The following is a 144,179-nucleotide window of genomic DNA, read 5'->3' as shown; positions in this document are numbered from 1 at the left end:
AATAAGTCAAGCAGTCAGTGCCTAGCATTCAAGGTATGAGGTTTACACAGAGGCACTCACAATTTCTGAGTAGAGAGCAGCCATCACCGGCCCTGGGCTTTCTCTGTGAGCAGCAATTCACAAATCAGCATTCACTCTTCACAGCTTCTCTGGAACTTACCTGCCTCATGAGCATCACAATCAGAGCACTTGTTTGCTGGATCACTTACAGAAGGAAAACACAAAAAGATATTGAATGCAATCAAAGCATATTTTCTTTCATTTGCAGAAATATTCAATCTGTACCCAGCTTTCTATTTACCAAAAAAGTGATTCTTTCGAGTGTGTTAATCTTCCTTTTTCTCATTTCCCACTGGGAGGGCAAATTATAATAGCTGATAACTGGAAGGCCAGTTCACACTGCCTTACTCCTGTAATAACTCGCCCTTGTGCAAAAAACGTTGATGTGGAGCAGCAGAGCGTCATTTATACCCCATTTGCGGAGCATAAATTATACAGCCCTGAATACTGCAGATTAGGTTTTCCGCCCCATAACTTAAAACTAAACGTAATCAATAAAATTACAGACTACAACATCGCCTTTGCAGACCACATTTGCATGTCACTGGTATTACTGTGTCTTGTAAAAATCTGCACGGGCAGCAAATGCTGGCGCAAGAAGTCAAGAAATGCAAGAGAGGATCTTTCTCCTAGGAAGAGCGTATCATAGACTGTTTGCTCCAAAATTCTGGCTGGGAACTCACCTCTGCTGGACGCATGTAGAATGTAAAAGGGGTGTTTATAGCCTGGCAGCAGTTTACAGTAGGTATACAAGTAGCAGCATTTAATCATTAGCCCTAGAAAATGATATGCTGTGGTGAGAAGTCAGGTTGCTCTTCAGGAAGAGCACCATCCCATGCTTTGTTTTACCAATCACACAACGAAAATGTGTAAAGGCAATGTAATGTGCACCTCTGTGGCAGTGGGGCTATACTGGCTTGATTGCTTGCTAATGAGCCAAGCTGCCTGTTTATGTGAATGGACCAGCCAAGCCTTATAATATTAGCACTGTGTGTCAAACTACTAAAAATAGTTCCGCCAAAATGAGCTGGGAAAAGAGATACAGCTTTACTGCTTCCTGCTTTTACTTTGCATCAATATGTTCACAAATGTTGATAATATGCTAAAATGAAGCCCTTGGAATAGGAAGGTTTCCCATCAGACTGTGTCTCCTCAAGATGTGCTGCCCAGATACACGTGTATGAAGATGCTGATGATCCCCAGGCATATGAGGGAAGGTGAAGAGGGGCAACAACATCCCTCACCTCTGCAGAGGCAGGAGGCAGGACGCAGTGGGTAACAGCAATTCCAGCCTAGTTGGTGCTCACACAGAAATCAGAATACACCTCTGAAATGTTGGCTGCATACACCAGAGAGGCATTTTTCCCAAAGCGGGCACCTGAACATGAAGCCTCAGCTGTGGAGGAGGATTGAGTAGCAGCTTGGGCTGATGTACTTGAAAGTGCCAGAGATACAAAGCTCCTGTCTGTGGGGTCAGGTCCCTTTCAGTGAACTCTTGCAAAGCAGCCTCCATATATCTTCAGGAAGTAAAGGTCTGAGCAGTTGAACTCCTTCCTGGCAAAGGAAAAATGAGGTCTAACACCTCCAGACAGGACTTCCTATGAGATGTGAGGCTCAGTTTGGCTTTTTCTGTTATCTGTTTTTATTAAAGATCACTGAAGGAAGCATCAGTCTCTGCTTTCACAGAAACGCAAATTAGCATGCTTGCTTTTAAACTACCTTGTGCGGCAAAAATGCAAAGGGGAAAAGGTTTTAAGAAGAGTGGATGCCAAGAAAAATCAAAGAGAACTGAGGGCAGCAGTGGTTCAATCTGCTCTGGCTAAATGAACAGCTTAAGTATTACTGTCTGACATTCCTTTGGAGGCATATCCCTGCCAAAGACGCCATGGACACCCATGGTATTGCAGGCAGTTCCCACAATAACAAAAGAGAGTGATGTTTTGCAGTGTATGCCTCAGCAACTTGAATAAATGCCCAGCTTTGGAGGAGAGTGTCCCCAGCTCAGTACGCATCGTATCTCTGTGAGCAGCTGGTACCCTGCCTGGTGCTGGCAAAGCAACCGCCTGCCTCTGGGACAGATCTCCCCACAACACACACACACGTTTCTGCCTGCTATCAGCTCTTTCTCCATCACCCTCCTAAGCAACTTCAACGCTTCATACTAGCAGCATGCCCTCCTCTGCCACCACCCTCCGTGGTAAGACCACAAGCACACGCTCGAAAACAAACTCACCGTAGCCGAACTGCAGCTGCAGCTGCTCCACGAGTGCTAAGTCACAGACTGGTTGGTCTGGAGAAACCATCTGCAGGGAGATGCTGTAAGCACAGAGGTCCCTCCAACTAGGCAGAGCTATGGACCCCGTGCGAAGAGCTTTGAGTACTGGTGGCTGACGGCAAAACACATTTTCAGTGCTTATCTCTCCATTCTCACAATATCTAATGAAGTGACATGTGAAGATAATAATGTAATAGACCTTCTGAAAAATCCATTATATATTCACCCTGTTTTTTACTTTTATCAGAATGTGCTGCTTTCTGCCTCAGAAAACAAGTAGGAGGCTTCTGCAGGCTTGCAAGAGCTGTCTGTCGCTTGCTGAAAGGAGCTCTCAGAAATCAGCCGGGTTTTAGGGTAAACCACCCTGCAGAAAAAAGGAGAAGCGAGCTTTTTGAAAACTTTGCATAAAAAGGAACTGCTATCACAGGGAGAGACCAGAGCAGCTTTATTATCTGACTCCTGGAAGAAACATTTGCCAAGGTTTTTGAATGGCAGGCAAAGGGAGAGGGACATCTGCTAGGGAGGAGATGAGAACAACACAGGTGCGATCTCTTTCCACAGCCCCAGTGAATCAAGCAGGGACGTGGTTAGAGACAGCACTTTGTCAAGAGTGGTTTTTCATTAGCAAGCCTCACTGCAAAGAGTGGGGTGGATGGGGTTGCGTAAGCCCAGTGGCATCATATCCCAGTATAATGCACAATGCAACCACCAGCACGATAACCAGCAGGAGACTGAATTAATGCTTGTCTTAGGTTCACAGAGGTTTCAGGGGCTGGTGACTCAGAGGAAAGGGAAACAAATGATTTGTCACCACACCACAGTGTTCTGCCATTTCACTACATTTAAGAGACCTGTTTACCACACAAATAAACAAGAGGATCATTTGCTGTTGATGAGAGGATTTGTTATCTAGTCAGATTAACCCACTGCAGTACAGGCAACGTGCAGCTATTGGATGAAAAACAAGAGCACACCTGAACTTGGCAAGGCATCTCCGAGACCCATATATCTTAGGGCTATACCAATGCTTGCGCACTGCAAAAGCTGTGAGGAATCAGACAGTTGTAAAAACACCCTTGGACTGCCAGAAACACTGCCAGAAAACCTGATGGTTGGACTTGTTCCCTTCTCAATTTCCTCTACTCCAAGATGACTTTGAAAAGAGGCATTGAGCCTTCCAGGCTGGGTATGTCCTGACCCAGCTGAAGTAATTCCAGTTTATAGAGACAGGATTATCTTTTCCACATCTGAAAAGTATGGAGAAAAGATGAGTTCATAGAACCAGCAAATGCTACTTGCACTGGGCATCATTTTGAGTCCAGGGAGTTAAATTCCAGAAGTATCTTCTGTGGGAAAAGAGCTTCTGTCGGATAGATCATATGGTACTGGAGAAAGCAGTGAGGCTGAACACAGGCGCTTTCCCTTGGGTAGCAACCTGGCAGCACTGAGACAGCTCTCAGATAAAATACATGGAAATTGCTCTGGAAATGGCAAAGCCCCAAGATGGTTGATACCCAGAGCACCTGGTAGATGAGCACAGTCTATTCCTGAAGACCAGTTCAGGCTTTCTTACAATGCCAGCCGATCAGAGTTTCGTGTCAGCACTGTGTGCTTTCTAGACTATCTGAAGACCACAACATGAACAAGCTGATGGAAAAGGGAACCAAACGAACAGGGAGCCCAGCACCTCACACTGACATCAGTTCTTGATCTACACCTCTGACTCCAAGGTGTTTCCCTCCACTCCTCTTTCATATTCATTTAGGTGAAGGCAGAAGGAACCTGCTGGGCTCCAAAATCCAGTGCAGCCATTAAAAGTGATAGAGGCTTCGTTCAAAGGGCCATTTCTCACGTCCTCCACAGACAAATGTCCTGCCATAATACTAATAGTAAAAGACAGATAGTGATATTTTTAATGCAGCAGGTTAAAATTAGGAGAAATGGAGAGTATTTGCAGTCCCTGCAATGACAGGGTTAAAATGTTGCTACACATGTACTCAGTAACCACTGTCCTGGGGTCCACATGAAGTTGTGAGAGCCTGTCTGAGCCCTCTTTTCCACCCTCAAAAAAAAAAAAAAAATCCTCATGCTGAATTATGCATGCAAGTGTTAAAAAGGATCAGGATCACCTCTTTGTTCCTTACAGGTGATCAGTGGAAACCCAGATGGGAATAATATTTGATAAAAGGATAGTGAACAGAAGCAGTAGAATAGCACCAGCTCCTCTCACAGGTGTGAGCATATCAGAGCCCTCTTCTGTTGCCAGTAAACCTCCCTTTCTGTCTGCAGCTCTTGCTGTGAAAAGTGGCTAGGAGGGATGTGGAGCTCTTTGATGAAGGATGAACCTGAGAGTTCATAGTAGTTCAAAAAAGCTCTCACTGCTCGTAAGAGCTGAGCCTTGACAAGCCCCTCTCCTTCCAGACTCAAAGGACTCCTTCAGACACTGAACTCCAGGAAAACAAGCTTGTGTAGGTCTCCTTCATTTATTTTTAGGGAAGAGAAATAGGCCAAGCATCTTTCAGACATGCTTAGATTGCCTGTCACTTACTGAGACTGCAGCCTCACAAGGTGAGCCCACACCCAGCCACAGGGGATTGGAGCATGGAAACTGGGATGCTTTCTCCACCCTGAGCCTTTCTGAAAAAAATAAAATCTTGGCAAACTTGATGTGATAAACATTGCAGAAAAAGATGAACCTCACTCAACTCCTTTTAAGTACAATCCTTTTCTTAAATTGTTTGGTCTGGAGAAGAGGAGGCTCAGGGGAGACCATATCACTCTCTACAGTGACCTGAAAGGAGGTTGTGGTGAGGTGGGGGTCTCCCAGGTAACAGCAACAGGACAAGAGGGAATGGCCTGAAGCAGTGCCAGGGGAGGTTCCAGTTGGATGGTAGGAAATACTTCTTCTCAGAAAGAGCTGTGAGGCACTGACACAGTTTGCCCAGGGATGTGTCCAAGAACCGTGTGGATGTGGCTCTGAGGAATGTGGTCAGTGGGCATGGTGGGGATGGGCTGGCGGTTGGACTAGATGATCTGAGAGATCTTTTCTAACCTGAATGATACTATGGTTCTATGATTCTAAGTAGGAGTTAGAGCTCAGATTACTCCTATATATGCATCTCCTGCAGTATTTACAGATGTGTATGCATCTCCTGCAGTAGAATTACAGTGCATTTTGAAGAGCAAACACAAAATTTTCTGCTGATGGAGAGTTGTTGAGTTTGCATGCAAGATCTAAGTTACTCATTTGACTCCAGACATACAAGTGTTGAGAGAAATAATATTTAGGAAAGAAAACAGACAACACCTTCAACCCAAAAATCAAAATGAACAAACATGCACTGGTTTTAGTGCTGTTCTTACATCCAGTAGTAGAAATCTTTCTTTATCCAATCACTAAATCAGTGTTCATTTATCACAACAATTGACTGAAGTGATCCTAATGATAATGAGTTATTACACAAAAAGTAATGGAGGGACAATTAGTGACAATAAGAATGTCAATAATTAGAAATTAGAATACGTCTTCTTTCTAGTAAAGTTATTTCTTTCAGCAACTCATTTTGACTTCAGTATCTCCTGAACTAGAATTAGTGATATTAATACATTTTTTACTATTCAAATTATAGTCTGTCTTCTTCTCCATAGCAGGGTGTTTCTTTTATAAATTAACATTCATGCAAGGATATTATTTAGTTTAACAAGAAATCTTTCTATGGTTGGTTGAGGTAGTAAAAAATGGTAATTTGTGACAGTTACCAATATGCATAAAAACTTGATGAAATGTACACCTTTCATAAGAACTGAGAAATCTCTGTTCAAAAACCTGCCACTCTCCTTTTCAAGGCTACTTTTTATTCTAAAAACCCCAGGGTTCGTACAGAACAGAAGAATCACAGCATCATCTGAAGCAAGTAGAATTTGCACATCCGATTTCCTATTTTATCATTCACAGGCTCACATAGTTCAAATTAATAAAGACATAGACCACTTGTTTGAAAAACAACAACAACAACAACTAATGGCTTTAAAAGACTTGGGTCTACTGGATTTATGGGAGACTATGCAGATTTATTTAAGAGAACTAATTGTACCTTGTTATGCATAATGAATACCTTTCCAATTAATATTGTAAGAGCAGAAATTGCCTGCTAAAAGAATCCAGTCACGCAAGGAGCATGCTTCTGAATGGAAGGGTCCCTCATGCATGGCTACTGCTGAGCAAGCAAAGCAGATCCCTAGAGAGAGGGCCAGATCCAGCAAATCCTGACTGAGGCTACCCCTAGCAAATTATATCACTGTCTGTCTCTCTGTGTCTCATATATAATGCTGGCTTTATAGGAAACGTAATGAGACTTGTAATGGACTTCAGTTACCTTTTAATAATGCTGTGCTTGGGAGAAAATCATTATAAAAGGCAAAATTGTTATTATGACTGGTTTGACACAGGCAGGAGCTGAAAGGCAGTAATCTATGCAGTACAGTTGTTTGTTAAAGCAAAAAAAAAAAAAAAAATTAGCCTGGGGAAAATGTAGTTTGAGGGCTTAATCCTACAGATTGTTTCATCCTTGCTGAATCTACTGAAGTCAATCTGTACATGATTTACAGAAATAGGTTGTTAGTATTTTAGTCAAACATCACAAAAAAAAGCAACTTAAATGCTATTAAAGAACATGTGTTTCCATGGCCATTTCTTGTACTAAAAATAATTAAAAAAAAGATGCCGATGAGCCCGTTTCCCTCTCAGAAGACATACTGAGAAGGAATCATAGTGCCAAGCCTGTAGTCTAGGCCCAGATCCTGCAATCCAGCATGGCCAGGCGCATGGTACATCCCAGGTGGTCCATGCATGCATCCCATCCTGCTGCTACAGGAACTGTAATGGCTGCTGATTTTCCCTCCTTGGGGCCATGGTGAATGTTCAGGTGGGCTACCAACCTACTTTGCACCTTATTAATGAAGTAGGCAATATGATAACACCGATTTATCCTGCCATGCCCCTCTATTTTATTTGGTTAGTAAAGTGATGGCTTGAAGAATGAATTTCAGAGCTAGACCAAGTCTGAGCTTTCTCACAGCTAGGGGCACTGGATTTGGCATAGCAGTTTCAGCTCGTCTCCAAACTGATGGAAGTAGTTTTCACAAAAATGCAATCCAGGGATCTTGAAAAATACAGCCTGGAGAGGGCAGCTTATTAGACCCTAGTTTCCAAGACAACTTCACAGTTGACAAGGTGCAGAGGAATGGCACAGTGTCCACAGCATACGCCAGCAGTGTTCCCTCCTGGATTGGCTCCAAAAGCACCTCAGGCGTTTGGAGGTCTGGCTCAAACAAAAACTCTTCCTTTACTATCATCCCACGTGGTTGGACTAGATAATCTTAGTGGTCTTTTCCAGCTTTAATGATTGTATGATTCTATGATCCCACATCTCTATCCTTTCTACACGTGCATGAAAGAGCAGAGAGCTCCTAGAGATCACCCAGTGCAGGTGTCACAGAATTGTCACTGGTTCACATAATGCAATGCATGACACGTACACAGCATGGCAATTCTATTCCATCATATTAATATGTTTTGTGCCACATGAATGCATTATTCTCTAGTTTTCTCATTTCTAAATTCACTACATTTTCAGGTATGCATTTTAACAAAATGTATATTTGAAGGGCACAAAATACGTATTTTATACCTTCAGAATCCATAGCCTGTCTAAAATATAACCAACAAATTAAAACCAAAACAACAAAACCAAAAACCTGTCTGCTGAAGATTGGTATCCAAAATGTTAAGTTCTGGTTGAAAGTCCCAGAACATGAAAATAGATCACTGATCTGTAATTACCACTCTACTGATATCACAGTAGAAAAAAATGGTTTACAGATGACTCTTTCACTTGATTTCTAGTTTGAATATTGATTGTGCAACATTCATCAATGATTTATTCATATGAAGGTCATTATCAGTCATTTTAGCGCCAGAGGCAAAGCCAGTTCTGTGGGCAAACATCAGTCTAAGGCTCACTGAAGTATTTATGGAATGAGATATTTACTTCATCTCTGGAGCAGGCAAAAATGTGAGCTCCACAGTGTAGAAAACAAGCAGATCCACTTAGTGCCTGGTTTCATCAAGTGCACTAATCTATTTAAGCCATACTGATCGGCTTAAATATAAGGCTGTAGTTACAATAGCTGTGGTGTGTTTACAGATATCACAAACTGTTCAGGATGAGAATGGATGGATTATACAGTTTTTTAAAATATATATGCATTTAATTGTAATGTGATATTCTATGCACTTTTAACCTGTATTTACTGCAAGTGCTGTAAACCTGCCATGCATTTTTCTGACTTTATTTGGTAAATGCTTCTCCCCCCTCTGGCCTGGGCATAACCATGCTTTGCTCTGGGCGCCACAAAAAAGGCTCGTGTTCTCAGAAAGTTTATAGGAACTTTTGCCTCAAACACAGAGGTGGAAAAAAGCATCTATGCTTTCCATTCTAACAGCAAAAAAAAGAGGAGGAGGGCTGAGGACGAGAAGATAGAAGACCAAAAGTGTCCAAAAGAGGGCAAATATGGAATTTTTTATACTGAGTTCCCTTTTTTCCCCAATCTTGACATTGTAGCTCCGTTTCAAGAAGAAAATTTGCATAAAGTGACAGATTTTAATGTTATTGTTTGTCTTGACAGTTTCAGAAGGAAAGAGCTCTGACAGGCGGCAAGAGGAGGACTCTAATCATGGCTACAGAAGATGTTAAGCAGATCCAGTCTTCAAGGTTTTGTTAAATAGCTCTATCATTGTTTATGAGTGAGGAGAGATAAGGGAGCAAACTCACTTGCAGCCTGTTAAATCCTGAGCACATTTGGGAATACATGTGGCCATCAGATATTGATTTAACATGGGCAGGTACAAAATAAACTCTGTGGAACAGCTGTGACAGAATACAACAGAGTAAATTGAGGCTCAGTACCCTACCATATTAAGGAACTGTGCTCCTTGTACTTAACTTGCTATGGGTCTGTTGTGTTAGATAGTAGAAATAAATTGATTTTTGAAGAGATACCTGCAAGTAAATAGCATGCACTCTGCTGGGAAATTCCACATTCCTGGAGGTGGCAATATCCTTTATAGAAAATTTCACACAGAGAGAAGGAGAGGGACATGATGCCTTTGAAAGATCACACTGCATAGGAGACTGATAATGAGTAACATGCATTTTCTCCATGCCCTACTGAGACAATTTCTTCCTATCAGGAAAAAGCGTTTTATAAATACACTGAATCTCTTTCGTTTAAATACAGTTGTAAGGAGAAATCCAGCACAGGTGAAGACAGAAGGAACTACGAGAACTGCCAGCACTTCCCACAGAAAGCTATCTAAGTTGATATCCCAGCAGGGGAAAGACACATTGTGTACTTAGTGTGCATTCTCTCACTGTCAGTTATTGAAAGCCATTATTAGCTTTGAGAGAGAAAGTGGTTTGGCTGCATCTCTCACAGCACACTAACACCAGTCAAGTGGATTCTTGGAAGAGGCTCTCTACAAAGTGTATCATTACTTCCCCTTGGTTTTTTGTTGTCTCTACTCATTAATAAAATACACAAATACATATCCTGGGACGAGAGAGCTGAAACAACAGCCATTTGCAGAACACCACCAGATTCAATCATCACAAATACATTTTTCTAACTCTGTACAGATTTGCCTTTAGACAGAGGTCAAAACTGAAGGTATATGTCATGGTTTTATGATTTTTGGTTATTGGTACTCCACATTATAACATCATGTAGTGAATGTACCTGGTTCTCAGAAGAGAAGGACTACTACATTCCCCACGGCACTTTGCTCCTCTGTTACCATTTTCCAGCCGGAGGGAAAAGATAAAAGCTCACAGTATAAAAACTTGCAGATCACGAGATCTCGTCACTTTTTTCCGCCGTCTCTCGTCTTGGCAGCACCTCACTCTCCAGCTGTCTTATCGTCGGTAGTAGAGTAAGGCCTACCTTGATTTTGGGGCATTCTCTCTCTCTGTATTGGATTTATCAGCTTAAATTGTAATTATATTGTACTATAGTGTGTTGTTTTGCATTCCGATATCTTATTTAGTAAATTAGTTTGTTTCTCCTCAGATTGTTGCCGCTGTTCTTTGCTCTCAGGGCCATCTCCCTACCCTTTTCCCCTTTCCCCTTTTCCTGGGGCATGGGCCCTTGGGTCCCCCGTCCCCTTTGTCACGGAATCGGGCCTAACGCCCGTAAACCGTTGACAGTATATCACACTGTCCCTAAATCTTTGATTTGTTCAAGTGTAGTGTGTCAAAAGTTAATACACCATGATGGGCATCCCTGAGCTAAGCCATGCCAGGAGGTGGTTGCCGTTACTGTGGAAATCAGATCCATCTTCTCATGATCCCACCCAGATGGCCATTGCACAGAGAAGATGACCACCAACATCTCCCTGCTGGAATGAGGTACAGAGAACGGAGTCTGACTGGGCACAAGTGATAGGATATCATAGAGGAGTGCTAGAGCTTGAAAGCTGAAATGGGGGGTGTGGTGGTGCAAGTCTCTAGTCTGGCACATGTAAAATGGCAGAAGACTTCCCAAGACCATCTTGCACAAAACGTAGCCACTATCTGGCCTCTGATGGATGCTGGGAAAATGTTAGCATAAGCAAAGGGCTCTAAGCCAAGGAAGACTGATAACGCTTCTCCCTAGTTTCCCCACCTTCATAATTAAAAGGAGAAATGAAGAAAGGATTTAGACTGTATTGAAAGGAAAAGGCACCAGGGAGCAGATTCAATTTTTGAGCCATCACAGAAATTCTCTAAAATTCAATTACAGTGATGTAGATCTGACATAGGATGTATTATTATAGTACCCGAGAGAAGGTCAATAAAGTCTATTGTAAGGTCTCCACAAGATTTCATCAGGACTATAATATAGATAAGTCTCATTATTTCACATGTTTTGCAGCTACTCTAACTTAATTTTCAGGGGTGCCATCATACAATTATCAAAGATGATTAAATTTTATACCCCCAGATCTTGCAGGTTATGTCTACGGGGAAAGAGTTCAAACCTATTATATAATAACGAAGATATAATTAGACTCTGGAAAGTGAACAAATAAATCACGCTAAGCTAAAAAGGGCAACATACCTACCAACAGACCAGCACATTTATGGCTGAAGTTAATGTCGTATGATGAAAAGAACAATTTAAAATGCTGTGGATTTGTGGGTATTTTATAGAACCTTGACTTTTAACCATTTGCCAATAAAATAACTCTATTCCTCTAGACACAAAATCTATCCTCACTGATGTTTTTGTCTTCTCTACAAATACAGATGGGCCACACTGACTTAATATTGCATGTGTGGGCCAGATTTTGCCTCCAGCATTCATTGTGGAATTGCAAGTTTACAAGATTTATGTATATTTAACTTCACATTAAATTCACAAGAGAAATAATGAAAGACATGGCTGGTGAGGCTATATTGTCTAACCATGGGTTCTGACTGCAATCTGACATGTCCCAGATATCTAGAGCATTTGAATGGGGCTTGTGAGAGGTCTATTCCCCCATGAAACAGCACCTAATGGTGGGGAAAAGGGGCTGATAGGATCTAAAATGGCCTAGATGTCTTTATATTTTAGCACCTTATTTTTTTTCCCAAGGGAGTATGTGTTTGTAGAGTTTGATCCACTGCCTGCCAAAGGACTCAGGTGTTTTGGTCACCAGGCTAGGTGTCAAGATAATTTTAATCAGGGCAGGGATTTAAGATGGGACTATCCATTTATCAGTCTATAGCTTTTCTGTGGCAAATGAATAAATATAATATTGCTAATCTTGGTAACCTCGCCTTGAATAAATATGACAGGAATAGTGGCCGAGAAATGATGAAAGCAAGGAGGAACATGCAAGACCAACCCATCAGTGAGTGGAGAGACATATGAATGATGCTAGCCATCCTCTATGACTATTTGAAGACAAGGTGTCATCTGATGACAATGAAAGGATAAAGCTGCTGGAAAATTCTGTGTATTAGGAAATTTTGTGCCACAATACTCAGTTCTTTAAGCTAACTCTGAAGCATCAGATGTCAAATGCTTCCTGGGCAGGATACTGGTCTTTAGAGACCAAGTGGACAGCCCTCTGCCAATTCAAGAATTTGCATGGAGTAGCTGTGCTGGATACATTTGTGGCACTAGGTGAGAGGAGGATAATTAGAGCATTGAGGAGTTTCAAGAAGCTTTTCAGAAAATGTAAATTTTGTAAAGAAGTGTACATTTATTTGTGGATTTAACTGGAGTACAGCTGGTGCTGCTTGGATGAGGCATTTCTGAGAAAACGACTAATTAATCTTTGCTGGTTATACCCAGCCCCTTTACAGCTCAGCTTGTTTTAGTACAATACAACTCCAATAAAGCAGAAGTGTTAAGGGCAGTTAAAACCATTTGCATTATAAACTAGGGCTTCCAGTTTTCTTTGTCTTAGAATACCACTTTTGCCACTGGTAGTACGTGGATAAAGCCTACTTGGCAAAAATCCATTCTGCTGAGGACTCAGGCTCTTCAGTCATGCTGGGCCAGCACTGGGTTTCCCAGTCAACCTCAGTTGTCCCTACACTGGCACTGGCTGCAGTCATTATCTCAATGACATCTCACATCTGCAGAGCTCCCCCAGACCCTGCTCCTCCCCACTCACCGGTCACCTCCCATCCCACTCAGTACCTCCAGCCCTCCACGTTCTCCCCACTAACACCTCATCCAGACTCCATCTCAGCTCAGCTCTCATTCCGCGTATTGCTGCCCAGCTCCCAGTCTCATTTTCCCATTCCTTCCCTCCACAATCTCCAGTATTTCCTTACCAAGTCTTTCTCTTAACCTGCTTTTGTATGCCCATCACTTACTCCTTACCCATTCAACTCATCCTTTTTCTAGGTTTCTTCAGCACTGGCAAGGCTTCTGGAATTGCCCAGTATGCTCCTTCAGTGCTAGAGCACTCTTATTTTGTACCTAGAGATGAGAATTTCAAGTGTGATGCCCTAGAGGGGATGGAAATTACTACATTAGTCTAAAGGAAGAAGTAGAGAAATGTTCAGCAAGACTCAAAATCCCAAGAGTAATGAATACTTCTAAGGTTTTTAGAAAGTGAACAGACTTGGAGTGATTTCTAAATGTATTTAAAAGAAGAGTGATATTAGACATTCCTGAAATGGCTTTCCATCCAGAATCTCAAAATATGCCAGTCCTTAACTAAGCCTCACAGGGCTCACAAAAAGTAGAGGCTCCATCAAGATAATCAAGCACAAGCTGCAGAGGTAGGAGGAGCAGAACCCAGATGCCTGATTTCATGGGGTACTCTGAATGACTAACTTTAGTAATCTTATTACTATTAAAGATGCATAGAAAATTGCCTGCGTGTTTACCTCAGTATCATTTTGCATACTCCCGTAGTGTGAAGATAATGTGGAGATAAGTTTAAATTACATATTATATTTGTGCATATGAATCAGATTTATTATATGTAGGCAGAAATCTGCTCAGATGTTGTATATGCAATTTAAGAAGCAGCTTTTGAACAGTTGGCCCTGTATTTGTCCTAAGGAAAGAAATCCAGTACATTAAGTCTACATTCTTCTGTACCCAACCATAGTAGTTCACAGAGCATGCCGTGTCAGTGACTTTGCTAAGCATTTAAATTAACTTCTCTTAACAATTACAGTAATTAAGTCTCTGCTAAATTACAAGTTAAGATCATCTGTATGTATTATTGAAGCAAAGGTGGTATTAGCAAGGAGGAGGGAACAAAAAGGTTACCAAGTCCTCAATAATTTATAGTTTTGCAGATGAGATGATGTTTTTGCAGACCAGGTTGTACTGTTGCAGTGGGTGTGTGGTGAGAGGCATCTCTGCAGTATGTCCTGGCCAATGTTTTCATTCCTGCTGCTCTCCCTGTTCTGTGCATAGCCTCTTCAGCATCTGTAAGGTCTCAGTTAGGAGTTTGCTGAGGCTTAGGCCTCTTGTGTCCACATTATTTGCTGATGACTGAGATAACCCTCGACCTCCCTGTCTTTCCGAGAACATGGCAGCCTGGCTTGCTCCAGATGTGAGCCAGGCCGCAGATCAGTATATATAACATTGTGATAAAGGGGATTTGGGCTTAAATACAAACTTGACCCTCAAGTCAGTATGGTGGTAGAGGTACAGCCATTAGGAAAACAAATTCATTTTTGTTTGCCCATTGTCTAGCACAATAGAGAGTTCACAGGTATTTTGTGAACTTCCAGACTAGACCTGCATCATATCTGGCCAGCGAGCAGATCATTTAGCTTGTTATACTTTTTGGTTAACAGAATAAAACAGTAGTGCAGTAAGAAGGTGAAGGACACAAAACGTTGCAAAGGGATCTGGAGTAAAGAAAGAAAGTGCTGTATTGCAGCCAGAGGATTTAATTTCTGATTGAGATTTACAGGTGGGAACAGCTCTCTATCTTTTAAGAATATGACAGCAAAAGAGGAATTTCAGACCCTGAATAAGCTGTAGGAAGAAAATGTACAAAGGAGACCCATGAAGGAGCTTAGCCAATATTTGCATAGTGAGAAGTCAACATGACTGATTTACTTTCTCATGGTTTGAGATTGTTCAGCCTAGAGAAGAGAAGGCTCTAGGAAGAACTTGCAGTAGCCTTCCAGTACCTAAAGACAAGAAAGACAGAGAGGGTTCTTTATCACAGAATATAGTGATGGGACAAGGGGTAATGGCTTTAAACTAAAAGAGGTAGGTTTAGATTAGATATTAGAAAGAAACTCTTTATGATGAGTGTGGTAAAGCACAGGAATAAGTTGCCCAGAGAAGCTGTGGATGCTGTATTCCTGGAAATGTTCAAGGTTGGGTTGGATGGGGCTTTGGGCAGCCTGTTCTGGTGGAAGTTGACCCTGCCCATGGCAGGGGGATTGGAATTAGATAGTCCTTAAGGTCTCTTCCAACCCTGTGGTTATGTGAAAGTAAATCAGATAGCATAGATGCTACAGTGACTGGCACAAGCAAGATCTACAGGTCCAGCACCAGATATGGCCTCATGACCCTCATTCTCTTTTCCCACATTTGACAAGTTTGTGAATGTGTTTACCAAGTCAATTTAAGACAGAAGAAAAAGTGCCAAACTGCTTCACTTATATTTCTCTTTAGATACAAGGCATTAAGACATCAGTGCAGTCTGCCAGCACAGAGAGGTTTTCCACTGTCCTTGAACAACGGTAGTTTGTTGAGTTCACAGATACAATTTATGTGCTCACTAGTGTTAATGAGTAGTGTTGCCCAGAGTGATCAAGACCCCTGAGCCAGAGAAAGGAGAGAAAAATATGGCAGTTTAAAACAAAATCTTTTTCTTCTGCCAACATCTCAATCCAGTTTTCTCTGTCTCCACATATTTGTTTAAAAATAAAAGAAAAGAAGATGAAAGCCTTTAACCAGCAAGCAGGGAAAATACTTGGAAGAGCTCTTGTTGTAAGCCACCAGTTTATTACACACAATTTTTTGAATGGTTCTGTTGGCTGTGCTGGAAAGGGAAACAAACATTACTCTCACACATCTGCATATACTTTCTATCCTGAGGATATTTTCTCAGGAATTAGCATTTGAAAAAATCTTGGAAAAAGCTTTGGATTCCTTTTGCGAGAGAATCTTGAGCAGTTTGGGTGATGCACTGTAAGAACTAAAAGGAAGGCAGAGAGGTAACTTAGATCTGCCTCTGAGCCAGTATGTGGCTTCACAATTCACCTTTAAAATAGAAACAAGAAGGGTACTGGGAGAAGGGCATGTTAGAAAGTGACATTGCTCACATGTAGATGATGGAGTCACCTGGGCCTTCTGATTGCCTGTTAGCCTTAAATCATCTGCATTCATATGGAAGTATTATTACAAGGTTGGAATTGTTCTTTTTAACCAGCTGACAGTTTGAATTTATTATGTATTTCACAAGTTAGTAATATACCACCGTCATACACTCCAGGTGATACGACATCATATTAAAATATTAATCAAATCTGCAATCCATCTACATTCATGAAGGCAAATAATCTGCCAAGGAAGAAGTTATAAACAAAATGAAAATTCATTCCAATATCTTTGAAAGATGTGCTACAAGCTAAAATATACTGATATTTGGAAGAGCATCCTGCATACTTCCTCTTAATACAACCTTCCTAGATCAAAGATGTATTACATGTATTAAGACTAAGGAAGGTGTAATTGATTTTCAGGAATGTGAATTTAAACTCTGTCACTCTGAAGAAAGGGCGCTGACACCAGCAAGTTAGTGAATTCAGTGTGATATTCTACCAGACCTAGATTTTTTTTTTGGCCAGACTTGTGACCTAAGACTCTTTATTATTTTTTTCCACTGTGTAAGTGACAAATTGCCACATCACTGTGGTCAGTTTTAGCCATAATTTTATGATGCAAACTTCAATTAGACTTTGGGTTTGAATCAGTGGCTCAAATCACCACCGATTTAGAAACCTCAGTTTAAAAGACATATAATATATCAAAGCTATCGCTGTCTTGTTTGTACTACTTTATTAAATAAAAGTGATAATCATTTATTATATATCAAAAACTCTGACCACCCAAATAATATCAAATGCTTAAATATTGCTCCAGATATACCCTGTAATCAATTACTTGAAGGCAGGTTACTCCAGTATTTTATTCAAAGCTTACTCCAATATGAAATCCTCTAGTTTTATCCCAAAAACAAGGTGTTTACAGGCTCAGGACACACTTGAAACATCTTCAGGATAATTCACTTTTTAATTGCCTAATGACTTTAGAACCAGAGAAGGTTTGGGTTCGAAGGAACCTTAAAGACCATCTAGCTCCAACCTCTGTGCTGAGGGCAAGGACAATTTCCACTAGTTTCCACATCCACAGTTTCTCTGGGCCGCCTGTGCCAGTGCCTCATCACTCTCATAGTGAAGAGTTTCTTCCTAATGTCTAATCTAAACCTACCTCTTTCAGTTTAAAACTACCAAGTCTTCTCCTATCACTATGCTTTCTGATAAAGTCTCTCTCCAGCTTTTCTGTAGGCCTGTGTAGGTACTGGAAGCCCACAGTGAGGTCTCTCTGGAGCCTTCTCTTTTTCAGGCTGAACAAGACCCTCAATCTTTCTTCAAAGGAGAGGTGCTCCAGCCCTCTGATCATGTTCATGGCCTTCACCTGGACCCACTCCTACAGCTCCACATCTTTCTTGTCCTGGGGCAGGCCTGGACTCAGTACTCCAGATGGGGCCTCACAAGAGCAGAGCAGAGAGGGACATTCACGCCCCTCTCCCTGCTGGCCACCTCTCTTTTGATGCAGCACAGGATTCAGTACTGTTGCTGGATTATTTGTATGTGCGAAATGAGTATAGGAAATCTCTAGAGAAGTATGTCAGTACTGGAGACTAACTCTTCCTGCCTGGCAGGAGTTACACAAGATGAGGTAGAATTAGGCATCTGGTACTGACTTCAAGATTTACTAAAATTATTTTGCAAGAGCCAACTACAGTGTTCTGTTTAATTATATGGCAGTGTACCCTGCTTTTTACTAGACTTTGTCTCATTTGCCATAATGTATGAAGGAGTGAAACTCCTAATCATGAGAGCTGGCAGAAGCAAGAGGCTGTGTGGAGAGACGGAACATTTTCATCCTTCATGCAGCTGGACTCCGTCCTGGACACACTGCCTCCAATGTGACCTTGCCCTGGGACCTCAGTGCCTTATTCTCCTGTGTCCCATGAGTTGTGCAATGCAGGCCTGACAGAGCACTAAGCTCTTGCACTGGCTGCCACTGAAATCACTGCAAGCTCTTCTGGAATATATCCAGTGCTGTGTACTGGATGTGGCCTGAAAAATCAGTTCTGAGATATTTTAAATCAAACATCTGAAATTACTGGGCATTTTTGATCATCATTTCTCTTGTCTCCTTCCCTTTTCTATAAAATCAGGCTAACATCGACCATTTCAGACAGCAGTTGAAGATAAAATCAATATTCTTTGCAGAGCTCTAGAATACTGAGTGTTTTACAAGAGACATTCATAATATCTTGGCAGCATTCATAAAGTTAATATATGTGTAGCAGGGCTTGCTGTTTTGTCATTAATAATGTTTGTGCTTACACATTGCATGTGGAAGAAAAGAAGGACTGCTAAAAGAGCTACCTGTTCAGTGTGCACTGACTTAGACAGGTAAACAGCCAGTGTCTAGGAATTAAGATTGCACAGGCAACTTTCATTGTAGGCTCTGGCTTAGCAGATTTAATTCTGATCTATTAGTGATTCCCCTCTTTCCTTCACAAGCAAGTGAGTGGGTACTTATGTGTCCATCCATGGAAATATGTATTGACATAAAAAGCTTTCAAGTTTTAATTTTGGATATCATAAGAGAAAACTAAAGAAATAAACACACACACTCTGAAATTATACTGACCTTTGGTCATTCCAAATTTTCTCTCTCCCTCTCCCTCTGCAAGATTTCCCTCATCTTCTTCTTCTTAATTCTCATCACCTCCTGCCCTTTTTATCTTAATGGTCTCATCCTTTTAGCCTGCTATTGTTCCTTCTGTTCTTTGTTCCCTCCAACATAATTATTGCTCTCTTCCTTTCCATCTCTTCTTTCTTCCCTTCTATTGCATTCAACTCTTGTATCCTTCCTATGCACCAGAGATGGGTCATTAAAAGCTTAACAGGAAGATTTCTCTTCCTTTCAGATTGGCACTGCAGTGCCAAGAGCCTCAAAATAAATAATTATAGAGAAAAAGTTTATCCAATTTCCACAGTGTTGGAGGAGGAAGAATGTTTGGAGTACTGAATAACTCACTTTCCATTGTGTAAAAGTAAACAGCAATTTTCAGACTCAATTCTGTAAAACTGGTGTGGACTATAGCAAAAAGCAAACTACAAATTTTCCTTTCTCCAAAATGTAAGTCAAAACTAATGAAAGAATTTGCTAAACACTTACACAGGGAAAATACCTTCCCTTCTTGTAGTGTAGCTAAAGAACTTATGGTATAATTTTTTGGAATTGTTATTATCTCCGACATTTTGATATAAGAGTTAGATGCACTGATAAAATGGGACTGTTTTGAAAAGATAAAGTACGAGATCAACTCACATTTTCTTGTTGAATTTGGACAGACTGTCAGCATGTGTGTAACTACGCGTAACTTCAATTGAATATATACACATCTTAACGGTTCCCCTAAAGGACTGAATGATAAAGAAACTGACACAGGCATTTTCTGTGTTGGACAATTTCAGCAAAGAAAATCTGAAATTTAGTAAGGTTGGCAAGAACGTCAAAGATGCAGATGGAAGAAATTTCTCATAGTACTCCTAAAGTTTGGAACAATAAGGAATAAATCCAAAAGAATCAGAGATTTGCATTCTTTAATATCCATAGTCCTCTATTCTTCTGAAATACTTTCACAAAATGTGACAAAGTTTTAGAAATATGAATATGATAAGAAAAAGAAACCAATGGTTTGACAAATGTCTAAAGAACATGCATCAAGTAACAAAACTAAATTATACAATATGGAAAGATTCTGGTAAAGCAAATAGTTTTCAAACATTAAGTACAGAAATGTCAGTGCACAGAAAGGGTGAACATATATGCAGAGGGAAAAAACTGCAATACAGAACAATACATGTGAGCAAAGATACCACAGAGAATGAATCCACAGAGCCAGACTGATATGTAGTTTACTATGCAGAGTAACATAGTAAATAGCCACTGATCCCTACTTTAAAATTTAATAGCCAAAATAAAGAGCTGATAGAAATTGTAATGTGCACCTTGGTCCATATTCATGTGTAGTCATCAGTTAAACAAGAGTGAGATCAGCCTTTGGAGCAGGCAGGCTATTTAATGGAAGATGGAAACCCTTTGTGGATGCGTGCTAGCAATTTTATATTTTTGGGAAATAACGGTAAGCCCTGGGAAAGGAGGCCTTTTAGCAAGCACACCCTAGAAGTGCTGCCTTATCATTCCTAGGATGTTCTCTTCAATTATGTTACTTTTTATTTTTACAGTATTTTGCACCAAAGTGAACATCACAATGTCTATGTCTTTAGACATCGTTTTCAAACTGCTCATCTTTAGGTAGGCAGCAGATGATTTTCTACCAGATAAGGAGAAAGGATCTTTGAAGACCAAGACCCTGCAGAATTCCAGCCAGATAAGGGAGAGGGAGCAAATTCTGAAAGGAAGAGTCCTATTGGCCTTACTTAATTGATGGCAGTAGGAAGAATGTGCACTAGGCAAAACCACTGTCTGTTTTAAACATGTAGGGTAGGCCCTTTTCTTGCCCTCCTTACTTCTCCTATGACTTAAGGCATGGATGTCCAACCATTTGGTTTGCCTGGGCCGCACTGAGTGAAAAGGGATTGTCTAGAGCTGCATATAGGTTGCTCCAAAAGTAATGCCTCCTATTTATTTCCATAGAAACTACATCTGCTACAAAGAGCACAATAAGGCTATTTGATAGAGGAAATTCTCAGCTACAGAATGTTATTTTTCAACAGTCACCACCACTACCTATGCATTTTTGCCAGTGATGAAAAAAGCCTGCATGCCATGCTTGTCAAAACCTGCTCCAGTGGAGATGACCCAGCCACCGTCACCTCTGCTGTAATGCACCACCCACCACCTCACTGTGCTGACATCCACTGTTAAGTCTCCATAAACGTTCAGCAAGCAATAGCGAATGTCAACAGGTGCCATTTTTTCCACACAGAGCAATTCAGTGTCACACCTTTGCTCCATACACACTCCATACACAAAATCCGACACATTTGTGTCAGACTGCCCCTCTGCTGCCATCTGTCCCACCGCAACAACATGTAATGGGATACTGATGGGAAGGTTCAACCTCTGCTGCCATACCACCAACATCCACCTCTGACACCATGGGCCAACATCATAACATAGGAGGCATTACTTTCGGAGCAGCCCTTGTAAAATAAACAATATTGTTAGTCTGTACATAACAAAGCAGTTTAATTTTTAATATTTTTATTAAAACATTAAAAAAAAGAGAGCAAAAAAGCACAAAACCGGTAGGATATGTGACCCTGTTTTTGTGACACTAACGCATCAGTGAGGTTCAGTGGCGGTTGCTGCAATTCTCAGTGAGCTCTCCAGGTGTTTGTCAGGGATTTCTGATGAAATTTTACTCTTCCTGTACTTCACCCTTCAGAACCGTTCCTCACAAATGCATGTGCTGCCAAAAGCTGAATAAGGTGTGACTGTGAAGCAAGGGGTATTTCTCTCTGCTAACAGAAGGCTTATAGAAATCCAGTAGAGAGACATGATAAAATATTGGAGTTGAATATCTGACCTCAACTCTACACATTCCATTTGAAAATTTGCAGGTAATGTATTTGTATCAATTGAAAATCGAATTGCAAACATAACTTGATGCTTTTTTTGCAGCCTTAAAACCTATTCTCAAATCCATTTATCGTAACAGAAATCATGGCAGCATTTTTTTCTCGGTTCACAGGACTGTGTTTAGCCAGTGTATCAAGATGCATACAATTATTTGCCATAACTTGAGTCAGCACTGCACTGTGCCCTCCCCTGCCCTGGTTTCAGCTGAGACAATGCTAGTAGCACTCTGATGTTTGGTTGCTGCTGAGCAATGACTGTGCTCCCAGGGCTGGGCCGGGCTGCTCAGCAGGGAAGAGCCACCGCCATGATGGTGTGGGGCAGTGGGCAGCTGCAGGATGGGCTGGGCCAGGTGCATGCGGCCCGTGGGCTGCGAGTTGGCCATGCCTGACTGAAGGGAAGACACAGGCCCTTTGAATGAACCTAAAGAGTATTACAGTGACCTGCCCCTTCTACGCACTGCCTCTGATGTGAGGGCTGTCTAGCTGCTGAGAGCACATTCTGGCTGTGGGTTTTGATTTCTTTCTGCTTAGAAACTGGGACTGGGAGAAACAGACTGAAAAATAACACAATTTAGTCTAAATATGTAAAGCATAAAATCCTCTGGCACCCCTCAGATCCATGGTCTGATAAACCATCCTCAGACAAACATCTTGCTCCAGAAGTACTGTAACTTAACTAATGAATCCTGAATTGTGTCTTGTGGGTTGACTGACTTGTGTGGTCTGAGAAGATGTATGCTTTTTGGGTGGCTGGAGAATGTGTGAGGTCTTGCTCCACATGGATTCGTTGCTTTGTCATGAGGTGCATTCATGTGGTGCTCTTCTTGGATTTGGGCAACAAACTTGGGACAACCATCTTTAACTAGCTGCCTATTGCTACACACTTCTGAGGACATTTCTTTGTTGGAAAGAAGATTCAAAAAATTTTAGGATGATGAACCTTGTTTCCACAGGAAAAAGGGCTAAAAACCTACCGTTCTCCTTCTGCCTTCTGCTCCAAATCTTTTGACTTTCATGGTCTTGCCATCTTTGTTTCTTGAGAACGGTTGTATCTTGTGGGCTGTAGGGAGGCAACCTTGTTCCTAGCTTATTGCATCATTTCCAATTAACCTGCCCTGCTCACCTGTTCCTTCATCCTTGTCTCTCATCTAAGCTCATCGTAGCAAGAAACTAAATTCAGGAAGTATTCACATGCTGCTGAGAGCAGCTGCCCCATTGGAAGGTCACCAGGCTCAGCCATGCTCTGTGTCGTCATGATGTCAACTGTAAGCTTTTCTTCTCTGCAGGCAAGAAGGAAGCCACATGCGATGCAGCTCTGGGATCAGTTTTCAACAACAGGAGCCATCAAATTGGTTGGACAGCCTTCTTAATAAAATGAAAAGGTGCCCAATTACAACTTAATGCTAATTCATAACATAGGGTTTGGTATATGCTAGACCAAAACAAGTACATCTATTTTCGATGCCCAACAGAGTGGTGACATTCATGTCAGCTGTGGAGTACTATATAACAGATAATAGATAATATATTATATAGAGAGAGATAATAGATAATATTACCCAATATATAACATGTAAGAGATATAACAGATAATAAATAATATCTATAAACTATATCTATTATATATTATATTATATAGATAGAAAATAGTTATTAATAGATACTATCTATTATTTATTATCTATATCTATTATATCTCTTAATATTCTCTATATTACCTATTATCTATTACCTATATATATCTTTAATATGCAGATTTTATGAATCTTCTATCCCTACATCACTGAAAGATTTCCCTTAAAAATATTTTTCACTGATCTACCAACCACAGTCAGCTTTCCGCAGCAGATGTTGAGAGCTCACTAAACCGACTGCAATGTTGATATGTTACAACCTCTGAGTTAACAGCATTAGTTGCACTCAAGCCATTTGCAGCTGGGTTTTTTTTGTTTGTTTGGTTGTTTCTTTTTTCATCTTATTTTCACCTCAGTGTTAAATAATGTTATCTGACTAAGTTATTGCACATTTCCTGATTTTAGGGAGCACCGGCTCTGCAGAAATAACTGGCATTGCCTCAAGCACAGCTAGCTGACAGCTAGAATTTGCAACCTGTCGAAAATTTCAACATTGTAAGAATATTTCCTTCTTTCTTCCTTTCTTTTCTTTTTTTTTTTCATTGGAAGAAAGGAATCAGTGGTTTAGAAAGGTAGCTGTGACATTTTCAATCTGAAAAACATCAAGGTGATTATTTTAGAGTTTTTTAAAAGCAAGAGGGAGCTGTGCGTGCCCTGAGCTGCCCGTAGCTCCAGGAGACCCGCTGATTTTTGAGGTCTCCCAGGCTGCCCCATGGTGCAGTCCTGCAGGAAGTCTGGGGCTCCCAAACCTTTTGCTGAAGAACAGGAAAGTGAGGGAGGGAAATCTCTGGGAGTCGTCCAAAATTCCCTCAAAATCAAGATGTTAATGGAAACATAGAATGGCTTGGGTTGGAAGGGACCTCAAAGATCATCCATTTTCAATCCCCCAGCCATAGACAGGGTTGCCAACCTCTAGATCACCCACCAGCTCAAGCTGGCCAGGGCCCCATGCAGCCTGGCCTTGAATGCCTCCAGGGATGGGCCTTCTATGGGCAGCCTGTGCCAGTGCCTCACCACCCTCTCAGTGATAAACTTCCTCCTGACATCTAATCTGTTAGTGCAGAACAGTTTGATTTTGACGTACCAGCATTTGCAGATGGATCGGCAAATTTCCTCCTCTTTGCTTCCATTCCAGGCACCTTCCCAGAAAAGTTCCCTTGCTCCACGTCCCGGGCTCTGGCTCCCCTTTACGGGACAGAGCTGGCAGAAGCCGCTTCTTTTCCGGAGCAAAACCCCAGTCCAGCCGGAGAGGAGCAGGCGGACGGGAGGGGATGCTGGGCGCCTGCTCGCCCCGCACCTCTAGGTGGGGTAGGCGAGTTTGCTCAGACCGGAGCCCTGTCCCGCTCCCTGCAGTTCGCAAAACTTCTCCAGCAGAGAGCAAACAGCCAAGGAGAAGTTCTTGGGAAGCCCTCCGATCCTGCGAAGGCAGCGCCGGGTGACAGCTGAGTGCTGCGGCGCGCCGGAGACCCCTGGGATCCTGCTGGGGACATTCATGCCGAGCTCCGTGAGGAGGGGACACGCGTGCTGGCTGTGCCCGAGCCTCGGCACCTGTGCGAGCCCGTCCGAGCGCTCGCCCCGAGCCCTGCGCCTGCGGGAGGACCTCACCTCCCGGCTGCGGTGGTGGTGACCCCGTCTGTGAGGTAGGTTGGCGTCGGGCGGTGTGCCGCTTGCCCCCAGAGCTGGTGCGGCTCCCTGGGGACCTGCTCTGCCGCAGGACTGTCGCTGGGACTCCGACTGGAAACTCTGTGGGTTTAGGAGCGACCGTTCCGTGAGTTTATCTCCTCCCAGCATTAAAGAACTGCATTTTTTTTTCTGTGGCTGCCAGAAAGTGGCTGGAGATCTTGGTAGCATCTGTGATTCGAAGTGCTTTAGGTCTATTTGTTATGAGAAGTCTCGATGTTCTGACCTGTTCGCAAATCTGAGTGAGTCTGGTGAACCTGCTCACTCGAGTGGAGGTACGCATTTCTTGAGAGGATGGGGGTACTGCTGGTTTGGGTTTTGTGTTAATGTTGCAAACTAATTTGCCTACACATTTTATACTGTTACTGCACATTGGAAATTACGACCAGATACCACAGCACCGGCAGCGTGGAGGCTGGCTGCGTGTGCATGTGAATACATGTTTGTAGCATGCCGATTTTTATTTTCCCCTGCTTCCTCAGCCTTGCTGCAGGAGGGCTGAGAGACTGAGGTCTGCAGAGGAAAGCTCGCCCGCTCCGGGCACCGTGCCCTGTACCTTTAGTACCTGAGCAGCTTTATATGCCCACCTCAGCTGCCTTAGTGGGAGCAGATTGCTCAGCCCGGGTTAACACACACCTCAGCAGCAGACCCAAGCAGCCTGTGTGAGCCTTGCGTGGCTGTGGCAGCTGCTGGTACTCAGCTGGTTGTCTGTTGCCACGGTTGGTGCCGTGGATTAGCGAAAAAGTTGCTTGTATGCCCAAGAGAAAGTGTGCTGTCATTTTTGCAACCTGTGACATTTTAGATGTTGCATGTTGGGGCACTGAGTAGTGCTTCAGATCTATTCCCTGTGTGCCTTATCTACTGCAATGGTGCCCAGGAGCTTAGGGCTGCCACCCAAAACCTCTTTGTATGCCTCTAGCTACAAGGAAAAGCTTCTACACCTGCGGCTGCTGTTTGTTGGAACAGGTGAAGCCTATACTGCTGCCACTCCTCTACAGAAGAGAAGGGAGACCATGTTGTGAATTGCTATTTTGTATGATGGATCTTGAAACATTTTGGTCAAATAATTTAAATGTCTGGCATCTCTATGGAAAAAAAAAAAACAAAAAAACAACAACCATGGCTGATGATGAATTTTAAAAGGGAATTACTTTCATTGTGCAAAATGAAGACAAACTCCGTGTCTATGATCAGGGTTACTCGGTCCTTCCTTTTCTGTCATAACTGTCTAACATGTAAAAAATGAAAAGAAAGTCTAGGCATCCTGTACTGAAGAGCAACGCCAATAAGAAACTAGTTTTGAAATGAAAATAAACCAATCAGATGAAGGAAATATGCCATTTTCATCAGGAGCCAGTTTGGCTCCACACCACTCACAATTTCTTCCGAGAGCCTAGCTTCACTGGAGGTATCTGACAACTGAAACTCTTACCAAAGGTTGGCCCGGCTCTTTTGGCTTCCAGGGTACAACACTGGTATGTTGCTGTTAGTAAAAATGTAGCCTGAGCCCAGCAAAGAGCTCAGATGAGAATGAGAATATGCCCAGAAAAAGACAGCGTGCTATTTTTTTTTAAGTGAAGACAGATTTTACAGAAAACAGCTGCTACGAAGAGGCTTTTTTTCTCTATTGCACCTAGATGGAAAATGTGTGATGTTTTAATTTTTCATGTCAAACTTTGAGGCGGTCATTTTCAAGGGATCATACTGAATTGTGTTCAGTGGAAATTGCCTCACTGAAGATGTTGGGCTGAATGCAATTGTACTGAAACAGTGTTTAGCATTCCTCTGGAAATGGCTCCATGTGAAACATGGCAGCTTGACATGTAAGGGTGACATTTCCTGGAGGACTGGAATATTTTGACATGTCTACAGTTTCTAATCGAATCCATTTAGCCGTACTAGATAAATGGTCCAAGTCTCAGTTTTCAAAAAATAGCAGTATAAGCTTTTGAAGATAAGATTAATATTAAGATAATGTTTTTCTCATGTTGTCATCAGTAGAGGAATTCCCCTCTAATATCCTTAACAGAGTTGTTTCCTTTAACTGTGCGCGGATGGAACTGGGTTTCAGATCGTATCTATGCCGCTTCTCTTCTCAGCTAAAAGGTAGATAAATTGCAACATGAGCTTCTGTCTATAGAAGAATAAACCAAGAGGTTCCAGCGTGGCCACACCCTGCATGAGTCATTTGTGAGAAGCTGGGATAGATCTGTTTAAAGGCATATGTTTTGTTCCTCCGGGTTGTTCTCCAAACCAGGTCTTTTCTGCCTTCTGGAGTTCTCCGGACCCTCAAGGCCCAGTATTTTATTGTTTATGATGCCTTCAGAAGATAACAGGTGCTTCTTTTCACCTCCCGGAGCAGCAGCTGTTGGTGAGGAAAACAGTTCCTTCCTAAGACACAAAAATGTTCTGGCCAGTGAGTCATTAGGACAGGAAGCCGTTTGCAAAATCAGAGACATCATATGTATTCCAAGGTGATAAACCCTTTTTTAACTGCTGTCTAATCCTTTACAGAGATTTACCTCCTTGGAATACATATGGTATGTATGACTGTCCCTCTCTGTAGATACTATTGTTCTGCCTTTGTGGTCACCGCGTGGGCAAAGTACTTGGCCATGCTTTTCCCGGAAAGCTAAGAACCTGTGTTCACACAGTAGAAAACTAGGACATCCAAGTATTATTTGGAGGCCAAGTAACTTGTTGTTCTTTTATTTGATTTATAACTCATCCAATTCTATAAAAAACAAACTTGAGTTTCTGGGCCCACGCAGTCAATGGCAGAGCTCCCGCAAGGCTGGTGTGCCCAGCTCCTGCTGGCTCTGTGGCAATGCTCAGTGATCAAACGCTGCTTCCTGAGCCGTGCTAATGTTGCATGCGTTTCTTCTGACTTGATGTAGCTCAGATCTTTCTGTTTCTTCCCACCATGGAAATCAGAACAAAAGTGGAGAGGAAGTCATTTTCAAATTCATAAAGAGCTCACTGGAAACAAAAGAATAAAAGATAAACAAAGACTATTTTAAACCATTATCTGCTATTGTCTTTCAAAGAAGTTAAAGCTTTGCCAGTGGATTTTCAAGTCTCTGTGGGGACAGAGTCAGGGCCACATCCTCCTGATCTGATGCTTTTGAGTGCTGGTTTTCAGCTGTCAAAAGTGGTATTCTATGAAGTTAATCCAGAATGCTTGGTCTGAATCATCCACCATGAATATACCAATAGGTTTCACTTTACCACATGGCCCTAATGTCTGACCATCTGCGCTGCAAAATCAATGGCAAAGTCCTTGGTGGATTTCATAGAGTTTTTGGCATTTATTCATTTTCAGTCTCGGTTCTGCAGAACTGAGCTTTTTGGGATTCAGTGCCTTAAATATTGCTCATTTCCTTTTTGGGCTGTAAGGATTTACACAGCAGAAGATACTGCCAGAGTTGTGTCAGTTTTATGGTGGAAAGGCTTTTTCAGGGGGTTGATGTTGCTCTTGTTCCTTGCCCTACAGCTCTCCCGCAGCTGGTGGTGTCTGAGCTGGCCCTTGCCAAATTGCTGTGCTCACAGGGTTAGGAGGTTTTCCATGGCCCAACCATCCAGGGGCTTCGACAGCTGCTCTGATAATAAACACAGGTCGTGTGAACTGTGTTTTGGGAATGTTATTTGGGTACGGTCCATGGCCACTGGAGATACAGGGAAGAAAACTGAAAAAGTTTATAATCATAGAATCATAGAATCATAGAATATGCTTATTATATGCTTATAATGCTTAGCTTGACTACACTTGTGACATCCTGAAATAATGGTAGACCTGCGATCCTTTTCGTCTTGAAGGCCACAATGAGCCTTTTTGCAAACGTACAGCATCCAACCCTTCCCAACTGATCTTCAGTGAAATATATGCTTTCCTGCTGAAGCCTGGAATATAATGACATATGAGCTCCAGTTTCTCACTGTCTTTGTATCTGCTGTGGAAATACTGATGGATGTATGTCCCCTGTAGATCGTGTTAATGAGCCTCTGGTTCATTAGGCTTTACAGCCAGGACATGGTGCTGCAAAACTTGGCTGAATCTAAGTCCAAGCCAGATCTTTGGTACTAAGGAGCCTTGGAAAGATTCACTTTTTTTCCCACCTCCTCTAGAGGTTGTGTTGGTATATGAACTTCTGTTACATCAGTCTCTACCCTCTGTTCAGCAGTATAACAGTCTGGGGACCAAACCAGAAACATATGGCCAAGTACTGAGAGAACTTTTAATTCTGAGAGTGCATCCATCTCTTCCTTCAGATATATCACAAAAGAAATCTACTGAAGTGCCAGTTAAGCAGCATACAATTATTTGCAGATTGACTATCATGATTTATCTTTTAATCTTAAGCAAGAACCATTTTAATAGTTCAGGATTCAATATTTACAATTTTCCAGACTATAATGCATTTCTGTGACATGCCCCATTTTTCTCCCTTGAGTGTATACATGCTCCCCTGCTTGGGAGGAGGACTGAGGAGGGAAGAATGTCTGCATATTAATAGCTGATAAATTGGGGTTTTACAGAAATTGGTTTCTGTCACTGAAAAGAAGGAGACAGAAAGAGCCTGTGCATCCAGATCGCACATCTTGGAAGAGAAAAACAGCAGAAAAATGAGGAACGGGCTAGGTGAAAGGATAAAAGGGCAGACTCTGCTAAACTATTTGATGCTGGTCATAGCCTGCTATAGTTGAGAACTGTGAAACAGACAGCATCCTCAAACATGGGACTGAAATTTAGCGTGTATAACCAAGAGGAGTTTGATATTACCATGCTAAAGTAAAATTTCTTTTCTTAGAAAAATAAAAATATGCAATAGACCTCAAAGGAACAGAGTTTAGTCAGTGCTGAGCATATTTTCATACTGTCCCTGAAGCGTAGTTGCAAAAGAAAAATACAAATCAATCAACCAAAAAAACCAAAAGCCCTGAGAAAAGGCTGAAGATGTGTTCTCTCTTTGTCACTTGAGATTTTGCCATTTCTTTGCTCAGGGGGTAGTTGGTGACAATGGGTCCCTCGAGCTCAACACTTTTGTATTTCCAGAAATGGATGGGAGCGCTGCGTGGGCTGCTGCTGCTGCTTGGCCGGGGCCCCCCTTGCTTTCTCAACCTTTTCCACCTGTGCGGTCGGCACAGCTCAGTGCTTTGCCTGCAAACCACAGGAGTTTACAGGCTGGCAAACTGTCGTGAGACAAGGTTCACGTGAAGTCTGGCAGTCTGAAATCCACAAAGCATTCAGTTGTGCTGGCAGTGGGAGGGCAGTAATTTCCAAGCAAGAGGCAGAGCACACAGCTGAGGGCAGGAACTATCTCAGCTGTCACTGCTTAATCCGTCACCACGTCTGAGTGTCAGCACCCTCCAAGGGAGACAAAAGCAGAACTAAGTATCCAAGCATTGTTGGGCGCACATTTATTTCATTACGTTCAAATATTTCCCCTTGATGGGCCTTGTCTCTTTAAATTTTCCATATAGAAGAAGCATATGCTAGCGTATTGCCAGTTGAAGGGGTATATTTTTGTGTGCATATGTAGATACAGTTGGTTTCTTTGGGACATAGAATACAAAGGAAAAAACCATTGTTCTTTCCTGTCTCTAAATTTTCAGAAATTACTAGTTCTCACAAGCAGACCAAAACAGATAACAGATGGCACTGGCTAGCAACAAGGAAACCTAGATGCAAATGCAGTATGGTATATGGAGAACATCTCTGATGTGGCAGGGTTGTGTTTTCTCTCATGGTTTCTAACCAGTTATGAGAAAAGTCCTGCACTAGCATTTTGTGGTATTTAATTGAATGTGAAAGGTGCGAATAATTCAGCTGATGACCAAATGGCCAAATTCTTAAGAAAGGAAGAAAGAAACGTGCAGGGGCTTGATCCACTTCCCAGTGAAGCCAACAGGAGACTCCCCCAGCAGTTCCCCTTCAAATGGGGCCTGCATGCCAGTATCTGGTGGTCACCCAATGTCCAAATGTATGTGGGCTACGCTGCAAAAAAGAAAGAGCATGTTCCTGTCCATGCGACGGTTCCTTGGCCCAGGGAGAATGGTGCTGGTTTAACAGACACCAGAGACAGACGTCATCCCTCAGGCAAGGCAGCAGGCCTGGCATGTAGGCCTCACAGGCCCAAGCAGCCTTGTATCCTGCCTGCCCCAAGGCTTCATGGTGACTGCAGCTGGGACAGCGTACTGCAATTTGTCCATAGCTGTGGGGTACTCAGAGCTTGTACAAAGCTGCTTTTAATTTAGCTTAGGTGGAAGTCAAACTAAACCCCTGAGCAGTATCTCTGCTGCAGGATCTCGGCATGGGGAAATGCCAGGGGCACCCTGAAGAGATGCCCCAGGGACACAGCACGTGGGTGAGCCACATCCACGTGGTTGCAGCTTCATGACTGCAAACATTTTCCACTCTCTCCTGCCACCTCTGCTTCAGTTTTTCAATCCCAGCCTGCAGAGCAGGGAAAGTCAGCACAAGTTAAAGAAAACAGCAGTCCTGCCAGCTTCTCCCTCCTCCATGAGCAAATCGCTTCTTGCAGGGAACAGGTATCAAATCCATCTCCAGTAAGGAGCAGGAGAGGGCTGAGCAGCTGCGAAACTGATGTCTCAGTCAGGTGAGACTACAGTTACATGCTTTCTTCCCGCAGAAATGGGTGCTTGCCAAATCTCCAGTATAACACAGAGAACTTGTTTCTTGCACTGCAGAGCTCTGTGATACCAGGCCTTGTACGCACAGCAACAGACAAATGCACTCAAAATGACAGCGGTTTCTAGTATTTACTCTTTTTGCCTCTATCCTCAGTGCTTGTATAGACAGATCCATGGCAGTGAAGACAGCCTTACCTTGTTGGTAGAAGGATGTGGTTAAATGCTCACTGTAGTTTTCTAGAAAATGAGTGTCCTGATGGGGTGCCAGTCAAATATTGGCAGGATTTGAGAGCACCCATGTAGCTCACCCATTTGTTATTGTAAGTAATGTGCCTGTCTCATGCCTTTGTAGGTAAAATACTTTGCTTTAGTCCTTCTCCCATACAACACTGAATCTATGCCTATATGGAACATTAACAGTTTTCCCCATTATATAAGTTGTATACGAAATACAAAAGTTTTTCTTTGAAGTGCTGCTCGATACTCCTTTCGCATTCAAGTAAAGCTGTCTCTGAGTTCACTGAGATTTGCCGATGCAAGGAGCAAAGGCTCTGTTCCCTTGGGAGTATGTAAGCCATTTTCTAGTAATTTGTCTGCTTAGATGATAGATCTCCTTATTATAGCTCTGAAAACAGGAACTCTACTGTCTTCTAACAGAAATGACTTTACATATTTTATGATGCAGAGCCAAAGGCACTGCTCTTGTTAGTTGGAGTTGGTGGCTGTTTGGTTGGTCTGGACATGAGAATTATCAACTTCCCCTTCCTCTTTTTTGCTTTTGTTAATGACGGCTTTCTACCTGACTAAAATACATAGCTATATTTTTCCCTTTAGGTCATGTTATCGGAAGCTTTGAGTTGGAGGTGGGGGTAAAAAAGTTCACTTACCAAGTAAGATTAAAGCAATTAAAGGCTATGGCTCATATTTAATTTACTCTCGTAGATGTAATTTTTCATGCAGTGACAGCATCAAAACCTTTTCAAGTTTTATTGCTATTTCACATTTGGCAGAAACAACAGGAAACCATCTGTAGCAAAGCAGGATTGTTGTAAGCATAATATTCAGTAATGAAAAAAAGATTAAAAGAAAACACTGTTATCTTTACGTGCTAGCTTTGAAGGCGTAAGGAGCAGGATGCCTGCATTTGCCCATCTATCTACTAGTATCATAAAAAGTTCTGGATGAGGCAAGAGTCTCAGCAGTTGATTATTTTCAACAGAAAGAACAAGTCCAGTACGACATTTTACATACATTTTGACTTCTGGTTTCTTACTGGGATCCCTGTGATGGATGTAAAGATGCATGTGCAGAGGCTTTATCTGACTGCGTACTATATATTCTGAGTTATACAGCCAAGCCTGTAAGCACGCTGTCAACGGTGCACAACTTCAGACAGGCAAATAGTCTCACACAGGGCAAGTGAGCTACTAGCTGTCTTAAATTTTAACTCCATGCTTAAAAGTCTTTTCTGGAACAGGGAAATAAAACTGTGGAAATTCAGACAGTTCATATTGCCCTATGTGCCCTCATGGCACAGTGTTCTTGCTTTGTTGTAAACAGGCTGCAGGTGAAAATTACTTACTGCTGAAACTTTTTATTAATTGGGGTGTCAGTCTTCAGGGTGCAGTTTCAGGGGGGCTTATGGTAGCAGCTGAGTAATTCTGAAGCCCATGGTCAGTCTGTAAAGTCACAACGGTACTGTACTGTAAGTATTCTCCAATTTCTAGTCAGGTCAAACTACTTGTCAGTATGTCTGTTCAATAAAGCAAAAGAAAAATTTCTTCAGATGTGCCCTACAATTTAGCCTGGGCTCTTTTCTCAAAATACTGAAATTTTGACTGTGAATGAAAATGTTGAAATTTGAAGTGAATGAGAAACAAATCAGCCATTCTGTAGTTTCTCTGTCACTGACAGTATTTCACGTATTAATTACCAGCCTTACTTTTTAAGATAGCATTTTGCAGTGCTAAAGTCAAAATATGTCAGGGAATGGCAATATCGCCGTGTTATTAATGTCTTAAATTATAGCCAGACACCCTGTTTTTCCAGTTTTCAAGGCAAGTTATGAAGGCTTTTTTTCAAGTGCTGAGCTGATGAGACATTAAAGGTTTCTTTTTCAAATAGTTTGGCTGTTGGGTTGTTCCCTTCACTCACACCTGCCCCTTGTCTTACAACTCGTCTCCGCCTCTGCAGCATCAAACACTGAATTTACATAGACACAAAGAAAGCGTGGAAGGCCAACAGCTCACACAGTGATTAAGATGGGAATGCAGGAAGAGCAAAGCGGCTCAATGGTAAGAGAAATATCAAAATACCCTACCTTTTTGTGAGGCTGACTAACCAGGGCTTTCCCATAGCAGGGAGTTGTGCTGAGGATGCCGCAGAATCAGCAGTTGCATATAGGGTTGCTGGCAATGACTAAGCTGGTAACAGTGAGCCAGTCAAAGCTTAGACATGAGTCAGATTTTGAACTTGTTGTGGTTTGTAGTGGCTAAAAAGGTTTGGTACAGCATCACTGTACAAGTCTGGGACTGAGAAATGTTGGGCTTACACCTGGTAAACCTAGCCTGCTCTGGAAGGGAACGCTTGCTTTCAGCAATATGTTTGAGCCTTGCTCAATTTCATGCATTGCTCACCCACACTGTAGCCTGGGTGTGACTCTCACGTTATTTTAATATCTTTACAAAGAACTGTGGCTTATTAATTCACTAAGATCTTCCTAATTATACAAGCATCCCTGAAGAATTTCAGAGATGTGCGTAAGTGGCAAAATTTTTCCTTAAAAAAAGCAACCAAAAAACCCACCAAACCCAATGGTAGAATGATGTATGTACTTACCACATCAAATAAGCAGAAGTTGTTTTTTTTTTTGAAAGTGTGTATGGCTTTTTGTTCTGGAATTCTAAAACAAAAGCGAAGAAAATGAATGGGAAGTATGGTGCTTGGAGTTGTTTTATTCCTTCAGAAATTTCTGTTCATCTCTTTTGAAACAATTTTGGTGGAAACACTTGAATGCAAAGACTTGAGAAGCTTCCTCAGTCTTGATATCATGGATGTTTTTGCCATTTATTTTAGCAGACTACTGGTGTTGTGTTTTCATTTGCTGTTGTGCGAGTCCTTGTCAGAACTGGACAAAAAAATAAAGAAAAGGTAAAATAGCTGCACAGGCTGCAAAAGCCATGTTAGTTAAATCAAATGAATGAAGTCCAAAAATACATACAAAAGCAAAGCTGCTATCTGTGCTATTTTCTCTATCGTTACTGATGCTAGCTGTATTAATTTAACAAGTGTTGCACTCAGACCTCTGCTTAGCTGCATAGACATGTCCATTTTTGCCGAACAGATGAAAGTTCACAAACAGTTGTCTGAACTTCACAATGTTTTTCATCTAGAGTTTTCACCTTTTTTCATATATACAGATGAAACACTTTTCCTTAATCACAGAAGAGCAATTAGAGATGGGTGTGTGAGAGGTCTGTAGAATAACAAACAGACACTCAGAATCTTTGATTCAGGAGCACTGGGGGGTGAGAAGCAGAAGCTTTCTTTTGGGTCATCTTCGTGGACTTCATGTTCCACAGAGGAACTTGGGTGCCTCAGATTCCTCTCTTCACAAGTGGAAGTCTAAAATTTAGGTCCTAAGAAACCTTGCTCGCCTGCCCCTTCACCCCAGAGATGCCTACATTCCTTAACACCCATGCTCACATCCACTGAGTTCCTTGCATGCCTGAACGTGTGCTTCTGGACATGCTTTACCCAGCCTAGGCTGTGTTGGAGAAATGGATCTGAACATCATGTGTGAGTCCTGCTGCTGGTGGTGGATGAGCTTTTATTTTTAGCCCATGCTCAGCTGGGATGTGGGAGACGTGGCCTTGAGGTCCTCCTCTGCCTGGAGAAACTTTCACTGTTTCTAGTGCTCTCTGGAGTGCTCCCCATGGTGCTCCCTATATTGGTTCTTGTGTTTCCTGTTACAGGTGTCTTTCCATACCTGTAGGCATCTGTGACTCTTTGGAGAGAAGAAGCAGTGCTGCTGCCTAGTGGCTAGCGTACTTGCCAGGGTGTATGGGGCTGTGGGGAACACTCAATCTAAAATATTTAAATTTTCATTAGTGTAAGAACTGGAGCCCACTTTCCAAAGCCTGTCCCAGGTGGTGCACCAGTTGGTGAGCTTAGGAGTCATCTGTCTGAGAAAGAGAGCTGTCTGATGCAAACCGGCAAGGCTTCAACAGTGAGGAGCTGGAGAGCCCTGGCAGGGGGTGGCCTGCAGCCATGCTGCCCAGTGGTGACGCAGGGCTCCCCAGCCACCAAGGGGTAAGAGTTTCAAACTGAAATTCAAATACAGGAGGATGTTTTCCTCTGGCAGGCAGAGACATCTACCGTTGTGTTACCCCAATGGGGCTTATTTGTGCAAAGAGCTGGAGCAGTAATAGTACTGTATTTTGTGGAAGAGAAGTGGACTGTAGGAGGGAATCCATGGGAAAGATTTTGAGGGGACAAAACTGATTGCCCAACCAGTTTTCAGAATCCCAGGATGTCTGAGGCTGGCAGGGCCCTCTGTGTCCCCCTGGCCCACCCCCTCTCCAGCAGGGCCACCCAGAGCAGGGTGCCCATGGCCATGGCCAGGTGGCTGCTGGAGATCCCCAAGGAGGAGACCCCACAGCCTCTGGGCAGCCTGTGCAGTGCTCCGTCACCCGCTTAGTGCAGAAATGCTCCTGGTGTTCAGAGGGAGCCTCCTGTGTAGGATATTCCCAAGAGCCTTGCTGGAGCCATGGCCAAGGCACGTGTGCTGGCTTTTGAGGTCTCCATTTTGAGGCTTTTCTCAGACTCCGGCAATAGCAAGGATGCTGCCACTAAATGTGACCTGCACAGGTGGGGAATCAAGTCCATCACACACTGCTCCTGTCACAAATCTGGTCCCTGGCTCTGATCTCTGGTGAAACAGAGAAATTTCTTAGGGAAAACATGCTTGATATTATCCCAGGATATTTTAAACTGGGGAGGGTCGGAAGGCAAGCAACTCCAGGGGCACTAGCATGGTTGGAGGTTGGTTTCCAACGGACCAATGTCTTGTGACTGACTGCCAGCTGTGGCTGAAGCTGTCCCCATTGCGACATTTGCAAAGACCTTTCTGCCACCTGCAGTTCTCAGAGGCTCACAGGCTCACCAGAAGCCCCAGAATAGCCACTTGCATCGTGAAACCTCCAAAGAGTATGTTTCTCCCTGCACCCTCTGGGTGGGCAGGACTGCTAGGAAGAAGGGCTGAGGCACACAGGTGAGTGGGGGAGGAGAAAAATGACTCCCTGGCTGCACAAGCTCTGTCTGTTTGCTTTGGGATCCGGTTAGAGCTGGGGGAAATACACTCAGATGAAAAAAAAATCCATCCAGCAAATACCAATAACTCGGTGGTTTTGGCACTCTCTTGAGAGACAGGAGCTCCCTGTTCCAAATTAAACAGAGTGAGTATTTGATGTTGCCCCATTTTACTCAAAGTGTGTCTTACTACTCCGATAATAAATTGATATATGGAAACCATATACTCTTCTAAAATGTGCTAACCATATCCCGTATGCAAGTCTTTAGTTCTTACCAAATCACAGTGCTTTTTAATCTGTTCAAGAACATTCCTCAAAGAGCAAATGGAGAGTACAGCAGAATTTAGGAACAAGATGTTGTAGGGGCAAATTTCAGGGAAGGAGTAATGGGTGGCATGAATGTGGTAGTCTCAGGTTTTCATTTCCAGGCTTTTGTAGGGCTTTGAAGTAAAGATAGTCTACGTGAATCATAATACTTCTAAACACTCAAGGTAGACTTCAAAAAACCACTTTAATTGTAGACAGTTTGTTTTTTATTTGGGAGACTTTGCTAACTGTGCGAATACACTTTCCTCATAGCAGGCCCACTGATTTCAGCTGTCGATGCAGCTCTCTGAATGGGGGCAGCAAAATCTGGTCTTCATGTTTTAAAGACTGATGTTAGTCCCTTTAGGAGAATTTTGTTTTATTAGGTTCTCTTAGGGAGAGCCATTTTGCAGTTCTATATCCAGCTCTTGCTTCTTCCTACAACAGGAATAGATGTGCAGGAGATAAACAGGACCTGAGGGATTCAGGTGAGGAGCTTTGTATGTGTAACAGTGAGCAAGGAAAATGGGCAGAATGGATGAACAGGGAAACTTGGTCATTGTTTTTTAAAGCCTTAAACTCACATCACTGTGAGCTGCCAAGAGACAGGGTGATAGTATGGCTTTATTTTTAAAGATTTGTATACCCAGAATGTTACGACATGATAACAAAAATGAAATGGTTTTAACTGACATGTAACGTATGTGGTTTTGGTCACTTTCCATTGTATGTCAGTGGTGTAGGAGAAATGTAGCCAACAGAGCTTATTAGTAACAAACAAAAATGCTACCCTTTCCTTTGCACTCTGGTGGGTCTAGCTTTGATGTAATTAAGCACAATATAAAAATGATGGATCTATCAGAGCCATCATTTATCGTGAAAGGATAAGCTGTGTGTGGTGCATGGTTTTAATTAACTGTCACTTGTTGTCGAAACTGAGATGCAGTGTACACATTTGGCACTTAGGAACATACATGAGTTTGTGTGGATGTCTTAGAAGGCAGAGCCAAGATGGCCAGAAACAGAATCTGAAAGCGACCCTGTGCACAATTAAACACAGGTACTTGCTATCCCTCAAAATCTTTGTCCTTTAAGCTAGTTTCCTACTTGCAGCCTTTTTTGAGAAGAATTAGCTTTTGCTTTTCACCGTTTAAAGCACATCACTAAAACATGCCCCCAGGTCTCTGCACAGTGTGACATCTTAGACAGGCTGTAAAAGAAATGTAGTTCCTCAGTTGCTGTTGTGCAGTTGATAGGTCTGTCTTCCAGAAATGCTGCTACTATAACCCTTTATTTACTTCAAGAAAATAGTCACTGGATGAAATCACTTCCTGTTCTATGGGTTTGCTACAAAATACACTGCTAAAGGTATATGTCTGATTTTTCCACCACATACTGTGAGCACTGCATTCAGTTAGGCTGAGCCCTCTTCCAGGAGCTGCCCCTGACCAGTCTTTAGCTCTTGGAAAAGAGCCTATGTGCCAGAGAACAGCTGTTGGCACAGCCCTCATGAGTCAGAAACATGAGTTCTTACATTTGACTTTAAAAGATGATCTCAGCATTACCCCCCCTTTATGGACAGAGGCTGATGTTGCTGCATTGCCCTGGTGGCAACGGGCCCTTGGTAGGTGAGGGTGAGTTGGATGAGATTGCACTCCAGCTAGGATTATTTTGATGCAGAAGCAACATGTGTGCGGCGTATCTTTGCCACTTTGAGTTTATGGATTTGCTGAAAGCCTGACTTGAAATGCTCCGCACCAGGGGAGCAGACAGAGCAGAGGATGTTGATTGCAGCACATGGGAGGGAGGAAGGAAAGGATGCTGAGATCCTGCTCAGGGCTTTATGAAGATCAGCAGGCACGTGAGTGGTGGTTGCAGAAGCATTGGGTTCAGGAAGGGGAAAGGGGACTTTCTGCCCTTCACTGACAGGCTGCTCCGCTTCACCACACAGCAAGTCCAGCAGCTGCAGCAGAGCAAGGGTAGGTGGCAAGAGAGATGGCGCAGGAATAAAGAGGAGTCACTGGCATGACCAAGCATGTGAGTTGGAGAGAAGCTGGATTAGTACCAGGCAAAGGACTGAATGGAAACAAAACCAGAAAACTTCTGGAGGAAGAGGAGAAAGGTGTCATCTCTTTGAGGGCTGGAGTAGGATGTGCTGGGGAATCCAGGGTGTTGGCTGCCTAATTGATTGCTGGTGCCCTCATTAGACTAGGAGGCCCTGCTAGTGTTTCTTCAAAATTGCAAGTAAGCTATTTTTAACAAGTGTGCAGCAATGGAGTGACTGCCTAGAGCCACGTATTTCTGTTTCCCTCTGTTGTGGCTGCCTGTGTGATAGAGCAAGCTGAACCTGCTTTGCTTACACTTTTTTTTCATAAAGCTGTGCTGCTTTCATTGCATTTGACTTTGGGTTCAAGCAGCATTCTCCAGCTTGTTGTCAAGAGCTGAAATGTCAGAATGAAATGCTGAATGCTATTTCCTCTGATGCTCCGTGTCAGAAATTATGGAGGCTCCAGGCTAAGTGTCCACAGTGGATTGCCGTGATTGCTGCCACAGAGGCACAATCTGCTTTTCAGTACATTGGTCACAGGCTGATGAAACTGATTTCTTTGAGAACCTCCTCCTGCTGGCACCAGGTAGAAGATATTATCTCCCAAGGAAAAAAAAAAAAAAAAGGAAGAAAAAAAATGTTCAGATGGTTAATCTTTCAACTGCAAAAATAGAAGGGCATACCTGTGGCCAAGGTGAGATTGATACTGTAGCTTCACAAGCAGTTGTGTCAGTTCAGTTCGGTAGATGTTTCTCCTCCCAACCCAGTGGCTAGATGTTTAACATGTTGTACAATCTCTCTTCGCACCCTCCCTTTTACCCTATTTTAAATCTGCTGCAAATTTAACCTGCTTTAGTCAGATTTGTAATAGCATGATGGTTATGTGCTAGCTGGGGCATGCAAGTACCTGGAGTCCTAGGAATGCTCATAATTTGCATCCTTAATAAACCATAATTTTAAATCCTAAATATAGAAAGCGTTCTGTAACTGAAATGGATTGAACCAGCTCCTTTTTCCCAGATCTCAACATCCCAAACATCCCTGTGAGCCTGGAAAATTTGGAAGAAGCCCAGCTCTGAACTGCTTGAAAAAAGAGAATCAGAAAACCAAATCTAGAGCTGTCTGTTAGGTGAAATCCAGAAAACGCTCATGGGTCCTCCTCAAAGGTCAGTCTGATGTACTAGAATGGCCCTTAAGGATAGTTAATTCCAGATGATTTTCTGGTCCCAGGATTAAAGATAGGCATTGTGAACTGACAGAGAAGGACAAGATTTTCTGACTTTACGTTTTATATTAACCATTTATTAGATATAACAACCATTACAGTGTTTCATATACCGTCATTTTTCTGCCTTTGTGTCTCTTTTGGTGCTACCTTAGGAAATCTCATCAACGATTTCAAATACCATAAATTAATACAGCCTTATTCCAAATGGCACGGTAACTCTTCACCCTGGGAAATGCGCTGTAACTGGTTCTGTACCACAGATGGAATCCTGGCACCCCAGCTGTTATCGGGTGATAACTGCAAAGTGGACACCAAATATTTGCTGCCTGGCTCTGCATCTGGCTGGCTGTGGCTTCCTTTGGGCATCGCACACTGCCCTGGCTGTGCTGAAGCGCAGGTGCCATGGAGGCAGCCCAGCCCTCGTGGTGCTACCGCCTCCTTGTGCACAGCCCCTGCCCATCTGCTTCTCCCTCCACTCAGTGCCCGCGTTAGGAGTTCAGCTCTCTTCTTGTTTTTTTTCTAGCTCAGAGTGTGAGCAGTTCGCGGCACATTTCTCTCAGATTATGTGGTCGGTGTAAGATGAAGTACCTGCAGCAGCCAGTCTGTGGTTGATTTGAACGCAGGCGAGTCTCAACAATGAGCTTCAAGGAGGGTGTCAGGTATAAATCTCCTCTTCAAACAGCCAGGGTGCATTCCAGACTTCAGAGACACCTCTTTGTGTGGAGAGGTGGTTGTGTGGTGTGTTTTTTTTTTTTTTTCTTTCTGCCTCCTTTTGCTTTTTCTTGGGCCTGGAAGAGGATGAAAGTGTTGGGGTGTGTGCGTTCGTTTAGGCTGATAATGAGAGTGAGGCTCACGGGCATGGTGATTTGGCAGCCTCTTCACTTCCTGTAACAGTTTAAAAAACCTTCATCCAAGGGCTGCTTAAAGACAAACATTTTTTGTTTAACTGCTGGTGGTTTATTTTCTGAACAACCGTGCAATTAATCTTATTTGTATTAAAGAGGCAGGCCTGCTTTCTGTACCCTTTTCTGAGCTATAATTAATGAAGATCAAAAATGTAACAGAGACACAGTATTTAGCTTTTCATAGGTGTGACTACACAACATCTGCAGTGATTAGAGAAGTAAAGAAGGCGGCATTGTGACTTTTTTCCCTTCTGAGAGTCTTTGTCGAGACACTGCGCGGGACTCTTCCTGCTGTAGCCGTGAGAATAATCAATACTAAAAACACCGACTTTTCTTACTGCATTGAGAGATAAACGTGTTGTTCACAAATTTATTGCCAGATAGGTCAGGTGTTCAGGGACTGAAACTGTGAAGCTAAATGCAGAATTTGCACCTTGAAGGGCTGAACCTGAACAAGAGTGCTTATTGCTTGCGTAGAATTTTTCAGGCAAATGCATGTCGTATTAAAACTTCAAAAGCATCACAGCAAGCTTCATGATTTTACATGTAGAAAATCCTGGATGGCTTTGCCACTAGGAATTCTGCAGCGTAGATTATCTTTGAGCTATGCTGCTTAAAAAATAATTAGTTTGTATTAAGTAGTAGCTTATTTATCTTACATGATTAAATAAAGAACACTTCTGGAATGTATCACTCAAAGGTGTATGATGAGAAACGTACACTGTTTTACCTTGGCATTAGCTGCCTTCTGCTCCAGCAGCCCTTCAGTTCCTCCAGTAAAAGGGAAACCTGGTTTTCACTGTCCTGATATCAAAACATGCTTGGCTCCAAGTGTGTCACTGGGAGGCACAGAACAACTGCACACTTTACACCATGGATCACTTGTTTCATATGCATTGATAATGCTTTGCAAGAGAAAGTGCAGCTATATCATTCCTGTTAATGTCAGGACTGTTCTGGTACTGGTAAGGCAAAATCAGCCGTGTCATCTGTGTGATCTACGGTACATCTGATCTCAAGCATTGTTTGAGGAACGAGATATCCTGGTGTGATCCCAAAACAGGGCCACCTCTGATGTGACATAGAGCATGGCAAGAAGGGAAGAGGAATTCATCCTTTCTTTGTGGGATCCATCACCATCTGAGAGGTGACATACAAAGAAGGAATTATGACCTGGGGATGTCTCTGCTGCCTGATGCTGAGTCCCTGTACTTCCAGTAACAACAAGCTTTGCTTCCAGGAACTTGGAGGCAAAAATGTGCAAGGGGTACAGGGCAGCTCTGAGCAACACTCTGCTGTGCCCCAGCAGTGCCAGCACAGGGAGAGAGTGGTGTCATGCTTCTGGGGCTGTGGTCCCTGTGTTTAACCCATGCTTGAGAGCTGAAGAGAGATGGACCGTGGAAAACTTCACATGCTGATTACATCATACTTCTGTTTAATTTGTGACTCATAATTTTCCTAAGTATATGAAAGCAAAAGTAAGTCAGTCTATTGATTTCACATATTTAAATTAAAAGGCATCTGTCATATACAAGAGACATTGAGTCTCTACAGCTCTCCCTTGAGCCCCTCTTGAGGTCAGAAACCACCAAGTTGGTTATGGGGAGAAAAGTGAGTCTGTAGCAGGCTGGCATGAGGGGACGGCCTAGTGGTGTCGGGGGAATTATCAGCAGTGTGTTACTTGAGTGCTAGAAAACTGGGCACAAACAAATGTCAACAGCTTCACTGTTTTTTTCTTAACAATAAAACTGCTGAACCCCAGAAACACACACTTCTAGCAACAAAATGTGCAGGTTCTTTAAGTGAATTCCAGGAGAGGAGAGGTTTTCACGTTGTAACTTCGACGAGCCCCTCCCACAGTCCCCGGGTTGCTCATTTTCCCGAGCACTTTCATGTTTTTATCTCCCAGACTGTAAGATCTTTGAGGAAGAGACAGCCTTTATTTGTGTACTGTACAGCACCAAGCGCATTTAGCAGTGAGCTAAAATGATTATCTGTGCTGCAAGTAGTTTCCATACGGTATGGTTTAAGAGGGTGTCAAGAGCATTAATTTCTAATTATTAAGAAGGGAGGGAGTAACAGTATGAACATGCTGTACTTTCACTTCATGATGAAATCATGTAGCCACCTGAGGATTTCAGTCCGTACCCCAGTACTCAGGGCACAGGTCAGGCTGCCTGTACAATGACAGTTTTACTCTTTAGCCATCGTTCTGCTCCGTGGCCTCTGCACCTTCACTGAAGCCGTTGTCTTGGAAGGGTTCTGATAAAAGAGTTTTCAGAAAGATTGAAGCAGGTTTGGGAGGGTCTGGTCACCATGCTGGCTCTTCGCAGGCTCCATTTGCTGAGGGAAGAGAGGCTGTGTCAGGTTTGTCTTTGCAGCCTGTCCACATGTACCCACAGAACCACTACGTGAGGCTCCAGGTTTTCACCATGCTCTCAAAATGCAGGTCTACTTCAAAGAGAGAGTGGCTTCCCTCCCTTGTATTTACTATACTGCATATCTCTAGACATACGCTCACTCAGTGTATAGGTAAAAACACAGCTAGTTTGACTCCACACAATGCTTTTTCACATAATATATTTATTTTCTCTTGCAACCTGTAAAACTATGAATTAAATCAGGAAAATGGTATTTTTACCCTCAGTTCATGTAGGAATAAACCATGATGTGGGCACCAGCCACTGGAATTTTATGTCTGTTTTCTTTCCCTGACATCCATCATAACTTGAAATGAGAAAATCACTTGGCATCTTGCTTTTATGTGATCTCAAGGATGAGGTCTTCAGTGTAGCTTTTTTTTCTGTCCGTAATTTTAAATCAGTAAAAGATCCTTCTGAAGAGCTGTATTAATTTGCCTACATGTGTGGCCACTGCCCTTTCAGTTGTGCTGAGGGAGACTGCGTGGGGCTGTGTGGAGCTGGCTGGTCTGACACAGGTCTGACTTCACCCTTTTGGAGTGCTGCCTCGAGGTCAGGCAGAGGGCCACAGGACATCTCAGATAGCATCAGAAACCTGCACACGAACAGCTGCATTTACCCTCCATGTTCACTAAACAGCAGAATTGCTTAGCTGTGAGCTAGCAGGTCCAGAAAGCTCCTGATCAGCTTCCTCAGTCATCAGATCACTTCATTTTCCTTAAGGACGTAGTGCATTTCTTTCTCTTGCCTCCCATAGTTGTTCCCAGTTCTCCAAGTAACCACTATTTTTATGCTTGCTACTGTGTATAGTAGATTCCTAACTTGAATATAAATATGAGCACTTTACAACGCCCTAGTAGGGTTTCAAAATGACCGGGTTACTGTAATATCTCCAATGTGAACAGGTTATTAGTTCTCAACAAACTTCTAAGAAAGTCCTAGTGAGAACAGAATCTCAAAGAATACCCAAGGGACAAGATCAAGGGAGGTTTTTTTGCGTTCTAGCTCCAAAATCATTAAATATCCAGAAGTGAGGTCACTTCATTTATTATTTTTATTGTACATTTCCTAGGTCTTATGCACATAACCATTGCATTCCCAAAGAAACCTGGAACAAGATCAGGCCCCTGGCATTATTGAACAAGTAAAATGAAATTTACTTCAATGCGTACTATTACTGCTAGATAAAGAAAGTGCACCAAATCTGCAATGCAGAACGCTTTTTTCAGGCCTGACCAATTGTAGTGATTAGAGATCTAAATTAAAATGTTGTCCAAACCTTCAGCTCAGTGTCAGCCTGGAGAGGAAGATCATTGGAATTTTAGAAAATCTTGGTATCTTCCTTTGGTCTAAAATGTCTTCTGTTTGTAGCCATTTCTTCACAAAAGATGCTTGACAAAGAGAAGTTACAATATATCTGTATCTGAGGCAGGTCAAAGATTGCCCTGTTAAGTGGGAGTAGGCTGGCTAGGATCAACATACAGTATTGCATATGAGGAATAATAATATTTAAAAGTCTAGCAAAGAATGACACCTCCTGCGTGGTTTCATGCCTAAAACCCCAGATTTCCAGTGCTTTATAGAAATGTTCTTTGTTCTCATTATGTGGAACCTGGGAAAAGTAAATTTGAGTGTGTGCTAGCATTGATCTGTAGCAATGAAGTGTTTGGTAAAAATGTTATTTACTTACAGTACCTTTTACTTGAAGCTAGAGGATTCAACGCGAGAACTGTCTTCAAACCGAATTCCTGATGTCACTGAGCCTTGAAGAGCTGGCGTTCTTGACAGTTGCCATTAGAAGTCAGAGCTGAGCTGTCATGTTGGGGATCCGATGTATTTTCTAAGTATAAATTTAGGTTGGCTGGCAGTTTAGAGGAGGTTGTATGAGAGCTGAGATCTGGCACATCTGAGGAACATCCCTACGTAAGTCTCAGTGTGTGAGGATGGGTACTGGCCTCATTAGCTCCGTGTTTGCCACCACAGACTCCTCCAGGCCACTTCCACTAGAGAGTCTGCATGAACGTTGGTAAAGGTTGCACACAGAAAGGGGCAATCCTTTCAGCAGTGATTTGTTCACATATAAACCTTGCCAATGCTGTTTCTAAGCAACTGAAAGCATTTGTAAATTCAGTTCTAATTCAGAAAACAGTTTCAGACAATAAAATGGGAAGAGGCTTTGGAAAATATGTTCTCATTCAAATGTAGGATTTTTCTACGTTTACGTTATGCTACCTGAGAAAACTGTTATTTATTTATGTATTTGAAAGGAAGTTAAAATCTTTCCAATATTACGGGAAACACCTTTACTCTCATAGTCTTCATCTGTGCTGTTTCACTCCATCTGAACTGTCTTCAGCTGGACCAGTAAGCCATCTAGCCCCTCCACTCATGAAAACTTTAGCTGTCCCAAGGTGATTGCCAGATCTGGAGCAGCTCTGATGAGCCATCTCCATCCGTGTCCTCCTCATTACAGTTGTGCTCTGTCCAAAGGCTGGACAAATTTGCCATCTTCCTGAAGACAGGAGTGCTTGGTTTATCAGCTTTCCATCCTTCCTAGAAGTAAAGCTACTTCATTTTCTCAATGGAAAATGACAAAATGCACTGGGAGCCATGCCCCACAGGTGGGCAAGGCAGCAACAGTGTGAGTGGGAAGAACCCAGAAGAGCCATCAATGGTGACAATAATTCCAGATGAGAAAGTGGGAAAGCAGCCCAAATCACTCTACTGCAGCTTTAGGACACATGGTACAGCAATCCTGATGTTCAAAGTGTGAGTCAGCTGAGAAAGACAAGATTTATATGGGGTACCACTGCAAAAGAGCTCTGCAAGGAGCCCTGGGGAGGAATTCAGACCTCGTGCACTGCTTGGCTCCAGCAGGAGCGGGGGGCATCAGCACGTCCTTTACATGTTCCCTGGCACATTTGGGATACAGTGCTCGAGGGGGAATATGGGCTTCCTCAATATTACTGCTTAGTACCATAATGGATGGCTAATTATAGGTCTTGTAGTGAAGGCAGCAGCTCTACAGAGATCTTAAGCTACTAGAATTTAAGAAGAGATTTTATTTCTGGGATATTATTCCCACAGGCCAAAATAAATTACAGTGGTATTTTATATTGACTCACCAAAACAAGTGAAATGAGCAAAGTGTACAGTTTTTAATTAATCTTCTTATCAAGAAGTCACTTAAACACTGTACTTCACCATCTGCTTCCTCTTTGTAAAGCCACTGATGTCTGGTAGAGTCTTGGTTTGAATCTTTGCATCGTGCATGGTAGAGGATCTGAGCAGGTACAGTCTGGCAAGCTTGGTGGGAGCTTGGATAGCATCTTTGAAAACAGCAGAAAGCCTGATCTTATACAGAAACAAACAAGCAAGCAAGCCCTTTGTTATCCAGAGCTTCTCCAAAACAGCCAAGGGAAAATAATGCTACTACTCCTGTTCGTAGAACAAGTTCTTGAAATGCGTCAGAGGTCTCCTTTGTTCCTAAACAGAGCCTAGACTTACAAAGTTAGCTGTACCTAGCCACTTGAAGGCAAGATACTACAATACAACTCTTTGTATGCTTCCTAATAATGGCCAAGGGATAGCTTTCCAAAACTTTTCCATGACTGAAGTCTCCTCAAAAAATAAACCAAATGAGAAAAGGATTAGGAAAAATGACCCCTCAGATTTCTGAGTAGATGGGGAGCCCTTTTGCCCACTCTGAAGTATTGCTTCCCTGGGCAAAATGACAGAAGGATGGATGATGTTTGAAAGCTTAAAGCTGGCATAGAAATAGTCCTCTGTGGGGAGTGCATACTCCTCTCACCTAAAAATAAAAATGAGCAGAATACGTCTGGGTTAGGAGGAAATACACTTTTAGGAGTGTATTTTAGGAGCAGAATATGTCAGGGTTAGGAGGAAATACACTTTTTACAGGAGGAAGAGGAGAAGAATTAAGCCATCAGACCTGAGGACTGTGCCTTTACTTGTTTACTGAAGCATGTGCCTGGGATTTTGTCAGTGCTGGGATACTGCTTGAAGAGTCCTTTGAGTTTACTCAGGGTGTCACTAAAGTGCAGAATGCCAAAGTTTGTATGTGACCAACATGTCACGCTGTACTACTGAGAAACAGCATGTGGTCGAATGGTGGAAGATCACCAAAACAGAGGGAAGGCAATAGGTAGGACTGTATTTTCAGTCTTTGCAGTACAATAATGTCAGGAAGATCAGCAAGATTTCATATGGCTGATCTTCAGGGGGAGAGACAGTCCTGTGGTCCTCTAGTCCAATAACTCCCCTTTCCTGGGTGCCAAAGATCCTTCCATAACCACAGCTGAAACGGGATGCCTGTTTACCGATCTTAAACAGCACTGTCAGCAGCTTGGTACTTCAAAGGCCTTGCTAATGTGCTGGTTGGGCGCCAGCTCCCTGAGGCAGGATGCCCACACCACTTGGCATGGTAGCTGGCTTCTCTCTTCATCTCGCCTCCAGACAGCAGCACCAAGCCTGCCTGCCCCCTCAGTGAGGCTCAGGACCTTTCCCAGCACTGTGACTGCTGACCGCACACCGCATGTACAGCAGCTTTTGTATTAATCGTCTTCAAGATGTACGGCAGCTTGGGGAGCAGCTCCATCTTTAGTGGAGAAAACCTGTTCCCTGAGATGCAACTTTATGGGAGCAAAGAGAAATGACTTCCTTTAATTGCCAAGCCAGGTGGGCTGTTACAAAACCATTCCCCGTTCTCCAAACACATTTAAGGGATGAAAGCGAGTAATTCATGAGCAAGAGAGGGATCTAGTCATTATCTAATACCTCAGGCCTACAGTAGCAGAGCACCGTTCCCAAAGCTTTCCAAAGATTTCAATTTGTGTGACGGGATCCTAGGTGTATTGCCCAAATGGTCTGTCAAATCTATCATGGTGATGAGGAAATACCATGCTCTCCTCTTTCCCTCTGAAATTCCCCGAATACCCATTGCCAGCAGTGCAGCTGATAATGCAAAGAGGAATGAGAGCAGCCAGCCTCATCTGGAAGAAGTGGCTTTTCAAATGGGCTGTAACAGACTCCGTTCATCTTTCTATAATATGTCATTTCGATGCATGCAGCCGACTACAAATAAGTCCTTTGGTACAGTGACGCTTGCTACAGCGATTTTCATCTTTTTACCAATTGTGAACTATTATTCAGTTGTTAATGTGCTGGTGACTATTCCATTACTTGGAATATACTGAGTGTTGTATTTCAGGCTCTAAGCTAGGATTTGGCTATTTTAAAGAGAACTTTAAGGTTTCTGATCAGGCTGCTAAGCAAAGGTTTATGTTAAGTTAGGTCTTTGGCACTCGTAGTGGTATTATTTTGATAGGCAAATTATATGTCTGCTTCCTTTGAGTGTTTGTATCTACCTGATGCTCTTTTATTAATTCTGTCAACTGCCATCTTGAGTGTTCTTTGTGTATTGTGGCTCAAATCCAGGTGCCGTCAGGATCATTTCACTGCTGATGCTGACTTCAGTGGGGTTTCACCTGCACAGCTGTGCCGGATACAGCACCTCGGGGAAAGAGACACCCCCTTCTTACTGAATTCCCTCTTCTTTCTTTGAACCAGGACTGCTGAGCCCTTCAGCCCCTCCTAGTGTAGGGTCTGAGCCATAGAGGTTAACAGGGCCCCAGTCCAGAGGGCTGGGATCTTGGGTGACAACTTAGCCACCAGGTGCAGGAGGGTGTAGTCACCTAGGGCTGCATGCAGAGACACAACTGCACCACTCCTCCCAACAAAGGCTTGTGGTCATAGTAGAGGTTTTAGGTCAGTGATACAACAAAATTTTTGAATGGAAGGGGAAAAGAGCTGAGCAGGAAATGAGAGAGAGCTGACTTAAAACAGCCAAGCACCGTGCAAGGTGTGATAGTAGTTACTGCCTGCGTGCTGTGAATTGAGCACAGCAGAAGAATTGCATTTGTATGGCAATGTTTGCCTCAGCACAGAGGCTGAAATATGCCTCGTGCTTTGCTTGCCCTGGAGTGGCCCCAGTGTATATTCAGCAGCCTGAGGGCTGCTTTAGCTTGTATCCAACTATAATGGCTCCAGAGGACTGCTGGGGTGCACAGGCAGGGTACAGGGATGGTTACAGGTTTTGTAAGTCATTTGAAACATCTAGGGCAACTTGTCAGACTGATCCATAGTGAGATAACTAAAGTCTCCTTAGCTGTACATGAGCTCACCCTTCTGAGGCAGGTCCAGGGCTTTACGAAAATGAGCATGTTTGCATAACTGAGCAAATGTTTTCCCTATTTGCTGCTTCCAAAATGCACTAGAACCATCAGTCTATCATGAGAACTCTTCTTACGCATTTCAGCTCATAGCATTTAATCATTCTTCTACAGTGCAACACGACAAACAAAATCTGCTGGAATACTAATCTGTGCAGGCCATGCTCCAGCTCCTATTTTGGCAGCAGGCTGAATAACCTCCCTTCTGTGCAAGATGGCTTCATCGATAGCCTTTGGTAAAGTGCAGCCAAAAGCAGGGACAGGAATGATGCTGCCCTGCAGAGTTGGCATGATGTGCTGGAGCTGTGTAAAATTACATGGCTGATGTCTGCCTATGCCTTATATAGGTTAGAAGTGCAGTATTGTTCCTTTCTAATGCTGTAGAGCAGTGGCCGGTGTTGTCTTTCTCATTCAAGAGAAGACTCCCATTTTCCAGCTGCAGCAAACATTCAGTGGGTTTCATTTTCGCACACCTAAGTACAGCCCCAGGCACAAGCATTGCCGGTACAGGGGACTCAATACAGAGACACAAGATATAAGCAGCCGATATGTGAAGCAAGAGATAATAATTACATTTCCCCCCTCAGACCGTGTTCTTAACTGCACAAAGATGCAAATCTTAGGCCATTTCAGATTTTTTAGTGCTGGGTGTTTAAGTTAAGTGTGCTGACTGAAAGTGCTCTAGCAGACAAGTTCGGAAGAAGCCTCACAGGTTTCATGTGCCTTAAGTGCATGGGTTTAGTTCATTGCCCCACTCCAACTCCTCTCACAGACTACCCCCATGTTTACAAGCCTTTAGTGTTATTTTAGCTTCTCGCTCTTGCATTCATCATCATCTGTGAAAATCAGAGTTGACATGATAACAAAAGTTGTCACACTGAATACATTGTTTACTTGGCTCAACTGGTTATTTTTATAGTCTCTCTGGAGAAAGTTTCTCATTCAAATTTGCCAGAGATACTCAACAAGTTTAACTAGGAACTTGGCGTTTCCTCTTCCAAAAATTCTTCGAATTATGTTCTCCTGCAACAGCCTAATTGGCAACATCTTCCTTCAGAGCCACACATCTTCCTGCAGGAGATTTTCCCCACGCAGTCACACCTGGGTTTGGGAACCAGCACTTCTGCGCAGAAGCACACAGACAGTTAAAGGCTCACCCAGGAATCCCAGACATGCTGAGCAATTTCTAAAATTCAGTTTTGTGTAAGCGGGAGATATACATACTGCCAACTGGTGACAAGGGTGTTTATTTGTGCCCAAACTGAGACTTCTCCAGCATTCTGTGCTGTGCATTTTATATACCAAATCTTTCCCCAGTTTAATTTTCCTCAAGGCTTTCATATTGTTCTAAGGGAAACAACAGCTAAGATCTTTTCCCAACCAGTGGAACGAGACATCGTGTTTGACAGGAAAGACCAAAAATTTATGTTTTGCTTGCTTCATGCTTAGACTTGAATTTACCAAAACAGTTTCTCCAAGAGGGGATAGTCCCTTGTTATTTTGATCCTCTGAACACCACAATCACCTGTGTGATCCAATACCATCTGTGTCTGGCTTATTTCCGTATTGATGTATTGATATCTGCAGACATTTTAACCCGGAGGATGGGTAGGGTAGACTACTTTAAATTTTATTTGTGACCAACCAGGAATACTTTCCGCAAACTTTTAGTTAGGAAGATTCACCAGTGTAAATATTTTACATTGTCTGCCTCTGGCCTCTGGATAACCATCACTGGTTTGCAAATCTCACAGATCTCTCTATTAGATGTTTATAGAGCTGCAAACTAACACTTTGAGTTGGTAAAAATCTGTGCAAGATAGGAAGAAGTGGGGAGACACGGTAATCCAGCAGCAGCAGACAGGATTTCAGGGTGGTTAAGGGATCTCTTCATAAAAAGGGAGCTGAGTCTTGATTCCTAGAAACCTGTTTACTTAGATTAAGAAGAATTTAAGGCAAGGTCACTGCTGCTATACCTCCCAGCTCTACAGATATCTGAAGAAATGATCAGATTCCCACCAGGGAACAAACAAAGCTGTTTAGGAAAGGAAAAAAAAAAAGGGGGGGGGGAAAAGGAAATTTTGTCATTCTACAGTCTTTTCTATTTTGTTTCCAATTTGTGTAACCTTTTAGGACTTAAGGAGTGAACAATGTGTGATTGTTATTTCTTTCTTTCCTTTCCCTTTCTTTTTTTTTTTCCTGGTGCTTTAAGCGGCCATTTGGTTTACCTTTCTCAGCTCCAGGGCTGTGGGCTTACTGCATGCCCCACTGCCCCGCCTCTCACTTCTTCCCGGTACTTGGATGCTGAGTAGTGCCTACAGCAATGCCAGCTCCTCCTGAGCCTCACAGAGCCTAGAAGTGCCAGTGCTCCCAGCGTTGGTGTCCCATTTGGGCTGCTGATCTTGCTGTACCCAATCTGTTCTCCCCTTCTGCCTCCACGCTGCTATAAATGTTTCCCTTTTCATAGGTGACTCACCAGGTGTGGAGGTGTTATTTTGCTGGACGTAAGTTTTTTCCAGCGTGCACTGCAAATACATCACACACAGGTTTTTAATACAAAATGTAACTAAGTAAAATATATCAAGCAGATTTGGGATTCAGTCTGTCTCATTCCAGACAGGAGATCACCTTATTAACTGACTCTAAGCAGCACCTCAAAGTCCTCCAGAAGGTATTGAAGCAGGTGCTACTAGTATAAAGGTAGTTTCATACGAGCTGTTCCAGACAAAAAGCAGGCTTCCTCCATTTCAGATGAATCCAGAACAATGACGCTGGCTCTGGCTTTGCTATATGGACTAGCTTTCTTTCTAGGATAAACTCAAACCAATGCGGTCCCATCCCAACACCTAGGACTGCAAATTGCTTACAGATCAGGTAGGCAGTCTGTTTTTCTCCTGCATTTCTCCAAAAGCATTCAGTTAGCACCGGCTTTCTCATGTGATGATGTTAGTAGATCTCTGGTCTGTTTGTTAGACTCCTTTCAAAGCAGATACTTGACTCCAGCAATTGCTTTCTCTGGGAGTGAACTCAAGTAAGCAGTAATACACTTGAAAGACACTCCAATCTATTTTTAATGCATTATCTTCTGAAGAAGTTAAAAAAAAAAAAAACACATAAAAAGCTAAAAACAGGTATTTTCATCATCAACCTCTTCTCTCTTCAGGGCTTGATGGCCTTGGAACCTGCAAAATGGGGTACTTTAAAGCTTCACCATCTGCAGAAACTTAGAAATTTCACTCTCTGGATGCCTTGCTTTTCCACTTAGTAGGGGTCACATAGCTTTAATGGCAGGACATTTTTAAGGTTTGTATCATATTAAAGCTTTGCATGTTTGTTCTATGTTATTGGTCTTCAAAGTACGGGGAAGCTGTATCTGCAGAAGCAATCACAGCTTTTTACAAAATAAAACTTCTGAGATATTCACTGTCTCCACATGAAAGCCTTCTTCCAGTCTTCATGCAGAACAAATACAGCACTAAGTCATTGTAGTAATACTCCAAAGAGACAAGACCCAAGCTTTAGTGTAGCATCTTTCATGCTCTGTGCACTACTTACTACTCTGATTTCCTTTTCTGCTTCAGGATGTGAGGCCTCATGGCAGCCTACAGCTCCTCACAAGGGGAGCAGAGGGGCAGCACTGATCTCTGCTCTCTGATGACGGTGACAGGATCTGAGGGAATAGCATGGAGCTGTGTCAGGGGAGGGTCAGGTTGCAGGTTAGGGAAAGGTTCTGCACCAGAGGGCGGTGGGCATGGAACAGGCTGCCCAGGGCAGAGGGCATGGCCCTGAGTGCCAGAGTTCAAGGAGTGTTTGGACACTGCTCTCAGACATAGGGTTTGAATTTTGGATGGACCTGTGTGGAGCCAGGAGTTGGACTCGTTGATCCTTGTGGGTCCCTTCCAACTTGGAATATTCTATGATTCTATGATATTTGAAGGTCCCTTCCAATCGAACTGTTCTGTTTTGTTCTATTCTATTCTAAAATAAAGATTGTCTGTGAAGGCCTCTTGCAGTAGTTTGAGCTCAGTGTTGGCCATCAGATGACATACGCAGTGCTTAGAGAGATCAGTAGATAGAGGAGAGAGATTTCTTTGCTATATTTAAAACACAACTGTTTTTACCAGCCCTCACAGCTGGATTCTTTCTTGGCCACGCGAGTGTGTTTGCCCATTATACATTCAGTCCTCAAAAAGAGGCATTAGGATTTGAGGATGAAAGCAGATTTTTTTGTAGTGGAAATATTGCAAAGATGTTCTGCCAGAAAAATCTTTTTTAGCAACTTGAGCATCCAACTCAAAATAGCAGCTCATGATGTTGTAGTCTTTGCTTTCATCCAGCACCACAGTGAAAAGCTTGAAGCTGGCATGGCTCAGCAGTCTGCAGGAGATACGATGACAGCTTTCTGAGGGTACAGATTGCTTTTGTTCTCCAGATGAAAACACTCTTACCATGTCAGTCTCAACATCCCCTTCATCAACCTGGCAAAGCAAGGAGCATGGAGAATGGGAACATGTTACTATGGCATCACTGGCAAACAACAAATTTGGTAGAGTTTACTCCAGTAGAATGAAAAACCCAAAGCAGAGTTTAGGCATAGATTTAGGCAATACAAAAGGAATGTACTTGCTGGTGCATAAATAGTAGCATTATAAAACTGTTATGTCTCCTACAATTGCAAGATATTTTCTCACAACTTGATAGAAATGCCAACATAGATTTTGGGGAAGGAGGTAGAAGAACAAGTCAAAACCCACACCAGCCTCAAACATGCAGTGGCTTAATGAGAGTTCTCTCATCTCATCGCTACCTGTCTGCCAACTCTTTATTCTCATCACAACCTAATCCTGGGATGTGTAAAAGAGACCTTATAAACTCTCCAATGAAATGCTCTATTCAGGATGGTCGAGGTCTTCATTAAAACACTGTGTTCAGTTTTAGACATTCACCTCAAGAAAGATCGGGACAAGCTGGACAAAATCCAGGTAGAAGAGATAACAATCAGCACTAAAACTCTCAACTTAATGATGCAAGATTGGATGACTTGGGATTGTTTTGTATAAAAGTATGACCAATCTGAGACATGATATTAGACTCAAATATGCAGACTATTGCAGAGCAGAAGAAAATAATATATATATTCATATATGTGGTGGACAAGATAAATTGCAGCATCTTCAAGTCAATGAAGAGAGGTGTAGATGAGACATTAAGAGGAGATGCCTTATACCAAGAATGGCAAAGTGCTGGAATAAATGGCCAAGGAAAAACCGTGGAATCTCTGTCGCTGGAGGATCCTAAGACCTGGTTAGATATATGTTTGTTGCGGTGGTGGAGAGTGATTTTGTCTTAGCATGAAACAGAAGGGTAGATGAGAGAACTTTTTGAGGTCCCATCTGGTCCTTTTCTTTTTCTTTTGATGATTGAATTATTTGATAACAAATCTACAATAAACACAGATAAACACAGACCTCGCAATCCCTTTTTTTTTTTTTTTATAAGATGCATTTACATTTACTGATATATACAGAATTGTTTATCTAATTTTTTGTAAAATCTAATGGCTTTATAGCATACTGCTTTTGATATGACATGTGTCTTAGAGGTAATTTTTAATGAAATTACAGTTGAGAAGAGGCAAAAACCTTGTTTAACTGTTTTTTACAGTTTAACCTTGTTTAATGTATTTTATCATCATAATGTTACCTCACCTCTTCAAAAATAGGGGGATGAAGCAGACGAAAAACATCCATGCTGGCCTAGCAAAAGGAATTTTTCTGTTCAAATATTTGGCCATGAACTATGAAGCTGTCAGATGTGAAAGAAATGAAATATAGAGAGAATTAAGTCTTTTCCATGTTTAGTAATAAAATGTATGAAGGCATAACATGGAGATGCAACATCCAAAATAGTACGTATCTATGATCCAAATTTTCCAGTAAAGGTCCATATAAACTGAAGAAGTGTTAGCAATATTATCTGAATTCAGGCAAGTTTAATCCAAAGAGAACAATCAGCCTCTCATCACTGTAATGATGGTAAGTTCTTAAATGCCAAAAAAGTAAATACTTGAATTTCCAGATGTAAAGTTTTCTTCTTCTTTCTTATAATCCTGATAACTAGAAATGATTCAACAACAAAATATTTTTATTCATCCTAGCATTATCTCAGTTTTAGCCACCCTTGCTTTCTGCCTTTCACTTCTCTTCAGCCTGCAAGCGGAGTGAAGTGACCTACCTCCATCCAGACAGTGTTTCTCTTATTTCTGTGACTTACTGCACTGCTTTCCAACAGCACGTCTCCCCTGTCCATAGACTGACGTATCCAGCTCTACCCCTCATCCTCTGGTGGCCATACTAGAGTTTATCAGTTGTGTGAGACCTAGCTGGGCTATTTCTTTGAGGCTCTTTCAGCTTCCTTCTCCTGCTTCGGAAGTCTTTTCCTTATAAAGCCCAGATGTGTTTGTCCAACCTGTGGCAAGGAAAAGCTCTGTTCTTGGCTGCAAGTCTCATGGAGAAAAACATCTGTTGCATGTCCAGCCCTGAAAAAATAAGAAACCAAACCAAAACAAAAACCCACAAAGCACAGTGAGAACCTCCTCTTCCACAAGCTCGAAAATCCAAGGACTGGTGAGTGAGCACAAATTTCCAGCAAGTTCTGCCTCTTCCTAGCATAGACAGATCCTAAATAGCTCTACCATTTCTGCTCAGCTCTTTCTCCAAAATGTTTGAATTTACCCTGACAGGGACAAGAAGTAGCTCAAACCGTCAGGAAGGGTTAAAGTGTTGGCAAATGTACCCTATGTGTACTTTTCATTTTTCCACAGCCTGAAACACAGAAGTGCCTGCCTCCTTTCAGAATGTACAACTGTGCCACTTCAAAAATGCTGTGAAGGCCCCAGCATGAGCTGTGGGCAATTCCAGTCAATCTGCCAGAGCTGGCTTCTCTCAGCCAAACAGTTTTCCTACAAGTACAGCTCAGAGCTTCTTTCAGAATGGCACACCAGCATAAAACCTGCCCAAGCTCTTCCTTCACTGGTGTTTCCCCTACAGTGCCTGCTCTGTGTGCATGTGTCTCTCAACTACTCAGCTCCTGACTTCAGGCTGGAGTATCTGTATTTCTTCCTTCAGGATGGCATGTAATCAGGGTTTTGTTAAACTAGTTCTTCGCTTTAATTCTTGTCACCATCCCAAAGAGGTTGGCACAGCATTGCAGAGCTTTACCAGGAGAAGCAGGAGCTGCCACAGGGCAGACATCACTGCTCTCTGTGGAGCAATCTTCTCATGTGCCTTCAAGTAGAGACTTGAACATCATCACAAGGATGGTTTAAGACTCATCCTCTTCCCCATCCTGCCTCTCTGCACGGCATGGCTTCACTTCTGCTTCCCAGAGCCTTTGTGGTTTGCTCACAGGAGACTAACATTGCCTCCAACCCTGGAGGCCCTGTGCCATTTTCAGGAGTCACATAACCCAACTTCCACACTGCAGCTATCTCCACAGCTGACTGAGAGCTGATCAGTAGGAGGAACCCCACCAAAGGGGAATCACAGCCTGTGCTTGGCTCTGCTGCCTTCCAGTTGCACCAGATTCCCCTCTCCTGTTCACAGCCTTGTGCCCTGCTCTGGCCCAAGCCTCTCACTCTGGATGCCTGCCCTTCATGCCTCCTCCAGCAATGTGCCTAGACTTTTGCCCTGATTCCTGCTTTCATCTAGCATCAACTCGCCCTCCAGTCTTCATTTCTGTTCTAACCAGGAGGCAGGAGGTCTGTCCCACCCAAGCCCTGGTATATAGGCGTGGTAGCACCTTGTGGGGTTTAACACTTAGGCGGTGCTCAGAATAATTATAGGCCAAATGGATTCCTCCCACACCTTGGCTGCCCCAGGAAAGCGGGGATATGCACACGTTACCCTCGCAATGCTGCGTGCGGGGTCCTGACACTGCGCGGCTCCTGTTTTCATGTCATTCCAAGCTGCCTTTAAGTGATGCAGGTCTGGAGTGCATAGACAGGACCTTTGCCATGTTGAAATGCCTTCGAGCAGCAACCACCCATGTTGGCAGGCTATTAAGTTTCTGTAGAATTTTGTCAAGTCTCCAGATGAACATCAAACCATCCCAAATCTCCTGAGGGGCTAAGAATTAAAAAGGAAAAAAAAAAAAAAACTGACTTCACATGTCATTATTCCCTGCAGCTTTGTAGCTAATTTAGAATCTGTTGATCCTGGTGCCAATAGTTTATCTTTAAACTCACTCTATACTTTCAGACTTGGTTTCATTCTTGGGTTTAGTGTTGATTGTTTAGCTAACAAGTCGGTGATCTAACAGCACGTATAAGAAGAGATATTCACTGTGTATATCTTTTTGTGTGCATTTGTTCCATTAAGCAAAACTTCACATGATAGCTGAACATTTCTCTAGGAAAATTTACTTTCTGGGAAACAAATGATGAGTGCGGCATTAATATATGTGCTAATGTGCTGCCCTCCAGTGGAGTTGGGATCTGGTTTGGGAAATCGAGCTCTGCGAACCTTCACTTGTAGCATGCAGAAAGAAAACACTCATGGGAAATATGAAATCACAACATTAACTTAACCACTGAGGGGACAGTGTTAAATCTGTTCAAACGTGTTTTATGGAGAGGATAGTTTGCATCCAACCTTAATTTTGAAGTATAAAATAATGCAGTCCCAGAAATCCTCCCTTCTCTGCAAGTACTATAGTCAGAGGGAGCAGAAGGTCTTCAGCTGCTTATGGATGACACTTTGCATTTAAGAGTTTCTGAGGGAAACTGTAGGAAGTTCTAATTTTTAAAGAACAGCCAAATCCAAAATGTCTGAAGACTAACCAGATGTTACATGTAATATCAGGGCGGCTGGAAGGAGCTGTATTTATTCACTACAACATCCCCCATCATCTGGTAGGAAAATGTGTCACCTTCTGGTTTGTACCAGAAAAGTTTATTTGAGCATATTCAGTATTTCTGGGAATAACTTTAAACAATTTTTTTCCTTTTTTTCATTTCTCTCATTGGATCTTTTTCTTCCAGACATCATAGGATTGACATTGCTCTGATATTGCTTCCCAGATATCCTTTTCCTGTCCTTGTTTCACTTTTCCTACATATTGTAAAATCTACAATCTGGTTCAAAGTTACATTCACGCTCTTAACTTGCACAAAGGCTCTTTCATCGAATGGCAGCTTCAGATAAATCTAAATTTAGAAAGAAACGCACACAACTATTAATCTAGATTGTAGGACTCAAGACCGCAAGGCCATGATGTTCACCACTGCTTCAATTCTCTTTGAATATTATCTTCATTTTTCCCATAGTGTTCTGCCATGTTTCCTCCTTATCACCTCTGCATCAGGATAGGGTAATGCTTTTAAAACCACATCTCCATGTTTTCTTCTGATCATGTCACTGGAATGGGATGAGGAAATAAATGTACATGTGGGTGATAAAAATCTCTTTTCCTCCTCAGAGCATAGAGGAGTTGTACCACCGCATAACTTCCCACTCAGTCTCTGCCAGCATACATTTTCACCTTTCAGCTCCTCTCCTCCAGCATGACACCTCTCACAGCCAGTGTGTATGTAGGCCGGTGAGACCCGCAGTCATTCATCCTTCTCATGCCCTGCTGCCTTGTGGTTTGCCTCATATAGTTTCAGCAGTGAGGCTTGCACAGGGGAGGTTGGTTATATAAAACTTTTGGGTGATGGTGCCTTAATGCTGGAGGTATTCTTCCCATCTACATTTGGAGACAATAGCTCAATAGTTTTGTTAGTGCTTTTTGCGAAATAAATACATCTGTGTCTTTTGTTAAATCATGAAAGAATTAGAGACTTCTTTTAGATGCATAATAGAATATGATCTTGCTAGGTAAAACCAGGCTCCTAAGTCATCCTTGATAGGAAGCTTTAATATCTAAAAGGAGGCTGGTGCTATGGGCAGTCTGGACTTCTGTAAATCACTGTGATGTTGCATATGAGGAATATGGGATAGGTGCACTGTGTCAAAAATGAGCAAGCAGAGAACTACAGGTCATGTCAGGGGAGGATTTACTGAACCGAAGGCTCCTACCTACTTTCCAAAATATGTAAGAGTATAAAAAATTGCAAACTGCAATCAAAATTTGCTGAGCCTGCCAAGCTGGAAGGTAACATTTCTGTTGAAATACCCAGGGTACAGTTGCAAGGTTCCTCCTCCTTGGAAAGGAGGTCATGTATTTACTCTCATGAGATTGTATTTTGCATAGCACAGCTCCTGCTGGTGTCAAGAAGTTTTCAGAGTGTGTGTGTGTGTACACTGGCTTTGGTGGATTGAGGGGGGAATAGGTATGTAGAGAGAAGTGATCCCTTTTGTTACACTGGCTGATGTACCTAGGTACATCAAACAGATCTCAGACCTAACTCCTCCAGCAGGTCCAAAAGCAGCACTGTAAACCATGCTAACTGCATGATGGAAGCAGGGACTCTCAGATCAATCTTATTATGCTAATCCATTCTACCATATGAGAGAAACAGTGGTTAACACCTTTGAAGTTGGGGGTATGTTTACTGGGAAGGCAGTGACAGCCTGTAAGCTCCTGCAGAGCAGGGGGAGAAAAGGAGAAGGGGGAAGGAAAGAAAAAAAAAAGAGTCATTAGCACCTGTGATGTACTTTTAAATACATTATTACATTTCTGGTATTTTGTAATTAACCCAAGTTAATTGCAAGCTCTTGGATGCACATTTCCAGCCCAGAGGACAACCAGCTTTTAAAACCAGCTTGCTCTCTTGAAGGGCTCAGCTTGACATAGCCTAGTAACAGGTTTATCAGATAAGGTACCACTAGTCTTAATGTGCTCCTTAATTAGGAATGTAAACACCTTCATTAAAAAAAAAAAGAGGGCCTCAGAGAACTTGTGAAGAGATTTTATGATTATCGAGTTGATAGAGAAAGTATCACAGCAAGGAAAGCCATTTCCTACCTTCTTCACTTTCTAACAGTGCCGCTGTGAAGCAGAGATTTGCCTCCACCAGGCCATCATCTGATCTGAAGGGCAGCCAGCATTTGGAGAGTGTGCAGATATAAAGTAGAAGCGTCTGTGTACACATGCATGCCTGTAAGCATGCAGTTTATGTGGGTATGTACATGGAGTGGGCTATGACTTGGGCTGCAGTTAGACACAGTGGTGTTTCCTCCTCTGGTAGACCCAGGGGTGGGCGCAGCTGGCAGCCTCAGCAGGCCTCAGCTCTTAACTACTCATAGACACGGGGCTTTGGCTGCTCCAGCACGTACCTCCCTCCCGCCTTGCACTGGGAGCCACCTTTTGGCCTTAAGGCCACATCCTCTCTCTGTCCCCGCAGGTGGGACCCACACCCAGGGGTTCAGTGGATGAACTGGGCTCACGGGGGCAGCTCTTCCAGCACCACCCAGAGCAATGCCCTCAGCCATCTTGCCCTTCAGGCAGCTTTGTGGCCTCGCTGCCTGTGTGGGCCCTTTTCTAATCTAAGAGCTCCCCGAGGCCTGCTCCATCTCCCTGCTTTTCCTGATGACAATGGTGGCCAGAGCAGCTTGGGATATAACTCTGAATTTAAATGCAGCCAGCCTTCAGTTTGCAAAAGCAATAAATCCCCTTCAAACACAGTTATGTAAAAAGGAGAATAATACAAAAAATAATGCTTGTTGGCAGCAAATATATCCCTTTGTCTGCAAGACAGAGGCCTGTTGAAAACAAGAGGCTCCAGTGTTGCTTAATGCACTTGCAAGGGCAAGAATTTGATGGCTAAGGACCATCCCGGTGACATCCTCTTGCGTGTGGTGACCTGTTCCTGGGAGGCTCACCCTTTGAAGAGCCCACCACTGCTATTCTGTGTCCATCTGGGATGCAGCAGTTCAGATGTTTTCATGCAAACCATGGAAAATAAAAACAACTGTGGTTTGAGCTCTCTTAACAATTTTTCTGGCTTTTAGCTAAGAGATGCAAATATACTGCAGAGCTAGGAACAGACATTATTTATTGATGGTCACTGTAGGGTTTCTATTCAATTTACATTTTCTGTGAATTCTGTTGATGGTCACTGTAGGATTTCAACTCAGTTTCTTCCAGTAAAGTATTTCTAAATTTCTCCACCTCTGTACTGTCAATCAGCAATTATAGTACATAAAGGATATCCGTTTCTTCTAAAAAATCTAAAATTTATTTGCTTCCTAAATACCATCAGGCTTGAAGATGCTCAGCAGCTCACAGGATTGGACCCCGAGGAACAGAAGCAAAGTGTGAGCTCAAATCCTTGTTGATCTTTATAATGCAAGCCAAAGCTCAGACTGCTCTCATTATGTTATCTGTCATCTAGAAAGCATTGAGCCCTATAAAAAGGAAAAGATATTAGAAAAACATCATAATTGCTTCAGTGGTTTGTATTTTCCTAATAGGCTGCTGATTTTCTGCTCCAAATGGGAGGTAACATGTCTCAGGAATTAAGGAGAGCTTCTGAATCTAAAGTGAGCTACTTTCATCACAGCAATTTCAGTTCAGCCCTGGAAGTGCAATGCCAACAGTGAGTGTTCTGTTCCTCAGGCAGGGCCAAGCCCTGTGAGAAGCACAGCCCAATGCAGCCCTGGTGTTATGCAGCAGACAGGGTACGAGTGCAATTCCTTGTTAATTCTTGCACTGGGGTTGCTCAGTCAAGAAGTCTGATATGCTCATTTACAGTTCATCCAGGTCTGTCCTGTGCCTCTTTCCATGGAAAACTCCAGTGCCCTCTGGTAGCTGTGAGCTGGTTTGGGTCCCTGAGGCAACTCTTCCTGCCCACTGCTGGTCTTTTGTACGAGATGCCCCACCAAATACAATTGAGCAAGGAAGTGAGCAGGCTGGGAAGAATGTACTGTAGCACTTCCTGGCAGGCATTAGGGGGGGATCAAAATGAAAGGGAAGTCTTCATGAACGCCTCCTTCAAAAAATTTTGGTTTTGGGAAGGTTGAAAGGGAGCCTCTCCTGCTGGGGAAAATCCTTATGGGGGCTGGCCAAAAAAAGTCAAGATTTTTTTTCTCCATTACAGACGTGAGGGTTCTGATTTTTTTGTAATTGTGTGTTAGAACAAATCCCAGATTATTATTATTTTTTAATTATAGAAAACAAAAGAGATCACATGACTTAGCCTGAGGGTCAAGGCAGCCTTTTGACTTGGGGAAAGTACATGTCTCTGCTCACATTTTTGCCCTCATGAGCATTTTTGTGCATAAAATAGCACTGATAGGAGAGCTGCAACAGCTGCCTATGCATCCAGAGGTCTTAAGGACCTTATCCCTGCTCTGTCACTTCCCCACCAAGACACCAAGACACCAGACTTCCTAGACGGAACACCACTGAAGTGGGCTGGGGATGCTTGCACCTAATTCACGCCCCCATTTCCACAGGTAGATAAGCTGCATGCAAAAAGCATGTTAGAGGAGGCCTTTCCTTCTTCTTCTCTTTTGCGTTTTTTTCCCACATCACATCCTTTCTTCTTTTATTTTTCTTCCTGAAAACATTTTCAGAAAGCTGATGGCCTGTCTACACGAGAACCGACATGTGTCTTTGTAAGATGAGAAAACAGCTTTGGGTACAGACTTCCAGATGTAGTTTCCAGATAAGCTAGTCTGTGAGGAGACAGATAGCTCTTTATTAGTCTTAATAGCCCCCACATCTTCAGCATGCAGTGTCCCCACTGGCAAATTAAGGAATCTCTGATGTCCCCTCTAGTCAACACAACTCCCACAGGAAAAAATCTTGTTGCTATGCCCAAGAAGTTAATTATTTTTCTGATGGAGGTACCAGATCACAGAGGCAATTAAAGAGGTATGTGTAGCTTGAGCTGTTGCAGCTTCTTTTTGATGTTTCAGGTAAAAGGAAGGACAGAGTTGTATCTTTCTCTGAGGTAATTCTTAAGATGTATATGTGAGGTCAAAGTGATACGAAGTAGATACTGGAAAGTGTGTAGTTCATCTTATCCTGCACATGCAATATTGTTGTGTGCACTGTTTTTTTCCAGTGCTCATAACAATACAAACTGTAGCCAAGGCTACACAATAGTTTTCTTCATAATCTCCATGTTTTCATTTGCTTATAGTTTTCTAAGTTTATTCTCTCTCCAAGCTTGCACTGCCATCATTGTCATTCAGTGATGCATTCTGAGACGCCTCTTTCCTCCTGAAAGGAAAATTCAAACCACATCTTTGTTATTGCGAGGCCGGAGCCAAACTGAACTCTTCCGCTGAACTCTGAAACTGATGAGGCCCTGCAGTGAGGATTATATGCTTATCTCCGTTAAGAAGGATTTAGCAGCATTGGAGCAGACAAAGATTATCTACCAAGCACATGCGAGAAACTGTGATAATCTGCGTGAAGGCAGTTCACGAGGTTCCTCTCGTAAACCCTGGGAACTCAAACAGGCGCTGGATTTGTTGGTGGCACCTGTGAAGTTCATATGATCTACCCTCCTTTTATTTACACAAAACTTTTTGTCTCTCATTCTGCTGCCGAGAATGTGTCTGCATGTGTATGGAAATATCAGAATGGTGAAGCTCTCTGAGACAGCTGTTGTGCCTTTCTTCTTGTGAAGTTAAGATTTGCATCGTTGAAGTGTATCTACATTAGTGCTGAAATTAAAGAAATGCAGAAACACTAAAAAAACCCCTTATCTGCAGCATTAAGCACGGACTTTTGTACCTTGATCCATGTGTTTCTTCTCCTTTTTTCAACAAATTCTATTTAATAAACAAAAAAAATCTTGATGACAGGAAATTAGTTTTTACACTGTACTAATACAGAAGCCACAGAACTAAAATTACAGTTAAAGCCATTTATCGAAAGTTGTTTAGCTTAGACCACCAACAACTGTAACCTCACTGTTTGCATATTCTATTTATTTAGTCCATTTACTCATGGATACTGTAAACATAGTGGCAGCACTACCTAATTATCTAAGTAAATTAAATTCAAAGGCTGACTACAGCGAATGCTGCTTTTTCTCCTTCAGACAGCAAGAGCCAAGCATTTTCTGCCTGGGGACGTATGTATATATTTATCTATTTATGTGTATCTGCCAGTCCATGGTAAGATGCCGCAGAGACTGTACAGAGGGACCTTTCATCTGGGGAGAGAAATATTTGAGTGACAGGGACCCAGGCGTCTCTTTTCCTATTCCCCCAGGCCAAACCTGTGCCTCACAGTCTCCTGGAGAGAAGCTGAGACAGCGAGTCTCTAGCACCTCTTGCTATGGTTGCCACTGGCAAAATAGCCTTCCTTTTCCTGTCAGCCTCTGTGCATATTCCTAACAGTTATTAACGATTATGCCCCGAAAGGCAAATATGGTTGTAATTAGCAACCCCTTATAGTCAAGCTGAGACTTGCTGTGTTGCACACCTGATCCGCAAAGACCCGAGCCTGTGTTTTACACCTCTTCTCCAGACACCCGCTTGTCCTCAGCCGAGGCGTGAGTCAGGATGTGCAGAGGGCTCAGTGGACGAGCTGCTGGAAATCCCATGTTGCATAGGAGCCATTGTGTAATCCCTCCAAAAATATACTTCCAGCTCCTTCCTGTTGATCTCTGCCTGCCATCCTATGGGACTGTCATTTGTGCTAGTCAAAACAGGCAGACTGACAATGCTCCACGCTGGTTAACTCTTTGGGGCCATACACTCAACACCAATCAGCTGATGCATTGCTGCAGCTGATATTAACATGCACTTGAAGAAGGACTGAATTTGTAGGACAAAACCAGCGTAAAGCTTTCCCAAAAGTCATGTGTGGTGGAGGGGCAGGAAGGATTTGCAAAACTGTTTCTGTGCACCAGTACATGTTTTAATCTGGATTTTCTACACATGCTTCAGTACCAACAATGAAGAAGATCAGCTGTGGACCCAAACTTCAGCTTTGCCTGCCAAATGTTCATAGGTAAAGACTTTTATAGAGCAGCAATGCTCTACACAGATGCACGGTCTGCTCCTCATCTCCTGAACTAAGAAGTGCCTTAGCATGAACTCAGAAACAGCCTTTGGTTTGTTCTGGAGCGGTGTCCGAGGCTAGTGCTGTGGCTCTCGATGTGAGATAGCAGGCACATCCAGAGTGCCTGATTTCTGTTGTGTTCATTTGAAAATCTGGCTCAGAAGCCAAATTTGTGTAATTCAGTGTTTCCCTCCACCCTCTCCCCGAGGCCCTGGGTTCCTCATTTGGTTCCTGGAGGCCTCTCAGGAGCAGTGAGTACCTGGGAATACAAGGGAAGAGGAACCACCTGTAAATTTGTTCAAGCATTCCTCAGATCTAATTGCTCTTAATGGTTAGGGACCATAATAACTGGACACTTTTTCCCTGCTTCTTGGCAGGCGCAGGCTGATTGTCCAAGCTGTGCATGTTTCCACGTATGTCAGCTAGAGACAAAAGTGATCTTAGCATTAGAAAATCCCTCACTGTGCAGATGAGATTAATGTGTGATAGATTATATGGTGTGGGTGTAAATTAAAATGCTTGAAAATTGAAAGTGAGCCTAGGTGCAGCCTAGGATGTCTTGATACATACCAGCAGGTATCATTCCAACTGAGGAGCTATCTACATCCCTACTGCCAGAAACCTCCTACATCTGCTTTTCCCAACTCCTCTGCACTATGAAAATAAAGTAACTGTTTTGTTTTTTACCCTTAAAGGAATAAAATAAATAAATAAAAAACCACACACACACTCACAAATCAGAAAATAACATTGCCAGTTTATGGCAGCATACTTGAATAAGGGAGTGAATAATTAAATTCAATGTTTTGTTTTTCCAGTGTGGGGGAAAAAATTCTCCCCTAGTGTTCTAATCTGGCCATATTCAGCACTTCAAATTGTTGCTTTTTTTTACAGTTAAAAACTATTTCCCATATGCTTGACGTATTGCTATGTGTAATAATAGAATGCAAGGAAAAAACGTATGTTTACACACAAGACGTGCCCCCACATGTATATTTATATTGAAAGAGAAAAATATTGTATGTATATATGTACAACTTGACACTTTCAACATTTTGTGTAAATAAGTACCAAATGGATGGAGAAGAATATATTATACATTAATAGGCTAGACTTCTTCATTTCCATTTTTCAAATCTGGCTATGATTTCAAATAAGTACCCCAAACAGTAAACATCTGGGCGGCTTGAAAGCCAGTGAAGCATGTTTTTGCTGTAAAACATGTTTTTAGTGTAAAGTTAAGTGTTCGGACTTCACTAGTGAAAATTTGGGCCCATACCCAATTTATAATAAATGTGATGACTTTGCAATACCACTGTGGAAACAGCCTTGATAATATTCATAGCTGAAGTTGAACAAGCTGTTTAATAATTAGGATTCAGTTTAACAGACATATGTGTGAAGATTATGTCCCTGGAACTTTTCCAAGTAACTATACTGTCATAGCCAAAGCCTTTGTCCAACTTAAGTGTTTGACAGTTCATGCAATGGCACGACTGTTTTCCATCTCTCACCTCCAGATTTAGGACAGTTTATCTCTGATTCTCTTTTGTTTCTAGGTTTCAAAGTGCAATTTCCTGCAGAAAGGAATATACTCATAACTCAGTTTGTCCACCCACCCACCCAATTACCTGTCTCAGCTAGCGCAATTGCTAGAAGGAACATATAAAGCAAGTTCCTAGCTTGATGCTGGCGTGATACAGCTTTACTTAATCCATTTAGTGTTTAAAAATGTAAATGTTAGTGGCTATCTTGAACACTGAAGTGCTGCTCTAACATAGACTATATGCTTAAGTGTGGCACAAAGTAGCAATTGTACTCTTCTTCTGAGAGCCTAAAACCTCACAGCTTCTGAGACCTGGAAAATTTAAAGAGCAGCTCATATCTACTAGGACCAAAGTGCTGCAAACATTTGCAATTTGAAGCTGTAAAATCCCTAAGGCATATTATGTACTCTAACAATACCATTTAATATGTTGTATCATGCTAGAGAAACAATTTGTGCCTCTTTTTCCTGTCTCATTTTCCCTTAGAAAGAAATCCAGTACATGAATATGTAACATTAGCTCTCATTCAAAGTTATTCATAGAACTGAATTTGAAGAAATGAAATAAATTAGCACGTGTGTTTACAAGAGATCACAGCCTTTATTTTTCTCCAGCCATTGTAATAGCACTTAAAATACAAAGTTCAGCTTCCTCCTTGAGTTTAACCTCTTATATCAAGAGCTTGCCTGTCAGGAATGAAACGCAGCCAAGGCTTTCTGCTGAAGGCAGCTTTGGGCTTTCCGAGCAGGTCCATGATTGCCAGCAATGAAGGTGTAGCCCTGGTGTGACATCTACCTGCGCTGATGGCCATCAATTCGTAGAATCATAGAATGGCCTGGGTTGAAAAGAACCTCAAAGCTCATCTAGTTTCAAGTCCCCTGCTGAGTGCAGAGTTGCCAACCACTAGACCAGGCTGCCCAGAGCCACATCCAGCCTGGCCTTGAATGCCTGCAGGGATGGGGCATCCACAACCTCCTTGGGCAACCTGTTCCAGTGCGTCACCACCCTCTGAGTGAAAAACTTCCTCCTAGTATCTAACCTAAATCTCCCCTGTCTTAGTTTAAAACCATTCCCCCTTGTCCTATTGCTATCCACCCTTGTAAACAATCGTTCCCCCTCCTGTTTATATGCTTCCTTCAAGTACTGGAAGGCCACAGTAAAGCCTCCCCAGAGCCTTCTCTTCTCCAAGCTAAACAGTTCATAGAATTATAGAATCATAGAATTAGCTGGGTTGGAAAAGACCTACAAGATCATCAACCATCCACCTACCACCAATAACCCCACTAAACCTTGTCTCTCAAAACTATATCTAAATGTTTCTTGAACACCTCCAGGGACGGAGACTCAAGAACCTCCCTGGGCAGCCCATTCCAGCACCTGACCACTCTTTCAGAAAAGTAGTGTTTCCTAATGTCCAGCCTGAATCTCCCCTGGCGCAACTTGAGGTCATTCCCCCTCGTCCTGTCACTAGTTATGAGAGAGAAGAGGCCAACCCCCAGCTCACTACAACCTCACTACAACTTCAGGTAGTCATAGAGAGTGATGAGGTCTCCCCTGAGCCTCCTCTTCTCCAGACCGAACAATCCCAGCTCCCTCAGCCGCTCCTCATAAGGCCTGTGCTCCTGTGTTCCCTCAACCTTTCTTCATAGGAGAGGTGCTCTAGCCCTCTGATCATCTTGGTGGCCCTCCTCTGGACCCGTTCCAAGAGCTCCATGTCTTTCTTGTGCTGGGGGCCCCAGGCCTGGACCCAGTACTTCAGAATTCAGAGATTTCACTTCTTGGCTCGCCTTTTTGACGCTTCGCCTGGACCTTTCCTAGACAAACCTGATTTAGTGGGCTCAAGGACACAAGCCAGGGTTGTCTACTGCCCCCTAGCCTTCTATATTTAGTGGTCAGGATGCAGCTCTCGCTTCCTCCACAGGAGGATTTCTCATTAAGCCCAAGAAGTGCCAGAGTTCAGAGCTCACTCCTCATCTCTGACTGATTTTTATGACGGTTGCAACACCAGGCTGCTGCATGCTTTCTCAGAAAGGCAGATGTGCAGTGTGTGTGGGAGTGCACGTGCACATCTCCCCCCTTTTGTTTAGATCTCTGTATAACTCTGGGCATTGCTGCCGTATAACCTGTGTTCTGGTGATGAGCCCTTCTGCTCTTATTTTGGCAACACACACACACGTATTTACTAATGTTCATAAACAATCACCAATTCTGTCTTTTTAGGTAAAATACCAAGAGAACATGGCTCACCTGGGTGAACGTAAATGGACTCACGTATTCCCTTTTCTGGTGGTAGGTATCAACATGTTTGTAGGTATTTCCAGTGCACAGAGATAACTGGGGTCCATTTGAGTCTTTGCAAACATCTATAAATTGCCAAGTCACATCTACAGGTGACTGAGCACTGGACTTTGAAGCAGTGATCAGTTTCCAGTCAATAAAGCACTCAAGCATCTCCTTCAGTGCTGCTTAGACTGGAACATCTGTCCAAATCTCTATTTCTCAGTGTGGGAGGGGTCAGTGAGGAGGAGGGTGGAGGAGAAGGACCTAAAAAGGAGCAGAAGCAGAAAGGACATCTGCTCCGGCCCACCAGGCTGATGTGTCACATGAAACCGTATTGTGATTGAGGCAGCTCATTATCTCAGGTTGTTATAGTTATCCTTTGCAGTTATATTTTTGAACACTCATTAAAACTGTGAGGGGTAAGGGAGTAAACTCGTGCACTTGCTGTGCTAGGTAACAGGAGAATTAATAGATTGGGAACCACAGCCTTCAATATTTTGAGGAGCAGCTGTGATAGCAGGCACAAAGGTCGTTTCTCTGAGAAACTTGTAACAGGACCAGATTGCTGAAATCCATGGCCTCCTCCATCCCACATAGCTTTAGGGATGTTTTGTGGTACAGTGCCAGCCCCACCCTAGTGGCTGGGCAAGGGGTGGGGACAAGGTGTATGAGAGGGAGGTGGTGACACTGACAGTAACACCCCAGTGTCTCTGGTGCAGGTTTCCTTGGTGTACTCTGCCAGCGCTGAATACTCCAACTGCGGTGAGAACGAATACTACAACCAAACCACCGGCATGTGCCACGACTGCCCCAAGTGCGAGCCGGGTGAAGAGCCATACATGGTAACTTTAGCATCTCAGCCCACTCTGCTGGTTTGGGGACACGCATTGAGCTCCAGATGGGAATTCTGTGGGGTGGCCAAGAGGACTGAGGATGCACTTGGTCTGCAATGCAAGACACTCCCATACTTAACTTGCTGGTGGGAAGTTTTAGGATGGAAAATGCAATTAGTCCTGCCTAAAAACAAATGTTCTGTTACATGGTGGTGATGCTTTGATATGAGAGAAAATGGAGAAAGAAACAGATTCTTGAGCAATGTGCCACTGAGGCCACGCCTTTCTTATATGGGAGCACTCATGTACAAGAGTGCTATGGGAGCATGGCCCCATGCGCCCATAAGCCACATCCCAGGCCCTGCCTGTTAAAATTCATATATTTTTAAGCATTGTAACGTAAAAGCTTCACACACATTCTCTGCCAGTACATTCTCATCTCAACGGCTATTTAAAATCTGACAGTGCCGTTCTAGCATTGTGTGATAAATAGGTTGCTCTGGCATGCTCTCTGGCCCCCACACAGAGAATTTAATTTTGCTCTCCCACTAAGATATTTTGGCACTAGAGGAACTTGGAAGCTTCTGCCACATTTTAAATTATGGTTCCTAAGTAACCATTTGATTTATAGCAGATAATTGTTGCATATTAAAAAATAAATTACTGAAATCCTGTTTGGTTTTAATGTTATAAACATCCCATTGCAAGAATTTCACACAGTTGGTAGTCCTGATCAAGGATGATTGAATAATAACCACTTCATACCAGTTTTATTTAATCTAAACACAATGTTCATCCAAGACACGTGAGCTCAGAGGTTACCAAACCTCATACAAACTTCACCTTTTCTAGTGGTCCTTGTGACCTCACCTGTCATGAAAGCAAGATCACCAATATCCCTGCTGAAACTGCTTCCCTTGTAATTTTGTTCTCTACTCTCCAATTACAGTTCGCTTTTTATCTGAACAGCTGAAATTCACTTCCAAGACTGCAACATGATTTAAATAGCCCTAAGGGGTCACTGTTAAGGAGTACGATGTTTCAGATTCCCTGTTCCCTCTCCAGGACATAGTGTGCAACATCCTTATGTACTTCCCTGACCTTTTTCAGACAGACATTAAAGAGCTTAACACTACATCATGCCAGATATTACATTCCCTTTTCCTAGGGGACAGCATACAGCACAACCCGTTTTCTAATGACTTTGTATTGTTGCAGACATGTGGGTATGGCACCAAAGACGAGGACTATGGCTGCATTCCCTGCCCATCAGAGAAGTTTTCCAGAGGAGGTTACCAGATATGCAGGCGACACAAAGACTGTGAGGGATTTTTTCGAGCCACTGTCCTGACACCAGGAGATCAGGAGAATGATGCAGAGTGCGGGCCTTGTCTCCCAGGGTAAGGATACAACCACAGACCTTTGCTCTGCCCGTTGAGCTGCAAAATACTTCTTTTATATCAAAATCTCTGACAGCTTCATTCATGTCCTGATTGTAGGTACAACAATAAATTGAAATGTTTCAAAAGTATAGGTGAATCTAGTAAATCAAGAGATGTCACCCATCTTACTGCAATCTCACTGATTGAAGAAACAACTGCTGGGAAAAAAAAAGCTAGGAAAAACTGAAACTTCTCTTACTAGAAACAGAAAGGGAGTAGCTCCTGTACTATAGGTGTGCGGTAACATTGTAGACTCTCCAAGACATCCTGCTTGGCCTCCAACAGCAACGTCAGAAGCCATATTGTGGGTTCTGCATCCTACAAATGAGCTCCATGAAGATGCCTTGGATTCCCTGTAGGCTCCATGCTGGCACTGGAAGTCTGTGCTCGAGAACATATCTCCTCTCCCAAGTGTGGCCAGCTGGCAAATTTGTCAGTAGCTGACAGCATTAGCTCACATAGCTGTTAGGAGGAGGTTCACCAAGGCAATGTTAGTCTCTCAGGGTCATGGTTAGTCAACAAAGAGAAAGGGGTCTAAGGAGCTGCTAATGTGGTGCGTGTGCTGTTATACAGAGTAAAAACAAGTTCCAGGGCTCATTGAAGAAGCTAAAATAGATGCTGTTTTATTAAGTCCATCTTTTCAATGGCCTGTTAATCTCAGTATAATTGTGATAGTAATGGTGAGAAAGCAGTTTGTTACATCAGATACGTTAGTAATCTATTATTGATTATATTTCCTTTTAAAGTCTGCAAACCCAAACTTAAATTTGCTTTTGCAACATTTTTTTGTAAGTAAATATTCTATAATACAAATTCACCTTACCTACCTTTTCTATTTCTGCCTGCACACCTCTTTAGTTTAGATGCGTACGTCCTCCCAGCATTTGCTTTTGTGCAGTTTGCAGACACAGCACAGCTTATAGCACAGGAAACTGCTAAAGAGGCCCTGCAAGACTCCAGGTTTATTATATCAGCAAGTCTGTGTGAAATTTTCACAGTTTACAAATAAAAAGAAGGGCTTGTCTAACTGCCAGCCAAGCAAACTGATGATGTGATTTTAAAAAAAACCCCTCTTGACTTCCCCTCATACATCATAAAGAGCAAGAAAGTTAAATAGTGGCCACAGTTGCTGTTTTGCAATTTTGTCAGGACTAATGAGGTCACCCAGGTGGGAGTGGGGTGCTGGCTGAAAATAATCAGCTTGCACAGCTGGTACTTGGGGAATAATCTGAAAACATTGTGTTTGCACAGGTGCAACCTGTAGCAGAAATTGGGTTGGAGTCGGGCTGTGTGCAGCTCCTGGGATGGTATGGCATGGCCAGCAGTTAAGGAGAAACAAGCACTCACTCTGAGTTCAAAGAGGTGAAATTCTGAAGACAAATTAAATATGGGCTAAAACACGGCCTGGAGCCTTCTTGATGCAACTTGGAGAGCCCAGAAATTCTATCTATCTATGTCATGGTGGGGAAATGCAGAGCCTCTGTATCAGAGCATAGGAGCTAGTAGGCAGTATTGACTGGCCACTCTTTACCATTGCCCCAGTGGCACAGGGAAAGCCAAGCACCACCTGGATGAGTGGCAGTGAGCAGAGTGCTCCTTCACCTTGGTGCTGGTCCTCAAATAGCCTCTAAGATACAGGCAGTGAAAAATTAAGGCCTGCAATTTAAGAGGACTGTGCTTCTGTAATATGCTGCAGGCTTCCCTCACATAACGTCCCTCATACTGCAGTCTCTGCTTGTGGGCATCTCATCCCTTTGCTATTTGTCACCAGCTGAGTAAAGCAGCCTAAGGAAAAGATGAGTGCATGGGGAGAATGTAAAGGCTTATTTCCAAAGCCATAGTCCTCAAAACCAAAGTTCAGACCTCTTGAGGTACTTAGACCCAACCTCCTGGGACACTACAGGTTTCAGCTGTTGGTCAAGAGCAAGGGAATTAGTTACAGCTTGGATTCCTCTCTCTCAATGGTGTGACCTGTTAGGTATTTAGCCAGTGAATTTCTAATCAAATAAAAGCCCTCCCTGCAGTTCTGGGTAAGGCAGCTGATGCGTCCACCTATGTGCTTGCCACCTCCCTTTTACTTTCTGCAGATTGTCCCCTACTGAACACGCACTGCCTTGTTCCCAGGTGCCCTGGTCCATGCAGGAGTAAGACCTAAACATGATGCTCTAGATTCTTCTTTGGAGATCAAGTCTCCAAGTGTGACTTGGCACCACCAAGATCAGCCCAAGATAAACTACTATGCTGTTAAGCAGGAGAACACATCCATTTTTCGTTCTAGCCTTCACTTCCGGATTTTTCCTCTAACACTTCAAAATCTCAGCCGGCAAGTGCTAAGGAAAGAGAAATAATAGGTTTTGTAGTGCAAGAATAGCACCATGAAAATTAGTGATTTTGTTATTGGGCCACTCCTCCACATTTAGTGATATAAAGAGATCAGACACTTCCACCATTGCTTTAAATATTTGTGCATAGCCAGAAACATATCTGTTGCCAATACTTCAGAGGTGAACCATTAACATTTGCAACTGCAGAACTTCCTACTCACATAGGAGAGGAGTTGCTTGCCCATGAATGTCCTCTTCAGTTTTCTTTGCCTGTCCTACAGCATTCTGCATTGTGGTGAAAACCAAGAAATATTCCACCAGCTTGCTTTAATTAACTGTCAGAAGGGCTGTTTATCTTCCCTAAACCACTGTGGCTATTAGGTTGTGGATCCTGACTGTCCTGTATTTTTCTTCATAGATTTATATGAATCTTTGGCCTGCCGTTCTTTTTTTTGTGGTTTGGCAGCCATTTACTGCTTATTTATTAACTGCTTTGCAGCCTAATATTATGCAAACCCCCACAAAAGACAGAGTTGTTCTCTTGAGAGAAGGGGATAGTGGCAGATGGAGCACATGAGCCAAAGGGAAGAGTGAAGGTGAATCTTTCAATGTCAGCAAAAAAAAAAAACCAACAAAAAAAGAGGAACTATGTTCAGTTTATGTGTTCTTTTAGGTATCTCTAAGCACCATCCTCCATCCTGTGACTCAATGTACTTAATTTCCCGGACCTGTATCCCCTATTTATAGGCTGGGTCATTCATTAATGACCAACCAATTTTGATGGACAGTTTCAGCAGTAATTTTCTAATGTATAAATTTTCCAGAAAAAAACATTCTGCACATATGCAGACAGTACAGGAGCAGAGAATCATTAGGTAGTGTTTATGATGTTGAGTTCTTATCTATATAGAATAGATTATGACTATGCATTTCTTCACTAAAATTTAGCAAGTGATTTGTAAAAGTATATCCACTGTGTATGATTTGGATGTATTTTACTCATTAGGTTGACTGTGGATCCAGTTCTTGTAGAACCAGTTGCCAAGACTAACTTTAGTGGCAGCCCAGTTCAAATCATGAAAAGTTTTTTGTCATGCTGTAACTCCATGATCAAGGGCTTACTTATGCACTATACAGCATGGAACTTCAAAAAAAGCCAAACGGTTGTAAATCCTAATCTGTCTTTCCCTGTAAGGGTAGTGCTTTCCTGCATTTGCTATTTAGATTTGGCTCTGTTACTGAGATTATTCTCATGATGCTTGAGAAGAAAATCAGACAACCATATCCAACTGATGGTCTTGCCTGAAAGACTCCTGCTTCAAAATGACGTTCTTTTATTCTGAAAAGTCTTATTTCAGGGCATGCTGTACGCTGCAGCTTGAACACAGCAAGGAGAATAATGTTGTTTTAGGCAATGATACCTTCTTGTCGTGTAGTCTTGATGGTTGATTAATTGCCTCTGAGGGGTAAAAGAAAGAACAGAAACACTGTCTCTATTCAGGCAGTTAAAAAAAAAAAGAATTATCTTTGCATCAAATTGCTTATAAAAGTGTTTTTTTTAATGATTTTATCTCAGTATAATTGGTTGCTGCTGAACCATGCTCCGTTGCAGTATATTAATTTACACTGTTTTGCCTCATCTTGCCCTTCATTTCAGTTACTACATGCTGGAAAACAGACCTCGAAACATATACGGGATGGTTTGCTACTCATGCTTGTTGGCACCTCCTAACACCAAAGAATGTAAGTGCTCATCAATTTCTATGCATTTCATTTGGCTTTGACTTGGATCATCTGGAAGCTCAATATGAAGTCTTTCAGCAATTATTATTATGTTCAAACAATAACTCAAGTCTCCAGTAAAGCAGTTTCTGCTTCCAACTAGCCTTGCCAACTAAGGAAGCAAATGCTGAACATTTGGTAAGAGATCAGAACCTTTGATTTTAGGACCTGCTATTGTTCAGTTATGCTCCAGCTTTCATCTATTAAGACATCCCATGCAGGACTTATTATGGTTATTTAACCAAGTAGATGCAGGACATTGCAAAACTGTGATTTTTTTTTTAAGTTCAGCTTTAGTTCAACTATGAAGAAAATGTGGAACAATTTATAGATACCAGTAAAAATGCATCACACCTTTTTACATCCTTTGGTTTCAAAGTGACACAGGGACTGGCGTTGGAGTGTGACAGTCAGCACTGATAAGAGAGCTAAATCTGTGGATTTCATTGACAAAAGAACCTGTAGTTTGCTGATTGAAAAAAGATGTATGTAAGTGTGTGTGACATCCTGGCAGTTCCCATTTGTGTGTGCAATAGCTGACATCCTCAGGCCAGGAAAAGGAAAGACAGCCTGCAGTAGCACTCTAATGCAGAAGTAGCTCCTGAAGAAGACTGCTTTCTCCTTTGAAGCATAAAGAAACTGAGAAAAGGAAAAGGAAAAATTAAGTTCCCTCCAAAGGAGCAAATGAGTTGGATGCTCCCTCAGAGAATCTGGAGCAGATCAGGAGAATAATAATAATACAAAAAAATAATAATATTTTTAAAAAGGACAAAAACAGGCTGTCCCCCAGAGAAACCCGATACATGTAAAAATAAAATCCCATTAAAAGTCTTTGCCATGCAAAAGAATTGCAGCACTTTGCCTGCTTGATTTGAAAGCAGTTGTTGACACAAAGCTCCCTGAACATTTATTTATGTACACAAATAGCAATTAGCTAGTTCAGATGCTGCTGAACTGTGTGTGGTTGGTAACCTGCAAGCCACTTTAAAGGAGGAGGATGGGTTATTAACATCTACTACGTTTCCTAAAGTGCAGGAGCTTGGATGATAAATACCACCTTGCAGAGAGTCCTAGGGTGACAGTCCAGAGGGAGGCATTCTCCAACACATGTATATGCAGTATGGCTGCTCAGTTGTCTGTCACCTCTCCTTGCCTGGCTGCAGGACCCCACTTGGTCTCAAAACCTGTGCTTCTGCCCCAGAGAGCAGGAGTGGGCAAGGGCAGGGGGAGCACGGTTCTGTTGATATAAGGTCTGTCCTAGGAGGCGAGGCAAGGGTGCTGTGGAGGACCCTGGTGTGAGAAGTGGGAGGAAGGTGGAGAGGTAAGTAGAAACACAAGGTTTCAACAGTGATAGCTGGCAAACAAACAAACAGAGAGAGCTGGGGCTCTTCAGTCTAGAGAAGAGAAGGCTCTCTGGGGATGTTATAGCAAGTTTCCAGTACCTGAAGGGGGCCCACAGGAAAGCTGAGGAGGGACCTTTTATAAGGGCAGGTAGTGACAGGACAAGGGGAAATGGCTTTAAATTGGAAGAGGGTAGATTTAGACTAGATATGAGGAAGAAATTCTTTACTGTGTAGGTGGTGAGACACTGGAACAGGTTGCCCAGCAAGGCTGTGAATGCCCTCTCCCTGGAAGCATTCAAGGCCAGGCTGGATGGGGCTTTGAGCAACCTGGTCTAGAGGGAGGTGTCCCTGCCTATAGCAGGGGAACTAGGTCATCTTAAAAGTCTCTTCCAACCCAAACCATTCCATGATTCTATGAAACTGCCCCTCCAGCATGCCAAGTCTTGCTTCAAAATGTGGGGTATTTATCTCAGCAGTTCCTTGAGATGCCACCAGCCAGTATAGCCATGCACATTTTCCCCCAGATTTGGTTTGTTTTCAAAATAGAAGATGGCATAAGATAGTAGGATTAATTTGAGGTGAATCACTTCTTAAGCTCCAATACTCTGTCTTAAGCACATGCTGAAATGGATCTTCAGTAGTATCAGATGTATTGTAGCTTACTTATCTGGCATGGAGCTACCTGAAGGTCTTACAGCTATTGTTCAATTCAAAACACAAATCTTTGCCTTTTATGGAGTATTTGGCAGATACTATATATAATGTGCTTATATTTGCAAGGGAAATGTGCATTATATAACTGATTAACCACTTGCATTTTTAACTTGACAAACCCAAGAACAAATATATTATCCTTGGGAGTAATTTTGGCAACCTACAAATCGACTGAATACGAATGTAGCAAGCATTGGTCCTGGCAATAGTAAACATTACCATTTTAATCAGGTCCCTGAAACTAGCCATTTGATTACAACTGTTGAATAGACCAGAAAGCTTTTAAAAATCCAATTCACTCAAATCACTGAGATCAGGTTACTTGTTTTGTAACGTCTAAACCTCTGGATATTGTTTGAAATGGTGGCTTCCTGGCTCACAGGCAATAACTGGTACTCCAAATGGAAAATCAGCCTTGCTACAGGAATTCCTCCTGTTGTGCAGTCAGCATAAAATCTGGTGTTAGCAAAAGACCATAAATATAAATATAAAACCTTATTTATCACACACTTCACTACCATCAAATTATACCAGCCAGAGAAAAGAAAAGTTATCATGTCAGTGTTGCACAGCTCCATAAGTTTTTGAGGTCTGCAAATTCCAAACTAATCTAACTGTTGCACTCTGAGCATGTAGCCCTAAAGGAAACATGCCATTTTTGTTGCATGAAGGATAATATCAACTCTTTGGTATGAATGGCTCCTATTCTCAGAAATTCTGCCTTTTGGCGCTCGTTGCTTCTCCCCCTGACTGTCATGATGGAGGACCCAGGACACATTAGCAAAGTCCATATAGTCTCAGACCTCTTCAGTTCCTTTACTGAGACTTCAGAGTAGCATTGAACAGCTTTCAGGAGCTTCAACCTTGCAAACTTTGCCAGTGTGCTGCTCCCCAGAACTGCCTTTTCTCCAAACACTCTGTTGTAACTGGAGAGAGGGGACCCAAAGTGTTGCAAGGAAAAAAGGGTGGCAAATTACTTCAGAGTAGGAAGCCAGGTGTGACAAGCTCTGGCTTTAATACTTTACTTCCAGATACAAAAATTAGGGCAGAGAAGTCCCATTTTAGGCCTTCTTTAGGTTTGAGACTGAGTTGAAGGACAGTGGTGTTATCCTTAGCTGAAAAAAAATACCTGGCTGAGAACAGCTTGGTGTCCCTGTTACACAGGGCCAGAGCAAGAACTGAGCTGGGTATTTTGCTGCAGGGAAACCTCAAAGACCTCACCTCACCATACATTCTATCTGGTAGAAAAATATTTGGTTTTGATCAAAGGGTAAACAAACAGCTTTCAACTCCAAGAGCCTGCTGTGCAACTTTCATCTCCTAAACAGTCAATAAACCTTGAAATTGCTGAAGCAAGATGAACACCCCATGTCCCAACGTATGGTAATATTAGTGCAAAGGGCATGAAAAGTGAGAAGGAAATTCCATGATGGACCCGTGTCGCTTTTATTTTTTTCTTCTCAGGGGACCTGAGCTGGAAAAAGTGCAAGTAGCGTGGATCAGAGTGGGAGGAGGGGGAGACACGTAGAGGTCAGATATTTAATCAAGATAACCATATCGCCAGAATGCAGTGCTCTGGACTGAAAGATAAAGGCAACAATTCTCTGTGCTCTGTGAGGAATGTCAGGTTTTGGTGGTGGCTTGTGGGAAAAGTGCTGGTAGGGAACAAAGGGTATGCTTATATGAGTATGAGGATGTCCGCTACGTAGCAGGAAGGCTTTTTCTTATGTGGAAAAGAGTTTGTCTTCCGAAGTGAGTCAGCATCACCATAAAGATTTCAATTTTTCATATCTTGTGCACTGTGAAATGCCTATGTGTAAGGCTTTTGAGCCCTCAAGGCTATTGTGTATGAGCCTCAATCCTGCTCTTCCAGGCACAGAGGAGCGCAATGCTAAACCATCAAAGAGGTGAGGCCTTCAGCAGTGTGTGAGGGACATCGTGAGCCGTCAGTGACCCGTGCTGACTGGGATGTGATACCTCTGTGACAACTAGCAGCTTTGCAGAGAGTGACGGAGGCAGCTACTGGATGCAGGTTTCCTTTGCAAATTGGAGGATGATGTATTGCAGGTAGTGAGCACCAAACCACTTTAAGATGTGGCTTCCCACACTTAATGGTGCTGGATTTGCTGTCAGCAGTTTTGGAACTGGAGTCACTTGAGGCCTCTAAATATGTAGAGTTGTTGGTTATTTTTTTGCTTTCATCCAACGTAAAAGAATATGCAAAAGACAGAAGATTTTAACCTACATGGAGTTTCTCTGGCTGAGGTACATCTGCTTCTGGAAGAGATGTTATCTTTAAGCAGCTGCAGTTCTCAGCCAGTTTGTGTGTGTTAACTGCTCTTCTGTTAGAACTTTGATATTTTCCATTTAAGTTCAAAATTGATGGAGGAAAACAAAACCAAGCTCTGCTAGAAAATCTTGAACATTATATTTTGAAGTCATTATTACTCAATTATGACAAATATGTAAACACTTCTTCACTCAAATTACTGAAGGAATTTCAGCAAGTGATTGGGGGTTTTCTTTCTCTATATGTTCTTGTGTGTGCATCGACGAAGCATATTGTTAACTCCTTTCATTTCTTTTTCCCGGCTATAGACATGGAAACAGTTGCCATAATCAACCTGTGTAAGTTTTTAAGTAAGTCTAACACTTGTCAGTGATGGCTTAGCAAAACTAGAAAAAAAAAAAAAAAAAAAGAGGAGAAATAACAAAAAAAACCAAACATAGTCAAGTTATTTTTGAATGACCAGAGAGTGAATGGCATCTGGAAACATAAAAGATGGTATCTGTTGTTGTAGCGTTAGGACTTCAAAACCAGCTGAACAGATGAGGCAGAACAAGGTACTAACAGGCTGACGGCTCGGTGCAACAAGCCCTCCTCAGGGGTCACTTCCATACCCATGTGCTTAAGGTTGAGACTCAGCCTCCTTAATTGAAGTGTTGAACACAAACAAACCTAACATCAAAAACACTTGCCTTAGTGAAAAATAATTATTTCGTAGGTTTTTGTTTTAACTCTCCATTCTTTGAAATATCACTGATTTTCTTTTCTTGCCAGTTTTGTCCCTTTGTAATATGATCAATGATCAACACTGGAACGTTTTCCTTCTGTTTCAAATTAAGCTTACAAATGAATAGGCTTGTTAGCTGGAGCTAACAAACTTTTTTTTTTTTTTTTTTTGGTGTCGTTTGATCCCTGAACACCCCATTCCTCTTCACATGTGGAATAGGAGAAACATTGAAGGCAGTGCTTTATTGTTCACTGGTGGTGTGGCCTTATTCTCATTCCCTCAGGGCTTGTCTATATTAGGAGAGGAACCTAATATTGGAACAAAATCAGCCAGCCTCAGCCATAAACCTTCCAGGGAAAAGATCTGAGGATCAAGTACGGACTTTGTCCTCTTGAGCTGACAGGAAAATTGGGCCTGGGTATCACCAGGTATCATGCAGGAGGACACCTGGTTGCATTGCAGCTCACCTGAAAACTCTGAGGACTTTGGAGCATCCCCCCTCACGATCCTGCTGTGTCCCATCTCATCTACCTGCGACATACCAGCACCATACAATTTAAGCTCCTAGTAAATCATAAACAAAACAGTAAATAAATTGTCAGACTAAGGCCATGCAGCCTACTATCATCAACACTTTTCCCTGCTTCAGCAAAATAACAGGAGACAAAAACAAAAGTTAAAAACATTACAGAGCACGAGAATATAAAGTATGTCTTTTTAGGTATCTCAGCAGTAGTGGCTCCTTACAGTGAGAATGGCCAGATCTGAAACTAAAGTCTGTAGGAATTAGTGTTAGGGTTAGGGTTATCAAAATTTTTATAAGGTTCAAACTAGGGAATTTGTTTGCTTGTCACTCTTCCCAATTTAATAACTACCTGAACTAGCTGAAGAATCTGCCTGAGGCTACAGTAAATGCTAGACTGAACTGCCTTATGGTTTTCTGTATGTCTCCTGAAAGTGACAGAAAAATCAAAAGCAGTCAAGTAGTCCTCCACTGCCTGAGCTAATTTCTGTTTTATGTGATTTGTAATATTATTAGAGTTGGTTGATGTTTGTTTACTAAGTTCATATTAGATGCCTTAAAGGGCAGCTGGATTTTGACAGCTGCTTCAGTTCCATGTCTGTCCAAGTGGACAGGGTTTCCATAGGAAGTGTTGTTCCCTTAAGTCTGAAAACCTTGTCTGTAAGTACCTGAATACACATTGACATTAATTTGAAAATTCTGACGTGGGCTTTCTAAATAGCTAGGTCTTTATTTATGACTAGATTTAGTTATAATCTAGTTTCCGATTACTTTGTCAGCTATAAACTTTCTAGCTTTATTGAATTTCAACTCGATATAATTTCTTTTTCCATCTCATATTTCAGGCTGCTGGTTATTTATTTGTGTGGGTGCTTTATCTTACTTCACTCCTTTAAAGTGGCGACAGTGCCTGCAGGCACAGCTTGGTTGGCAGTAACGAGTATAGATTGCCATTCATAAATGGGCCATGGCTGTGGGAAGTGGGGTGCGATAGGAGAGACAGCAAGCTGCTCCCAATAGCAAGGAGCAGACACATAGAGGCATAAAGGCATTTTTTAAACACTTTGTATTTCAGGATCACTTTGGTAGTCTGTTGCATACGCACTTTGTGTATTTTTATAGTATGTCATTAAGTATTAAATAAACTTCACAAAAAGCTGTTGCTAGCTAGGAGCAGCAGTCCTTTGCATGGACCAGTAAGCTGACACCTACAGCAACGCATGTCAGGAGCACATATGGTCCCTACTGCACCAGATTTCCTAGAGGCACAAACACTTGTGAGAGGGCATGTTGGGCAACCCTCCCCTCCCTGTGCCCTCCTCGTCCCACAGATCTGGCACATTTGTTCATCACTTCTTGCTGTAAATCTGCCTTGAGATACATAAACAATGGCAATGGTCCCTGTTACACAAAGCAGAACAGTTCCTTAAAACAAAAATGTTATGTTACTGCCGTGCATTTGTTCACTATGGGGACGAATGGCTGTCTGCATGGCAATTTAAGTTCAAGTTAAAAAAAAATAGTTCAAATTTGAATACAGGTTAGATTGTTCTCTTAATCAGTGTGTGCTGTTTTGTAATGAAATAGTATTTAGACTCTACCAATAAAAACATAATGCAAAAAATGGCAAAGCTTCACTGATAGACCTTCTTCCTAATGTCTTTATCACATTCCTATAATATTACTTACAGGTGTCTAGGAATATAAACCACTCTTTTGCACAGCTATATTGCAGCCATCAGTCTTTTGGGGGGCTTAAAACAGAGTTATTTCCGTATGTTGTGCTGTAGCACATTAGGATGTCTCTGCCTGAGCTCTATCTTCATAGAATATTTAAGTGACATCTATATTGGAACCAGAGTTAATAATGTAATCTGGACACAAAAGTGGATGTGCACAGGAACAACTGACACTGGAGTCATGGTGTACTGCTAGACTTTGCTTTGCTTCTATTTGTTGCTTTGCTTCTTTTTGCTCACACAAAAAAAGCATGAACTGAAATTCTGCAGAAGCTGGCATTTTTGGTTCCCCTTGTAGTGCAGGTGCATGAGCTGGCATTTGCTTCTAAGCCACATCTAAAGAAAAGTCTTGGCTCATAATGAATATGCCAAATTATTAAATTTGATAATAGACTTAAAATATGCATATTATCTAACTCCCACACAGGCCTATGTAAAAGGCCATTGTGTCTTAGCGTCAGCCTAACTCTTGCCACGATAGACAGCACAGAATTGACATATCCCCATTCCCATGTAACCAAAGGAAAATCCCTTATGCAGGCTCTTCCAAAGATGAAGATGACCACCTTTGTGTGTTGGGGAGGCTCCAGTGTGTGTGTAGGGTGGGCAGTGATGTTGAAGGACAAACAGATGGCTTTCCCCATTACCGTTCCTTTGAAGTGCTGCTCCTTGGTGTCCCACCTCGGCTCTCCTTCCACAGATGAAAAACCTCGCGTTACCAATATCAAGTGATTGAATTATTGAAGGATTAGGCAGAAATCTTTCAAATACTCCATGTTTCAAATGAAGGAAAAGAGAGTGTGATAAACCCTGCTTGTAAAGTAGATGAACTCAAGCTTGTTAGATAAACTGCAGGCAAACAAAGCAGAGCGGTTTGTTCATTGAAAGGCAGTGGAAAGAAAGCTGCTGTTGACTTGTTGCAGCCTGTAAGAACTGCACAGAATTGCAGTTGTCTGTAATTGGGTTTGCCAGGGGGCAGCAAGAAGAGGCATAAGCCTAGTAGCAGCGGACATGAAAGAACAGACATGTCTCCGGCTGCAGCACTGGCCGTTAAGTAGATTGCCTCCACTGCTCAGCTGAGATGAGTAAATATATAGGATGAAACTAAGGGTGATTCATTTCAGTTTGTGAAGAGTTAGTGGCAGTCTTACAAAGTACCTGTCTTTAACCTCCATTACAGACAGGTTGGCATCTTCATCTGCTGACGTGTAGATGCTCCACTGCTGCACTGCAGGTTCTGAAGCTTATAAATAATTACTCCAAGAATGAACTCTGTCACAGAGAAGGGACCAGAGGCAAGATTTATGCAGTTTGCCTGTCATTTACATAATGCTAAAAGCATCTGAATTAACAAATTAGTGTATTTAAAACTTCATGAAAACACTTCTTCAGATTCAAAAATGACTTCAGTTTTCATAACAAATGAGTTCATTTCCTTTCAAGAAATTACGTTTGAAAGAAATTTTACCATTGTTAAAGAAAATATCTTTTGAAGACATCTGCAACTTGTACTTTGTGGCCACTTTAAGAATGTACATTTTGCATTCACTACATGCAGCCACATTTTATGTTAGGTAATATCTTTTTTTTTCCTTTTTTTTTTTTTTTGGAAAACATTATTCTTAATTTGAAGAGCATGTACATTTCTTTGTACTTAACCATGGAACATTTCTCAGACTATTCTAGGCCACTTAATTTCCTGTCAACTTTACCTAGTGGGTTGAATTTCTCCTGATATTTACTGGGTCAAAAGAATGGCTTGGTGAGTTCTCTCTCAGCTACTTTAGCTGCCACACCAGCTTGCTGAGCCATGTGCTGTGTGATTGGAGTAGTCTTCTGGCTTTAAGTCTGCTGAATTTAAATGTCATCACTGGACTTTTTCTGTGGACAGCTAATACAAAGCAGAAGGGATTTCTTATCCCCGCTCCCAGCCAGAGGATGGTTTTCCATGGCTGTTCATAGTGACTGTTTGCATAACCTCCTTACCAATTATCTGAAAAATTATTTGAGAATCAAGAGAATGTTTTCTTCCAAACCCAATGTTTTCATGCCTTTCTTGGAATTCTATGCCAATACCACCCTGTATTTTCATACAACATTCTCATCAACAACCTTATTCCCAGTAATATTCACTATTGTCTAGTATTGTGAAAAGATGTTAGTTTATGACTTTGGTTTACTGCTCTGAAAATGTGGTGTGTGACACCATATGAAAGATTAATAAAAATATTAACTGACTTTTAAACTTAACTGTAAAAGGTAGTCAAGGAAAATCTCCACTGGACAACCTCCCTCTGCCAGTATGAAGTACTTAAGGTACTTTATCTCGCTGTTTTGGAGATTTTTTTCCCCCTGGGGATACAGATTTAGACTGACAGGAAGGATCATAAGAAACAAATTATCCAGCTAGATGGCAGAAATCCTAGTATTTCCTTCTAAGACAGTGCAGCTCCATAAGACAGAAGGACATTCAACAGTCTTGCTTGTTGCTTTTGCTAGGTTTTCCTGTGGGGTCGTGAGGGCTTGCTTACTCTCAGAGTTTCGTGGTGATCCTACTAGTGAAGGATAACCGTGAGAACATGAATGTGATGAGTTTTGTCTATGCTCATAACAGGTCATGAGCTTTGACTTCTCTTCCCTCTAGATGCTGTGCAAAAATATATTATAAATACAATTTTCAACATGCCAGCAATGCACACTGCGGTTAGTAACATTTCAAAAAGTCATGGTGAATTCATGGGCTCTTTGCTAACGAACAGGAAATGCAATCAAGCAAAGGCAAGGCTCTGTTTACCCAGGCTAAGATACTACTTTGACTGTATGAACTACCTGTGGAAGTTTATGGCATTTCTGTTTTTCTGTTGCAGGTGCAGGGGCTACCTCTGGTATTTCAGCCATTTTCCCAAGCACCTCTGGCACAAGTACCTTCTCACCTTACCAGCATGCTCACAAAGGTAAGAAGGCATTCATGGATTGAATGTAGCAGCTGTTGGTCTCAAAAACAGCATCAACAAAAGTGCGACTGAACTGATGATATCTATTGTGAATTTCATTGCCACTCTTTCCATATTTCTAAAATGGTTATTAAAATAATTTAGAATTAATTTTCATTTCTTGGTTAATCAATACTGCTGTTCTGGGAGGATGGACTTAAAATGGACTTGGACTTTAGTGGGTAATGCCAGCAATTAATTAGCTCATTATTTGTAGTGCTACAGATAGGGCACTGTGCCTCAGCAAAGCCTCATTAGGACTGGTGACAATAAAATGGACAAATATAGCCAGTCTCTTACTGAACTGTTCTAAACTGTTCTCCACTATGATTATTAGGTTTTTAAAATGTTTGAACATGAGTACACACTGCAGGAAGGATGCAGATAATGAGGTACTGACCACACTGATCTTCCTGGTGGTTTTGTCTGTAAACAAGATCTTGAGGATCATGTTTTCAGAAAAATTATTTTAATGCATTTTAGTATACCTGATATTTTCTGCATTCTTTCATGACTTTTTGATTCTGTTCATCCAAATTCTACTTCTATCTTTCCACATATCTTATTTTAAATTCACCCTGCAGCCATGCTGTTTTAAGTCTATTAAAAAAACATTTCTTATTCTACAAGTACATTGTGTTCTCCTTACTGCAAAGATTTTGAGGCAGTCAGAGATATCAACAGACCTTTTACCTCTCATCCCATTTTATGGGGATTTTTTGGTTCAGTATTTTTGTTTGTTTTTCTTTAAGTACTGTTTCCCAGAGTTCACCATTAGGAAGGCTGCTACTCCTGCGTACATATAGTTTCCTATATTATTAGCAGGTAATACCATTTCCTACATCTTTGTATAGTCATCTGACTAGATATTTTCTATGAATACTGTTAAGTAGTTCTTGCAGTATAAGTCACAATTTTGAAAATTGTTAGATAGTTCCCCCTTGAGAAGTAGCATTTAGTTTTGCTTAACCAAGACTCAGACCAACAAAATGAGTGTGCAAATTCTAACGGTAGTGCAGAGTGTAAACTGTTAACTATTCTTTGATCTGAAGAATTGCTTCTTTACAAAAAGCTTATTTGTTTTTCCAGCAGACCTTTCAGGACAAGGACATCTGGCTACAGCTCTAATAATTGCAATGTCTACCATATTCATAATGGCTATTGCCATTGTCCTCATCATCATGTTTTACATTGTGAAAACCAAACCTTCTGCTCAAGGTAATTGTTCAGCACAACAAGTTTTTGCTGCAAATACTATTTTTAGATAGCTTCTGAGAATAATTATTGTTATTTTTACATTCTAGCCTGCTGCAAGAGCCACTCAGTAAAAAATGTTGAAGCTCAGGCTAATACACAAGAAGAGAAGAAAGAAGTACAAGGTATAAGTTGCTTTAGTTTTGCATTTTCTATCCAAGATGCCATTGGGCTTAAGTACTCATAGTGCATTTCTCTTAATTGCAATTCCTCCATTCCATGTCCTTTTACCTAATAATTATGTACATCGGTTGATCCGAAAGTAATGCCTCCTGTTTATTTCCATGGTAACTGCAACAGATACAAGGAGTACAGTAACACTCTTTGATGATGAAATTCTGAGCTACAAAACACTCTTTTTCAACATAGTCACCACCATTAGCTATGCATTTTCTCCAGCAATGAGCAAGAGCCTGCATATCATGTTCATAAAAATCTGCACGACTGGAATTGACCTACTGCTTCACAGCTGCTATGATGGCGTTGTTGCTAGAAAATTGTTGCCCATGCAGTCCATCTTTCATCTGCCCAAACAGATAGAAGTCAGAAAGAACCAAATCTGGACTATACAGTGGGTGTGGTCCAGCCAGGATTGGTAACATGTTCCATGGTCTTCAAACTGATGTGCGGCCTGGTGCTATCATGTTGCAAGAGAAATGTCTTCTCTAGCCTGACTCTGGAAGTTTGAGTCAGTGTTACGATGTAGCAGTCAGAGTTGATGGTTTGTCCAGGTTTCAGAAAATCCAGAAGGATCACTCCTTTTGTATCCCAGAAGACAATGCACGTATCTTTACCTGCTGAGGGCTGCCTCTTGAACTTTTTCTTCAGTGGGGAATTCACATGTTCCCACTCCATGGACTGTCATTTTGACTCCAGCTTGTAATAGTGACAGCATGTCTTGTCACTGGTAATGATGCAATCCAGGAAACTGTCACCTTCAGCCCAGTATTGGTTGAAGAGGTCCTGACGAACTTGCATGCATTGTTCTTTCTGGAATGGTGTAAGCATCAGTGGGACCCACCTGGCGCAAACTTTGTGATATTCCAATATTGCCATCATTTCCAAAACCTTGAAATCAATATTCAGGTCCGTACACAGTTTCCTGGTCATAATCCACCAATTCACACTGATGAGCCAATTGAGATGCTCTCCATTTCATCGTGTGACAACTGTGCATGGCCGTCCAGAACATGGCTTGTCTTTTACATCACTGTCACCATTGCTGAAACGTACCACCCATCACCTCACTGTGCCGACATCCACTGCGTGGTCTCCATAAACGTTCAGCAAGTGTTGATGAATGTCAATGGGTGCCACTTCTGCATGGAGGAGTTCGCTGACATCGCTTTGCTTCATCTGCACTTCCATGTCAGATGCTGTTGTGTCAGAGTGCCCCTGTGCTGCCATCTGTCACATGGCAACAACATGTAACAGAACATTGGTGGAAAGGTTCAACCTCTTTTGCCATACTGCCAGCATCCACCTCTTGATGCTGTGGGCCAACATCATAAAAGAGGAGGCATTATTTTTGGAGCAGCCCTCTTACGATAGTATTTGTACTCTCAGAATGTCACTTAATCCTCTGATAGCAATTCAAAAGGTAGCACAGATTTCCATTTGCAGTAAGGTTGCCAGCTAAAGTAGCTCCTCAGACAAAACACCAATTTGAATACTCATCGCCAGTTTAAATTTCTCTCATTGTTTATTTGCAGATAATGTTGTGATATTCTCCGAGAAAGAAGAGTTTGAAAAACTTACAGCAACTCCAGCTAAGGCGGCTAAAAGGTAGGTAAAGAAAAATAAAGATATTTCCATTTTGACTAGAGTAGGAAAGGGGAAGAGTCGCCGTTCATCCTGGTACAGAGGAATTCATGAAGAACAAAGTAGAAGTAATTTTCAAGTCTGGTAGATCAAGGAAAAATGTGTCAATGAAAGAGTTGCATGTGTTAGAGTTTCTGGAAGAGGTGACCATGGCCACCATACATTAAAATGTTACCTTGAGCACCATGCGCTCTGGGTTGTAGCCCACAGAGATTCTGTGCTGGATAACACAACTCCACTGACATAAACACTGTCCTCAGTGGGAAATCTCGCTGTGGAAGGATTCTTGCAAGATAAGCATGATTGTGCAACTTGGTGAGCATTGCACATATATCCTCAGAAGATGAATGCAGTTACATTTACAGGATTTCAGGGGAATAAAAAATGGAAAACATTTTTATTTCATTACTCAGGGATAGGAGAAAGGAAATCATTGGAGTCAAACCATGAGAGGCTTAACTAAGACAACCTTATCTTTCATTTTACAGTGAAAACGATGCATCTTCTGAGAATGAACGACTTTTAAGTCGTAGCATGGATAGTGATGAAGAAGCTGCAGTTGACAAGCAAGGGACACCAGAGAGATGCTTGTTATCTTTAGTGCATTTGGCCAGAGATAAATCTTCTACAAGCAATAAATCAACTGGGGTAAGGCAATTTTGAGATTTAAAATTTGAGAGTTGCTTTCTGTGTTTTTATTGTTGTGGTGTTTTTTTTGTTGTTGTTGTTTGTTTTTTGTTTTTTGCTTTTTCGCTCTTTTTTTTTAAGAAAACAATATAAAAACTATCACCACAAAAATGCACAATAGCGCAGATAGGACTAATCCACAAAATACTAGAGAGTTTCTTCTGGCAATTTCACTACAGACTCTCATTTGCACAATGGCATATGATATTCCTTCAATATTTAAGAGAGTACCTATGTAGATGTATAAATACTGTTCAGGGTTGAAAAGCACATTTGCTACAAGAGAAATAACTCTGCTTTTCCGCATTTTACATTTTATAGTCTAAAGAAAGAAAAAGAAAACAGCAAACCCCCAGTATAGTTAATGCTAATATAACCAACCCCAAAGCTACACTGGCAGCAGAAAATCAGACAGAAAAATAATGTAACAGCAGTGTTGGAGTCATACAATAGCATAGCATCTGCCTGTCTTGACTCAGAGGCATGGGTATTTCTATGCCATTGAATTTTCAGCAATATCTGGAGTTGTGCTTGATTTTTTTGTGTGTGTATAACTTCCAAAAACACATATGAGTGACACAGGTCACTCCTGTGCTCCTAAGCACAATGTAGATGCACTGTTTGTTTTGCTGTGGAAGGCCTTCACTTATTCCTGCTGAATCTGTATTGCTCAGGGCAGTTTATCTCACTTAGGCTGTTTCAAGGCATGGTTAGGGCCCTCCCTCACCCACGCAATGTTTAGTTTATATTAAAATGAATCCGTCCTTAAAAAGAGAGTGTATGCTCTGACATTTTGTATGTTTTTAGAACTTCAGAAACAATTAAAAAATAGCAATATCTAGGACAAAATAGTGTCATTAATCAAAGAATTGTAAGGGTTGGAAGGAAACTCTGGAGATGGTTGAGTCCAACCCACTGCTAAAGCAGGTTCCCTACAGCAAGTCACACAGGAAAGTGTCCAGTTGGGTTTTGAACATCTCCAGAGAAAGAGACTCCACAACCTCTCTGGGCAGCCTGTTCCAGTGCTCTGTTACCTCAAAGGAAAGAAGGTCTTTCTCATGTTCATATGGAACTTCCTGTGTTCTGGTTTGTGCCCGTTGCCCCTTGTCCTGTCACACTGGGCACCATCAAAAACAGCCTGGCCTCATCCATTTGACACCCATCCATTAGATATCTATAAGCATTGATAAGGACCTCCCCTCAGTCTTCAGTTCTCCAGGCTGAAGGGTCCCAGATCTCTCAGCCTTTCCTCCAAAGGGAGATGCTATTTTGTTAAGAATAAAAAAGGTTTGAAGTTGTACCTTATTTGCATGTTTAACTTTGCTGGGATGGTTCTTAGATTTTCTTAAAAATCTCATTTTTCAGCTGAGGGCAGACACAAAATCTCAACCTAAGAAAGATGTTTTTTCTGTGTGTAATCAGTTATGACTATCTGAAAATAACTTACTACTCTAATGTTCATATTTTAAAATTCAGTTTTATGAGGTCTCTGTAAAAATCCAACGTTATCACACTTCTGTATGCACTTGCTTAAAATTGCATTATACATGTTGGGCAGGTAGGAAATCAGAACATTTAATAAGAAACAGCTTGCCTTCTAAAGACTATACATAGTAGATACATTCTCCTGAGTAATTTAGGTATCTCGTAAGTACATCTGAAACATGAGCATTTCTCCCAGACCTTCTGTCCTTACATACTGCTAATGAGCTGAGGCCTGCTAACAAGGCTGAAGACAAAGTTTTCAATGCAAGTGCAGATTATATCGAAATTCCCCAGCCCATACCTAAGATTTCACAACTAAGCTAGTTGGCAAAAGTTAGAAAAGTAGTAATTTGCTTGAGGCTAGAGAATGAATAGCGTTTCTAGTACTAGAAAGAGTAGCTTTTTGAGAGGGGTGAAGAAAGTTGAAGGCCTGCTCTTATCCAAAGCTGCTCTGGTTAAACCAAAAACCATTATGCAAGGAGCTACCACATGGAGGGTTATCAGACCCAAATCCACCTGCTTGCTTCCAGTAAAAGCTTTAAAAATTTCCCATCGTCTGTCTCAAACAAAAAGATCATCCTGAGTAATTCTTGGGCTTGAAATTCTTTACCCTCTCTCCTTGTCCTAAGAATGAAGAGAGAATGAAAATAGGCATCTAATCACTGTCTTATATGAATTTTAATGAATTCCATTAAAAGAAAATTTTATATTTACAAGGGTCTGAAACAGCTAATCAAGTGTACATCAGAATCTCAAAGATTAAGCACATGTAAATTGTACCAAGAATATGTGAACAAAGTCAATGTCTGCACTGCATTTCCCCGCAATATGGCATACTGTGAGATAGGCATTGGGTGGAGCAGCCAGTTTGTTGTCTCCAGCTGCAAGTCTGTTAATCCAAGTAATTGATGTGCCCTGTCCCTTAGAGTCCAAATAAAATGGGGAAAATCTTGCCATGAAAAAAATACAATAGTGAAAATAGAGCTTTTTTCATCCTGGTTTGCGGTGAAAAAGTGGTGAATTTGTGGAGATAATGCTGGAGTCCTATCAAAATGACAGCTTTTCAGAGAGCTCAGCCCTAATGAAAGCTGGCAGAGAGATGACAATTCCAGTCCCTGAGAACTCATGACATTTTGACATTTATTTTCAATCCACACTGAATCCAAGGCCAAACCTTGAGAATATTTTTGCTAAATGAAACTACATCAAAATGTCCATTTTCAGCTTAGAAATTGTCAAGTTTTCATTCTGAGTCTCTTTCTTGTCAAAAATAATGACAACACCCTGGACCTTAAATTTTCCCTGTCTAAAGTGTTACTGATTTTTTTTATCTCTCTATAAAATCTTTCAGATTCATGCAGGTAATGTATCGTAGAAGCAAATATCTAATTAATTAGCAAAGCAGTAAGCAGTTCTATGCTAAATGACAGAAAAGGTGATCCCCTCCTCTACAGTTCTCTTACATTGTTGGATGAAGGCAATTTCAGTCTGATTTCAATGTACCTGGACGTCCCTTGCATTTTTTCCTGCATGCGTGGCATTGAATTTGTCCTCATTATCTGGAGTTTCCTTCAGTCTGAAAGAGAAACAAAACAGAAACATTTAGAGTAGAAAATATATTGATCTAAAAGAAGAACAGATTGAAAGAAAGTTCTCTAGCAGTGGTAAGCCAAAGTAGAAATATGTTTGCTTTTCACTGAATTGTTGCATCCTCTTCCGTAAGTCTTCAAAAGGGACCCTTGAGGACATGATGTGATAATCCCTTGAGCCATGAAAGGACGGTCTCCCAGAGGTTTTATGCTACTGACTGCCAATTGTTTACTCTCGTGACCAAAAAAAATAATGCAATAAATCTCTTTTAGATTCAAAGTCGAAGGAAAAAGATACTTGATGTGTATGCTAATGTATGCGACGTCGCAGAAGGTGAGTACAAAACTTGCACCTCTTGTAACAGCACAAAATTAGATCACAATTGTTTTCTGTAAAATATAAATCCCTCTGTTTTCCTATGGAAAGGAGAGTTTCATGGAAAGAAAGTGCAAATCTGGAAAAAGCCCAAGTGAGCAGATTTGTTCTTACCAAGCAGGAAGGCACCATGGTGCCTCAATTGCAAAGCTATTCAGGTTGGGTTTGTGTACCACAGCTGCTCTCCAGATGTGTGTATGGGCTTCCTGCCTCTGGAGAGATGCAAGAGTAATGTTGGTTCTTATCTGGACATCCACACGGACCAAGCTGCAGAGACCTTTCCTCTTCATCTAGAGGAAACATGTTTATCTGTTTAGTGGCATGGATAACAGGTATAAATTAGGTCCAAATACAAAAGTGTGACTTGTGGAGCATCAGGATTGTGCTTCAGACAAAAGTCTTGACCTACTCTGCTTCTCTAAGTGCTGTCCCACTTCTCATGACAACAAGCAGTTTCCAAGTAGGCCAGTGTTGCACATGTTAACCTTTTGCACTTGGCTAGCTGGAGTGTTTCAGCAGAAGGTACACGAACTAGTTTTTATGCAGTACAGAGGACATGACTGCATTTACCTTTTTTTTTTTTTGTCCCACATACTTCGTGTGCATACATGTGAACAACTTTTCTGTGGTTCAGGGAGCTCTGTCTCCCATCGAATTACTGCTGTTGTGTATAAAGCAGGAAAACTACTAGAAGCAGAAGACTGTTTTCAGAAACGCTCTAGCTCCTCAATTCTGTGACCAGCAGTACAAAGAAAAACTGTATAGGAAAGAATAGCTTTTTCCTCACAGAATGGCTGATGAATAATCTCTAGAGATTCAGTGTTGGCAGTGACAATCGAACATTTGCAGAGACTTTTATGCTTGCAAGCATCTGGCATCTTTGCTGCACCTCACTCTTTGCATTCCTACAAGGGCAACTTTCAGTTACAGTGAATTTACAGCAGCTGCTGCTGACAGAGTCAGGGAAGGGTCAGAGCTCTCGAGCTCAACCACTGTGCTGGACGTGCAGAGGTGCATTCATGGAGCTGCTCATGAGGAATACGTTTCCAGTACATTTGTTACAGCAAGTAAATTGTGGCAGGAGGGGGGCAGTACCGTAGGAATGCACTCAATCCATCTAGTATTTCTTTCCCAGACAACTTCTTACCCTGATTATTCTATGAATATTGTACCCTACTTTTACCAGGTGAGATATGGTAATAACTTTGGAGCTAAACATACCTATCAAGGACTCACACTTAAAGATATTAGCTGTGTTTATTGCTAATAGTATTTTAAGAAATTCTTTGAATAGCCAGGATGTGTGCACAGAGCTGTCTGACCAGAACCCCTCACGTTGCAGGCCTGAGCCCTACGGAGCTGCCGTTTGACTGCCTGGAGAAGACCAGCCGAATGCTCAGTTCAACGTACAACACAGAGAAGGCCATAGTGAAAACATGGCGTCACCTTGCCGAGAGCTTCGGGCTGAAGAGGGATGAAATTGGCGGCATGACAGATGGCATGCAGTTGTTTGACCGCATCAGCACAGCGGGCTACAGCATCCCAGAACTGCTCACCAAACTGGTACAAATCGAGCGGCTGGATGCCGTTGAGTCTCTGTGTGCAGATATTCTGGAGTGGGCACAAGCAATGCCTTCTCCTGAACCAGCAGTGACATCCTGATGGGCCTGGTTGGGGCCTGCGCTCCCATAGCACCTGTGAGAACAATGATGCCAGCCAGCAGCATGTCAGAGACTCCGGACAAGAGACCCTTGACATTTCATCTACAAAGTCACTCCTGGTAACCAACGGGAAGCTTTTCTCTTTTACTTCTAAGAAGGTGAAGTTACACATCTACAAAAACAAAAGCAGAATTCTTCCAAGAAGCTTGGTATGAAACAGGTTGTGAAACAAAATGATTATGTTAAACAGTCACTGACAATAAGCGGACACAAAAACGCGCGTTCTGCAGCCTGTGTCTGAGTATATGTGCAGATATCCCTGCTGCTGCCCTTCCTGCCTGGTTTGCAAGAAAGCTGTTGAGTTGCTCGCTGGAGATAGCCCCTGTCTGTTGGGGCTTTGGTCAACCACTGGTCTAACAGTTACAGTCAACAACGGCACCACAGCCACAGTATCAACTAATACACATTAGGCACCTACATTTCTATCAGCTCTAACACATTTAACATTTAACCAGTTTCATTTTCTATATTCCCTATGGATTTGTTAAATCTAGAAGTATGTGCATAGATGTATATACACAGTCCTCAGATTAATTACAGGATATGAAAAAAAAGCTCCAAGATAATTTACAGATGGAAGCGCTTCTAAACACTGTATATAACGCATGTAAATGCACTCGTGGTCCATACCCACATTTCAGAAATTGTAAATTCAAACTGCAGACTCACTGCAGCAAAGCTGTTTGGCGAGAGGGCAGTGTGAGTTGGCAGTGACCCCTCACAAGTGCAGAGGAGAGCAACAAGTTTTTCTCTTCCTTACTGCTACCAGAAAAAAAGCAATGCAAACAGTGCACACACAACTATGACTTTCCAGTACTGACGTCTATATGTCAAATAATATTTCAAGCAGAGGAATATTCAGACAACAGTGGGTCGTGTGACTGAGAGCAAAGAGAGTAGATTTTTTTAAACAGTAGATTTTTTTAAACAGTTGAAAGGTATAGGAACAAGTGGTTTTCAAATGCTGTGCTCCAGTGCATGTAAAAGAGAATCATAGAATCATCAAGGTTGGAGAAGACCTCCAAAATCATCTAGTCCAAACATCCACCTACCATCAGTGCTTCCCCACTAAACCATCTCCTTGGGCAGCCCATTCCAGTGCCTCACCACTCTTTCAGAGAATAAATTTTTCCTAATATCCAACCTGAAATGTGAGCACAGAGCCCACAGATGGAAATTAACTCTTCTGGAAGGTAAAGAATTATTGTGAGTTTATGTACAACAAAAATCACATTGTTTGTTCCCGTTAGCTACTCGTGATTTTCTTTGTTAAAACGTCTGTAAAACTTGTTCAGACCCCAAGTCAGAAGGTGTTACCAAATCACTGTGCTTAATTTGTAGCTAAAATGAGCGATGACTGATTTCAATGTTAAACCACTAAATGAAGAGAACTGTCACTTACCAACCTATACTTTTTAAATTACAAATTGCTTGACCCAAAAAAAGTTATGAAAAATACATTATCTGTAACCCTGACGTTAGTAACCAGTATTCCATCACTTAATAACCAGATCTTATTTATGATAGTATCATAATTGTGCTGAACATTTAGTACCACCCCTTAACATCTACATTTACTGATCTTTTCAGACCTTGATCTATTTTGCAGAGGAAGTACATACTGCAGCATAAAACCTCTCCTCTCTGTTCTTCCACCATTTCTTCAGTATCGTAACTCACTCTTCATTAATTTGCATGTGCTAAGTCTGAGGAGAATTTTGACTTTTCTTATAAAGGAAGATGCGAACTGCATTTATTTGAATATTTAACTGGCTAACTGATGTTTAATTTATGGATGGGATTCTTGCTATCTTGAAATTAGTGACAAATTCATACAGACTTCAACAGGCTTCAGTAAGATTTCGAGGTTTGCTGACAGCTCTGTGATCTTCAACAAAATTTCCAAGACCCTACATTTGCAGATTAGGTCTATTGCTACTAAAGTAAAACAGGAAAAAAAAGAGAATGGGAAGATTCTGTTTCTCTTGTGCCAGTGTGTAACTACAGTGTTATCCAGTGGACTGCCCCCTATATTTCATGTTTTATTTAATAGCACACACCATTCATGTATTTAAAAGAAGCCAAAGGAATCCTCTTTTTTACATTTGTTGGGCCTTGACTGGGCCTTAAAAAGTGAGGGTCTTGAAATCAGTGGTGCCAATGTGAACACAGACTATTTAACATTATTTTATTTAGTATACAGTATTTTTATTGTTACACAAAAGATGTACAGGAACAAAAAAATCCTGTAGATCTTGCCAAATCTTACTTTCTAATAATTTTGTTTAATGCTGTACATATAACTTATTATATTGTAAAATATGAACATAAAATATGCTAATAAAGAGGTCAAACACAGTATTATCTTTTTATATTATTTTATTTTTAATTCATATCTTGCCTTATGAATATGTAATTAAATAAGTTAGCCAGGGGCTAGCAGCACATTCCTGTGGTATGGGAGTGCCAAGGTAACATGCATGGAGGAATCTTTGCATTCCCACAATATACTGCTTGTCTGCACTGCACTTTGAGAAGTTTTGAAGCAACAACCATCTTCCTTTCACAATACAATTTTCGTTCAATATTTCAACTCCAAGGTAGAAAGTAAGTGAAGTCCAGGCTCCTCAGAGAATCTGATTGTAAGTTATTATATGTTTACTGAGAGGTGGTACAGATTGGGAGACTAGTGAATAATCTCACAGTAGCAATACTCTCTAATTAACATTTTCATTGTGAATTCCTAAATAAGCAGTACCACACAGCATTATCAGAGACTTTACCTGGAAGCTTTTGCTGCATGGCAGAAGAACTGTATTCATCCAGTCCTATGCTGCACTGTGCAGACCGCTAATGGAATTGCAGCATCTGCAGAAACCAGCACCGAGCTGCATCTCCCCCGGCAATGGTGACTAAGCTGAGACTGTCAAAGTAATTTAAACAAATTAAACATTTTCTAAAAGGAATCAACACAGTCCTGCTTTAAAAACAGTTTGGTGCTTTGTTTATTCAGGTTTATTTCTGGTTTCAGCATGATGAATACGTACTTGCTCTGCCAACCATTAAAGGAGAGAAAAGCTCCAGAAACTGCAACAAAATCTTGGAGTTTGTCAGACAGTCAGCAGGAGATGATGTTTGGAGTTTCACTTTGTTGTTTTTTCACTCCCTACACTGTACATGCAGGCATTAGCGCAGCATGTGCTGCTCCATCCGAAGAAGTAGGTGAATGAAGGGCCTGACCATTCTTAGCTTCAGTGTACTTATGGACACTAAACTGAAGGAGAAGCTTTGGCTTCTGTGGTTTAACTTGTCAAAGCACAGACTTGGATCTGGGTAAGACACCCATGTCCTTTCAATGTGTAAAAAGAAACAAAATTGTGGTCTTCTACAATGGAGTCATGGCATCAACAGGCAAAGGAAGGGCAACTGATGCCGTCTACCGGAATTTGTGCAAGGCTTTTGATATGGTCCCATACCACATCTCTAAATTTGAGAGATATGGATTTGAAGACTGGACTGTTTGGTGGATGAAGACTTGGTTGGATGGTTGTAGCCAGAGGGTTGTTGTCAATCGCACTGTGTCCAGATGGAGGCCAGTCATGAGTAGCGTCCTCCAGGGGTCCTCTTCAACATCTTTGTCAATGACATAGACAGAGGGATTGAGTGCACTCTCAGCAAGTTTGCTGATAACACCAAGCTGAGTGGTACAGTTGACAAGAAGGAAGGGATGACATCCAGAGGGACCTGGATGTGCTCAAGAAGAGGGCACATGAAAATTTAATGAGGTTTTATCAAGGCCAAGCGTGAGGTGTTTCACTTGGGTCAAGGCAATTCCAGATAGGAGCACAGTCTGGGAGAAGAAATCCTAGAGAGCAGCCCTGCAGAGAAGGACTTGGGTGTCCCGATGGACAAAAAGCTGGACATGAGCCAGTGTGCCCAGAAGGTCAGTGGTACCCTAGGCTGCATCAACAGAGGGGTGGCCAGCAGTGAGGGGGAGGCAATTGTCCCCCGCTACTCAGCTCTTGTGACAGCCCATTTGGAGTACTGTGTCTAGGCCTAGGGTCCCCAGTACAGGACAGATGTGGAGCTGTTAGAGTAGGTCCAGAGGAGTCCACGAAGATGATCTTTGGCTGGAGCATCTCTCCTATAAAGAAAGATTGAGGCAGCTGTCTTGTTTAGGTTGGAGAAGGCTCTGGGGAGACATAATTGTGGCCTTCCAGTACTTAAGGGGAGTTTATAAATGGGGGGAACTGACTTTTTACACAGTCTGATAGTGATAGGTCAAGGGAGAATAGCTTTAAACTACAAGAGGAGAAATTTAGATTAAACGTTAGGAGAAAATCCTTTACTCAAAGGGCAGTGAGGCCCCGGCCCAGGCTGCCCAGAGAAGCTGTGGTGCCCCATCCCTGGAGGCACTCAAGGCCAGGTTAAATGGGCCCTGGGCAGCCTGAGCTGGTGGGGGGCAGCCCAGCCCATGGCAGGGGTTGGGGCTGGGTGACTGTGAGGCCTCTTCCAACCCAAACCATTCTGTGATTCTATGAAAACAAGAAAATGTAATAATCAAATAATGAGGGCTCCTCTAGAATGTCATCTTTGTTTCAATTTTTCCATTTTACTTCAATTTTCCCTTCTTGTATAGTGCTTCCAGCACACTGGGATATACCTGTGCAAGTACAGGTGCCTGCAGTGAGACTCATCTTCTACTGAAGAGAACTTGGCATGGTAAGCTTTGTTGTAAACATTTATTCCATAGATGCCAAAGGTTAGATGAACTGAATTTTTCAAAGTGACCACTGTATTTCAGGTTTGTGACTATTTCAGCTCAGGAATGTTTCTGAAATAGCTTCAATCAGCCAGTGGCAAATACAGACAAACCTGAGTCTATTACTGGTAATGTTAATTAGCATTCTATTCTGGGGAATTATTTGATCAGATGAAAGCTTAAGGTGTACTTAAGGTTAATTTCTCCAGCATTGTGTAATGTTCTCGCTATTTACAATTTGGCTGATAGAAGGTCAGAGCAAAGCTATGATTGACAGCACTATCCTAACAACAATAAGGAAGCTAACAATACTTAAGTATTCTGTACAAAATCTCAATCCTGGTTTTGGTGTGAAGTTAATTAGAAATTTTTTAAAAAATTTTTTTAAATCCCAGAACCTGACAGCACTTCTTTCTGGAACACTTAATATTTCAGTCTGAGCCTTTTAATCTAATGCTCAAAGACCAGACTGAAGGAAAAATGCTGGTGACTTACATTACATTACTGGGTACAGTGATACTGGCTTGGCTAACTCATAAAATGCCTTTAAAGTGATACAGATCAAGTTTCATTATCCCTGGAAGTTTGTTACTTTATTCATCATGGCAAATGCAAGACACCGTGTGCATACTGTAATACTGTAAAATAAAGCATAATAAATGTGAAGTTCTCCATGGCTTCATGGGCTTTCCTGCACAGTGTCAGTCCCAGAAAGCAAACAGGAATGTGAAGTGGTTCTTAGAATTTGATGGTTAGATTTGGAACAAAATGTAAAATCCACCCCTTCAGGGAAACAAGAGGTCAGACAGAATGATCAACAAGTCCTTTCATTTCCTTTCTGATATTGTTAATTGTTCTTTATACCCTGAAAAAGAAAAAAAAAAGCTTTTAAGTTGAAGAGACTAAGTCCTTAGAAGTGCTTAAAAGACCCTGCAGATTCCTATGGCACCCTGGTCAGCTCAAGGTTTTGCAATAAGTACTTCTACAGTCCATGTGATTGATGGACACCATGAAAATAGTGGACTTTTTTTTTCCTCCAGTGAGCAGGGCCTACTACAAAAAGTAGTGCATGTTTATGTGTCTTCCTTCTATTCCCTACTCCACCAACAACCTTTTTAGTGACTGTGGAAAAGTTCCTCTGAGACAAGAGCAGTTGCCATCTAGCAAGACCTTTCCTACCCAATCCCTGTCTGAATTGCACCATCTCATTCTTTGATGAGAGAAACGTGCCTGGCTTTGCAGACTCTCTGTAATCCTCACTGTGTTCAGTAATTGCTCTCTTTGTAGCACCTAGCACATGGCGGTCCTAGTGCAATGACAGAAACAGAAAGAAGACAAGAAAAAAGGACAGGTCTCTGTTCTGAAGCACAAAGCAGCTGTGACAGACTGCCTCCATTTTCAGCAATTTGAGGCCAGACTCCCTTCTCCATGACCAAAATGGTAAAGTGATTACATACCCAGCATGGAAGGATCACCTGAGAAGGCATGCTGCTTTCAGCAGAAGTTCACCACCTGTCTGCCCATTTCTCCTCATTGAACACCATGTTTAGAAGTCCCACTCTGTTACTAGGGAGGTTTATTTAAGAGGTGGGGAAAAATCCCTTGCTGTTCCACATAGCACTTGTGACCTTGAGGTAAATCATAGAACAGCTTGGGTTGGAAGGGACCTCAAGGATCATCAAGCTCCAACCCCACTGCCACAGGCAGGGCCACCAACCTCCACATCTGTTACTAGATCAGGCTGCCCAGGGCCCCATCCAACCGGGCCTTAAAAACCTCCAGGGACAGGGCATCCACAACCTCTCTGGGCAGCCTGTTCCAGCACCTCACCACTCTCATAGGAAAGAACTTCCCTCTGATATCCAACCTAAATCTTCCCTTCTTCAACTTAAAACCATTTTCACTTGTCCTGCCATTATCTACCCTTGTAAAGAGTTGACTCCCCTCCTGTTTGTGGCTCCCTTTAGGTACTGGAAGGCTGCAATGAAGTCACCCCACAGCCTTCTCTTCTCCAGGCTGAAGAAGCCCAGCTCCCTCAGCCTGTCTACATAGGGGAGGTGCTCCAGCCCTCTGATCATCTTTGTGGCCCTCCTCTGTATCCTCTCTAACAGCTCCCTATCTTTCTTGTACTGGGGACCCCAGACCTGGACGCAGTACTCCAGAGGGGGCCTCACGAGGGCAGCATAGAGAGGGACAATCACTTCCCTGTCCCTGCTGGCCACCCCTCTTCAGATGGAGCCCAGGATACCATTTGCTTTCTGGGCTGCAAGAGCACACTGCTGGCTCATGTTAAGTTTTTCACCCACCAGGACCTCCAGCTCCTTCTCTGCAGGGCTACTCTCAAGGATTGCTCCTCCCAGTCTGTATATTTGCATGGGATTCCTCCAGCAATTCTATCCTCAGGATGCTCCCACACACAGAAGTCCCTCCTCTGCAAGCAACCTGTATGCTCCTGTGTGATAACGAGAAGCTGAGAGAGCTTATGCCCCTGTGATGTACTGGATAGGCTTCCCACTGGATTGTGCAGTAAATGTTATTTATATAAACAAAGTAAGAATGCAGCATTTCAGCCTATATTCAGTTCCAGACACATTATTTTGTATATATCCTACTTCCCCCACATCCAAATAAGTTCTCCTGATTATTTGTTGTGATACAATTTATGTTGCACAGCGCTGGGTACCTCAGGCACTAATTTATCATTATCAACCACTCTTCAAAGATAGAAAAATGTTGACTCCTTTATGCCAGTGTTCTGTGAAACTAGAGCATCTGAATGCTTATGTTGTGGACAAATAAGGAGTGTTTTGCAGCAGAGCATGCAAAGGCATCAGCAAGGAGTTGTTACACAGGTCCTGCACAGGCATCTCATTTGTCTGTCACCTTTAAAAGAAGGGGGGGGGAAAAAAAGGGAGAATTCATTTTTCATACCTGATAGAAGAAGCTGCTCTAAACAAGACCGTAGTAGGGTTCAGGTCTGTACTGCAAGGCACAGTCCAGGAATAGACAACAACTTCCAGGCATAATCCGCCACACAGTGGTAAACCAGGAACAAGGAACCCTAAGGGCAGATTAACAGAAAGGCTGAAACTGAAATAGGAAGGAAGGAGAGCAAGGCTTCTGATTCTGGAATTCAGCTTTGGCATTAAGGCTGCTGCAAAAAAGGATCAGTCCTGCTTCAGTAGAAACCAGGAGGACGTCCAACTGTGACCTTTTGGGAAGGATCATGTAACAAAGGGTTCTGATGATCTGCATTCCTTACTTTCCACACACTAAAATACTTCTTCTGCAGAAGGAAACCAGTCTGGCAGCATTAATCATCTCCAACCTTCTTCAAAGAAATAGTGTTTCTCCTAAGTTTTGTTGTGTGGGTGGAATACTATGCTCTTTTCTGAATAGACCATGTAGTGCTTTTTTTTTTTTCCCCCCTTTAAGCCAGATCACAACTTTTTGTTTCTTCCCCTACAGCTGAACTCACTGAGGCTGCCATTTCATGGAGCTGAAGATGATCTTACAGTTACCTCATCAGCGGGAATTCCAGCTCACACTGAGCTTCCACCACTACGGTATGCCAGGCACCAAGCTCACAGACACAGTGCTGTGCACCTACCATGCATCTCCACTAAGCTGCAGCAATCAGAGTCATGGTGCATTGAGGGAAGCATTCCTTGGGATTCAACTAAATATCCTTGTGTAATGGGGAAGGCAAGGAGTATAGTCTCTGAATTAAATAAATGAAAATTATATCTGGCTTCTAGGGCCACTTTTCTCTAATGGCCCCTCCCTGGAAGCACTCAAGGCCACACTGGATGGGGCTGTGAGCAACCTGGTCTAGAGGGAGGTGTCCCTGCCTAGAGCAGGGGGGTTGGAAATAGATGATCTTAAAGGTCCCTTCCAACCCAAACCATTCTATGACTCTAATGTAATTCTCTTACTGTGACTTTGGGGATCAGAATGTCTTGTTATGTCATGGCTCTACTGAATTTTGATTCAAGTCTAACCATGCAAGAAAAACAGCCCTAAAGAAGACGGCACTGTAGACTGCCATCAGCCCCAAACATCTCTATTTCTGACAGAAGATGCGGTGGTTGGGGTACAGCACATTACAAGAGTCAGTGCAACACAAAGCTGCTTTGTCCATCACAGCATTTCTCCAGTGGATGTGAAAGGGAGGAGCACAGCACTATTCCTTTCACAATAACTTCTGTGAGTTTTAAAACAGTGAGTACTATATTTTTCCCAGTGGGTCAGTGCTTTGCCACTGTAACTCCTTTACCACTGGCAAAGTGGAGGCTTTCTGTAGTATTTCACAAGCCAAATTTGCACGTTCTCTGGACTAAATTTAAGTATGCTACTGTGGAGATGTTTTCTAGCAGACCATCAATCCCTAAAGCCATTTTGCTTTTAATTATGTACATGTGCACATTATGCACATGTATGTGCATGTTCCACCTAAAGTATCTAGTGTCACACCTCTGAATCATGACCTCTGCTTACAGCTCCTTTTAAATCTGGCTTGGTAAGAAAATGATATACATAAGACATTGATGCAGATCGTGAATTTAAACTCTGTTCTTTATCTTCTTTTGAAGCAAAAAGCTGTGGCTACCAGAAGCTTTCTACTATCACCAGCATAGAATTAATTGCTCCTGGAGACCTACAAATAAGCAAGACATAGCTTCAGACCAGCTGCAGCCTGCTATGTCGTCTGGCTGAGCTGCTGTCTGCTACTGGAAAATGTAGAAGTCATCTTCTTCCGGTCTCTCCCAAATTATCTCAAAATTGGTGAAAATTAGTGTTCTGCCACCAAATCTGGCTGGAAACAGCTGGCATACTCAAAACAGCATATACCTTTTGGAGAACGCAGACAGGACATGGTCACATAAACCACATTTTTGAGGAAGTCAGAAACCACAAGGAATAGCTATAGTTACCATTATCTTTTGCAAGCATCCCTCGTTGAAGATGATCTTCCAGAAGAATAAGGAAGTAGAACATTATGCTCATACTGTAGTACTCAAATACTACAAACACAGAAAGGAAAAAAAAAAACAGAACAGGAAGCTCTAGGTTCCAACTGAGAAGGCAAGACCATACAGAGATGTCTAAACTATCAGCTATCTAGCAGAAATTCATGCTTTATCTGACTTCAGTATTTTTCAGATTGAAGTCTAATCACAAAGGGTGAAAGATCCACTAAGAGACACATCAGAAAACTGGAAACAAAATTACTCATTTGTTCTGCTTAAAAAGTTAAATTGCTTCTGATAGGTTCTTGGTGATACCTGGCAAAGTATGTGCAGGTGGGCTAATAATCATATATAGAAAGAAGAACTGGACTCACCCAGCTGTGAAGAGGCTCTCTAGCTGTGCATCACATCCTCTCAGGAAGCAGCCTAGGCCTAAGAGGTGCTCTCCCTTCAGTGACCAGCCCTTATATGAGCCCAGAGTGGCTCCACCCTGGCTCCACCCTTTCTGGTCAAGTAGAGAGCACAGATGCAAACAATTTGCCTTTTCTCACCCCTTCACCAGGTGCTCAATCACCAGTTCAAGCTGTGACCTACCAATTCCCCCAAATGCCACAACAGGCAGCAGGGAATGCAAAGAGCTTCATGTTGTTCCCCTTTCCTACATCCTCCAGCTCGTTGCTGGAACAGAGGCTGCCAAGGTCCCTCAGGGGAATGGCAGCTTGGGGGGATGGTTGAACAAGGCTGCAGCAGGGGCCAATGTAGAGAGCCACGCTGGGCTGGCCCACAAGCTTGGTGTTCAACACAGTGCAGTATGGAGGTATGAAAAATCTATCTAGCAAATATTTAGAAACACAAATGGAGAAATACTGCGATTTTGTTACAATATTCTTCTGGTACTTACCTCTGCCTGGTAGTGACAAACGTAAAATGGGTTATCTACACTACTAACTTACACACTGTTACTAGTTAGCTCAACTACTGCAGATTATCAATTAGAAATAGAACCAGAAATCTCTGTTTCAGCTCATTATTTCCAGTTGTTTTAGTACCACTTCTTCATAGCCTTCTAGCTAGCGTCAGTCAAAGAATAACATGCAACGGATCTTTATATTTTTATTCGAGTTTCAATTTCACAATTAAAGTTTCAGTAGTTAAAGTACAAGTGATGAATCAGAGATTAGAAATGGGAAATTAAGTCAAGTTTTTAGAAAGTGCCCCATTTCCTACGTAGAAGTACTGAGCACTGAATTGTGACAGACAAAAATGTATATTCAGCACATTCAGAAAAGAAATGCGGGTAGCTAAGAGACCAAATGAGGATTGATTTGGAAATTAATACAAAATACAGCAGTGCAACATTAAAATAAAATTTGTATTTGCACTGTCAATGATATTACAACTCAAAGTAACATGAGTTCATATAAAAGAGGATAAAACACTAAATGTTATATAAACAGGGAAAAAGAGTAAATGCTAAGAAATTGGGTAATTAAAATAATGGAAAATTTCTCATTTGTCATATAAAGTTTATTTCTTGAAAATGTGGTTTTATTCATTAAAACTAATTATTTTTTTCATTTTCCCATTCACAAATGATGGAAATATCAATGAGATTCTACATGAAATAGAGTAACTTACAGCATACTGAGGTTCTGAATAATTTATTTATGGTAGTAATTTCCACAAGCAGTATAGGCAACTTGTATAAGTTGTACAGAACAATAATCGGATTGAAAGATAGTGCTAGCAACCCATGTTCGGAGCGGCAGCATGAGTGCCACTCCACTCCCAAATTATACAGAATAGAATTTAGGTTTGTACAGATACAAGAATGAATTGGGTCCATTGTCATCTGTAGTTCTTTGGTCGATTCATGAAGTTTAAACAGTTCAAACATCAACTTTATTGCCTCTGCAAAAGATTTTATATAAAATAAATGACATTTGATAATTGAAAATTGACAAGTTTCAACAAAACAGTAAAGACTTTACAGAAAATGACTTGTTTTATGAAAAAAACATGCATTATATTGGAAGCTCGTATAAATCTGTCTCTAAGCAGGAAGTTACCAATGTATAGAGAAAAATCTTGACAAAAGTCATCAAGAACTACACTTTCACTTGACTAAGTGGTATTTAGAGATGGTATAGCAAAAGCTTAAGGAAAGATTGTAACTGGATTTCCTCAATGAGAAGCGAGATTTCAGAAATGGGACACATACAGAAAATCCAGAATGCTATCAAGGCAAATATAATAATGAAATACTACAAAAGCAGCAATAAAGAATCTACTTTCAAGAGTATTTCAAAGTCCAGTTATAAAGACTCATGGCACTGGCTGTGAGGTTGTCTTTTAATTATAAAAGTAATCAAAAACAATCTGGATTTCTGAGCTAACTTTACTTTTAGATTACTTCCAGTGAAATTTATGATTTACACCAGAGTATTTCACAGGAAAATACTTTTTTTTCCCTAGAGCTCAATTTTGTTCCTAGGAAAATCAAACAAATCCCAGAGTTTTGTAAATAATGAACTCTATGGTAAACCATGGCTGAGCTTATATGCCTGCTTTTATAAACAGAACAATCCCATTAATAACACACCCATGAAACCTAGCAGTATGCTGCCACAGACACAATGAAGATCTTTGTTACCATCAACTAATAATCAGTGGAAGCCTATTATAAAGTTTTACATGCCCCAAAAGTCTGAAATTAAAATAATTATAAATTGGCTTTGGTGGAAAATGTGAGTTTTGTCAATTTTCATTGTCACATGCAAGAGTGAATTTTCAGAGATTCTTTACAAAGTTCCTCAGTAAAACTGAAGGATGGAGGAAAGAAAAGATGAGTTTTCTTCTAAGAAGTCTTGCCATCTATGTACATAAAGAATAATTGTTCTTGAAAAAAGAGAAAGAGAAAAGTTCCCAAGTGTATTGACCCATATAACAACCAACAGAATAATGGCAATAAGGGATTACCTTATACCCAAGATCTTCTGCAGTGTAACTAGGAGCTTCTCCATATCAGGAATATCTAGCCTGGAATTTTGAAGCAACACAGAACAAGCATGGAAAAAGGATTTGTTAATGCAAGCTTCCAGGAAAGGCTGTAAGAGACCTGTGAAAGAAAAGATGTTAAAAATCATGTCACAGAACTTGGTGCAGAAAAAAAGTAAATCAATGACTGATAGCTTTTTCTTTTTTCACATGCAACTACAAGAACAATGAAATAACTGGGTTTATTCTGGGCATGTGATGTAAAACTCATGTAAAAGTAGGATCTAAAAAACGCAAGTTTCTAAGAGTTCTGAAATTACCAACACTTGTAATATTAAAACAAGGCCCATTCCCTCAAGAACAAGAGAAAATAGGAAAAAGAACATTTAAGCTCAAATAAAATCTGATACTGAGCATGTATATTCAGTATTCATTTATCGTGGTTCTTTCCTTATGGTCATGTGAGGGGAACGCAAAGCTGTGCAAAAAAGACTCACAAAGAAATATTTTAAGCTGTTGCAAATTAACATGGACAGAAATAGTACATCTAGATGTTAGTGTGATACTAGATGGTCCTTCATTATCAAAATACTGCCAGTGTTCTGTTTCAGGAAAGGTGGAATAATAATTGAGAGGTAAAGTAAAAGCTGGATAAGAACACTTGAATATCAAAAAAATTCCCTTACCATACTGCATAAATTTTTAACACAGACCTGTGGTATAATCTTTTCCCCTTTATCCTGCTTCCCAGGACTTAATCACTTTAGAAGAAAGTGAAATCTGTTCCCTTGCTATTTTACATTTTGATTCTAATATTACAGGTTGATTTATGGCAACACTGTAAAGAAAATAAGTAACAACTGACTTCCTTTTAAAAAAAAAAAAAGTTCTTTCATGAACCATGGGACATATGCTTTAGAAGAACACAGATGCAAGGAAAATTATTTAACATTTACATAATTTTAAATATTTAACATATAATTAATAAGAAACTTCAAGATGCAAGTTACAGCCTAAAACAATAAACATATTAAAAATTATTTGCACATGTTGAAAAGCTTTTTGAGTTCAAAGAGGAGATGATGAATCTTTTGGTCAAATTTTCCTCTTTCCTTCTCCAAGGCCATACAACATAGTATCTATAAAAAGTAACCTTGGAATGAATTCAAGGTTTTAATTTATCTCAGGAGTTTCACTGATTTACAACCAGAAAAAAAATGCTACACAACACTGTTGGGAATAGGGCTTAAGAAAAATCAAGTTGGCATTGACAAAGTCAGCTTAAGACTGACTTTTCCAGAATATGACATTTATACTGAACATTCAGTGAGGATCCAGTAATTCATAGACCTTACTGTTCAGAAGATCTTTAAAAGATCTTCTGAAAAACCTTTATTTTTGGCAAAGCAACATGTCCGTTGGCTACACCAATAGAGAACCCAGTGCCACCCTCCTGATACTGAGTACATCTTATCAAGCATTATTCTAACAGCGAAGTCAACAATATCAGTGGGAAATTGCTAGTCTACACTGTCAGATGAAAAAACTGACAAACAACAAATGCCTTTAGCACAGAAGTGGCACTTTGTGAAGAGAGAACAGTCAATGCAATCTATGCATGCAGGATATGTACAAAAAGCCAATCTGAATACATTCATGTTCTTCACTGAGATTCCAAAGGTGTTTTCAGGAACTAAAGAGGCAAATCAAGTGACAGAAAGTATACCATAGGTTTACAGTACAGTTTGTGTATAGCAATTATACATATGTTCTGTCAGAATAGTCAGATATTTTGGTTGTCTATGGGCAATTCATTCTATCAAAGAGAAAAGCATTACATAAAGCTTAATATTGAGTTGCTAAGAAAGAAATTCCCAATCATATGTCAATTCACAAAATGGCTAGGCTGGAGGGGACCTTATAGATCATCGAGCTCCAACCCCCTGCTACAGGCAGAGCAGTCAACCACTAGATCAGGCTGGCCAGGATTCCATCCAACTTGGCCTTGAATGCCTCCAGAGATGGGGCATCCAAAACCTCTCTGGACAGGCTTTCCAGAGCCTCACCACACTCTGAGTAGATGTTCTTCCTAACATCTAACCTAGATCTTCCCTCTTGTGGTTTAAAGCCATTCCCCCTTGGCCTATCACTATCAGACCATGTAAAAAGTCAGTCTCCCTCCTGCTTGTAAGCTCCCTTCAATTAATGGAAGGCGACAATGAGGTCTCTCCAGAGCGTTCTCTTCACCAAGCTAAACAAGCCCAGCTACCTCAACCATTCTTCATAGGAGAGGTGCTCCAGCCCTTTGATCATCTTTGTGGAATCCTCTGGACCCGCTCCAACAGCTCCACATCCCTCCTGTACTGGGGGACTCCAGGTGGGGCCTCACAAGGGCGGAATAGAGGGGGACAATCACCTCCCTCTCCCTGCTGGCCACCCATCTGTTGATGCAGCCCAGGATGCTGTTGACCTTCCAGGCTGCAAGTGCACACTGCTGGCTCATGTTCAGCTTTTTGTCCATCAGGATCCCTAAGTCCTTCCCTGCAGGTCTGCCCTCACTGAGTTCTTCTCCCAGTCTGTGCTCATATCTGGAATTGCCTTGACCCAAGTGACACCTCACACTTGGCCTTGATAAACGTTATTAGATTTTCATGTGTCCACTAGTCAAGCATGTCCAGGTCCCTCTGGATGTCATCCCTTCCTTCTGTTGTGTCAACTGTACCACTCAGCTTGGTGTCATCAGCAAACTTGCTGAGGGTGCACTCAATCCCACTGTCTATGTCATTGACAAAGATGTTGAAGAGCACCAGTCCCAGGACGGACCCCTGGGGGACATCACTCATGACTGGGCTCCACGTGGACATGAAGACAATTGAAAACAACCCTACTCCTCCTTCCCCAAGGAGGATCTTCTTTGAGAAGCAGCAGTGGCAAAAAGTGAACCTCTCACAACATATCTCCATCGTTCTTCCAAACCTAGGCATCTAGCATATCAAAATGACTACTGCTAGATGTACTGTCAGTGGAATTTTTCTTCCAAGTAATGCCAGATACCACCAATCCTGCTTAGTTCTCATGTCTATTTCTCAATTACTTTACCAATCAAAAGTATGATTGTTACTCTAAGGAGAATAAAACTATACTAACCATATGGTCAAGAAAAAAGATGTTGAAAGGAAGAAAAATACTTTAATTGCTTCTGCCACTTATCTCACCACAAAACATCTCGTAACTCAATGCTACTCCATTTCTAGTCAAATACGCTTTCTATTTTTACCACTACAATACATGCTAACAAAATACCCCAAAATAACAATATATATTTTAAAAAAACAGCTGCTGTTCCCTCTCCTTTTCTGTTCTTAAAGACAGAACAAATTTAACTTAAGAAAAGTCACAAGGTTTATTCAACACGGCACTGGAACAGCTGACTGCTTTTGTGCTTCTTCAGTTGGTTACAGACTGATTATTTGCCTGTCTCACTTGGAAAAGCATTGTGAAGAATGAGAATATTAACTCTTTTATGGGGCTGAACCACAGTACAATTCTGTGAAATATCATCTCTTACAGATGTACCACTTGGAATTATTACAAAGTGAAAAATGGCTAGGAGTCAGCTGTTCGTTTGTATTAGAAAATACGAGCTTTTTCTTTTTTTTTAAGTACTACCTGCTACTAGGTTTTCACGAAATGGTTGTCCTGATATAGTCTTACTTCAGAAGAAAAATATTCACTGGCAAGACATCTGCAAAGTAAAACAATGGAATAAACAAGAAAGCCAATCCAAATGTAACAACCAAAAATTCACACTAGTAAATAAGAAAGCAAGCAGGACATAAAGCAGGGTTCCCAACAGTGAAGGAAGAGAGATGGACATTTCAGAAATACATTTTATATCTCTAATGAATTACCTGACACAGATGAATGCTAATGATAGATTAGGTTATTTATAGAGAAGGATCAAGCTATTTTTTATTTGGTATTTATGCTCACCTCACCTCTTTTCATCATAAGCTTATATCCTTATTTAAAAATATATATATATTCAAATTTACCAGATTCCATGGTCATCTGATGTAACCCATCAAGAGCACTGGAAAGCAGACTTTTATTGGATGTATTTAAGTGACTGAATATGACAGGCACACGTTGGTATTTCAAAAGTAAGGCCTTCCCTTCATCAGTCTTCAAGTTCTGTGTGAAGGGAATGAAATGCCTGATCCAGGTAATTCACTTAAAGAGATTAGAAAACAGGCAATGAAATTTCTAAAATTTCCATTAAAAAATCTAGTTTAACTTTCCATGCATATATTTGATATAGTCATCCATTCTGGAGTGCAGTAAATTATTCAAAGAATTTATATCAAGCGAATCAATCTAATTTTCTTAATATACTGATGTCAAATCTTTCTCAGTATCTTGGAATAGCATTGATTATTTGGAGCGCAGAAATTTACAGTATAATGAAAAAATGTATTCAGTAGCAAAAGTTTAATTACAGTGCCACCTGCTGGACACTGACATCTCGAGGGAAACACGGTTTATGTTCAAGCCAAATGTGAGACTTTATCACTAGGTCACTGTTGCCATGTGGTCATAGTGATCAAAACTCATACACAGTAAGTGTTAGCATACATTTAACAACAGATGTATTTTCCATGTTATATAAGCTTACAGTAAAAAGGAGTCATAAGAAGCTAAACTGATTCATTCTCATCAATAGCATTCATCTGCTTATGGTCAGTCTTTCCAGTAACTACTTTTTGTATTGTGATTCATTTACATCATCTTGATCAAGCACTTGGTCTCAATTTATAAGTGATCATCACGCTTCACCAAAGTATATTGACTGAAATACTTCCCTCCAACAGCTAAAATATGATATTTACTCATTAATGGTGTCAGGGTGGCCTTCCAGAATGTTTAGATCCTGTGTTTATTCTAAGTAGTCCCAGTATAAACACCTCACAGGTCAGGTAAGCATGAAGATACACTAATGTACTTATCTATCCAGTCCAGAAGGATCACCTCCATGAAAAAGACTGTTGCTCATGATCTATGGATTTTAAATTGTTGGCATCCCTGATTGCTGTCAGGGTGCCAAAGAATGTAGCAGTCTTGCAGTGTGGATCTCTGCTTTCTAAGAAGTGGCACAAAACATGCAACATTACATGTAAGGGACTGAAAAAAATCAGATGCCAAAGTAGGAACTGCCATTCTGGCATGTTTTTGCAAGATTATCCTGAAAACAAACATCTTTCTGATCCCTCGCTGTTAATATGTTACTAGCAAAAGGAATAGGAATTCCTCCATTTTCAAAGACATCTAAAAGTGCGAACCATCCTGAGAATAAAAGATATGAAAGATAAAATCATAGAATGGTTTAGGTTTGAATCAAGTCCAACCCTCCTCCTCAACACGGGGTCATCTCTGAGGCTAGGTTAGATTACTCAGAGTCATAACCACACTGAACACGCAAAGTGTTTTTAAAACATCTTTGAAAACAGAAAAATAAGTGCTTACAAATTGTGCTTCGGTGGTAGGGTTTTGGTAGCAGGAGGCTGCAGCAGTGCGAGCAGAGCCCAGCAGCAGCGGCCCCATATCAGATCAGAGCTCCAGCTGCTCTAAAGGGACCCACTGCTGGCCAGAGCTGAGCCATGGGCAACACTGGGTGTGCTCTGGGAGAGCAGATTTAAGGAATAGAAAACTGCTTTTAGTAGTCACTGCCCTTGTCTGTTATCAAGAGGCCATAGATTACATTATTCTCCCTATGCTGAGTTTGTTCTGCGTATGATGGTAACTGACCCAGCTTCCTCTATTTCTTTGCTAACTAAAAACTACATAGGCTGCTTTTATACTGATGTACTCTTTTTGCACAAATAAAATTGATTTATAGTAATTATTACTGAATTAAAATGATTAAGTTAACAGAGAAAGCTAATTACAGAAATCGACATAAGACATTCTTTGATTTACAAGTTAAGAACCCTTAAGTATCATTCAGATCAAGTGTTACTCATGAAATTTTAACAGAAGTCACATTTAAATTAGAAACATGTAAGAATTTGATTAAATTATGAAAAATTAGACTGAAAATTACTTTAAAAATATCTCTGTAAATCAGATGGATCGAGTGTTTCTTCTTTGGATTCTGAGTGAAAAGTATACACCAATTCCTATGTCAAAAGGATACGGAAGGAACACATTACAAACCTGAGTTTTTGTCTCTTCTCACAGTATGCTCCACACTCAGAACTCATGAGAAGTAGCCTATTTTTTCTCACCACTGCGAAGAAAATGCCTTTCATCTTTTCAGGCCACATCTGTTTTCAAAGAAGGTTCCATTGAGAAGAGGTGCAGCAGTGTCCCGGAGGTGGCACAAATGGAGTAACTGTCATGATCTGAAGCAAAAGTCAGTACTTTCAGAATGATGTTCAGAATGTGTTATCTCTACACAAGTATGACCTTGTTTGCTTTTGCCAATTAACAAAACACATTACTGCAATACATCAGCGTGTGAATTTTGGAAGATTTTGGACAAACAGGCCGCCTTCTAGCTAGACAGGTGGCACTGAATTCTAAAATACTTCTACATTAACAAAACACAGTGCCTTTTATTTGGGTCTAATAGGAAAACGTGAATGGACAATCAGTTCAAGAACTGCCAGTCTCATACAGTAGCATTTTTTAATGCTGATGACCTTTCTGGGTAGCCATTTGCGGTGAAAGACTTGGTAGGAAAAAAAGGGAGACAGCAGACAGGGAAGAAGCAGAATATTGAGCTGTATGTTAAATTCTGAGGGAAATTGCTGAAAAGCAATTTCAAGAAGGTCCCTGATACGCTGACATTACTGGAGTTGCCTCTGGTTCCAGAACAATCTCAGTTTCAGCCAGCAATACCTGCTCTGTTCTGTGAGGATGCCTAAAGTTAGGTCCTGCAAAAGCATTTGCAGATTCAAGATCTAAACGTGAATCTTGAGAACACTGTATGGGTAAGATGTGTTAGACAAAATTTTCACCATCAATAAGAAGAAATATTATTGTCTAGCTGTCTTACAGACCAGTAAATAAATCTAATCATGTGCATGTGTAGTTTAGAATTCATAGATGGCATCCACTCGAGCTGCTTCATGGCCATAGACAGAAGCTGTCTATACACAAAGGCAAACTTACATGCAGTACATCAACTTATTGTATGAGCGGACTACAAGCAAAAAAAAAACCCAAACAAACCAAACAAAATCCCAAATTACTCCCAGAGTTTATGAGATTACATGTGCAAATACTCATCGGTCAGATCCCGTAGAAGTGGAAAAATTACATACTTAGACTGATTTTAAGTTTTACACAGGTTTACATGAATAGTGGAGAGACATCGACTGAGCTCAACTATCAAATCCAATACCAGTGCCTACAAATATTCAACATAACAAAGAAAAACAGTAGAAGTAGGATTCCTGAACACCGCACTGATTTCCAAAGCTTGGTATGTCCAGAAAGATGGCAGTAGGTGTTTCAAGTACAGCATAGTATCACCTGTTATAAGTCATAAACTAAAATTTAAATATCTAATATAGGCATTAAAATATTTCAAATTAGGTGTGTGCAGCTCTGTGGGAAAAAAAAGGAATTATATACAGTATTACACATAAAATACAGGATAAATTATCAGCTAGCAAAAGTGACTTGAAATACAAGATGAGCTGAAACTCAAGTTGAGACTGAACACTACGCTTTTCCTTAAAAATGATCTGTCTGTTTTATAAATGAGAAATCATCTATTATATCTCACTGCTGGGATTAATACTAACTTATTAACTGTCATTTTGTTTTAATTACTGTATCTTTAATTACCAAAGCCTGTACAAAACAGCCTGACCTTTTATATTCTATGATTCTCGAAACAAAACAAATAAATAAATAAGTGTGAAAACGTATTAACCAGTGCAAATTCAAATCCCTTCACCTTCAAACACTTTTCCTGGTTGCAGGCTTTTCCAGTAGACTGAGGTTTCTGACTGTCCTTTCTTCTTCTTGAATTTTGATTTAGCTAAGGTGCTTGTCTGAGACCCAATCCATAAGAGCAGTTAAGATCCCATAAGCTTATGAATTCAGTACATCCGTAACAGCTCTTCCAACTTTCAAGCTCACGATCTCCTAAACCAAAATAGTATCAGACAAATATATCAGAGCTCATTAGTTCTGAAATATTGTTCAGAATTTGATGGATAATGAGATAAAATCTGGGATATAAGTTACTGGGAACCTATGGAACACAGGCTGTGTCTGCTCTGCTAGACCTTGTATCTAGGGCTTGAGAAGCCCGTGTTACTAAAGACCTTAATATATCAAATCTCTGGGAAAGGTAAATTGCATGCAAATCAACAGGTGAAATGTAGTGATCCTGACCAGGAGACCACTTTACAGCCAGGAGTCAGTGGTCAGTATAACAGCTAACCTGAGTATGCACAAGCCTGTGCTGTTCTGCACAGCACATAGTTTATTTTTCAGGGCAGCATAGTGCCAGACGTCCCCCTTGGCCACGGAATAAACACGGGCAGCTCATTGTAACAAAGAATTCTGCTGGCAGCTCCCACTTGGTAGGGGCGATCAAACCACCTGCGTGGTCTTGTCTCTGTATAAAAGAGCAGCAAGAAGTTCTTGTGAGAACATGCTTAATTAGTAGAGTTCTTTTCTTATAAGCAAATTATATAACATCTTGAATTACCAAGAAGGAGGAGCTTCTCTTCATGGACAGGACTTGCACTGCACATCCCGGGGAAAATTTATCTAGGCTTAATGTGATGCTTCACAAATGCAAGGCTCCCAGCATCTGAAGAGATTTACTCACTCTCTGTGGTCCTCTTCTTATTCTATCTTATCAAAACAACTATTTTATCAAGTCATTTATTGTCAGGCTGTCCTTACTGAGATCCAGGAAGAACCCTAAAAAAATTTCTCCATCTCTTGCATCAGCCCCCTTCCCAGTGAAGAATGGTTACCACTTGTGATGGTTTCTGGGTGTGAAAAACTACATCCATGCTTTATTTTGTACTTAGACAAATGGTTTTGCTCTGACAGCAGAAGAAATCAGATACATTGTAGGCAGAATATATTTGATAGATGAGAGAGAAGGTGAGAGGAAGAGGAAAAGACAGCAAATAAATTAAAAAGCATACACATACACAATATAAAATTCAAACAACATTTTTAGCAGCAAACTTTATTCTTTCAGTTAACAGCCTATTTTCCCCTGATATGATCTATTCTTACTGTAACTAATTAACTCATAAAATGAATAAAAATAACAGCTACATTTTCTAATCTCCAGCAGATATGTAATGTTCCACTGCTTAATGTCTTTTCAATGAATTTTTCACCTTGCCCAGTTCTTACCTTACCCATTTTTTGATGTTACTGTCACTTTTTCCTGTTGAAAGATACAGTTGGTTGTGCCACTTCACGAGTATTCTTACACATCTGTGCCATTGCAAATTTATTTTTCCACTACAACAAATTGTAACAATGAATTATAGTTAACTTGTTAACTACAAAGGAAGCTGGTACAGGTAAGAAAAAAAAACATTTCTAGGTAGTTGAAATGAGCTTCTACTGTCCTTAGTTATTTGTCCAAGTTCTTCTTCCATAGACGCTCATCATGTAACTGAAAGAATCAAAAAGTATTCAAATATTTGTAGAGTCAAAATTATTATTATTGTTATTTTAGTTAAACATCACTCTGAAATCATTTGATGTTGCTGCTGAGCGGCTAAGTGATTAGAAGTTCAAGTTTTTCTTCTCAGTATGGATGGTGTTAGAAACAAAATCATCCACTTCCTCAACAAATCGCAGCCTCACAGGATGGCTGAGGCTGGCAGGGCCCTTTGGGTCCATCTACTCCAACCCCTGCTCCAGTATAGACACCCAGAGCAGGGTGCCCACAACCGTGCCCAGGTGGCTTCTGGAGATCTCCAAAGAGGAGACTCCACAGTCCTTGGGGAATGTGTGGCAGAATAATTAAGATAGTAGGAGCCCTTTGACCTGTAGCTCAACTGTTCAGTTTACAGGGGAAGAATAAGCACTATAAGACATACAGGAACTACGTATTTGACTGCTTCTCATGAAGAAGTGACATAAAAATGGAGAGCAAATTGCAAGAACTGTCTGAAGGCCTTGGAAATAAGAGGGAGTGAACGTGTTCTTTGTTGTAGAATGACACGGTAACTGATTGTGCTACAAAAAGCAATTCTTCTGTGTGGGAAAAGAAGATGAGGAAAATTATAACCTCTATTTAAATAAAAGAAACATCCTCTGTGGATACAACAAGGAATATCCTGATTATCATGGAAGCCCTCTATGACTACTTCAGTTTGCACAAAAGAAAAAGACAATATTTTATAAAGGTTAGGAAGCAGCCAATTTTTACCGTACTTAAGAGCATCAGAACTGTAATTTTCTGAACGAGCAATGGTCAGAATTGTTTAGATGGTAATTTGCTTGTCACCATTTAGGTCAGATTTAACAGCCAAGTGAGGAGAAAAATTTTAACTCTGTGTTACTGTGAACCATTGTCTCAGCTTGCCTTTAAGAACAGAGAAACTACTGCTTTCATTAACACCTGTAAAAATAACTGAAAATATTGAATAGTAATGAAAGAAGATAGAAACATCCTACTATTTACTTAACAGAATCAACAGAGCAATTCAGCATAGGGTGGATTCTATTACACCATAAAATACTTTATTTCCCTCCAATCTCGGTGTACTTCAGAGGATATGGGTTTGTCTTTGCTGAAAATCAGCTCTTGCTATTGGGTCAGAGAAGTATGTTCAACTTTATAAATAGCCTACAAGTTCAGAGAGACTAAATTTCAAGTACCTGAAGAAGGAGCAGAAAGCAATTTCAATCATTCACACGATTCTTGTCTTAGAAAAATAAAATCAGCAACTTTGCAAACATCACATTCAAATATTTAACATTGTTATTTATAACTTGTAAAATTACTGATACTAGGAAAATAATAACCTTGCTGGTTTTCTTAAAGATTCATTTGTTTCTTTGAGGTTGTCAAATTATTTGGCTGCCCATGGTTTGGATGGGCATATGCTCTGCTGGGTTAAACACTGGCTGGATGGCTGGGCCCAGAGAGTTGTGGTTAATGGAGTTAAATCCAGTTGGCGGCCAGTCACAAGCAGTGTCCCGCAGGGGTTGGTACTGGGGCTGCTCCTATTCAACATCTTTATCAATGATCTTGATGAGGGGATTGAGTGCACCCTCAGTAAGTTTGCAGACGACACCAAGTTGGGAGGGCGTGTTGATCTGCTGGAGAGTAGAAAGGCACTACAGAGGGACCTGGATAGACTGCATCAATGGGTCAAGGTAAATTGTATGAGTTTCAACAGGGCCAAGTGTCAAGTCCTGCACTTTGGTCACAACAACCCCAGGCAACCCTACAGGCTTGGGGAGGAGTGGCTGGAAAGCTGCCTGATGGAAAGGGACCTTGGTGTGCTGATGGACAGTCGGCTGAATATGAGCCAGCAGTGTGCCCAGGTGGCCAAGAAGGCATCCTGGCTTGTATCAGGAATGGTGTGGTGAGCAGGACTAGGGAAGTCATCCTGCCCTTGTACTCGGCACCAGTGAGGCCCCACCTCGAGTACTGTGTTCAGTTTTGGGCACCTCAGTACAGAAGAGACATTGAGGTGCTGGAGCAGGTCCAAAGAAGGGCAACAAGGCTGGTGAAGGGCTTGGAGAATATGCCCTATGAAGAGAGACTAAAGGAACTGGGACTGTTTAGTCTGAGGAAGAGGAGGCTGAGGGGAGACCTCATTGCTCTCTTCAAATAGAATCATAGAATCATAGAATTAGCTAGGTTGGAAAAGACCTACAAAATCACCTAGTCCAACCATCCACCTACCACCAATAACCCCACTAAACCACGTCTCTCAACACTATATCTAAATGTTTCTTGAACACCTCCAGGGACGGTGACTCAACCACCTCCCTGGGCAGCCCATTCCAGCGCCTGACCGCTCTTTCAGAAAAGTAGTGTTTCCTAATGTCCAGCCTAAATCTCCCCTGGCGCAGCTTGAGGCCATTCCCCCTCGTCACTAGTTACAAGAGAGAAGAGGCTGACCCCCAACTCACTACGACCTCCCTTCAGGTAGTTATAGAGAGTGATAAGGTCCCCCCTGAGCCTCCTCTTCTCCAGACTGAAAAATCCCAGCTCCCTCAGCTGCTCCTAGTAAGGCCTGTGCTCCTGACCCCTCACCAGCTTCGTCGCCCTCCTCTGAACACGCTCCAGGGCTTCAATGTCTTTCCTGCAGTGAGGGGCCCAAAACTGGACACAGTACTCGAGGTGGGGCCTCACCAGGGCTGAGTACAGAGGGACAATGACTTCCCTACTCCTACTGGCAACACTATTTCTGATACAAGCCAGGATGCCATTGGCCTTCTTGGCCACCTGGGCACACTGCTGGCTCATGCTCAGCTGAGCATCGACTAATACCCCCAGGTCCGTTTCCTCCACACAACCTTCCAGCCTCTCTGCTCCAAGCCTGTAGCGTTGCCTGGGGTTGTTGCGGCCAAAGTGCAGGACCCGGCACTTGGTCTTGTTGAACCTCATCCCATTGGCTTCAGCCCAGAGATCCAGCCTGTCCAGATCTCTCTGTAGGACCTTTCTACCCCCAGGCAGATCGACACTGGATTTAACTCCATTCACCACCACTCTCTGGGCCGGGCCCTCCAGCCAGGTCCTTAATCCAGCAAAGAATGTACCTGTCCAAGCCACAGGCTGCCAGTTTCTCCAGGAGAATACTGTGGGAGACAGGAAATACCTGAAAGGTGATTGCAGTGAGAGCGGGGCTGGTCTCTTCTCACTGGTGACAGGTGACAGGACAAGGGGAAATGGCCTCAAGCTGCACCAGGGGAGGTTTAGGTTGGATATCAGGAAAAACTTCTTTACAGAAAGGGTTGTTAAGCACTGGAACAGGCTCTCCAGGGAGGTGGTTGAGTCACCATCCCTGAATGTGTTTAAAAACTGTTTGGATGTGGTGCTCGGGGACATGATTTAGTGGTGGGTTGTTAGAGTTAGGGTAGTATGGTTAGGTTGCGGTTGGACTTGATGATCTTGAAGGACCTTTCCAACCTGAGCAATTCTATGATTCTATTTTGTTATTTCTCTCAAGCAGTCACTCATCTTTTTAACCACCGCGTCACATTGCTATAGACATAACAAATTAAAAAACATAATAACAAGAGTACTTTTGAAACAATCCTAAACTAAGTTCTAGTTTAGAGTTAAAATAATATGACAAACTTCCATTTCAGGATTTCAAGTACTTTAAAGAAACAAGCATCAGAGCTGGCAAATACCTGATGGCTTAAGGTAACTACCAGCAAGTTAAATGGCAAGTAGAGCAATAAGCATCATTAAATTACTGAATCTCTTTTATTTTACCCAAAGATGCTTCTTATTTCTAAGCTTGTTCTCATTTCTGGAGCTGGAGCCCATGTTCCTTCTGTGTTAAACTTCCTCTGTATCAAGGGAAAGAAGTTGAAATGGCTTCAAAGCCCATGAAATTTTTAACTTAATACTGAATTTCCCCTTCGGATACGATTAGGTTTTGTTTTTAATCATGGTGTTACACAATAGCTGACTAATTAAAAGCATCCTAATGGCCATCTGTGTTCAGCTTCCTCTCACACTAACACAAACATCTGATTTCTGGCAGGATTGCTTGGCCTTCTAAAATACAAAATGCAGCTCTACATGGTTGCTCATGTAGATACGCAAGACAATTAGAAATAGGCTTTTAATTCCAAAACTTTTGGTTAATGCTGTTAACTATAAGAAAAAAAATAGCCTGATGCTCTGAACACCAAACTACTATATTGTTTCTTCAATCAGTGGGAAGCACCCCTGAGAAAGTTGTGAAGAAAAAAAGACATTTGTTTTATCTTGTATGGTGCAAAAAACAGTCCTAGCAGGAAAGCTAGCAGAAGCATCCAGGCTGTTCCAGAACAAAACCATTGTAGCATCCAGGAAGTTCTTCAGTTAGCAGCCTAGGCCTGCTAGTGGATAAACTATCGGGATTTAAACTATCAGGATTTGTCATCAGCATAAAAGTAAAGGCAGAAAGGAGGGTCTTCACAAGAGACAAGAAGGCAAGTGCTATTGAATGCCTAGCGTCAGGAGAATAGTTTCAGATGCTCTCAGGAGATGCAGTGGTTCCAGACGTTTCTTCCCAAGTCCACACTGTGTTAGAAGACACTTCTCTTGGATGTAACAGGATTGTGATCAAACTCAAGCGGAGCATATACCTTATCTGATCTAACCACTGCAAATCAAAATATCACCATCAAATCACTGAGTTAATTTTGGTTAAGAGGTGGATGATGACAGTAACATGGCATGTGAGTCATTTCTGAATTCCATCAGAAGTGAGAATCTTCATCGCATTACTTAACAAAATGTCTAGGGCAATTCCAGTTCCTACCTGAAGCCGATATGACAACAATTTCATCATAAATCTGTCTGATGTGAGGTTCTACTAAGCCTTGAGATGCTTGAGCTATATCTCCACTCATAATCCTTCCTAGCAAACCATTGTTAATATCCTTTTCACCATTCTCATGTATTTGCAGCCAAATGCGATGGTGAGGTGCCATTTACAGAGAAGAAAAACAGACTTTATGTCAAAAAAACAGTCTGAGATAAATAATAATTGTTGATCCCAAACAGTGCTATCTATTTTCCAATCTTCTTGCCATGGGCAGGGACAACTTCAACTAAATCAGATTGCCCCAAACCCTATCCTTTTGTGACTATGAATACTTCCAAAGAGGGGGCATCTACAAACTCTCTGGGCAACTTGTGTCAGTATCTAAACGCTCTCAGAAAAAAAATTCTTCCTAATGTCTAATCTAAATTGACTCTCTTTCCATTTCTTGTCGTACAGGCCTGGATCAAGAGTCCCTCCATATTTTTCTGCACACCTCCTTCAGGTACCGGAAGGCAGCAATGAGGTCTTCGCAGAGCCTTCTCTTCTTCAGGCTGAACAACCTCAGCTCCCTCAGCTGGTCTGTCTCATGCTGCTCTGTCAGTGAGGAGCTGGAGAACCTCTGGAGATGAAGTCCAGCCACCCTGCTAAAGCAGGTTCTCTACAGTAGGTTACTCAGGAAAGAGTCCAAGTAGATTCTGAATGTCTCTGGAGACTCCACAACCTCTCTGGGAAGCTTGCTCCAGTGCTCTGTCATTCCTAAAGTGAAGATTTTCCTCACGTTTGCATGGAACTTCCTATGTTCCAGTTTGTGCGTTACCCCTTGCTGTTACCTTGTTGGGCACCACCATAAACAGCCTGGCCTTGTTCACTTAATACCCACCCGTTAGTTATTTATAAGCCTTGACAAGATCCCCCTTCAGTTTTCTCTTCTCCAGGCCAAACAGCCCCAGGTCTCTCAGCCTTTCCTCATAAGAGAGATGCTCCAGGACTCTAACCTGGACTCTCTCCAGCAGTTGTCTTTCTGTGATAGTTAGTATTTCCAAACTGGCTCCCAAATATCATACACTTCTGCTCAAGAATATCTATTTAAAATAAGAAAATAAAATTGTACTTAAAATAAATTTATGAATAATACAGTTTTAGTACGTATTTACCCTGAAAAAGACATCCAAGCACTACTGTTCAGTATTACTTTCACTTACTTCAGATAATCTACTCTTATATTTTGTTTGCAATGTTCCTGAAAGAGAATGCTACAAGGAAGCAAAAACACGTTTAATATGATCAGGATTTTCAGGGAGAACATGTTACAGTTTGATCTGCTCATAGTTAAAATGTCTTGTTGTAGAACTCATATTACAATTACTGACCTTGAAAGGAAAGTGCTCTTTTTTTCCATTATGTACATATAAATGACCCTCACTGATAGAAAGAAGCAAACATATTTCCCCACGGCAAATAATGAAATATTGATATGCTGTAAGTTAAAATATTTGGGAGTCCATGAGACTCTATGAAGAGGGTAACACAAAGTAAGGGCATAAAAATAAGATTAGATAGTCATAGAAACCGCTGCATCTATTCTTACGTCTAGGCCTTTAATGCCAGTTTCCTACTCCTTTTTCTATTAACATGTAGCTACGTACTAAAAAAGAACGACAGAAGTATTAAGACTACATGGAAAATAAATTAGAAGAGATCAGTCTTAAAACAGCTTTTGTGATTTTAGTTGTGTGTCATTGCATCTCTCTGCTATGCTTTAAAAGTGATCAACTGTAAGGAAATAACAAAAAGCATGGGAAAAACAAAACCAGCGTTTTCTCTCCTGCAAGCGTTACGCAGGAATCTCAGTTTTTTAAAATATCGGCTTCAAAAATTACTTCTTATTTCCAGACGATTCTGTAATTAAAAGGAGAACATTCCTCAGGAAACATAGCATCAAGAGCACCACAAAATGCTACCTGGCTTGATTTGAAAGTAAACAGGGCAGATCATTCTCATTTTTACATGTAACGTCCCTTGCACCGTGAGTTTCAACACCAATGCCCTTTGGACACTCCGGAAGCGTTTGACTCCTGGAACTAACACGTGATGGATCTTTGTTGTGGCATTTTCAGACAGATCAGTTTCCTAATCCACTGTGCAGCGGCACCAGCGCTTGCGTCAGCCCAAGTCACAGCAACGGAAGGATCAATCCAGTTCAGGCGCTCGCATTAGCGCAACAAACCATGCAACCTCTGGCACAAAATGCCATTGCTTTACTTTGGCAGGGGAAAGGATTGTATTATAATCTACTGGAGCGGATGTCGTGGCTCCGAGCACCTCAGGGGCTGAGCGAGGAGCAATGACCTTCCCCATCCACCCCCCCCCCCGCCACTGCAGCACTCCACAGGGGCACTGCTCATGAGGTGGCACTGCTGCTCCCTCTGAGGCCATCGGGACGAGACTGAGGGAGGCAGGGCCAGGCCCGGGGCTTTATTTAAGCAGTTAAGCTGCAGAGGAGGTATATTATTACTTAGTAATCCATTAAGTACCGTATCACAGGCCGCAAAGATGCAAAATTAAACTAACTGGTAGACAAGAGGCAAGCGGTTAAGCACACTAGTGCCCATCCGAACAACCAGAATCCTAACCTAGTTTGTCCAGGCAGTGCTCCTTTCTTCTGGTCAACACCATCTAGGATTAAGTTACTCTGTGCTAAGTGCCTCCTGGAGCTCAGGTTTACTTATTTTCTTCCCTTGCATACTCCCAGCTTGGCACAGTTGAGGAGAAGCAACGCAGACTCCTCACCTTGTATGTGTCACTAAAACACAAAGACTGTGGCAGCAGTTCACAGTTAGGTTACAGCTCAATATAATGGAAATACTTTTTTTTTTTTTTTTTTTTTTAAGATGACACCATTTCACAGCTTAATGCCTATGCGAGTGGTGCTCCTACAAGCAACTGAGGGAAAAGGTAGTCTTTCTCTCCTTAAAAAAAAAGTTATATACTTTGAACTTCTATATTTCTAACTTACACACAGTAATGGTAAATTGATTATTTTGAAAACACCACCATACTCCTGGCACTGAGCTGTAAAGCAGAAGTAAAAAAAAAATTATTCATGCAATTTCACCGTTAAGACATGAAGTTCTTAAAGACAGAACACAGTCAGTTGTGCAATGTCAGAGTATGCCACAGGAGACAGAGCTGATAAACACATCCAGAAGACAGCCACGAGTGCCCTCTGTCATAGTTACAGCAGCAAGTTATACTACAGCTTTTGAAATAACATTCAAAGTTCATTCGAGAGTTGTCACTAAACTTTACAAGTCAAAGTCTTATGTACGAAAGAAATTGCAGGTCTGAAAGGTAAATTTCTCTAGCAAGTAACAATTAAATCCTGTCTCCAAGAGAGCACATAGGAACTACTACTATCTTTCAATTATTGAGGTACTAGAGAGATTGCAAACAGTACAAAACAGCATTCACCTGGCTAGCTGCCTTCGCTTGCTTTCTGTTCAGAGTAAGAATTACATTTTGAAGGCCTTCAGTTTACTGGCCAGCAATTATAGCAGATTCAAAGGAAAGACATCCTGGAGCAGGAAGCCAGATCATGCAAGACTTTGTTCTGTTTCTGAACAAGCCAAATTGAGGACAAGACAATTATTTTAACAAGACTAAGATTTAATTTTTAAAATTTGACATTCAATACAAATGTCAGGATAACACAAATACACCTGAAATATGCCAGTGTCTGAACTTTATTTAACATGCAAAAAAAAAAAATCAATTTGAACACATAAAAAACAACTATAAGCTGTAATTTTACATTTATACAACAGAAGTGTCCATTTTTAAGTTGAAATAATTAGTTAATAACATCTAAATACCAATTCATACCACTAGAACATCTGTAGACTCAAAGCCATAATTTTATATTTGCCCACAGTCTGTAATGACAACTCTTCCATTTACTAGCCCTTTAGGAGAACCAAAGGATTCAATCTTTTTCACGACATCCATTCCATCTTTCACAAATCCAAATACCACGTGTTTAAAGTCCAAGTGTTCTGCTTTTCTGAGTGTTATGAAGAACTGAGAGTTATTTGTATCCCGGCCCCTATTTGCCATTGACAGCAATCCAGGACCGGTATGTTTCACTTCAAAATTCTCATCTTCAAATGCTTCTCCATAAATCGATTGTCCACCTGTTCCATCGTGGTGAGTTATATCACCTCCCTTCAAAAAAAAAAATAGTGGACAGCATTAACTTACAAGTCCCAAAACGTCAACTAACGACATTCTCTTTCAATAAGACTTTTGTTTGGAAGAACAAAAGTCAACTTCGACATTGCTTTTCACAGGTACCACAATTACTTGGCTATCTCAGCTTCATCAGCTTTGATCATGATAACAAAACATCAGCATGAAGTTTCTCGTTTTATCTTCCTGCTCCGCATCCCTAGACAGCTCTTTCCCACTGTCTGCTTTCTGCATCACTCAGCCATTATAGCTGGCACCTGCATTATCTCACTGAGGCACAAAGTCTCCTTGCAGGCAAAAGAGTGACCACCCGAAAAAGGTCAAGTTATCACTGATCAGTAATTTTCTGCTTCTGTGCAAGCAGTAGCTTTTGCCAGATGACTGCCTGTTCAGGACAGCAGTACAGCTGAGTGAGGTGTGTCTTGCCTTTCCACGAGGTAGCAAGCTTCTGGCTCCTGTTTATGTGACTACATGCACAAAGGTGACCACGTGCAATACCATGTATTTGAAGGAAAGTTTGAAAGACAGGAAGTCTGGGGAGAAGTTTGGGCAGAGCAAATGTAGATAACAGCTCAACTGTCAGGGTGCACGTGCTACAGCTCGCTTTCAAGAAAGTTAGAATATGTAGAATAACCTGAAACAAGCTCACATCCTAAATGAGCAAGCAAAAAGCTCCGCCCATCAGAAAAGCAAAGAAATTAAAGAAAAGAGCAGTAACAGGCATACTTCAGATTGAAGTAACATCTACTCAAAGCTGGACAGGTTTTTAATTCTGGTGACAAGCTTTTTATATTAGTCTATTTTGGAGTTACAAAGCACATGCTCTTGTCTCCAAGGATGTAGTGATATGCAAGAGCATTAGTGTAGCATGTAAGAGGCTGGTTTATTTTATCTGTTTCAAGTCACTGCAACTCGCATCAAATTAGTTTGAGAATATTAGGAAATGAAGGGAAGGTATATGTGAAGGGAGATCCATCTCCTGTGCCTTCAGAATTTATGAAAAACTTGCTAGTGCTACTAACACGGAAAAACAGTGCTGTCTACATGGGTTTCACACACAACACAAGCTAATACTTTAAGTGGGAAATCTGAATATTTTAAGGACAAAGACACTACATGATATGAGACCTAGAGGACTTTTTTGGCTGAGATGTGACTGTCTAACATACTTGGGAGTATTAATTTCACAGTGTAGGTTATATGAAATACAAACTGTATTTCAAAATGTTAATAGAAGCCTGGCAAGTCGGTGCTCTTAGCAGGTGAGCATACAGAAGTTCCTCTCTGCAGAAAGGAAGGCTGAATGTTAGTTTTGGGAGCCTCAATTTCCTTGCTGCTCCTGTCCCTTGTCCATGGTAAGAATTATTTTTATCTGTACTAACATAGCAGCATTAAGAAACACTAAAGCACCAAGCAGCTGGCAGACACAGGTGAAAAGCACTTTGGCTTAGGGCAGCACAAGCTGTTTGTACCACTCCTTATCTCCTTGCTTGTAGCACCACTGTTAGCCAAGATGGGTTTCACTGTGTAAATGAAAAGTCCTCACATTACACTTACCTGACACACGAAGTCACTAACTATTCTGTGAAACGTGGTATTCTTGAATCCGAAGCCTTTCTCCCCTGTGCACAGGGCCCTGAAGTTTTCAGCTGTTCGAGGGACAATATTTGAAAACAGCTCCATGGTTATGCGTCCTAAAGGTTCGTCATTGGCAGAAACGTTAAAATACACAACGGGGTTGGTGTCCTTGGACAGCTCCGCTGCCACAGAGAGGTGCCCCTTCTGTAGTTCTGACAAGCTTTGCTGGCATTCTTCAAATCTCCTCTTGAAAGAATTAGCCAGTTCTTGAACTTTAAATCTGACTGCAAATTGTTCTATTTTTACTTCACCATCTGAAAACAAATCCAAGAAGAGATTTCCTTAGCTCTACTCACTATAGCCAAAGATGAGTAGCTTTTGTTTGGTATAATTTTCTAGGGAAAAACAAAGCCAAACAAACTGCAGAAGATACAGGAAAAAAAACCTTAAAAACCACTCAACCAACTCACCAGCATAATCTGTAGCTGTCCAAATTAAAACATTGTTTGATGTATCAGAGGGCACTAAGTTCATTTCTTTGGTGATGACGTGGTTTGCACACACTTTAAGAACTTGGTCCCTTCTCATAAGGATTCTGTAATACTTCTTCTGTGTATGGAAGAGGATCTTCAGCTCTCCAACACCGCGCTCCTTCCACTGAGTAGCATCTCTGTCCCACCTGTAAAGTTTTGCCCTCTCTTTGAAGAGAATTTCTTCATCTTCTTCTCCAGACTTTACCTCCACCTAAACAAAGCACAGTAACGCATGACTTCCCTGAAAGTTGTTGTCACCAACAGCATTAATTGCTACAATTCTGACATCAGATAATGTGAAATTATTCAATGCTTTCTGTTCCACAATGATTTTGTACCCACAGCTCTGTAGACACCCATCAGGCACTGAAGTGCACAAAAAGCCCAGCCTTTTCAAAATAGAAGAGCACAACCAATTCCAGTGTTTGCAATTAATTTTAGCAACACAGCACTACCTCCCTATGCTGCATAGGAAGTTTATTTTTTCTTTTTTTAAGCTAACAAGTGTTCTGGCACATTTCCCAGTGAAGTTTCAGGTCTGCTGAATGATGTGCTAAGTGATAACACAGCACTATTAGCGTTCCAGGTGTTACCCTTTTGAAGATGGTTAAATAACTTAATGTTGGCATTTGATCAAAATAAGTATCAACTGAAAATAACAAGTGGAGGCCTCACAGCTGCATATCCTCCTGACTTTATGTATGCATACTACAGGTTCTTAACATCCTTCAGTTAACTCATCTTCCAAAGCTAAGGAAAACCTTGAGAGAACTGAAGAAATGTGTGACAAACAAGCATTTCTGGTTGGAGAAGAGACATTGAAAGGGAAAAAGAGCAGGTAAGGCAAGAAAGAAAACCACGGAAGTCATAATATGACTAACAGATGAGGAAAGGCATATGAAATATTGAAGAAAGAGTAAGATGACATTTTACAGACCACATCAGATTAGCTGCTTCAGTTAGAGGACACTGCATACTATTTATTTGTGCTCTGTTAGTCTTGTTTAATAATTACACTGATCTGTAATTAAGTTATATTCTTTACAGGAAGCGAAACTACAAGACTGTAATCATTCCAAGCTTCTCATCTTATTAGGCACACTAAGGTTAAATACAAAAATGACACGAGCAACTGTGTCAAGCCTTACAAAGTTACATAAGGCTACTTCAAGGTAAATTAAGCTTTACTTCATAGAATCATAGAATGGCGTGGGTTGAAAAGGATCTCAACGATCATTGAGTTTCAACTCCCCTGTTGAGTGCAGGGTCGCCAACCACTAGACCAGGCTGCCCAGAGCCACGTCCAGCCTGGCCTTGAACACCTCCAGGGACGGGGCATCCACAACCTCCCTGGGCAACCTGTTCCAGTGCGTCACCACCCTCTGAGTGAAAAACTTCCTCAGAATATCTAACCTACATCTCCCCTGCCTCAGTTTAAAACCATTCCCCCTTGTCCTATTGCTATCCACCCTCATGAATGATCGTTCCTCCTCCTGCTTATACGCTCCCTTCAAGTACTGGAAGGCCACAATGAGGTCTCCCTGGAGCCTTCTCCAAACTAAACAAGCCCAGTTCCCTCAACCTTTACTTAAGCTTTATATGAAGTAGAAGAACTTTCAGCTATGTCTTTTGAAACTAAAAATGTTACTTTCCTTAGCCTTGTATACTTAATTGTGCTTCATCTTTATTGCTCAGTGATTCTAGAAATCTCTCAGCTAGCTTACAGCAAAAATTTCAAATTGCAATGGCTTTCACAGAACTCAAGCTACAAGGCATCAGTAAAAAAATTAAGAGTTTATTAGCAATATTCAAGTTCCCCCTCTGCATCTTTTTTCATATATGCTATATAATGAATCAGTTTTAACTTTTTGAAGTTACTTGTAGAAATGTGCCTGACCAACACTGACTCAAGGAATACATTATTTAAGTCTGCATCATTAATTGATGTACTGCCCCAGTGCAAAGTTGTACTTAGATTCAGAACAGCAAGGTGTTTCCACACAGGCAGAGTAAGAAAATACAGAGCATAAGGAAATACACAACAAAGTGCAAAAGACAGAAACCAAAGTTAAATCTTTTTTCTTCTTAAAAAAAAAAAAACCTGTTTATCTTAAAAAGAATATTAAGTATTGAAAGTTCCCTTACCTCTGGTAAGGAGACAATTGGCTCAAAGTGGATATCATCACTATGTACCACCTCATCATCACTACCACCTTCATCTTCGTCAGCCTTACTGGCTGTCTGTACTCCAAAAACAGTTGCTCCCGTGTTCGCCCATTTGAAGTTTTTATCTACAATTACAAGATTTACATTTAAAATGTTTTGTTGAGAAGAAAGATTCCACAAAATTGTATCGTTTAACAATAAGCAGTAATCTGGTGCACAGAGGTTTACTGCAGGAAGCACAAATCCAGATGTGTATCTGTACCAGAGGCTTAAGCTTAACTCACCTTTAGAGCCAAAAGCAAAGTCTCCAGAGCTCTTGGAAGCCAGATCTGCAAACGACAAGCCTGAAGTATTACCGAAGCCAAATGAGACGGGTTTGTGTTCTGCAACAGATGGAAAAGTCACGTGTTTTTCTCTTTAAGGAAAACATTTTTGATGTCGTACAGTTGTAAGAAAAAACTGGAGAAGCCTTAAGATTTGCATGAGACTTCTCAGAATGAAAGTTTTTTTAATTATACTCCAAAAAACTGCTCAAGACTGAGTTTTGCATGCTATTTCTGTGACTCTGTGCAGATCCACAGAGCTTGAGTAAGCACTCACACGATATTTAACATGAAACTGATTTAAGTATAAATCATATAACAGACTAGCAGTGCTCTGTAGTAGTGTCATCTGAACATACCAGAATTTGATGGACAGAAGTATTTTCATTCCCCTTCATGTTTTTACTAGATCAATACCTGTGCTTCAAATTCAGTGTTGATACTACATCTGTTCATTGCAACAGCTAAATTAATCTATAAAAAACCATACTTAAGCTACATACACTACATATACTCAAAAAAAGACCAAAACAAACCGTTATATACTCCTGACTTTACCTTGTGTTGAGTTGGAACACTCTGAATCACTTTCTTTTTTAGTTGACAAGTCCACAGGTTTATCATCTACTCCTGGTAAGTTCTGTGATCCAGGAGCAGTTTCTGTGGAATCTGGTTCTTCACTGCTAGCAGCTGACTGCACATATTCCGCTGTCGCTTCACTGGTTGATGGAGTATGTAATTCTTCCTTACTTGTAGAGACTAAGTCAGTTGAGCTTGTAACTTCACTCTCCTGAGATTAATAAAACCGTAAGCAAATAAGTCAGGACAGCCTAATATTCAAACCACGTTAAGTCTGGACACTAAGAGTTACCACTCCCCCCGAAAAAAACCCACAGTTTCCCTCTCCCCTCCCTCCAATGTTAACAATTTCTTCATTTAATTACAATAGCAGTACTTAAGGTGCCTGTCTGAAATACCACGATTCTCAGACTCCAACTTTCCTATAGTGCTACTCATGTTTCAGAACAGCTAACTAACGGAAGTTAAGAGAAGTGAACAACTGAGGAAAAAATCCCAAGAATTGTTGTTGGAAGGTTTCAGACATTTTTCATTACTCTTAACACACTGAAGTTCAACTTGACAAGAGGCTGAAGTACCTTTGAAGCAGTATGATTTCAAAACAAGTACTATTTCTCTTTGACATTTCTCTGAAATCACTTAACTTTTACATACGTGTTAGGAGGAATTCTACTGGCTGAAGCTGTTTTTACTTTAGGAGGTAAAGCTGTTTCCTTTCTCTCCCTGAGAAACTTAAGATCTGTGTCTCAGTCCCAGTGCTAGAACAGACTTCAGGCACAACCAAGGGAGTCAAACAGTTTTTAAATGCGCTGGATGTTTTATTTCTCACTAAATGAAAACAGTCTAAGAATAATTCTGCAAATTTATTGACAAAATGTTTTGTAAAGACTTGATCCATACTTTTGTTTCTTGAGTTTTAACTTCTGTCTTAGAGTCTTCTGGACTGTCACCCTCAGCATTACCGCTAGTGCCACAGACAGACGAAGATGAAACCTGCAGAGTTTCTCCTTTAGCCTTCTCCTCAGGAGGTTTAGTTTCCGAAACAGTAACACATTCACTCTCCAATTTATTTTTGACCGGGGTGCCTAGAACAAAATGCAAAGAACAAAAATTAGTGGAAAATAGCCGATAAGGCAGCTTAATGCTGAGATAATTTTTGGCACACACGTTATAAAAATAACCTAACGATACCCAGAACATCTTAAATTAAGATTAGAACTTTTGAAATAGCATCGTTATTTAGAAAGTCACTCACTCAGGGTAGACTAAGGAACTGTAAATTTGTAATACACATTTGTAATGTGTTTTCTGTTGCTATCAAAGAACTTCCATTCAATAATGAAGATTTCAATCTTGCAACTGCCACTACTACAAGCTTCCTTCAACATTTACTTACATTTCTGATAGCTCAACACATGCCACCTCCCTCTCCTTTTAGTGCATAGAAACTCACATCCTCAGAAAAGAAACCTTGTTTATAGACCTATCCAGATTCAGTTACGAAACACTGATGTTTGAGGCACAGCCAAAATAAGCATGTAAGCAAGCACATTCAGGCTTCTGCACTCACATCTTTAACTATAAAAAACATAGAGCTGTATTTTTAAAACAGCGTAAGTGTTAAAAAAAATGGATTAACTCTAATTATAAGAGTCAGCTATCTGCAGAAGTAACATTCTCAGTGGTGGACAGTTTTTCCACGCACCAGTCTTTCAAAGCATCTTGCAAAGTTCAGCTCTACACAGTCAAAAGAAAGGCAGAAGCCTCAGGGTAGGAAAACAGTTTGATGTTCTTGTTTAGAGGCTCTCTGAAGTATAGATCAGTGTTTCTAAAACCATCCATCTCAGGAAATATCAAGTTAACCTCAGAACCTAAGTGTCCTCCAGATTTGAAGATTAAACTTCAGCATTTAAGAAATTAAGTACTGAGTTTTTAGACGTACCTTGCAATTTCTTTTTCTCTTTTTCATCACTGGGATACAGTTTTCCATTAAGTTTCTTAACTGCTGTTTCATAGTCTTCATCTTAAATACAGGAAACAAGTGTGAGTTCTCAGGGATCTTCCAAATACTGAGAAGTCTAAATTTGCTAAGCCCTTCAGACCCACAAGCCTGGCCAAGCACATAAGACTTCCGCACATGTTTTAAGAACTTTACACATCAGCAAGTAAGCTTTCAATTCTTTTTTGTGTACAGGTGCTTTATTACACTACTGACACTTTTTCTGCCTAGACTTATGGCACAGGTTTCATGTTTTCAGAAAACAAGCATCTTGTTAATTTTATTAAGAGTACCACAAAACAGATTTGGGAAGGGAGACGGAAGGTCATTGGACCTTGCAATATTAGCATCTGTTGGTTCTAGCAGTACTATGCACTTTCCCCACAAAAGAAAAGCAACACAAAGATCAACTTTAACACTCCTTACCATCATCCTCTTCACTCACATATCCAGGCTTGTTCTTGTAACAGAAGAATGTTGAAGGTAGCTTAAGAAAGCCAGCGAGAGCTCTCTGCTCTGGGGTAGGTGTTAGCTCATAAACAATTATAACATCATCACATGGTGGCTTGTCTGATGGCTCGGTTGTCTTCTCAGCTTTGTATATAAATTGAACAAAACATGAGAATTAAATTATTTCATAACAGTAGCAACATTAGCTCCCCACTGCCCATGTTACAAAGTTGAATTAATCCTTTGGTAGTTAGAAACAGATTTGGAGCCTACGTATTTTCTAGTCATCCACAAGAAAAAAAACAGTCGAAGTTACAGAACTCTAGAACAGACAAAGTTACAGATTGTGCTACGATGTAAGAAGTTCTAATCTCCATGCCCAACAACATCCTATCCTGTTGCCTTTGAAACTCAAGTCTCAGATCAGGAACAGGTCAGTATTTTTATATTGTTACAAGGATTAGTTATGTCCTTACACCAAACAAAATACAGCTATAGGGAAGAGCCATATAGGAATCATCTACAGAGGAAAAAGCAAAATCTAGGACTGAAAAACAGAGTAAAAGTAAAGCTGTCCGCAGCAACATGTACTATTGAATAGCTTTGAGCATGTGAAATTCCAGAAGATATTAAACAGCAAATGAATAGAATTTATTTCAATTTACTTCTGGGAAATCGGTGCTTTTTAGTAACTAATCTCAAATTTTACCATAACAGCTGTTATGGAAGCTCATTATAGTAGTAATCTTTTAGTTCCATGCTACTGAAGCAACTAAAATACTGCTCTCAGCCTTCTGTAATTCAACTAGTTTTCCCAGCAAGGAGAAATACCACTACTGATTTTATTATACAGCTTTTTCTCCTCCCTTCTTCAACACAAAGTAGCTTATTCAGTACAAGTGGAATACGTACGACAATCAAAAGTTAAAGCTAAAGCATAAAGATGTAAAATTCTTGTAAAAGAATGGAAGCAGAGAAGAAGGATGTATCAGTTCAAGGGTCACGTGTGTGGAAAGAGTTTTTTTTGTTTAGAAGGGTAATTTAGAAGTACAGGCTTAAGAGAAACGCACTGGTTAACTATTAATAAGAATTAGTCCATAGGCACATCAATATCACTACTTCCTTCCAGTAGCGTAAAAGCAATGTAAGTAGTACTAGAGAAAAAGCAGTATCAAAAGTTCTAAGTACTAGCTCAATTTTAACAGCGTTTGAAAGTGTTCCTTTCCCAGCCTTTATGTCCCAATTGATTGCCTTCCTTTGATTAGAAGTTAATTGCTTCAGTCTTCTGTAAAGCAGAGTTTGAGCTACACCTCAGTATATCACCAGCAGTCCTACAAAGTCATCCTTTTTGGTCATTTTAGATCTCAACAGCTCTTCTGAGCCTGTATATGAAGTAGATGTACAGTAAGATTCTTGAACAACAAATTTGAATTCTTATGATGGAAAGCTACAGATGATTTAATACATTTTCCTCAGAACTTTACACACACACAGAAGTTACTAACTCCAGCTGATTTAACAATTAGTGGCAACTAGTGCCACACTGCAAAGCTAGGCAGGTATCCTGCCTGTATGTGCTTTATTCACTCAGATCAGCTAAGCAGTCAAGCAAGTTCAGATCCAGATCACCACAGAGGTTCAAGTAACCTTAATACAAAGTAGCTGAACAGAAGAAACACATTAGAAACACACTAAGTCAGTTCAGACCGATCCACAGGTAAAGCTCTCCACAAATTGACCAAAAGCTGATTAAGATCCCAGTGTTCCAATTATCTACTCCAAGAAGTGACAAAAACAGCAACAGTAAGGATTACAACATGTATCTACCCTTAGAATATTAAGGCTGAACAAGATGTTTGCTAGATTGCTTAAACCAGTTCTTATTCAGCCTCCCCACAAGGAAGTTAACTTTTCTTACTTATATTTAAGCTGCTTGCAGCATTTATATCTTCAGATTGCCATGAAAGCAGTGCCATACGTGTATACAGTAGACTAAAAGACTGTTGGTTTTGTCATAACAGAACTTTCTACTCAAAAGAAAAAAAATCCACAAAAAAATTCTTAGTATATATAAGATATAGAGAGCAATACCATGTACAACAGTTGGAACCAGTTTCCCAGTTTTTTTTTTTATTTTTTCACTTTTATTTCAGCTTTGACATAAAAACGGGATAGACTTAATATCTAGCTAGTCCATTTTTATTCCCCCTCCATACCAGTAAATAGCTGCTTCATAGGAAGAGAAAAGCACTGGGGTTTAAATCTTTATGTACGTAACCGATCCAGTAACACAGAATTGACATAACTGTGAACTTCAGTTGATGAACACTTGGGAAAAGCTTGTAAGAAGAGCTTAAGAAAAAACTAAGAAAAGTTTTGTTGTTTTGCATCTCCATGGAAAATAACTTGAAGTTTAATTCCTTTTGAACACTGCCCTAGCAAAACTCAGGAACCACTGACTGAAAGACATTCCCCATCAGGAACTCTGATTAGCAAGCATATTTACAAGAAGCACAGTTTAAAACGTCTTATCATGATGCAAACTATAAGGTGTAATAGTGTGGTTAGGGATTCTGGATGTAAACAAGTTGGTAACACCAGCAAAAGCTTTGTGAGTAGCAAAGGTGGATTCCATGTTATATATGAAACTTACACATATAAACTAACACAATTTGGCTCTCTCATTTGTCTACTCTTCTGCATAAGCATAGAAGTTGACGTTGATAATCAGGAAATTGAATTAAATATTTGCAGCAGAGCTAAATACATTCAAGTTTTACTAGTCAACATGCCTTGAAATCTTCAAGTATATTTCAGTAAAGTGGAAGACCTCAGGTAGGAAGAGATGCACACTTCAAAAGTAATAAAAGCAGGATATAATTCCTTTAGAAAGGAGGAATTCTACAGATCCAGCATGCGTGATCAGTAAAACTGTGAAGGAGAAGCGCAAGACAGATTTCTAAATACCCTGAGAAAATAAGGCAAACAAAAGCCAAAAGCATAAACAGGGCCATCCATTGTGCTCACATATTAAAGGCTAGAGACATTCTCTTACAGCACAAATACAGTACTCAGACAATTTTAAGTACTCTCCTCCAGCATGCAGGTTAACTGTACGGATTACGAGCCAACTGCTTTGCCACAGTTGGGTTGCTGGCCATGCCTGCTCAAGTGTTTTTAATCACACATTCAGTGCAGTGTGTAAATACCTTTACTATCGGGTTGCAAGGAAGATGTGCTTGTCCAAAAGGCCATTGGATTAGATTTAAAAAGGCTAAAATTAAATCCTAAAAAATAAATTGTTTGGATATAAGTGTTTAACTGAAATTTTAAAGGGAGTTAAACAAACTTATCGACGTTCTGGAAGCAATCCATGTTCACACGTCACAGTAGGAAAATTCACGTTGAATGCTATACAAGCTTATCCAACCCTATGAATGAACTGCAGTCAACATCTCTGACGTCTCACTTAGTATATTATAGATAAGAAACAGTTTGTCTCTGTACAACTGGGACTGATAAATTAAAATCTATCATCTGGTGAAACAGTCCTGCGACGGTAGGAAGCAGTGCATGAAGACTTCTATCATTAAAAAGAAGCAAATCCCAGTCTTTGCACAAAGATACTTCAGCAGATTACAGCAATCACGTTGCAGCCACTGCTTCCGCGAGCTCATCTTTTAGCTAGTATCAGAGACTGCATAACTAAGGATGTAATCACATGCCCTCTTTTCAAGCTAAGGACAAAGACAACTGGTGTGACTTAGGCTGTGCACCTGAAATTGCACAGACCACTCACTGAAGACATCAAGTAAACGTATCAAGTGGAGTTTCAAGATACCCACCCACACAGTTACAGGGATAATTCAAGTTCTAGCTTAAGCACAAGTGCTATTCTCATGATTCACCAGTTAGAGCAAGACCCCCTCACATATATTACCAATTCAACTCAAAAAATGCACTGTAAGCACTTAACCCTGAAATTTTCAAGAACACTTCATAAAGATCCCGAAATCCTACCTGCAATTTTCTTTCTCACTAAAAAGAAATACTGAATCCTACATAATGCACGTTCATATTTTTATGTGCGAATAACTACAGCTCGATATTCACTCAAGTTGAAACTCACAAATTTGACGATTCACATACATGCATTAGAACTGAAAGAAACTACGTTATTAAGTCAAAAATAAGCAATACAATGACTAGCATTCATAAATGAATGACTACTAAGTTGCACACTTGAATAAGTTAGTAGTTCAATTAACACTCACCTTTTTCCAGAATTTTAAATGAGAAGTTGGAGGGCCCATCTTGTGCTGAAGGAGCCAAGTTGGATGCCTTGCTGTCCGAAGGCTTCTGAGGTGCACTAGAGCTTTTTGGTGGTTCGGCTACCCCTGGTTTTTTCTGCTCTGTTTTCTGAGACGTTGAAATATTGTCCTCGCTTTTTCTTGGAGGATTAAAGCTGAATCCAAAGAGGGAATTGGCAGCTGAAGTATTTCCGAATGTGAACGTCTTTGACTTTTCATTACTGAAAATGCTCTTGACAGATTCAGATCCGAATACAAACTTTGGAGGAGAAACCACTGTTTTTGTTGGCGTTTCAGAGGTACTCGATACCTCTACAGCTTCTACGGTGGCATCAGAAGTATCATCACCATGGCTGAGGTCAGTTCTTTCCCTAGTAGTTTCTTCCAGCACAGCTACAGCATTTTTACCACACGGAGATTCTTTGGCTGTATTTGCACGTGAAAAATGAGGCGTTATCAATGTGCCTTTCTCTTGGGCTTGCTTTGCCTCATCAAAAGTTTGCTTAAATGAGTCTGCAACATCCTGCAGTTTGAACCGCACAGCTAGAAGCTCTACCTTCCTTTCCCCGTCTGCAAAGTCGCACGCGGTCCACACCCATGCTCTGTCAGATCCTTTCATCTGTTGCATATTCATATCTGGTGTTATTCTGTGGTTGGCACAGAGTTTAAGTACCTGATCCCTTCTCATTACTATACGTGCTTGTTTGCTGTCATAGTTCTGCAGTATCTTGATGTCCCCAATGCCTCTCTCTTTCCACTGATTTGTGTCTTTATCGTATCTATAGAGTTTAGCTCTATGACTGAAGACAACTTGCTCATTTTCCTCGCCGCTTGTCACCTCCACGAGGTCAGGCAGAGGTACTACAGGTTCAAAGTACTGCCCATCTCTCTCCTCTTCTTGAGTAAGATCGGAATCTTCATCCGTGCCTACAGATGTTCCACTCTGGTTCTGCTTGGCAGGAGACTTGGATGGACTCAAGGCAGATTTAAAGCTGAAATTAAAGCCTGCTGTAGACTCCCCAAATCTAAACAGATTTTTCCTTACAGGGCTACTTGCAAGAGGTGATGCATACACAGAGCTACTTAAACTGTCATCCAATGCTTCTTCACGCAACTCACAGTTACTCCATTCCGGGGCAGGCCCAGTTCCTTCAGCTTGTGGCTTTGTAACAGAATCGGAAGTACCACTGGCACAAACAGAGTTTACATTTTCTTCTTCTGCTAGTTTAGTTTTGTCATCTGTCAAAAATGTTTTGAGATCTTTTAAGCCACTCTTCATTTCTTCTGCTTTCTGTATCAGCTGAGCTGTCCTGCCTGTATCAACAAGTTTATGGGGTGTCTGCAGCGGTATATCTAGTAGTAGCTTCTGACATTCTTCAAACTTCTGTTTGAACTCCTCAGCCTGCTCTGGTGTTTTGAACTTTGCTGCCAGCTGTTCCAGCTTTGCATCACCATCAGAAAAGTCACTGGCCATCCACATCCATGCTTTGTCTGAGCCCGACAGCTGTTTCAAGTTCATTGTTGTTGTTATCCAGTGATTTGCACACACCTTTAGTACCTGCTCACGTCGCATCAGTATTCTTACTTTGCCATTAACTTCATTTTTAAGAATCTTCAGGTTGCCCACCCCACGTTCTTTCCACTGGCTTGTTTCTGGATCGAACCTGAATAGCTTTACTCTTTGGGAGTACAGCACTTTCTCATCTTCCTCTCCTGTAAACGGTTCTACTTTTTCAGGCATCTGAACTATCGGTTCAAAATGGATATCATCACTCTCCTCAGTCTTATACACATCATCATCCTTCTCACCAAGATCAGCAGAAGTGCTTGCTTTATGACCAGTTTTAGAAACCTTTGAAGAAAACAGCGGTTCACCCGCACCTGAGAAGCCTTCAAAGTTAGGGTCTTTTTTGCCAAACTGAAAGCCTTCCCCAGGGGTACTTTTTGCAAGATCAGCAAAAGTGAAAGTACTACTACTGTTTTGGCCAAAACTAAACTCACCCTTGTCCTTGTCTGCGGTTTCTTGAGATTGAAGTGTAACTCCACTACTTGAAGGCAGTTCATTTTTGTCTTTTTCATCAATGTTTTTCAAGTCTGTTGTACACTCTTTGGGTGGATCATCTTTCTTAGCTGTATTTTTACTGGATTCCTGTATGCCAAATTTAAATCCACCTGGAGGCACCAACATTGAAAAGTTAAATCCCTCCTTCGCAGACTTTGCTTCAGCATCTGCAGGATTCTGAAATGTAAATGCTGGTGTTTTCCCTTGATCAGCGTGACCAAATTTAAAGCCTTTTCCTAAGAATTCACACTTAAAACCTGTTCCCAGCTGTCCTCCAGCAGGTTCAGATAATTTACTTTTCAAATCAGAAGTAAATGATGAAACTTCACTGGTAGGCTTAATAGATGGATTTGGTGTTTCGCAAGCTATACAGACTGGTGAGGAACCTTCATTCTTTACCAAACAAACATCACAATCCCACTCTCCTTCCTTTTTGGGAAAAAGCTCTGCAAATGTTTTTTTCTGTGGTTTACTTGCATCAGTAGCAGAAACAAAGCTGGGAGCAGGAAGTGCCTGAACAGTAGATACTGGTACACTTGGTTGACTCTGAGAGTTAGGATTCTGACAAGAATGACAGTTTTCATCATTCGCTTCATTCTGGGCGAGGCATACGGGGCAGTTCCATTGGCCTTTCAGAGAAAAAGTAGTCCCCAAGTCATTCTGAGTGGTCTTTGGAGCATCTACTTGTTCAAGCTTAAAGGAAAATTGTTGAAGAGAGACTTCCGTATTAGTTTTGCTTGGATTCTGGCAGGCAACACATTTTGTGGCAGTGGGTTCATTTCTTACTAAACAGACGTTACAGTCCCACTGACCTTCCTTTTTAGCAAAGGCAGATCCAAATTTGTCCTGCACGGTATTACCACTGGCTTTGAAACTTGCAGCAGCTTCAGTTAATGGGATACCATGTGTTTCCCACGTATCTGGATTTGGGCTTTGGCATGAGACACAGTTCTTTGCAGCTGCTTCATTTTGAACTAAACACACTTTACAATCCCATTGATTCTTCTTCAAGGGAGACTGTCCAAACCCGCCAGAGGAATAGGTTTGTATGGCTTCCTTTCCAAAAGAAAAAGTGGTAGGGGCAGTTGACGTTGATGCAAAACTGCCTTTGCTATCAGATTCACTGGTCACACTATCTTTTGAGAACCGAAATACGGGGTTCAGGATCCCCACTGTTGACCCACTAGACTCCTTGGTATCTTGATTCGTCGTCTCTTTAGCAGTCCCAGTGCTCTGAGTCACGGATGTATCAGCACTTGATCCCAAGGTTTTTAAAGTATTCTGACACTCCTCAAACTTACTTTTGAAAAGCATTGCTTCCTCTGGTGTTTTAAATCGAATTGCAAGCTGTTCTGGCTTTGGCAGCTCATCTGCATAATCTAAAGCATGCCATACAAACGACCTATCTGATCCAGCATTTGGAGCTAATTTCATATCAGTGTTTATGTAGTGATTTGCACAGATTTTCAGTACTTGGTCCCTTCTCATTAAGAGACGGAATTTGCCAGATACTTTATGTTTCAGTATTTTCACATTTCCAATACCTCTTTCTTTCCATTCTTTAGATTCTGCATCAAACCGGAAGAGCTTAGCTCTGTTGCAGAAGAACTCTTCTTCATCTTCCTCACCTGTCTTTACTTCAATCTTGTCAGGGAGCGGCACCACAGGATCAAAATGAGGTCCATCATCATCCTCATCTCCACCATGGGTGCTTCCTCCCTCTGTTTCATGACTTCTATTGGCCAAATCAGAATTTGACGTCATAAATAATGGCTTGCTTGGTTCTTGGAAGTTAAACATCTCGCTCTTTTCAAAAGCCAGGTTTTTATGCGCATTTTGTCCCATGCTTTCTGTAAAAGAGACACCTGAAGTATGTTTATTACTGAAGCTGAAGACACTTCTTTGGCCATTTGCATGACTGTTAACTCCTTTTTGTTCAATGCATCTCTCATCTTGTAATGGTTTGTCTGATGTTAAAAGCTTCAAAAGGCGTTCACTGCTATTGAAAGCTCCATTAGCAGGCTGCGTTGCAGCTAGAGGAGAAGAAAAGGTAAAGTCTCCATCATTAGATTTGAAGTTAGTGTTGAATTTAAAGGTTGTTGGCTGAGGTGGCTTTGATCCTTCTGCTGTTCCTGGCTGTCCAAATTTAGTTTTTGAAAATTCTACCACTTTGGATTCTGCAGGTTTTAAAGTTGTGGGTGCAACTGAAGGTTTTGTGAAATAGCCTGGTTCAGGTAGTGGTGGATTTGTGCTTGCCTGTGGAACACCGTAGTTGTAGTAATCATCACCCCCACGAGGAGAAATGATTCCAGCAGCAGGAGCATCGAAACGCAAAGGTGTACCATAAATGTCTTGAGGAAACACACAAGCAGAAGTGTTTTGCAGAGGTGGTGTGTGGATTGGTTGTTGATAAGCATATATATGTTGCTGCGGTGCAAGTCTGTTCATGCCATAGACGGGTGCCTAAAGAAAAAACAATTACTTTGCTGTGGAAACACAGAAAAAGGTCTTAGGGTGCTAAAGCCCACATAATGTGTGCTCTTAATAACAGCGTGTACTCTAAAATTAGATTTCAACTCTGATCAGTTTAAACTAAAATCATACATTCAAATCTTGAATGGTATCTGAAAACAGACTGAAGAGAAGCATAAAATGAATAGACTCACTTTTGTTTATAATAAAATAAAAAGAGTCAAAACCATCAAGTTCCCATACTGTTTTGGGGAAAAGAACACCACAAACTCAGAGCAGAGGATGTATATTTGCACCTTAAGAACATGCTTTACTGGCTGTATCTCCCAAACCCCACATCCCAAAGATTAGGCAGAGAGATCAGTTATCAGCCATCTCCAGCAGACCTCAAGTTTAATAAATGCTATCTAGGGAACCGCAGTTAGATATAACTACACATAGAATCAAAACCAGTCACTTTCAATAGATCAGTAGAAATGGCTTGAGCACATACTTTTGTCCTCACCTTTGTTGGTGTTACATTGGTTGCAGCAGTTCTTAGAAGATACTGCGAGTTATAAGCAGGTGACTGGCTATAGTAAACAGATGGGCCAGTGG

The 144,179-nt window shown here is 41.4% G+C and overlaps 2 protein-coding genes and 3 long non-coding RNA genes across 10 annotated transcripts in view; 1 reads left to right on the top strand and 4 right to left on the bottom strand.

The window, feature by feature from the left end:
• LOC110407114 overlaps positions 1-2,734 on the bottom strand; it is an 8,871-nt gene extending 6,137 nt beyond the window's left edge. For 4 of the 5 annotated variants that reach the window (XR_002443733.1, XR_002443734.1, XR_002443732.1 and 1 more), the window contains exons 1-2: positions 2,294-2,734; positions 1-204 (exon numbers count right to left, since the gene is read on the bottom strand). The exon at positions 1-204 is cut by the window's left edge and continues 1,419 nt beyond it. This is a non-coding gene — a long non-coding RNA (uncharacterized LOC110407114). The remainder of the gene's footprint in view (positions 205-2,293) is intronic. The other variant, XR_002443736.1, reaches the window with a different exon arrangement.
• EDAR (ectodysplasin A receptor) lies at positions 24,745-97,976 on the top strand. Of its 2 annotated transcripts, none has more exons than XM_021414381.1 (12): positions 24,745-25,042; positions 69,936-70,004; positions 70,715-70,837; positions 72,047-72,228; positions 76,252-76,337; positions 86,577-86,663; positions 87,795-87,920; positions 88,007-88,081; positions 89,669-89,741; positions 90,266-90,425; positions 93,812-93,872; positions 95,257-97,976. In XM_021414381.1, exons 2-12 carry the CDS (start codon positions 69,954-69,956, stop codon positions 95,574-95,576), a joined length of 1,344 nt encoding a protein of 447 aa, XP_021270056.1. In that variant the 5' UTR covers positions 24,745-25,042; positions 69,936-69,953; the 3' UTR covers positions 95,577-97,976. The 2 variants fall into 2 exon arrangements, with proteins under 2 accessions (XP_021270056.1, XP_021270047.1); XM_021414372.1 differs by having other exon boundaries at positions 24,747-25,042; positions 87,792-87,920.
• Positions 93,243-95,441, bottom strand: LOC110407109. The gene is made up of 3 exons (XR_002443729.1): positions 95,361-95,441; positions 94,029-94,204; positions 93,243-93,525 (listed from the first exon to the last, which is right to left on the bottom strand). It is a non-coding gene; the product is annotated as an uncharacterized LOC110407109 (long non-coding RNA).
• Positions 100,328-105,847, bottom strand: LOC110392859. Its single transcript, XR_002434656.1, has 3 exons — positions 105,742-105,847; positions 103,329-103,458; positions 100,328-101,262 (listed from the first exon to the last, which is right to left on the bottom strand). It is a non-coding gene; the product is annotated as an uncharacterized LOC110392859 (long non-coding RNA).
• Positions 125,978-144,179, bottom strand: part of LOC110407092 (E3 SUMO-protein ligase RanBP2-like) — a 31,283-nt gene continuing 13,081 nt past the window's right edge. Inside the window, exons 19-29 of the mRNA XM_021414362.1 lie at positions 144,088-144,179; positions 139,013-143,573; positions 134,715-134,882; positions 134,232-134,312; positions 133,190-133,374; positions 132,269-132,500; positions 131,672-131,770; positions 131,367-131,512; positions 129,159-129,432; positions 128,668-129,002; positions 125,978-127,086 (exon numbers count right to left, since the gene is read on the bottom strand). The exon at positions 144,088-144,179 is cut by the window's right edge and continues 6 nt beyond it. Coding sequence (XP_021270037.1) covers positions 126,781-127,086; positions 128,668-129,002; positions 129,159-129,432; positions 131,367-131,512; positions 131,672-131,770; positions 132,269-132,500; positions 133,190-133,374; positions 134,232-134,312; positions 134,715-134,882; positions 139,013-143,573; positions 144,088-144,179 — 6,479 coding nt within the window. The 3' untranslated portion in view covers positions 125,978-126,780. The remainder of the gene's footprint in view (positions 127,087-128,667; positions 129,003-129,158; positions 129,433-131,366; positions 131,513-131,671; positions 131,771-132,268; positions 132,501-133,189; positions 133,375-134,231; positions 134,313-134,714; positions 134,883-139,012; positions 143,574-144,087) is intronic.

Source organism: Numida meleagris, chromosome 1 (genome assembly GCF_002078875.1).
Source record: "Numida meleagris isolate 19003 breed g44 Domestic line chromosome 1, NumMel1.0, whole genome shotgun sequence".
In the NCBI taxonomy this organism is placed as follows: domain Eukaryota; kingdom Metazoa; phylum Chordata; class Aves; order Galliformes; family Numididae; genus Numida; species Numida meleagris.
This window is presented reverse-complemented; position numbering and strand designations above follow the sequence as displayed.

Excerpts from the sequence above, each read along its gene's own strand:
- EDAR (XM_021414372.1), top strand. The coding sequence starts at position 69,954 with ATGGCTCACCTGGGTGAACGTAAATGGACTCACGTATTCCCTTTTCTG. Across the intron at positions 76,338-86,576 it reads ACCTCCTAACACCAAAGAAT|GTGCAGGGGCTACCTCTGGT; the intron begins GTAAGTGCTCAT and ends TTTCTGTTGCAG. Across the intron at positions 87,921-88,006 it reads AACCAAACCTTCTGCTCAAG|CCTGCTGCAAGAGCCACTCA; the intron begins GTAATTGTTCAG and ends TTTACATTCTAG.